We start from the raw sequence: 141,816 nt of genomic DNA on the forward strand, positions 1-141,816 counted from the left end.
TATAAAACTGCATTTCAACCAGCGACTATAATAACGTATTTCCAAATACTGTCTTGGAACCAAAATGTTGGATAGGTCAGCCTGTCCTCTAAAGGGTTTCTAATTTAAGGGGTATCATTCCGTGGGATGTTCCGCAAAAGTTGATAGGGTACGCCATTGACTTTGATTGGGAAAGGAACCGTTGTATTTTATGCGTAAAAGTTTATTTGAGCTTGGACTGTGCAATGTTTTTAAAAAAGGATCACATATAACAAAATTAGAACCTCACGTAAGAAAATTAATTCTAGAGCAATTAATGACACTTTAATTACCATCTGCAGCTCAAATGCAACACTTTTCTTTGAATTTGCACTATAAAAAAAACTCTAAGTAATTGAAATAACTTTTCGGGATTTCTACTAAATTTTGCATGTTTCTTCATTTATATCCGGTAATTGATTTTTTAGATTCAATGTAGGAAAAACAAAAATATGTTTGGATATTATGTACTGAAAAATAAGTGAAAAGAGAGAGAGAGAAAGCGAGAGTAGGGAAAAAGTTCAATGGAAAAGAAAACAAAGCAGAAAAAAAAGGTATTTCTAAACACTGAAATGTTGTATAGGAATCTCTATGTAACATTAATGCATCATTTATTTGCAATAGGGGCTTATCGATTCTTTCAAAGTAAACGCATCGTCGTTAAGAAACATTACTGCACACTATTTTGTGACAGAAATTCTTGAGCTCCCAGCTGCTAATACTGGCTGAAACGATTCGGAAGACAGATAATGAGATTACGGGGAGGTGTTTCACTCCTTTATGAGAAATAAATGAGCTCGACAATTGCTGACGTGTTCCTTGTCACCAGATGCAAATTTTGGAGTTAATAATGCTCAGAGGCGTATGTGAATAATGTTCGCGTATCATTTCTGCTGCGATGCAATTTCAACAGGCATACATCATTAAGATTAGATCTGTTCCGAAACCCAGAACTTAACTGTGAGATTAGCGTATCGTCAATTGATTTACAAGTATATAAAGACTAAAAATCAAACGTGCGTAAATTGACTTAGTTCTTAACAAAATGTTGTTCAAATCATAAGTAGCAACACTTCAAAAAATTCAGATTGTGAATTTTGACAGGCATACATCATTACGCTTAGATTCGTTCCAAAACCCAGAACTTAACTGGGAGATTAGCGTATCGTCAATTGATTTACAAGTATATAAAGACTAAAAATGAAATGTGCGTAAATTGACTAAATTCTTAACAAAATGTTGTTCAAGTCATAAGTAGCAACATTTCCAAAAAAAATTCAGATTATGAGTTTTAACAGGCATACGTCATTACGCTTAAATCCATTCCAAACCACAAAACTTAACTGGGAAATGATCATATCGTCAGTTGATTTACAAGTAGAAAACGACTGAAAATCAAATGTTTACAAATTAACTTGATTCTTAACAGAATGTTTTGCAAGTCATAAGTAGCAGCTCTTTAAAGATGTTTTTTTTTTCGATCAATTATTTCAACAGGCATACATTATTAATCTTGGATCCGTTACAAATCACAGAACCTAACTGTAAGATTAGCATATCGTCAATTGTTTCACCAGTATATAACGACTAAAAAGCAAATGCACGGAAATGAACTACTTGATTCTTAACAGTGTGGTGTTCAAATCATAAGCAGCAACTCTTCCAAAAAAGTGTTTTCTTTGATTTTTACGAATGATTGTAGTAAACGAAGACACTTGTCGAAATTCTCTCTCTTAATGAAGTTCAACACCATCTACAGCCAAAACTTTCGATTACTAATTAATGCATAGCAAAATGGTCAATATCGCTATTATTCATTTATGCCCTTTGTTTCCGGGTCAGAAATAATTAGGTAGTTTCATTTCTAAATTTTCTATACACTTTCATGTCATATCAGTTGTTCTTTATTTCTCATTAACAGACTGCTATTCTAGTGAGACGTAGCTATCGCATATCCTGTCAAATACCTCACCATTTTCAATATATTTTCCTACATAACTTTCTCAAAAACAGCTGTCAGTCGATACTGCTTAAAATTCAGCTGACTCGGTTGGGTACATAGTAGAGTCCCGGAAACTCGTCACTTCATAATCCAGACTAATGTAGAAAGTTTGGCCCCACCTGGCAGGACGAAAACCCTGTGCAAAAAACCTGTTGAGTGCGCATTTAAGATAACCAGGCATTTTTATTTTCGATATACATTAGTACTATACATTTACGAAATTATATATACTATATACTTTCGATATACATTAGTTTTTGGGAGTTTACTGAACTTGTTATTCCGTTTGAAACTTTTTGTGTATTCTACAGTCTTTCTCTTTTGTGAAAAATACAGAAAACAGGACTGGCATTCAGATTGCTTCCAATGTAGGTCTATAACACGTTTCAAAATTTTTTTCATCGTCAATTACTTAGCATTAAATTTTAAATCAATCGAAGCATAAATAGTTTAAAACCCGACCATCAGGCTATAAAAATAATAAATTTAAAATCATTAACTTAACAGCTTAAACACGAAGGCGACGAAAAACTGAAGAGCAAGTGTTGCCGAATGCATTATTATAAAACAGAAAACCGAAACAACACTAAAAACATGTGATGTTTGTAGTACAGCTAGTTTTTGTAGTCTCTTTTTCATTTTGCAGGCATGATATTTCAAAATGTTTTTCAAATACGTTCATAAAACTTTTCACAGATGTTTGTCTGGTCTATTTTTATAGCCAGAATCTAAATTTTACTTAAAAATCAAACTTAAGTTCTAAAAAAATATATTTAGTTTTTTTTTTTTTTTTTAATTTAGGTTAGGTTTAAGTCCTGTGGAAAGTATATGTGCACAATTTAAAGTTAATGTTTGAACTAAACATGCATTTTATAGCAAAAGGGAGTGCGCGCTGTTGCATGTTATTTTTCGAGCTTGAGAAAAAAGTAAACTTTATTATCATTTGTCTTGTAATAAAATTGTCTGTTTAAATTTCTTACATAACGTTTGTTTCTCCGTTTTTTACTTTCATATAAAACTAAAATTTTAATTATAGCTTGTTTAGAAGTTTAATTACAAGTTTTTAAATAATAGGTATTTGTCGTGCAAGTCCTGAGACCTCTTAATTTTCAAGAAACGAAAAATACCTTATCAAAAGCACTTTGAAAATTATATATTTGTTAATCACCTGCCTACATTTATATTTAGTGCTACAACAAATAATCTCTATAATCCAGTGCAATATAAATCCTTTGTGTAGAACGCTCCTCAGTTGAGTAGAGAGAAAATTATTAAACTGTTGTTTTTTTTTCCTTAATTTTTTGGTCTTTATTTTTCTGAGAATCAATAGTAGTGAAAAGACATCATGACAAAAAGCGAACTTTCTTCTTCAAACAGTCACGATCGAGTTTTCAGATATTTTATGATTTATATTTTACACTCATCGATAATGTAATTGGTATTGATTAATACTGATACTTGCGCGTCTTTCTTTCTCAAAATAAAGTCGTATTTTTCATTTAATATTGTAACCAAATCATTTTTTTCATAGCTAAGGAAATATCAGATATTTACGCAAGATCCTTTAATAGAAAAATAAAAGCAGTATGAAAGATACGAGTATATGTATTTTATATGAATCAGTCAATAACTAAATTTAACAGAAAAATAGCAGTAGCATTTCATTTTTATTATGAGCCAAGAACTGAATTCGTTTTCAGTACTATGCAGTTAGAAAACCAATATTTTATTGTAAAAGCCAATTTTGACTTTTAAATGATTCCATGGTTTTTGTCCTGAAATTGCTTCTTCCTCTAAATGTCCGTAGGCTGCTTATACATAAGCATATAATAATAGGTTGACCATTGACTTTTAAAGGTCTATGCGGCGAAAAGAAAAAGAGAACAACGTGTCATGAGTAAAACCTCCTGTAAAGGAGATTGTGGGTCAAAGTGAAACGGTAAAATATTTTACTCTATTCGAGGTTTCACCTATCATACAATATTTCAACCGTGTTATTAAACATGCTGTTGAGTTCATGCAGAAGACAATATTCTGTAAATAAAAGCACCTGATAATACAAGCCATTTTCAAACTTTTATAATATCATAAATTTCTTGTTATTAATATTTCAAATATAAATTGACGCATACTGATGTTCAGTGTAGTACATATGTACTTAATATTAGGGGTGTTTTGGTTTTAAATGTGTAGTGCTGTTTGTCCAACAAGAGCGGGGCAAAAAGAAAAAAAAAAGTTTATTTCATTTAGCTATTAGTTCATTTTTACATTAACTATATTTATTCACTCATTCATTAATTAATTTTTGCACATTTATTTATTTATTTATTTATTTATTCCCTTATTCATTTATCGCTTACTAATTTTAGCACGAATTTATTGAATCAATCATTAATTCCTTTATTTTTTATTCTTCCAATCATTATTTTATTTATTTAATCACTTATGTATTCATTCAAAGCAAAAAAACAAAAGGAAAATATTTTAATCAAGGAGAAAATATTTTATTGAAAAATCAATTTAATTATCACTTTGTCCCATATATAGAGCAAATTGATCCTATTCCACGTTCATTTGTTGGTACAAATTTACTGCGAAAGTATTTACTACTTCTTATAATTTGAGTGAAGCTCTCCTTTATAATTTAGTAAGTTTTACTAGCAAAACTTCACTTTTTACGCTTAAACATGGCTACCGTAATTCTGAAGCTTGCGTATGCAAACTGAATTGCAAACTTACGAGCAATATTATTGAATTTTGGAGTTGCATTTGAAAATTTCTGCTTCCAAATGAATAATAATTAGTAAATGTCCTACAGAAGGGCTTTTTAACTCCAAAAAACATGCCAAAAGACACTGCCCCCTAAAAAACCGGTCACTAATTATCTTAAAATATAAGTCTTAGTTGTAAGACTAACATAGCTTATTTAAAAACTACTTCTAAAGCATATTTACAGTAAACATTATGTTTGAACAAGTCCTTTCGCTGCACCTGTTTGAATATACATTTTTATTGAAATTGCAAATGAAACATTATCATTCGATTAAAAATAAGAAATGTTGAAAAAATCACTTTCAAAATATCTCAATGGGAAGATATTCTGAAAGTGTGAGAAGATGTAGATATATGAGCAGGACTCGAAACAAGTGGTATTTTGTAACTAAAAATTGTAGTGTGACGACCGCGAGACATCATTCTTGACGCGTCACGTTTTAGAAAAAAAAATGACGATCGTTATTTTACGCCCCCTATCGCTTTATTGATTATACGGAATTTGTCTTAATCTACTTCATTTTTAGTTATATCTGAGCAGCGTGTTTTATTAACTAAAATTAAAAAGTTGGGTGCCCACAACATCTTTTACATCCTACTACCGAACGCTTCATATGAACAGTGAGAAGCAAAGTGATGTAAGTGGACTGTTTAAATTTTCGAGTAAAATACATTTGCATTTCAAACCCTTATTAGTCTTTCATTGAAAATTTTTTCGAAATCATGCTGCAACTAGTTCTCACTAGGAGTTTACGTACCAAATTTCAACTTTCTAGGACAGGGCTGTCCAACTGGCGGCCCGGGGGCCGCATACGGCCCGCCAACACATATTGTGCGGCCCGTCAACCTCTTATTCAGCCTACTTCTTTTTTCGACATTTTATGGTGTCAAGAAGCAGCCGAAACTACCGTTCTTGGTCAAGCCGAGGTCTCCGAAATTTCCTCTTGATTGCTCTTTTACTCCTTTCAGTGGGGGAGAAAAAGGTACAGGACATCTACAGGTCAAGGTCAAGCAATCCTACCCTGAACTCTGATGTTCATCGAATTCCTAGAAATAGTATTGCCTCACGTTGGCGGAAGGAGACAGGGAGGGAAGAGAGAAACATTTCAGATAAGCAAAATTTGCTTGCAATTGGTTAGAAATCGGCCTCAGTTTTCCCATTAAAATGTAAGCAAATTGTTTAAAAATCCTTCTGTTTCATTGTTTTATAATTAATAATTGAACTATTAATTGTTATTGTATAAGAAGTAAGAGCTTATTGTTCAACTTTTTAAAACTGCGGCCCGACTGGTGATCAGTGACCGGAATTCTGGCCCGTGGGCTCTTTGCAGTTGGACAGCCCTGTTCTAGGAGATACCGTTCTTGAGTTATGCGACATACATACGCACATACGCACGTACCCACATACGTACATACGCACATACATACGTACATACAGACGTCACGAGAAAACTCTTTGTAATTGACTAGGGAATCGTCAAAATGGATATTTCGAGGGTCTATACATTCTTAAATGTATATGCACGTGTGGTCGGGTCAAAAAAAAAAGCTCAACATTCATTCGGAGGCGAGCAAAATGGAGATTAGGTCGATTTTTGAGTGAAATTTTTTTTGCGAATACAACACTTCCTTTTTTGTAAAAGGAAGTAAAAATAAGTCAATGCATTTTTATGCACTATTTTTTTGAAATAGTAAGCCGTTACAAATTTTACTTATATAAGAAGCATTGAGAAGAGGGTTTTTAACGGTTTTTTGCATCGAAAGGAATGTCTTTCTTATGATTTCGTGGGCATGTGTTTCGTGTTCCCCGCCGTCGGCGCTGATATTAAAGGGGCAAAAGATTGTCTATGACCATCAGGGGGCAAGGTAAACATTTAAGTCAATGTGGTGTAACGCAGGACTCTTAGACCCACGCATTTTTTGAGCCCACTCACCTACTACCATCGACCAGGAAATGTGGCAAAACTGCGCGCGCGCAGATATCGATCTTGTAACTGTTTTCGTCGAGTGAAGAGCGCAGAGAAAACTCGGATCTTTCGTCAGCCATGTTCACCATGACGACAATGCACGAGATTAAAAGTAATCATCTTTTACTCGCACTCAACAAGTCCCTAAACTTCAGATTCATTCAAGAAAAGAATTCTGCTATTTGAAAAGGTAAGCGGAGAAGTTCCTTTTTAATTCCAGAGCCTATGTTTATGTCCCGTGAAGATAGACTGAGATAGTGTTAAGTAACGCTAAATCTCCTTAAATAGGTTTTCTAATAAAAGTATCCGAACAAACTGAATCGTATGAGTGATATATGAAAGCTACAATGAGTCATTTGTTTTCTAAATCATTATTTTATAATTGCGAAAAGAACTTCCTGTTGAGCCAATGCAACCTGTTGAGCATCATACAGGTAGGTACACAAACACAGTGGCTGTTACTCCATAGCTCTCAAATATTGAAAAAAAAAAATTGTAGGTGAGATCGAGTTTTACGACATTTTGTTTTTCGTTAAAAAAACACAAGAGAAGTGTTATACATGTTTTTTTATATTCTCATATACAGATAAATGGGAAAGAGCTTAGTGTTTCGAAAACGCATATGCTTAGAATTTTGGCACATATTGAGAAAAACATAATTTTTGTGTGCCGTACTTATACATACAAATAAACTCCGGAGAGTTTTTTCGGTTAAAACAGGTTTTGTTGATAGTCCTGATGTTCGATCTGAACTGTTTCAAGCTCCGAATCTTTTCCGAAAAAATATTAGCAAAAATTTTCTTTAAAAAACTTATGGTTCCTAATTTGTCTTATCAAAACCTTCCAATATTTAAATTTAAAAAAAAAAGTTTTCTGAAAAAAATTTCACTTCCGAAAAAAATAATTTTTCACTTTAATAAACTAAAAGGACATCGTGTAATCTAGACATCGCTTCGGGACAGGTTTTTGAAAAGATCACTTTCGGAAATTCGTATTTTTTTCATCATCAAATTCATCAATTATTTTTCACCTCTGAGAGCATACTATCTCAATTAAAGTGCTAATCAAAACTATCCTTCGCATATACACGAAAAATACTATTGACAAACCAATCTAAACTAATACTAAATTTATTTAACACACTAACACTTCCAGATTTGTAAATCACTTGAATGTGATTCTAAAGCTCTTGGCTGTCATAATATTAAAACTTCGATATTAATTCGATTTCTTTTTTTAGTTGCGCAGCTGAGCAGTAAAATATTTACTGATTTTTCCCTAAGGAATATTGCTTGTGTGAAAGTGTGTTTGTGTTTTTCTCCACCATAAAGATTTGAATCAGAATTAAACACACACATTTTTGAAAAGTCGAAGCGTTTCTGCATTACTCTTGGGAATAAAGCGGAAAAGAGTTAAAGAATAAAAAGATGAATAAATATATAGGTTAGATTTATGTGGAAAAGTGATTTTTTTTATGCGTGTGTTCCGGGGAAATGGAAAGATCTAGAAAAAATGAAATTTATTGAAAGATGAAGTAAATTTTCAACCCTCGAATTTTAATCGTTTACCTTTTGTGCCGGACCTGATTTCGAAAATGAGTGGGCACATATAAGACAGTGAGAAGCAAAGGGATGTAAGTGGTAAAATTAAAAATTCGGAGATAACCAGTACAAAAAGCAGGGGAACCCCCCGTCTATCCTGGGGCAAGAGATAGTACTAGTATCCCTGGTAGGTGCTGCTGTAAAACATGATTTAGTAAAAAAATTCAATGAAAGCCTACCTAGAACGTTATCTTTGGACGCGTTTTACTGAAAACTTGAAAATGTCCACTTACATCCCTTTGCTTCTCACTGCCTTATATGTAGAAACCTCTTTTAATAATATAAGCGATGAAAACGCTGTAGAGCTGCAACCTCAGTTTCTGTTACTGCATGCACTACTGTAAATAGGGTACACTGATGATCTAAACAACCTAAAGAAACTAACAGGTAGCAAAAAACAGGCTTCTTTTAACACAGCCCACATACTTCACAAACATCACTCTTGATTATAAATATCATAATCAACAAATTAAATCAATATCTTGTTATTTTCTATGTAGCCTATCCGTTTTGGGGACCTCCGAGGCTGTGCACCTGTAGTCCAGGTCAAAATCCAAATCAAGCTCTGTTTTCTTGTACAATTATATGTGTGTTTTACCGTAAAATTTAAGACATTTTATACTGGGGAGCTTCGGCCCCTGTTCGTTTTGCTCGCAAACTACCGTTCGCCACACTCGGTGGCTTAATACCGCCTGCGGCGGGAGACAGTTTATGATTTAAATGCTTTACCCCTGGATATCCTCAGGAAATACAGGGTTGAAGATGTCCTCAGGATAACCTTGAGGCTAAATATCCGGCCCCTTAAGGTTTAGAGGGGTGAGGCCGGGCGAAATGGCTTTCCCTGGATGTTCTGTATCCAACGGTACCAGTATTGACATTGTAGTCATTGCCAGTCTGGAGCAGATAGGGTTACATACACACAAACCCACACACAGAGAGAGACGTGCACAGACTCTTATAGTATAGAGTAGGTTATGCAAGAAATTTTAAGAAATGTTTATCAGTTACCAATCAATTACTAAGTTGTAATTATTATTTTTATTTTACTAATATTTTCGAACTCAAGTGTCATATGCCAAAAGGTATTGATTACTTCGTGATCCTAAATTAAAATTATTTAAAATTCCTTTTATTTTCAGAACAATCTCTCATTGAATCTTCTTTTCACATTGGCTGAATCAGTGTCAAACTGTTACAATGTTATTAATATTTTTTCCTAATAATTATCTAAAATGCATTTTAGAAAATCAGATATATCATTAAAATCAGATTTTAAAACAATAAATGGGGGAAAGTTATTTTGGAAAATGAATATGTTTTATTACAACGTTGAAAATTCTATTTTTTATTTATTTATTTATTTATTGCTATGTGAATGTCAGTCAGTAACTCCTGGAACTGGTTGCAGTGTACCCACTAAAGTCTCTTGTCACCTTGTGCTGCTATCTTTATAAACGGGGTGTCTAGGTATATTAAATTGGATGTTCGCTACGGAATGAGACTGCTCACAATGCCACCTAGAGGAAAACTGCGGAGTTAGCTTTCGTACCGCGAAAACGCTACTAGATAGGGGGAAAAGTGAATTAAAAAGTTGTAAAGCGTTATCGATTGTGACGGAATTTTTATAGAAGACATTGCATATGAGGCAATACAGCTATTTACTGACTGTTGATCAAAGTTGAACAATTACTTTTAACACAGAAACTTCAATCAGGAGCAGAAGATACTTAAGCAGTTTACAAAATAATTATAATCCTCGTATAGTGTGGTTCAGATAACTTGATGCTTCACTTTGGGCGAAATTTTGTTTGAGTTGAAAGATGAAAAATTCTTAGATAGACACAGCATCAACAATCGTTATCGCAACTCAAGCTGTTTTTATCTTGCCCTGTCTTAACAAATGGAATCGCTTAAATCTCAGAGGATCTGAAGCTAACTAATAAAAACCTGACTACACACTAATAACCAAGTCTGTGTTTTGATAGAACTTCAGTAACCACTTTGCTACGAAAGGAGCATATGTCCTTATTAAGGACAGGATGAACAAAATATTTCTCTGGATCGCTAGGTACTGTAATTTTCTTGAAAGTATGCTCGAAACAAATGTACGCAGTTGAATAAACTTGGTTATCAGCCGGCACTGAAATGTTGATAATTAATTCCCAATGTTCGAACAATTTAAAATATTTGTAGGGTTCCATCAATCATATTAGTTTTCATACAGCCATGCAGGGCCCAATTTAAAAATAGACAGAGTAGACAGCTGCCTAAAGCGGCAAATTTCACTAATGTTGTTTTAACCACGCATTTTCTTATTTTAAAATTATTATTATTATTATTCTTGAAATTATATTACTAGTATTCTTTTATTTTCCAAAGCGACATCCTTCTTTTTTTTTTTGTAATTTAATAATGTTTATTTTTATACATCCTTTGAAACTGAAATATTTTTCAAGCATGGTAAAAGATGTATGAAATAAGTGAAGTCGATAAGCGGCGTCAATCGAAGAAAAGCAAGTGTCATTGCGTTTGATCAGAAGTCCCAACAAGGTTGGAATTTGACTAAGAGCTTTAGTGCCATACTAAAATTAATTCAGTTATGGTTTCTTCAGTGATTGTCGTATACTTTCTCTTCTGCATTATTAATGCAGTCAAACCTGTTTTTATGCGGACGTTTTTTTTTTTTTTTTTTTTTTTTTTTTTTTTTTTTTTTTTGTGCGGTATATGAAAATTTTAATCAGATTGGAACTTAATTGGCGAAAATATTTATAAAACGAGTGCGAGGTAGTATCTTCAAGTGATGACACGGGCACACCGATCGGAAGTCACTGTGACCTCCCCCAAATTTCCTCATTCAAGAAATTTTGTCCGACTATTCGAAAAAAATATCATCACTTGGTTTATTTTGATTTTGTTTAAAGAAGCGATTATAAGTTATTTCGTAAGTTTTTGGATTATTTTCTACGTGAGACTTTTTATGCGGTCCCTATCCATCGCATTTTTTTTTTAACTATGTTGCAAAAACAACTTTTAATAACTACTCGTGATGTTTCGAACCATTTTTTATGCGATTTCTTTTATTCGCTCTCAATCCACCGCACAAAAACAGGTTTGGGTGTATGTAAAAACTTTTCTATTAATATTAAGTCTCGGTGTTAAATGAAAATGAGTAACTAGCGAAAAAGGCTGAACGATTTTAAAGGAAGGAAACATACTCTAAATTAAAAACCGGCAGAACAAAAGGCGTCTTCAAAAAGTTTTCAAAATATAGGGTCTGGTGGGGTAAAGTGGTCATAAAATCGTACGTTTTCAAATTAGGTGGATAATAAATACAAAAAATTCTTCAAACACTTCAACTTTTTTTGATTTTATTTTACATTGCATTATTAAAGAACACGGCACATTGAATTTTAGGAAGAAAAATACTGATTTTAGTAGATTTATAGCACTTTCTTTTCCCTATGTTTTTATGACCACTTTACCCCATGGGGTGGGGGAAAGTGGTCATAGCATGGGGTAAAGTGGTCATAGTAAAAAATAGATGCAAAACCATTATAAATAACCCTAATACTTGTATATTTCGGTTGTTTTTATAGTTACAAGTATATTCACGAGTACATGCGTGAATACACCAATATATACGTGTCGTGTTATACACGAGTAAACACGTTCCTATATGAGTAGATACATGTATACATCAGATACATTCATGCAGATGCCTACTCAAGTATATACGAGTATATAAACATATGTACGAATATATAAGCACGTATACGTGATTAGTGAACGTGTTTAAATGAGTACATACGTGTCACGTGTATACACGTGTCACATGTATATACGAGTATATACGCATATAATTAAACATCATATGCGCGTATGCACTTGTATCTCGAGAAAATACGTGCATACTTGAGTATATATGTATATAGTAGACGTATATACGCATATATAAGTATACATACATACATATACGGATATACACGAGTTAATTCGTGGATACATCCTGTGTGTCTTTGTACGTGTCGACTCAAGTATATATAATATGGAAGCACGAGTATATGCGCATGTATACGTGTAAACACGATTATATAGCTGTATAGACGTACATTACGTGTTATTACATTACGTGTTATTACATTACGTGTCTCTTGTATACATACATGCACTAAACCAGTACATGTATGTATACACGGAAATTTACGCTTATATACATGTCGGCCTACAGAGTGAATCTAAGCTCTGTGGCAAAAATCAAAGGGGTGTGAGAGGGGAGGATAAGAAGCAAAGAATCATAAGGAAGTTATAATAACAGACGCGCTACATGCACACAAAGCCAGAAACTGATGGATGCAAAGCAGGGCACAAATTTGTTGCACAAAGATGATTTTAATTAACATTTTAGTTTTAAAAAATATTTAGAGCAGTTGTTAAAAGTTACGGCCTGTAATAGCTCTAATACACGCACTGCAACAAAGGCGCAACGGCTGATGAACGTTTTTCATAAGTCTCGTTATTGCAACAGAGAGTGATTTGTGGATGCGACTCATGTATTACAGCTGCTGGCTGCAAATTTCATCAATAGCTTTAAAACTTTCTTAAGACCTAAAATGCTGTGCAAAATTGTCTTTGTGTAATAAATTTATGACATTTTTTGCATCCATCAGTTTCTTTCTTAGCGTGCGTGTAGCGCATCAGCATTGTGTTTGTGACCATATGTTCCTTATGTGATTCTTACTTCTTATCCTCCCCTCTAACACCTTTTAATAATTTGCTCAAGAGTTTAAACTCACCCTGTATATTTGTATTTCTTATGCTTGTATGCAAGTGTCTACTCGAGTACGTACGCGTATATACGTGTCTGCCTGAGTAGATAAGTGTTATTATATATACGAGTATAAGCGAGCATATACGTGTATAGTAGAACGCATAGCTGTATGCATAAAGAGTACTTGCAGATACCCATATACGTAATTATTGGCGCATTTATATGAATACATCTATGTACGTGTCTACCTGAGTATATAATTGTTCTTATATATACGAGTATAAGCGAGCATATACGTGTATAGTAGAATGTATAGCTGTATGGATAAAAAATACTTGCAGATACCCATATAAGTATTTATTGGCGCATTTATGTGATTACATCTATGTACGTGCCTTCAGGAGTATATATGCGTATGTATACGCATATACTCGTATATTTAACCCCATTTACTGTAAAACCTATACATATTAAGTAAAATTAATATTTAATTTATATCTGCCTTATACTTAAAGATTAAGTGACATTAGAAAAACAATATTCGTTAAGCCTAATATTATGACCACTTTACCCCATCTTGCTTAAATCGTTCTAAAAAATTATCTAAAATAGATTCAGCTAATTGCTAATGAGTAAGAGTTCTTGTGACATGTAGGAAGCTTCCTGTGCGGTCAATCTGTCCCTAATTCTAACAAACAAAATCTCCTAAGAAAGTTGAAATAGGTGTTTAAAGTTTAAAATTTTTCGTATTCACGAAAAATATTTTTATTTACCAAATAAAATTTTGCCAGTTGTAAAATTTTGTATTCAAAATGTAGTTTCTAACTGCCCTACTCTACAATAAAATTTTCACATTCATTCGAGCATTTATTTCCAAGCTATAGCCATTTATATGATGTATGACCACTTTACCCCATTGACCACTTTCCCCCACCAGACCCTATATTTTTAAAATCGGCCGTTTTCAAAAGCAAAATATTTGGACTTTTTGAGATGTAATCCAGTTACAATTTACAAGTGAAATACTATCGGACAGTGAGGAGTGGAAAGAAACACAAATGAGTGAAGGTAATAACACAGAGGAAATTATTCAAATCGTTTATTCATACATGAAAACAATTCTCAACTTACCGAATGAAGTGCCCAATTTACCAAATGATAAAATACGAGAGTACATGAATATCATACCGAATAACAGATAATCAGAAGGAACATTAGGCCTTATTAGAAAACAATTTTTAAATTTAAAAAAATAAAAAAGGGGCACACCTGAATGCAAAACGCTATCATTTCTTCATAAGCTAGACAAGTTAAGTCTTGGGAAAACTTTTTTTTTTTTTTTTCGAATCACGGAAGATTTGCTAGTTTTTTTTTTTTTTTTGACGGGGGGGGGGGGGGGCAGACTTCAAATCTGTCTAGGGGCGGCGTGGAACTAAATTTGGCTCTGCAGCCATGTCTGATGTTTCAACTCTGGCGAAAGTGATCACAAGTGGACAAGATACCTATTGTTGAGTTCAACTAAAATCAACTTGAACAGTTCTAACCTAGAGACAACTATACAATTTGTTTTAGAGATCATCGTCACATTTCTTACCCTTTGAGGGGCGATTCATTTTTTTAGAAATCTCGGTAGTGTTTTAGAAATAGTGACTTATTTGATCATCTAGACATTGATGCTTCTGCCAAAAAACTTTCATTAGGAATTTCTTTCGCAGGGGGTAGTGTCCCCATTTGTTCACGCCCCCACTTAGCGCTGAAAAAAAAACGTGTTTATGCATGCAAAAATGAATTTGAATCTTTTAGAACAATATGATTTTATATGTCAGGTTAAATGAAGAAAAATGGTTGACTCTTATAGCGCTAATTAAAAATTTTAAAATCTGAAAGAAATTCCTGTTTTTGAGTTCAACAAGGAATTGAAAATTTGATGATTTGAACAAGAAATTGAGCCAACGGAAAAAGTCACTCATGTTGTTCTGCCATCTAATGTTGTTCATTGATGTTAAAAGGAAAGGACTAGAGTGATTTTGATTTTAAAAAATCAGAGAAAAATAAAAACAATTTATAAATTGATGGTTTCACAGTGCGACCACCGCTCCTCAAAGGCAAGAATTTTCAAACGAGAAATGCTCTTCAGAGTTCTTTCACAATGGATGTGAAAGAAAATATACTATATCACAGTATTCAAATTCAAAAGTCATTTTGAGCTGCCAAAAAAAAAAAAAAAAAAACTGAAATTCGAAATATATACTTATTTGCTGCAAAATTTTATCTGAAGAGTTGATTTCAAGCAGCAACTGCTTGTTTTTCCCTAAGGGTTGAAAATCATCTCCGAAAAAGTGCAAAATGATATGAATTAACTAGTTATGAGGTTTATAAGTGTGTAATATACGAATTTATAGGACAGAGGTGGGACTGCCTTTCAGAGGAACTGTTTGCTCTTGCGTTTTTCGACTATATCATTTCTCTAGAAATGTAAAGGAAAACAGTGAAAGCTTTAAAAACACAGTGAGATTCAAAAAAAAAAAACCTTGAAGGGAACTATAGTGGATTGGATCCTGATGCAGTTCTGAGAAAGGTTTACCTGATTTTACATTGAATACCATAGTGAGTTTATTTAAAACCTTGAACATTCAGAAATTCACCTTCCAGAAATTGAAATTCATCTTCAGAATTTCAAAAAAAGACAGGGTTAAAATGGGACGGTGCGGAACCTTGCAAAAAAGTTAATGCATCTGTTACTGCAAGAAAACAGGGGATCTTACCAACGGGGAAAGGTGGGGCACTCAAATGTTTACGAAGGATTGAGTTCATTGAGTTTTTTTTTTTTCGGAAGGGAGTGAGGGATTGTCTCGCTCTTGGGGGATTCACTAGTATTCGGGGGGGGGGGGGGCTCGCTCGTGAGGGCACTATAAACTTCATACAAAAGCAAATTAATTAGTTTCCAGCTGTGATAGCGACTTAAAATTTGTCTTAAAAATCTAATAAAAGTTACAGTAATTATTTTTACAGACTACATCAAAATTACGGGATGCTACATTAAAAATTCACAATTTTTTTAACCCTCAAATAAGGACTACCCTAATGCAGGGTTCCGACTGCCGTTAAAATATAAAATTATTGAACCACCGTCGGTTTAAAAATCCGAAATTTGTATCATTTTCTTAATATTTAGACTAGTTAATAAATAGACTTTTAACGAAGCTCACAAAATAGCTTATTACCAACCCGTTAATTAATGGTTTAACGAAAAAAGTTTGAACTGTTTAATTCAAACCAGGCCTTTCAATTATAAATGTTCTTAAAAAGGCTGATAAAATGACTACCTTTCACTTTATTGCCATCTTTAAACTGAAGTATTTTGGTTTAGTTGAAGAAATTAATTATTTTGCTCCAAACGCATTGATCACGAGCATAACTGATCAAAAAAGCATAAGTATCGCAAACTTAAACATCAAGGTTATAAAAAAGTATTTTTAAAAAAGGAAGGGGATTACAATAATATCAGCGGTTGACATGGACAAATTCTTCCATTATGTCCCTTGATAGGGCATGTTCTAGACGCACTTTCAGAGAAAACAATTTCGGGAAAAAAAATATTTCAGTGGGAAACTTCTTGAAAACATAACCTTTTATATGAAGCAGTAAAAAGGAAGGGGAAGTTAAATGCCAAAATTAAAAGTTTGAAGAAAACCAGTAAAAATGATAAATGAGCCTCTCCTCCGTCTTAAGGAAAGAAATGATACTAGTAGTCCTGATTGGTGCTGCTATACAGCATGATTTAGAAAAACTTCTCAATAAAAGCCTTCCTAGGACGCGATTTGCTCAAAACTTGAAAATATCCACTTAACTTCCATCCCTTAGCTTCTCACTACCTCATATGAGGCAGTGAGAAGCAAAGGGATATAAGTGGACATTTTCAAGTTTCGAGTAAAACGCGTTTAAAGATAACATCCCAGGTAGACTTTCATTGCTTTTTTTTCTAAATCATGCTGTACGGCAGACCTACCAGGGCTACTAGTACCATCTCTTGCCCCAAGACAGAGGAGAGGTTCCCCTACTATTTGTACTGGTTATCTCCAAATTTTTATTTTTGCCACTTACATCCCTTTGCTTCTCACTGCCTCATATGTAGTTTTCTATCCCCGCCTTTAGACAAATCAAATTTGACAGAATCATCATTTCCTGTAGTGTCAAATATCTTCATGTCACTTCCGGAGATTATTTCTTTGCTATACCATTTTTTACCTATAATCAAGCTGGGTATAAGAGTTTGCGCTTTCTCTGAAATCTTCTTTAATAACTTACTTCTCGTCTAACTTACGTCGACTTTTTTACTTCTCGACTCTGTTCTGCTATTTGGCAGGACAGCGGCAAACTTCACTTTCTAAGTGAGAGGATGTTACAAAGCTTTAATCAGTCAAAAATGCAACAGTTTAAAACATATCGATTACTGTTCTGCGGTGCTAAACTTAAATGTGGTATCTTGCTGTAGAGCTCAAAATGAGAAATACATGATTAAAGTTTCCAAATCGTTTTTTTTTTTTTTTTTCATTTGCGGTTTAATACTTGTTCAACCCACTGTAGTCGTTTTGTAAATAATTAGTCTAACCCAAGTGCTTGTTTTTGTAAAAGTCGTCGCTTAAAATTAATGAATGTAGTTACTGCAAAATACCTCTTTAAAAACCTTTTCATACGTTGTTTCCGCCTTTCTTGTTTATTGCTAGTCAAGTTTAGGTGTATCTGCACAGATATGACAAAAATTCTTTAGTGAAACGCATTTAATGTATAACTAAATAATACTGGAAACATATCTTCTTCATTTGGACTTGGAGACTTAAATGTCGCTTTATTTTGTTGATACATGTCTTAAAGAATCTGTATCTCAAAAAATAATATCCTCTAAATGTCAAACGTTAAGAACTAAATAAACCATAATAATATTTTGTTCTTAAATTCATTAAATGAGCGTGCAAGGTAGTTTTGAGAGCAAGCCATACAAAAATAACCAAGAGAAGAAAGCATAAAATCAAATTATTTGTTAAATAGAATCAAACATAAAAAATTCATAAACATTATAATTTAAGAAATTTTAAAACAAACACGGACAAATACAAAAGGTTGAATTTTTATATGATCATTTATACTCTACAATTATTGCTTATTTTCTCGATTCATTTTCTGAGTGTAAAGAACATTTTCAAAGCAGACGATACTTAAACAAAAATATAACAAGCTGTAGTAAGAAAAGCTTTTTTAGTAGAAACGAATGAGGTATGAATATTTATCGTGCATTTTCTTTTTGGAAAACAGCGTTTTAAATAAGTATTTAAAAAGAGAAAGTTGAATTTTTACATGAACATTTATGCGTCGTCTGAGTTTATATTATCGTCCCACATCAACTGTTCAGTTTAAAGGTGAATTTAGTGTTAGTACTCTGTACAAATAGCCGCTACAATATTTAATGCTACTTTACTAAAGTATAAAAGTTGTATTTACATTATTACCAATGAAAAAATTGCTAACTGTCTCATATACAAGTTTAAATACTAAGAATTTGTCACTTACGTTCAAATACCCTTAGCAAACTACCCAAATAAGCATATACCACTGTTTTTCTAAGGCTTATTTTAATATTTCGTGTTCATAAATTGTCAAAAATACTTGAGATTTAGGTAAACTAAATTACTAATAACCTCCCGATAAACACACGATTTTGCTAAAGTATGAAAATAACCCCATCTGTGCGTAGCAGTATTGATATAAGAACGTTCTACTGGTAGGGGTTTTCTTTTTCACCTGTATAGGTGAAAAATAAAAATTTAAGCTTAATTGATTAGTTAAGTAGCATTACAGCGAAAATATTCAGTCTCCTTTTGACTGTCATTATATTGCTTGAATTGTTTTAAAATGTAACTCCCGTTACAAGGAACAAAATTAGCGATCCCCTCAACTATGTTGTATCGTGATATTACTATATATCTTTTGAGGGTGATTCATGCAAACAATGATTTCTGTACCTCAGAGTCAGACTAGCGTTACTTAAAAAATTGCGATTTTCTGTTTTTTAGTGCATTGTATGTAGAATGCTATTCGGCCTCGAGCCATGTGAACGAAATTCTTTAAAAAAAAAATTCTTAGTATTTTTTTTAAAGGTGTTAAAAGAGCGCACATCCCATCCTTTGCCCAGCGCTAGACAAACGTTTACCCTCTCTTAAGTTAAGTTGCGATTATGTGACTTAGGTTGTTCTTGCTCTGAGGTACAGATTTGTTACAAAGGTTCAGTCATGGAGCAAGACTTAGAGAAAACGATAAAATACCGACTTATCCCAAAAGTGTCCAAGTCCCAGGTGGAGAAAGAAATCATTGCATGCCGGCATGGAGAGGCATTAACATTCATAAATTTATATTTTATTGTAAGATCAAGACTGTCTTTTTTTTTTTTTTTTGATTGCCAGTGGGAGCAGAAGTAAATTTATTAGTCACCTCTCCTTTTTTTCCCAGGCAAACCAATTTTCTCAGTCCCCACTGCTTTAAACCAAAAAACGGTGATTAAGCAAAAAATTAGCTTTAAATATGCTTCTATAACGTTAAAAAATATCATAATAAATTCAAGTTAATGCGATTATTTAGTGAGATTAATGTTAATCGCGAAATCAAGCGTTCATCGTACGAACAGGAAGACAATGTTTTTGGTTTAAAAATTCTAGAAATAGAAACGACTGATAAAAACACAAATGTAGATGAGAAGAGTGGCAACCAGATTGGAAATGATATCAATATTTTAAGTCGCAACTTCATTTTACTTAGCCACCACACGGCGAGTGGCAACCGTTTTTCTTGATCATTACCTGGCACACGCCCTTTTAAAAGAGTAAACTTTTTAAGACAAATAAATCAAGTATTCGATGCTGCTTAAAGCATTAATTCCGCATTGAAGAAATTTAAAAAATCATAATATATCTTTAAAATACCACGAGAAAAATGAATTGAAGGGCTCGGGGTAGAAATGTGGCAAGCCACAAGGAGTGATTTTTCGATCAAAATTTTGTTTCTCGTAACTAAAATGGAAATACACATGACAATGGATTATGTCATTTGGAGAAAAACTTATCTGGTTTTAGTGTTGTAGAATTTAGAATGTATAATACCTTCGAAAAACTCTAAAAATATTTTTTATAAGTTGGAAAGTGACCTACTGAAAATTCACATCATGTGGCATATTACATTTTTGCCCCAAGCCCTTCAATTGTAAAAATGCTTTTTTAAATAATATGGGGGCCGTGTAATTTGCCAAAGTCTCATTTTAAATCATATGCAATTTTTTAATGTCATCGTAGAATTTTAGAAATTACACATTATAAATATTTACATTTTCGCATTATCTTTACTTACTGTTTCCGTATTATCATTTTCAGGGTGAGATGCTATACTCTGTGGAGCGAAAAAATGGAAAAAAGTAAACAAATGGGTTGCTAAACGGTTTGCGACTTTTGGGGATTTTCTCTGCAAAAAAAAGGTAATCCAATATTCACCGTTTGCTTGGCACTTTCATTATTGTCCAAGCCAAATATGTGGTTGACCTCACAATATTGACTTATTTTTTTTACTTACATCTGGTCTATTATTTCAGCGAACATATAGTTGTTTCCTTTTTATCATTAAATTAAAGTTACTTATTAAGCCCTTAATTCTAAAAAAGGTTTTCATGTAACCTATCATTTAATCATCATACAGAAAGTTGATGTATTTGCTGATACTAAATGAAATTTTCTAATGTCATCCGAATTACATGTTCGTAGTACATGAGCTGACAATTTTTAAAAGATCAAATACTACAAAATAAGCTTTTTTAAAGGTTATCTTCTCTGTGTAAAACTTGTAATGTGTTAAAATGGTATCGGTCTGTGAATCACCCACTTATTACAAAATACAAAATTCTTTACAGCCTGTAATATGCTTATCATTAAAAGTTCCGCCATCATTTCACCACTGTTTATGCGTCTAAAAATGTACATTTCTAAAAACCAAAAAAGTGCGAATTGAAAAAAAAAAGGGGGAACTGGAGCTCTTTCAATAAATTTTGATTCAAACTGAATAGATTTTTAAAGCATATAGAAAATAAAATATTCCGAGTTTGCTATGCGTGTCTAAAAATTAAGAAAAAAAATAATACGAATAGCGCTCTGCTCTTTTGTACTCTCAGTGTAAATTAATATAGTAGAGGAATGTGGGGCAAAGTGAAATACATAATAAAACTTAATTTTTTCAAAACGAACAAATTGAAAATTTTTCAGAAAATTACGGCACCTAAAGAAAGAACAATGTATTTTACAATAAAACTTGCATTGAAACACTTTTAATTTTTGGTAGTAAGTTTACAAATGCAAAAAAGTTGGAATTTTTTAATTTTTTCTTTTTTCATGGAGCAGAGGAAAAAATTAAATGTTTTTCTAAGGAAATATTTTCTATTTGATCATTAAGGAAATTGTGGACCAAATAAATGAGAAAATAAAAGAATAAAAGAAATGGATAATTAAGTGATTTGATAAAAGACTGAACAAGTAAATGAACTATTTTACTTCGCCCAATACACTTTGCCCCGCATGCACTTGGTTAACTGTACAAAGCATTTAAACTGCAAGTACGCTTAATATTAAACAAATAAATACTGCACTACGTCTATCAGTAGTTAATATCAGTAGGTCTCGATTGATTTTTCAAATATTAATAACAAGAACTTCATCATTTAATAATACCAAAATATTTTTTTATTTGCAACAAAATAATAAAAAAAGAGTATCAATTTTTGAAAATTGCTAGTATTATTATCATATTGTTTGATTTTAAGTGGTATTTTTTTCTTTACTGGAATAGACGACATGTGTTACTACACAGTTAATATATAACTACATAGATGGCGCTAAAAGCAGAGTAAATATTCCACCATTTCACTTTGCTCCATATTCCCCTACTATTTTTTTTTTTACACTACAGCAAATTTTAATCATTTTAAAACATTTTATAAAGTGATTTCTTCATACAAACCAATGAAGTGTACAGAGCTCAAATTTATAAAATTACAGCGTTTGTGTTTAAACAATTAATTCTAAGAAATACATACCCCAGGAAGACAGAGCAGACTGACCATTAAGTGAGCACTTAAGCAGAATACCATTTTCAAAAATTTACAACATAGTTAAAACTACCATTTGACCCGTGACCAGTATAAACATTTTAATTGATACTAATTATTTTTTAAAAAATGGGAGAATTTTTATGGTTCTGCGTCAGGTGTTATTTTTTTCTCTTTTTTTTAATTATTGTTTTTGGTTTTTTTCGGGGGGGGGAGGAAGTCAAATGGAAAAACTGTAGAAATTCAGTGAATCTGGTGGACAGGTAGATAACCAATAGGCGCATAACCATTAAGGTGGTGCGAAAAATATCATTTTTATCTTCGAGTTGCTATATAGAGTGGAAAACTTGCGATTGGTGATGACTTAAAAAATAAAAAAAGTAAAAAATATTCAAATCGAATCTCTTCCGATCACGCAGCGAGCCTAAAAATGTGAAAAAAAAAAAGAAAATTTCAGTTTCTTTTGCAATTTTAAAAAATTTGGTTCGACGTTTTTTGAATGCGATAAGACGAAAAATTTGCGATCGTTGAAGAGTTAAAAAATGTAACAAAACATATTGAAATCGGAAAATATTTATCAATCCCGTAAAAAGCCTGAAAAAAATCAGTTAATGTTTGACAACTTTTTTGACTTTCATTTTGAATATGAAACCATGATGAATTTTAAAATTACGTTGTTATTTTTAAAATTCAAGGCAATTATCTAAGAAGACTCTTGTTTAAAATACTCCGCCAGCTCAGTTATTTCATCCGAGGACTGCAGTTTCGTGCTTTTAGCACTCATCAGCCCGGAATAGGAATCACATGAGCTGGAGGCGAAAAATCTCTTAAGGGAGCCAAGAGAGCCAAACAAACTGGTAACTAATGCAAAATTAGCAAACCAGATGAGCGACCGCAGCAATGGTGCGGTTCAACTCAAAGATTGATGGCAAAGCTAAGGTATTTTGTAGTAAGTTACCGCCCTAAAGTTAGGGCTAAGGCAGAAATACTTAAAATACACCGCCAGCTCAGTTATTCCATCCGAGGACTGCAGTTTCGTGCTTTTTAGCACTCATCAGCCCGGAATAGGAATCACATGAGCTGGAGGCGAAAAATCTCTTAAGGGAGCCAAGCTTGCTTCAAAATACGACAAATATTGAGTTGAACCGCACCATTGTTGCGGTCGCTCATCTGGTTTGCTAATTATGCATTAGCTACCAGTTTGTTTGGCTCTCTTGGCTCCCTTAAGAGATTTTTCGCCTCCAGCTCATGTGATTCCTATTCCGGATTGATGAGTGCTAAAAAGCACGTAACTGCAGTCCTCGGATGGAATAACTGAGCTGGCGGTGTATTTTTAGTATGTCTGCCTTAGCCCTGGCTTTAGGGCGGTAACTTACTACAAAAGGCTCTTGTTTGTAAAGAATGAAAACTTAGAGTAATTGTAGCGTTTTTTTTTTTTTTTTTCTTATTGGGAAAGGCCTAAACTCTTTGAAATACGTTCAAATTAGTGGCACTTTTTAAAAGGTTTCTTGGTTCAGTTTGAACCTTAACACATATGAGCAGATTCTCAAATGGAATTTCCTGAATCTGAACAAGTTACCAATGGAAAAGGAAAGACGAGATGTTACAAGAAGAGTCGCCTGGCCAAATAGACAAATACAGTTGGTTCTCTGTTTAACGACTTTCAAGGGACCACAAAAAATCGTCCAGAAGTAGAAAACGTCCTTAAATAGAATGCTTTTAACACTACAGTAGACCATCTGGGACCGTGAAAAGAAGTCGTTAAATAGAGAAAGTCGTTAAGTAGAGCGTCGCTAAACAGAGAGCCAACTGTAGAAAATAAGAAATAACTTCTGCAGATACATGCTTCGGCGTTACACGGAACGCCTTTTTCAATGCAAAAGAAATGAGCTTATGGATGAAAAGAAAACCGACAAAAGCGGATGCCTTTTGTTCGGATGTCTTTTCATCCATCTTTCATTGAAAAAGGCGTAACGTTTAACGCCGAAACACGTGTCTGCAGTAATCTGCAATTCGTGCAATTTGACGTTCTTTTTTCTTAGCTTACTTTTCATTGACAAAGGTATTTATTTAACTTAGACAAACAGAGCTTTTGGCGCATTCTAGGTATTTAATGGACTTAATATGTACTTGGAACCAAATTGAAAATAATCTTTGGTTACGATTTTAGAAAGCTTACGAAAAAATGTAACAGTATTGCTGCAATTAAAAGTAATAAATACTTAAAAGCAGGTAATTGGCATTTTTTTCACTAGCGCCAAAAAAAAAAAAAAAAAACTCGTTGAGCAAAGTTTAGAGCCAAGTTGAAAGAGAGCGATAGGTCTGTTTACTATTGTGTTTCTATGACAAAAAACTTTTCTAACGTTTCTATGACTTCTTCTCCGGGTAGTTTCATATCTGCTGACTTTTGGCGTAAGAAAATAATGACTTTGAAAATTATGTAATTTTGTGATTTCTGCAATTTTAGAGTTAAATATTTCAATGAGCAAAATGTCAACCAACACAAATCTTTCTCTTTTTGGATGCTACTTTTTGGTATGAATTTACTAAATATATACTACTGTAGCTGACTGTTATTACAAGAAGATTTCGACGATAAAAGTTGCAGAAAAAAACTTTCTTTCGTACAATTTTGAGTGACCCCTGACCTTTGCGTAAGGAGTCAACCACAACTAATTATGTACTAACAGATATCGAGGATATAGTAGAACACAAAATAATTTCCAGTGCTACGGTTCACTCTTAAAGTAAAAAGTATTGTCCTATGTAAATTGGTATGTTTTTCATGAAAAAAGTACCAAGTCCAACTTTGACCTCAAAAACTTAAAGAAAAGATTTTTTAAATGAAAAGACACGTGTTTAGTATATAGTTTTAAATAAGAAACATATCCTGAAAATTTCAGGAAAATCAAAAATGTCAACTATCAAGCGTGCCTGATCCTTAAAAAAACTTGCTCTTAAACAGAAAGTTAGTATTCAAAACTATTATTATTTTCTCATCATTTCGAATTTTTTCAAGTAAAAACAAATTTGTTAAAAAATTTACGAAAACACAAAAAAAAATGCATGGATTTGTTAATATCAATGGTTTTGAAAGGCAATCTGTAGACACAGAAGCTAACTATACTTTTCTTATATAGTAGTATCAGTTGAAACTTTTTTGTCCTATGGCATTGAAAAAGTCATTGAAGTAAAATGTTTGAGAAATAACCAAAACATGATGAAATACTCCATTTTTTTCGAATTTTCTGACTCGCTGCGCTGTTGGAAGATATTATCTGATTTCAATACATATATACATGCCTCGATATAAGGTCACTTGCTTATAAGGTCACCTCGCATATAAGGTCACTTTTCTAAAGTTCCGGCTCATTGAATAGGAATTCTATGTTGTGTCTTATCGGATATATGGTCAAATCTTAATACATTAATCCTTTATGAGGTCACTTCTGCCTGATTTCTTTAAATGATTTCAGTGCCAGATTCACTTCAAAGAATTTTCCGCGATATACGATCCTTAAAAAGTGAAAAGTCATATTCCTTCTATTAACGTAGCATGTGGTGCACTGAATGTAGTAGAAAGTGAATATTACGACAGTGACACTAAAATATAAAGCAATAACGAGGGCACTCAGAGTGTACATATCGCACTTTTTTACCAGTCATGAGAAGCCGAAGAAAATTTTCAGAAAACAATTAGAAACCATTGTGCTTAAATTAAAGAAAAAAACCTATTAGTCCAGTATTAATGATAATTTTAAGTTAGGTAAGTTGCACATCAGTTCTCGGCTCGTGCATATTTGTAAGCAGCTTTACTCTACATGAAAGTTCTAAAAAATCATTTTAAAATTTATTATCGACTCCAAACATTTTAATTAGTTCAAATCTAATAAACTATTGTAACCCAATTACTGATATTTTTGAATGTTTTAAATTTTAAAAGGAATTAATGTATACTTGTTTATCCCTTACATACATGTTAATTCCTTGCACATATGTTATAATATATATATGAATTGGATAAAAGGTCATCCCGCTTATAAGGTCAGTTTTGTGAAGTCCCGAGGGGTTACCGTATATCGAGGTTGTATTGTACATGCATTTTTAAAGTGTTCACTAGGGTGGATGAAGAAATTTTTTTTTTCGAAATGTTAAGGGGCAGAAGATTAAAAAGGTGCTAAATGGTTTCAAACTAACATGTGTGAAATTTTATTCCATTCTGATCAGTCTTTTTGCCTCCGGATTGAGTTTGAAGTTTGGATTTCCTTACCCAAGTAGGATACGTTCCATGTAAGATTGCAATAATAATAAATGTTACTTCGTTAAAAGGAATCAAACTTTCAAATTGTACCTGGTTTAAATTCACACTTGCCATTTTAGGTGTTAGAATATGCTGAAATGTGTGAATTTGGTCAAACGCTCCCTCCCCAATATGCAACATAAATGAGTAAGAGATGCTAAAAACCTTCCTCTTGAAATGCAGCAGCATTCGTTTGAAATCCTATCCGAAAATAACTAAGAAAATAATCAGAATCGTTTTACCAAGCTATTAAATTGCTATTTGACACTTCATCTTGCAAATACAAAGATATTAAAGACTACATTTGTCCGGGGTAAAAAAGCATGAGAGAGGGAGAGATATTGCAGCTTCAGCCTCAAAAAGAAAGGGAAGACGGTTTTAGTATCATTATTTCATCGCATCTTTTCTATTGGATACGAACAGTGAGGATGAATTCAAGGGACCTTTACAAGCTTCAAACTACGAACGCGGATATCGATAATTTTACAACAAGCAAAACAGTGGGCTTTAATTGGCTTTCACAGACCATGTGATAGATACGAAGTATCAGACAGGGCAGGAGTAGCTATTGCTTCAACAGTACTTTATCCCACCAATTCAGAAATTATTGAGAAAAACATGCTTCGTCGGAAGCGTAAAATAACACGAAAGTCTGCCCTGGCTTGAGCCAAAGCCTAGCAAAATGTATCATGTTCTATGGCGAACTCGTGCTAATCGAATTCTACGTTTGTGTGTTTCAGTAGAATCTCCTTCTGAAAATTTAACAATTTTTGCAATATAAGTCGTCAAAGTTTATGCTCCATTCTGGTTTGCTATCAAAAGTTACCCTTTATGTGTAGATTGGCTCGGCAGTTGTTCAAAATACTGCAACAAGATATTTATCCACTGAGTTGAAGTGTAAAATAGATCCCGTAATCCAAAGAAACAGTGTTTTCGCATGTCCTAAAAATGAATTTATTGTAATACTTACAGACTTGAACAGAGAGACTTGGATTTTAGAAGCTTGTAGTGTTCAGCAAAATAGACTCCCAAAAGACAAATTTTTCTCATTCTTGTTAAGTTTGATGCAGAATCTTACATTGATCTCAATGACCGGAAAAGTGTGTTTGATCCACCAATGCTGAAATCAATCTATGAAGAAGATAGTCAACTGTTTGTTTCAGGCAAAAAAAAAAACTTTTCTATGCCTCCCATGCCATACACACAGGCTATTGAAAGGCATGGGTGCCCACCAGGGGGTTCACGGTGCAGACTGAGGCATTGAAATTAAGATGGTTCATTTTATAGACTTTTGACCTCATTTGCGGGGAGAGGTTCTCGTTCTGGGGGGCACTTCCCAGCATTTGGGGGGGGATGTGCCATCACCCTTTGGGGAAAGGCACCCCTGTGCAAAGGCAGTTAAAATTGACATAAGTTTCAACAAAATTACCCAAAAAAGAGAAGCTTTAATAAAGAACCAACTGGAGTCCCAGAAACTTATGCCACCACTATATAGTAGGGACTTTCAAGCTATTTTAAGATGAATATTTTTAGTTTTGAAAATTAATGGTTTTCATAAACGTTTTTGTACATAAATGATAAATACTTGGACAACCTTAAGTTGTTATACATATATTTGTAATTCTCTTTTTCAGTTTTTTTTTAATGAAAATAGATTTTTTCCCTTAAATACTTGCTTTTCAAACTCAATCCGGAGGCAGAAAATGAACTCCTAATCGAATTAAATTTTATATATAACCTTAAAACGTAATTTGGCACTTTTTTCTTGCCCTGCCTGATGGAAATCGAAAACTTTTTTTTTTTTTACCGTAGGACGATGACCTACCCTAGTGTTCACACATTAACTTTTCCGCGCTATTGCGACTATGAAATGCAACTTTTGTTTTTGTTTTTTTTTCTCACCACCCTATTTAACCAGTCGACTATCGAAACAAGAAACTTTTCTTGTCGTTTTCTTTTTTGGAATTTTATAGAAGCAAGTTACTACTGCCGATTCACCTAAAAAAACTTCTGAAATCTTATTTCGTTAAAACATTTTCAAGTTGTTGATTTATTGATCATTTTACCCTATAAGTACATCTCGCGATTTATGTGAAATTAAAATTGTTTATTATTTTTCAGATTATTGATAGCCAAGAAAATGGAAGGTAGTAAGGAGAGAAAAGAAGAGAAAGATTTAAAAAGTGGAAATCCTCTCCATGGAAAAGAAAAAGTGCCTCTCCCCGAAAATGCTCGTTCTAACTGGAATGTAATGCCAGTAAGGGGTAAAGTCACAGATAAATGTTTGTGGTCTGCTTGCAAAGCTATGACGGCCGGATTCTTTTTTATAGTTGTAGGAGCTGGAATGGCAACACTCGGATTTTATTCTGATCATCTATCTACAGTGGAAGAAACGAAAGGTAACACTACAGTTTGGGTAAAAAATGAGAGCAAAGATACACATTTGGGAAGTCTTACCTATTTAGGGCCAGTAGTTATGGGTATTGGGGGTTTTACAATTGTCGCAGCTTGTGTTATGACATTTGAAGCTCGAGATACTGCGGCAAAAATTGTTCCGATTTGGTTTCGAAGAACAAGAATACATGTTGTTTCAGGAGGCAGTGGCAGCACACCCTCCGGAAGATCGAGTAAAGCCTCGTGGGAAAGATTTTTAAGTCAGACTAGGACGAGTGAAGATGCAGGGGATTCTAGATCAGCTGTTACTCAAGCGTTAGTAAATTTCAGCAAATATTTGCAGAACAGCGTTGATGCCAATAAAATTTCACAGCATGGCAATTTACCAGCTAACCAGAAGGCTCCAGGCATTCGTAAGTGTCCATCTGAACCAAATTTGGGAAAGCTATTGAGAGACGCAAATGGAAATAATCTTCAAGAAGCAATGACGTTACTCGAAGCTAGTACACCACAACCATCTCAACGAACTACCTATGGAGGAGGACTGAAAACAATGACAAGATCGTCGAAGCCCCAGCTGCTTTCGGTAGCCCCCGATACGTATCGTCAAGCCGTTTCGATGGATTGTCCAAGAGTAAGTAGCATGAACGAAAGTGATAAGGAAAGTCCGATGGCTGATAAAGCAGCTGAACATGTACTTCAAACATCTGAAAGAAAAGGGGCACCAACTCTTCCTTTTCAAACATCATGCGCTACCAGCTCAAGTGGCTCCATGTCTGTTGACATATATTTGCCTCAAGGAGCAGTAACTCTAAAAGTTCATGATGATATGAAAGATCATAAACGATTCGCCTTACGACCTGGTGACTCTGATGAGAGTCGAGGAACAAAATTTAGTCAACAAAGCGATATTCAATCGTTTGGTGATGATGATGATTTTTTGGTTACAGATATAGACGATAGCGTCTTTCTGAATCCGGATGTAGCTCTTTCAACACCTCAAATTGTTCTCGAAACCTTAGACTCTAGAGACTCAGATATGTTTTCAAAAGCAGAGAGCGGTGACAATCATTTTCATTCAGAATATATCGAAAAGACGCCAGTAATAGAAGACTGGGTGTCATATCCTACCGCCTTTATTTCTGCAGGAAAAAATTCCGAGTCCTTAGAAGCTTATTCACCTGATGAAAGTCCAAAATCTTTAAGTCCAACTCAGTTTTCTGTTGATTACACAGACAAAGACTCTCCTGGGGTTAGCATAACTTCCGTGATATCAAATCCATTATCATCTAGAATTTGTGATCGACATTCCCTCTCTCAGACGGATACAAGTTTTTTCAACGTCAGTTCCCTAGGGTCAATGGACTCTTCCCAGGATATCAATTCTCCGGCAACATTTGGCCCCAGTTCACAATTTTTCCTCTATAACCCAGAGTCTATATCGGAAATCAAACACTCAGGTACAGACGAAAGTACTATTTCTGCTAGTGTCTCACATGATATCGCAAGCAGAACTCAAGTGAATCCATCAATTTCCGAAAGCTCTAGAAGACACCAGTCGGTTACTATAGATTCAGATTCAAACGAAAGTGGAAGCAAAATAAGCTCTAGGAAGCACAGCTCTTTAGAATCGGCAGAAATATTTTCTTCGAAATCACAACCTCGAAGCGCTAACTCTCCTAAAAGACAACAGTTTTCTCTCGAAAGCTCAGACAGAGCCTCTCACGACATGCTGCCAACTACATTTTCTCGATATTTAAGTCCATCCGGGCTCACCTCTCCAACTTCACCTTCAGCAACGGTTCTTACATTTTCCCCGAGAAAAAGTCGTTCCGAGAGTTTACCTGAAAGACGACAGGCGCCATCTTTAAAGAGATTTCCTCTTCTCAGACAAGTTGCTCTTGATGCATTTGCTGAAGAAGGTGGTTCCACTCATCGTCTTGACCGTTCTCAAACACAGATTTCTTCCAAAGATAACTATTTTAAACAAGTCTGAGTGAGGCTATTATGATTTTTATCATTTATTTCTTAGCGTACAAAACGAGATCAAATCTGTGATAGCGTTCAAAACATTATCCTGGACCTAGAACGAGTGCCAAAAAGAAAATTTTAATAGATGCTGAGAAACTTACATTTTGTGTCTAAAACTCCCCCTTTGCCTTCCAAATCTTGTGTCAATTTCACCGTCCGTCATAGTATTATATTTATGATAATTTTAACACTCCTGCTATTAATAGCGGGATAACTCTTCAACCAATCATATTCATCTTACAGTTAAAGCCGAGATAATTCGTCAAAAAAAATTTTAGGAACATCTTGTATAGTTCTTTAAAATCGAAACTAAATCAGACTCGTTTTAGACACTGGAAAAAATAAACGTATTATTACGGTTTTAACCTTCTGAATGGAGTTTTTGATTGACGAGCTATCTGGTCTGTATCCACAGGGAGTTAAGAGACTTACCCTTTCGCGAAGCTTCAAGCGCGCGATGACTGTAGTATTTTTCCATATAAGTGTTTGTTTCTAATTTTGTTCTACATTCTCATGTTTCATTTGTTTCATGTATTCGTACGTTGTACATTCCGTTACATTTTTCTCTTAGATTTTTAAAGAGCTTATACTTACATTTCCGGAAAAGATGTATCAATTAAATGAGACTTGTACATATGGTGCTCCCTCCAAGATAAGTTTTATTTACTACTGATTTTGAATACATGCAAAATATTTATAAGCTTTTAATTATTATGTATGTATCTTCATGTTTCTTAATGGGAGTGAAAATGTTCAATTTTTACGATACTGCTATATCAAGAATTTTAAATTCAGATAAAATAAACCACTGTTTAAGATTGTTGCAATTGCAGGATATTTATAAGTTAGTGACTTATAATGTTGACCTGAAAAGGAGCTTTTTTAATTTCTTTTAAAACGTTCCTAATAAAACTAACATGAAACAATTTAGAAAAACCAACTGATTTGAACACATTTACGACAATGAAGGCAAATATAGTACAAAACCCTTACATGTGCCATTATTTTTAGTTATGTAATACAGTTAAACCTGTGTAAGTTGACCACTTGCGGTGCACTACTTTAGTGGTCAACTTAAACAGGTGGTCAACTTACAAAGGTTGATTTACATGATAAGGACTAATTCCGTGCCTGAAAAAAGCGGTCAACTTAGACAGGTGATCAACTTACGAGGGTGGTCAACTTCACAGGTTTTACTGTATAACACATTCAAAAATAATTTTATTTCTGAACGTAAAGTATATTTAGGACTAGAGGAATCCGAAATATTAAGTTTGAAATTTTGTATTTTTTACACACACGAGTCCAAACTTAAAGTCTGCTTTAACTCTTTGTAAAACGGTAGCTTCGTTTGAAGTCATCTTTTTTGTATTCTTTCACACAGTGGTTTCCACAATGAACTAGAAAGCAATTGATGTCCTCAAATTAAGCCACCTTGCCTCAAAGGGTTAATATTTGTAGTAAATAAGCCTAATAATTAGTTATCTTAAGGGGTCACAGTACCTTTCAAGCAATTTTTTTTAAATTTAAGTAAATTTTATATTTTTTTGAAATTATAACATGCATACTTATTTCTTAATCAATAATTTATTTTCAAAATTTAAAAATATTGCCTACTTTTTTAAAATTCAAAAAATTGAAGGAAATTTCAATTTTTTTAAATCCCTAAGGCTTTTTTATTTTTGCACTAATTAAAAACTTTTTTTTTTGCTAAACGATCACTATAATCATCTCTAAAAATATGTGCATTCATTTGACTATGAGTTTATTAGAAAATTTTCTGTGATTAATTATGTAAAAAATCAAAGTTTTTTTTTTTTTAAATTGGTTTTTAAAGGTTTATCATGCTCTAAACATTTGAGTAATTTATAAAACGCGTATCCAACGCACAGTTTTGTCAAATATGTTATCCCAATTGCAAAAAGTATTACTTTAAAGCGGTATCTTTAATAGAAAAAAATCCTTAGCGATTCTAATGACATGAAAACACAAAAATACCATCATCGAGAAAAAGCAGTTTAAAGTTTTTCTTTTGCATAAGAACACATAGCGAGCATGGCCAAAACCACTCATAGCTTTTTAAATATTTGAACTAAAGCAATGAAACTTTTTCCCTGTGTTCAGAATTGTTTTTAGTTTTGAAATAAGCAATAAAAAATTTTTTTTGATCGTTTCATCATTTTTGAGGTACTGTAACCCCTTAAATAGTTGCAGATCACAGAAAGACAGCACTGTTAAAAATTTTCCGGAAAATTTACGGTAATTGTTACTGGCATCCATGTTGCCAGTAACTATTACCGTAAAAATCAAATGTTACTGTAAAATTTTACGGTATCCACGGTAGGCCGCAGCAACCAATTGGCGCTGGGATCGCTTATTTCTCCGGTATAAATTACCGTAAAAATCAGCGATGCGTCGGCGATGCAATTTTACAGTAACAATTACCAGAAAATCTTCCTGAATTTTTTAACAGTGAGGCTGGTCTCTTGGATCGTCCAGAGCACCAATCCAGGGTGGAAAATCCTGAATATCCAATGCAGGCAGACGCTTTTTGAATACACCAAATGTCTCATGAAATTACTAAGTGACAGTCATAATACCACCCTGGGAATAGTTTGATCCATTTATGTTGTTACCTTCAAGGACTTAACTGCACAGATATCAAATGACTATTTTCTGTCTGGCAGTAAATTCTGTAATCAACACGCGCCTTAGTCATGAATCTTTTAAAACCAAAAGTTTTGCTTCTAACATATTAACATGTTAAGCTTTGTGTTTTCATCAACTGTATACAATACCTAAATATCCGTTTCGGCAAATTGCAATTCAAGTTTTGTTCACCTTCCATCTTTTTCGTAATAATATTTTCTCATTTTGTGAACTTATTGCCATTCGTGACGAATTAGCCATTCAAGCTCTAATTTTGGACATGTGTATATGCTAGAACCCAACTTCACAATCGAAAAATGTTCGAAAAAAATGCTCACTTTTCGAATGGATCAAGGACAAAACAGAAAAGTAGGAAATTGCGAATTATTTCGGAGTTTGTGCAAATTCCGAATCGTGTTCAGGAATTTGAACACTAAGCGATGCGGCATATCATAATGAACCGAGTCAGATTTTACTTGGCGTATGAGCGAAACACCTTTACCTGGATTAATAGGCCAGGTAAAAGACAGAAAACGACCGTTTTCAATTCTAAATGCTTAAATTTCAATTAAAACATTAAAAAATAATAAAGGATGGATCATGTTAGGAAAACTACAGTTACAGTCGAGTCCCGACTTACGCGAGGAATGCGTTCCAAGACTCCTCGCGTAAGTCGAAATTTCGCGTTGTGAAAAAATATAGTATGTATATAAATTTTTAAGAACTGTGCCGAATTCCTTTACACACTGAAAAACACCCCTCATACTGCTTTAAAGTATTCCTCAACTATACATTACAGTTTCTTACATAAAGAACAGAACTTTTACTGTATTTAAAAAATAAAAAGGGTTTTATTCAACATGAACTACTTTAAGATGCACAAAATGAATGATCAATGGGAGGGAAAGACATAAAATAAAACAGCATGGTACGCACAGTACGTAGTAATAATAAAATGATGCACTATAATAGTACTATGCACTGTACAGTAGATACAGTAACATATTTATGAATTAAAAAAGGAAGATAATGATAATTTATGCTCCATAATCATTTGTGGCTCAATTTGTGACAACAGCCCCTCTTCCTGATCTCTTTAATCCATAATACAAGATCAGCTTCTATTTTCATTTTATTTACTTTGCCAAACTGATCTGCAAGCTTAAAAATTGAAACTAAGTTCTAAACCATTACGGATATCGTTTTGTTTTGACATTTAGTTGCACGCATGGAAGATCCATTCATATTTATTTTTGCGCTACCATCGGCGTTTTGTAGTTGTTTTTCTCGAGAATCATAGCCCCCCCCCCCCCCCTTTTTTTTTAAAAAAATCAGAAACTTTTTTTTTTCTTCCAATCTTTACAAAGTGTAGATAAAGGTGCCACTAAGGAACCAATATATTTCATCAACTTTAATATTTAGAATGAAAAAAATAAATGAGCGGTTATTTGATGCACTAACAACGCGACGCGTAAACTAGTTCGATGTGGGAACTTTCGCTCTCAGTGATGCTTAAAGAGATGCAATAACATTCACGAAATCAATATTTAGTAGCCAATAAACGAAGCCGATACTTCCTTCTAAAAATTCATGTTGTGGACGAAAAAATCGCGTTAGCTCTAAAATTTTGTATCTTGGGGAAAAAAATTCGCGTTATAGTCATTTCGCGTAAGTTGAATCGCGTTGTAGCGGGAGACGACTGTACTTGCTTTTGCAAACGAAACTATGATGGCACTTTGAGTTACATTAGGTGCCATCATTTTTCACTTCCATTATCACTGCTATCACATTTTTCAGAGCGACTCTTGTCTCTGTCAAGTTCTGGAATCCGTAACATAACGTCCTGACCGACACACACGGAAAGAAAATTAGGGACTCTGACTTTTTAAAATTTAAGTACACAATCTCCGGCTTTGTGCTTTTCTCAGTGATTTATTCGCTTGAGAACTTTTTTTGAACATTGTCCGATTTCAGAGTTGAGTTCCAACGTATATACTGCAAAACATGTTTCCATTTAAAATAAAAGGATATCTTATTTGTTCAGAAATCAAAGAAACTTTCATTGTCAGAAAATCTCTCGCGATTGTAACGCTTCAACATACATCTACTTTTCTACTTAATCACCATATCTGGAAATACATTTTTGAAGCGATTTGTTTAACAGTGTACTACTGACTCGCTACAATGTCGCTCTGGATGTACTGAGTCCCTATCTTTCACCTTGTTTCAGTTGTTGCATCCAAATATAATTTCAGTTTCAAGGGAAAGATGAGTGCCAAGCTCCATTGCATTGCCAACACCTTCGAACACATATTTAATAGCGAAAGTATATAGTTGCTCTCCTGCCATCAACATAAAACAGGTCTTTGATTGCCACGTGAAAGCTGAGTTAGAATGATTTTTTTTTTTTTTTTTGATAAAAAAAGTTTTGCATAGTTTTTTTAACATAGTTTTGTCAACATAATTGAATATAATCATGGCAAGTTGTGATCGTCAAAGAATTCCCATGCCAGGGTGGATGAAAATTATCTTCATAGTCACATATCAGTTCTTCGTAGAGATGTACTCGCTACTCCAAAAAGAAACATTCTCTCTACTGGCCCACTTGCTCAAAGGTTTCAAACGCTTTCTCAATAAAATGGTTTTGAGCTAGTATAGCATATGTACACAAAACCTGCCACAGCTCCAACTACAAATCAGTGACTGAAATGGCAACTAAGTAGAAAACTAAATAACTGTCTAAGTTTAAAAGAAATCCAAACTTTTCTTCCGTTTGGTATGGAAAATGAACTTTTCTTTGATTTTCCCCAAAAAAAAGGTTGTCTTTACTTCTGGAACAGTTCAAAGATTTGCAAAGATACAAATGATTCTAACAACATAGTATTTTATAACAAGTATAAATATAATGCTTCCGTGTAACATCTGTCATGTATACAATTAAACTACTTTAAAATTGAAAAAATTAACGAAAAAACATTTATGACATTGAACTACAGAAACAGTCATATCATTTTTAATAGAAAACAGAAAGGTTTGGTGTTTTTTAGCCTTTGTGAATTTCTATAACATAATAGGTGTATGTGTGTTTGCACTTGTCCTAATCAAATTTTCAGTTATCAAGATATCATTAACTACTTCCAGTTAAGTAACTTCTACGTATTTATTTATATATACTTGGTGTCTCAGGTAAATGTTTCAGAATTCTTAAGAAAGGTAAGATTCATTTTGACGACTCGAAATTATATAGCAATGGGGTATTGGAAATGATTTCCCGATTTCAGAAATTTTTAATATGACGGGAGTACTCCAAGCTGTTCGGAGTGCGCCGAAGATGTGCATTGTAGCCGGTGAAAAAAACCTCGAACATACACTTTGACCCATGTACCTTTTGACCTTTCGCTTTTTTACATGTAATATTAAAACGATTTTTCACTTACAATCTCTTTCTTTATGCTTTTGTGTACATCACAGCTTCAAGAAAGCATTTCCGATCCCACATTGCTATATGATTTCGGAGTCATCAGGATGCACCCTACCCCACTTTGGAGTTTCGAAACGCTTAACTGAGACACCCTGTATTATATATATATATATATATATATATATATATATATATATATATATTGTGGATATAAAATATAACTTGCTATGTCCAGAGCCATCCTGTGAGTGAAGTACGAAACTGTATCATGATCGTACATAAACCATTGGATTGTGATTTCTACAATACAAAATAGTACCAAAAGTCATCATCAGGGGGCATTTTAGCAGCACAAAAGTGTATTATTGTCAATAATGAAGAATTAAATGCCAAAAATTGCAGCACACATCAATTTTAATGTAAATTGATATTTGCTGCAAAGGAGGTTTATTAAAATCACCATTGAATTTGAACTTAAAAAAGAATTATACCAAAAGCCACTGGGAGAGAAATTTCGATGCAGCAGCGAAGATGTCTTTTTTTGACCATACTCATTCAGAATGGTGCGCTACCTTTCTTTGGACTTTTAGTAATGAGTGCGTAGTGGTAACAATTCTTGGATAACAGTCATTAGTCGAGCCTTTCCTACGGTACGGCCAACGTGGTCGACATAACTTTCGTAAATAACGTAACAGGTAGAATAATTTATTTTGGATATGTGGAAAATGTGCATCATATATAATTCTAGGAATTTCGCTATGATGGTCATATTTAACCTCATTTGTAAATAAAACTCATTCGTTGTAAAAATATTTGAAGCATATTTTGTCGGTCGGCATTTAATCCTTCAATATTCACTGTCATAAACCTTTTGAACACCAAAATGTTCCGTGACGGAGACTTACTTCTTTTTGTGTATAAGTGTAACGAACAGTCTGAAAATGAATGTAATATTAACTTCTCCTGAAAGGAATCTATTGCTCAGCGAAGACCAGCCACATGAATCTTAAAAACGAGAGTTACAAATGTGTGTGTATAGATATATATATATATAATTATATATATATACATATATATATATATATATATATATATATATACATATATATATATATATATATATATATATATAATATATATATATATATTATATATATATATATATATATATATATAATGTGAGCAGGCAAATAGGAATATATGGAATACCATTTACATTTGTATAAATAGCTTAACTGGTTTTTGAATAACTGATAAAAATCGAATCCTCAAACCACCATGAGCGCATACTATATCTGTAATGCTCTACCACTTGCAAAAAAAAAAAAAAAAAAGAAAACACTATTTATTCTGTTGTCATGAAAGAATATTATTTAATATGAAAAGGTAGAGGGAAGGTAATATTGAATAGTCGAGTAACATATAGAATCGATGATTTAAAACATCGAAAACTTAAAACGTTCGGTTTCTTTCCTTGTTATGGGACTTCTGGTTTTCACTACTTTACATTATTTCTTAATTCATTGTTTAAATATTTTTTGTGTGCGAAAAATAGGAGAAATTTCCTTTTTCATGCCTTTCGAGTTATGCTTTTTCTTTTTTTGAAAGTAGTACTTTATGGGAGGAAAAAGTTTGTTGACTTATACGTATCAGAAACAACTAAGACTCTTGAAAGAACAGGAAACTCAGAAGAGTGAGAAAGAACAGTTCATCTACGGAGATTGCAGAATATATAGTATTCCATAATACCCTACATGCTATTTTGGAAAATAACTCTTTAATCTGATGGAAAAAACATTGTCAGCAAAAAAAAAAAAAAAACAGTCACAATATGTCAAACGATCAAACGTTCTGCTGTTGATTTATCTGTGTGCTAAAGTTATCTATAAACCAACTATATTGCTTGCTAAACATAACAGCAAAGAGGATTTCCATTATTCTTTACTGAAACTACGAAAATTCTATAATATTGTACTTTTATCCTAGCTAAACCTCCTTAACACTCAAACACAAAAGTCCGTAATCTATATTTCCTTACATATCACTTATTTCAAACATATCAAAATTGTCATTCATTACTTTTCCCACATATCACTAAAACCCATATACAGTTTATAGAGTAAAACATGCATGTAGTGCAGTTAAGGATAGACGTAAAGCAGAATATATAAATTATAAAAATCATTTTATTAGGAAAATGGTTAAATTTATATTATTTGTCGACAAAACAAGGAGAATAAAAGTTTAGCCATCATCAGAGAAAAAACACGTCCGTATTTTGCTTTTTACGAAACAATGTTAATAAACAGCGTTCCGCAGTGATAAAGAAGAAAACGCTGTATTCAAATTAACAGTAAAATTCGTGTGTTATTTCTCTAATTTCAATTGTATACTCGTGATCTTCGTTCAAAAAAAATAAGCTTTTTGAGTTTTGAAATGGAATGGCAGTACATTAGCAAATTCTTTTATCTCAAATCAGAACATCTTTTTCTAACTCTTTTTGATTAGTCAATTAAAAAGAAATGCTGTTTTTGATCAATGTTGTAATGGTACACAATAAGAAGTAAATTTTTCTTCGCAGAAGAAATATTTACCTCCTACAAAAAAGATGAACCAAAGCCTTATTTCGGAAATTCACAAACAAATCAAAACAACCTTTTCCAATTCTTTTTGATTAGTTGTTTCAAAAAATTCCTGTTTTGATTAATGTAGTAATGCTATAGGAAGTTATTTTTTCGTCATCAGAAGAAAAATCTATCTCCTAAAACTGGAGGAAAAAAAGCCTTGCATCGGGAATTCACAAACCATAAAATACGCTTATTTGAATCCATGAAAAGTGTATTTTTGAGATGTAAATGTTTTATAAACGCCTCTATTAAAAACAGCATTCAGAAAAGTTCGCAAAAAAGTAGAAGGTACCAGTTAGGCAGAATTATCTATCGTTCTCTAGAATAAAACAAATACTTCTAGGCAGCATGTTTCTTTTAAATTTCTCAACCAGATTTATGAAGCAATTACATTCTTAAACAAATAATTATGCGATTTTGCGCTTAGCACATAACTGGTCTCGAAGAAATTAATAACGGTACTACCTAGCATACATTTTATTTCATAATTTATATCATACGAATGCAGTTCACTGCTCAATGTATTTATCAGCAGGGGCAGTTTCATTCATCATCACAAACTAATGCCAGGGAACTGTTTTTAATACATGCATTTTCCCAGATTTTTTTTTTTTTTTTTACAATTTGAGCATAAGAATGTCTGCATGGGCACCTAAATTAAGATTCCCACTCTTTAAAAACACATGTACAAACTTTTCCCAGAAATATTCCTTTTTAATTACGCAGATAAGGAGAGATTAAACTGAGAAAACATGTTTAAACCAGGGCTGCGGAGTCCGAGCGAAAATGATCGACTCCAACTCCGACTCTGGAAATTTTAGAACCTTCGGTTCCAACCCCTTTACTCCGAATTCTGTCCGACTCGGACGACTTAACCAAAAAATCAGTTCGACTCCACTGTTTGAACCTGACTCCGTAGCCCTTGTTTAAACCACGCGTTTTTCATGTCTGGTTTTCTATGAACGAAAGAAATAAAAAACTAAAGGATGAATATGTTTAAAAATTGTAACAAATATGTATTTTTACACTTGTTTTGAAATGTGATATTTATTACAAAAATTCAACTAGGGGACATGATAAATCTAAGCATTCAAAAGTCTTTTTCTACAAACAGGTCTTTTTTTTTAAAGAATCTTTCACCAATCAGAAGTTTACAACGTGTCAATGTTATATGTACCATTTAAGTCACACACTGAAGGTAATCATTCAACTTATATACATGTGTCAAAGCATATATAGCAATTAATATTTAGTACTCTTCCATAAAAACTTTCAATTACGTTAAAAGAAAGTTCATCGATTGAATAAGAATATCATATCACCTAGAAGCGTCAATTCAATTTATTGCAACATCTCGATCAACACGACGAAATGGAGGAATTGTTATTGATCTTGACATTATTTCTAAACTATCAGAAGTTCATCTTACCGTTTTATTGGAATGCTCTTTCATATGTTGGACCTACTTATCATCTTTTTCATCTTCGTCTCCCCTTATTTGTCTTGAGCATCGTCTCTGAGATTATGCAGGATAGGAAATTAAAACATCAGTTGCATGATCATTCCCAACTGAAAAATATTTTGCAATTTTGGTTTACAATTTTTAAGTATAACAAAAATTAGTAAATAACATTTCTGTCAAATTTTTTGTTGCGATGATTCATTGCTATTATTATCAAATCAGCTGTTGCAATTCTCCTGCATACCTTGAATCATTTACTATTCTCTGCATCTAAACTCTCCTACCTAAACATCATCACGTTGATTACATTGTATCAAAAGTTAAAACAGCAGTGGTGCCATATTTATTTGTAAAATATTTAGCTTTATTTTAAAATTACGGGTACCGAAAATTGAAATATTTTTTTAAACATAAAAGCCGCTAGATGACAAACATTTTATGTCGGTTTTAAAGTTCCTAAGTTTTTTTTTTCTTCTTTTTTTAATACGTACTGTCGTGGATGTGTTACAACATTGAGAAATGTTAGAAGTTAGGCCTGATATTACAAATAAGTTATTAGTTAATGATTGTTAACCTTCAAATTCAATCAGTAAAGGTGTTTCAAAAACTTCATCATTTGTAAGTACTTCTGAAAATAGACGGTAAATAATTTGTCCTTACGCATATATTGGATACCTTAAAAGTAATGTGAAATTGAATCTTTTTAGTTTCAAAATAGAAATATCGTTCATATTCTCCACCCTTCAAATTGACTACAGTAATCACTATACTACTATGCACTTATATATGTTTTGAAGAGTGATTACCGTATTGACTGCACAAGTGTTTTACATGGTCGCACAATATAAAGCTATTGTAGGATGATTATGGAAAATATCTTTTGTACTGTATGGTTTTTATGTGTATAAGCGAACATGTTGGAAATATAATGATGTTGTACTAACAAAAAAAGAAATTATTCAAATGTATCTTAAGATTAAATATTAAATTTGTTATTTAACAAGCTCATTTTGTCATAACTCATCGATGCACTTCTTTGCATAAATAACATTTTTTTCAAACTTAATCGTGAACAAATCTTAACCTTTAACTAGTGAGGTGACTTTTTTATTACGTACGTTGGGTAAATGGGGTGTATATCCCTAACATTATATTTATTATGCATTATACAAAGCTTAACAAATAGAAAAGGAAAATTTCAAATGATTTTTATATTATTTATGAATTTAAGGGTTAATTTAATAATTTTAAGACGTGCATGGAGGGCTTCACACTCACTGAAAAAAATTCTAGTTTTAAAAACCAAACGATTTTTTTTTCAAGAACATTTTTTTTTATTTACAAAGTTGATATTTCATAAATACCATAATGGATCCTTTTTTTTCCCGAATATATCAGAAGCAAAAAAAAAAGCTTACTGGGGATAAATTGCAAATTTATGATTAAAAATGTCAAAACCGCGAAAATAGATTGAGCTATTTATTAAACCCAGCAAATCATTCATAATGTCAAATTACCCAGATAAGAATTCGGCATGAATTTTGTGTACATTCGAGTGCCCATAATTGGGAATCTTTTGAGTTTTTTCCTTTAGTAGCATATTAATCATAAGGTTTCTAGTTGAATAAAGTATTCTATTTTGAGGGAAAGTCGTAGCACTTTACATCAGAGTCTAAGTTTATATGTGTAAATATGTCCCTTTAAAAATAAAATAAAAAATATACGCTGTAACAAGTTAGGAATCCCCTTCCCTAACTTGGAACACCCAACATATTGGTTTTCATTTCATGTATGCAGCAATAGATAACAAGTTATGGCATCTATTATCATTTTAAACAAACGTATCTTTCAAATAATAAAAAAAACATAACATTCGATAGAAATAATAGTTTTGTACACTTTTACAAATTTCTGAAAGTACACTTGCCCCTTAAAATATAGATTGTCTCTCCAGCCTTCTTTAGTAATGTTTCTTCGGTCCCATCTACATTTAGAAGCATGTAAGTAATTGGTGAGCCGAATAGTTCAACATGCAGTTTTTCCTTAGCTCGCTATGTTCCTCACAGTTCATATCTATAAAAATTCATTCTTTCACTATACATGAGATTCGCAAGAAATAAATTGTTCTCATCTATACTTAAGACTCATTTTCATTAGTAGATCTAACATTTGAACTACTTTGGCTAAACATCTTTTGTTTAACGACAGATTACGATTTTTTTACCGATGACAAATGTTCTGTTTTGTATTATCATCGAATTAGTTATATATTTTTTAATTGACTATATTTTATGTCAATATACTTATACAATTTATTTACTCAGTATTCCTCATAAAACACTTTTTCTGTTTTTGCACCCAATCTTAGAACTGTCTCAAGTTCGAAGCGTATTTGTAATTTCTCAAATATATAAATAAATAAGATGAACTGAATTTTTTAAGTGGAAATGAAAGTGCACAAATAAGGCCCTAGTACATGGCCGAGGGGTATGGCCAAAATTCAAGCTAATACAGCTCGGTTCACTTTATTAACAAAAGTGTCACACTTAAGAATTTCATATTTTGTCGAAATTTTCAAAATGATTAAACTTGCCTTTAAAGCTAAAGCAGTAAAGTTAAAATTCAGATAGCCTCAAAACATAACAATCCCTTTATCCTGTAACACCATTTATTTCTTACTTGTGGAGTACTAAAAGGGAAGGTATACAAGTAGGGAGTACGGAGTACAATGGGACACGGGGCATAGTGAGAAAAGTGATATATTCCTACTAAGCAAATCCTTACAAATCTGAAAAAAAATCCACAATTTAGTTGACTTGTATAGTAACACTGCGGAAACTTTCCACTTCGATACATATTTTTCAAAGAAGTTGCAGCCATCTTTACTTCCGCTATCAGTGCCGTGAAAATCCGGAAAGTTATACTTTTTAAATTTCATTTGTAAATTGTTGTTTAATGTTGAATATCAATGCATTTTCTGAAAACTACAAGTCTCTCAATTATATTATGTTATTCATTTTTTCTAGAAAAACAATTTGTTCAGTTTTTGAGTCGTGTTTTAAAAGTGCTGCTTTGGAGGTACAGTGGGACAGCTTTCCTTTCTTTCCTTTTGAACATAACTCACTGTAAAGTAAACATGTTTTCAGATAATGCAAAGTAAATACATTTTTCAACATCTAGATTTAACATTAAATAAATTATGGTCATTAGTTTTAATGAGGTATTCAAATAGAAGCTTTAACGACATTTAAACATAATTTTGAAAAAAATTTCAAACAGCCTATATTTTGCTGGTATTGTTTATTTATATATATATATATATATATATATATATATATATATATATATATATATATATATATATATATATATATATATACTGGCTGTACCCGACGCGCGTTGCTACGCCAACAAAAAATACATCATTATACTGATTTTCATGACAATCGGTTGAACGGGGCAGAAGTTGCTACTCTGCAGTGCCACCTGGTGGCGAGTGGCTTCAATGAGCATATTATGCACCTTCTCCGTGGAAAAATACATATATATATAGCAATTTTCATAATAATCGGTCCAGGTATCAAGTGAAGCCGTGACTATACTCAAATTTTGTACTCACGCAGTTTGCAAGATCAATCAATCGCTAAAAATATCAAATAGAAAAAGTTTTAAATCCCAACGTTGCATGAAAAGCCATAAAACAATAAAGAAATAATTTATTTGTTCAAACTCAAGAAAAATGGCAACAGCTAACTTCTTATCAATGAGATCTTTCACGCGAATTAATTTCTGCAGCCGATAATTTTATTCGTATTTATCCAATGGATTGTAACTTAAATTGGAATAAAAGAGGAACTATCGATCGGATTTTTCTCGAACTGGTCTATAAACATTCCCAGTACCAAAACTAACAAACGGTGAAAGTTTCAGCCAAATCTGGCGGGTAGTTTTTGAGTTCATGGATGACATACAGACAAACATTCATTTTTATATATATATAGATATATATAGTGTGTTTGAACATGTAATAATTATGTGTTTATCGAACATATAACAATATTGTGCTTAATATTTTTTTTATTATCTTTTATATACTATTTGCTCCTCTAGCAAAAACAGGTTCCAGGTTGCGTCCATATCCCACACTTATACATACACACAACTACAAATACACACACCTACACACACACACTCATGCATGCACACCTACACACACACTCATGCCTGCACACAGACACACACGCTCATGCCTGCACACAGACACAAACACACACGCGTACATACACATACCTATACACACACATACCCACACGCCTACATACACACACACTCGTGATTGCGAAAAACATAATTTGAATTTAAGAAGTCAGAATTCAATTTTGTCACTTTGCTTGCCGGGGTGCGGATATGCCAAAAAGATAGCAAAATTTCTCATAGCAAATTTTTTTGTTTTTCAAATTTAGTTTAAGAAGACAGCCAGTATGAATGGAATGACTGACGATAACTTCCAACTGTCGTCATAATATTATCAGCAAATAAAAGAATCTAGAAATTTTTAACCCAAAGAAACAGGAAGAAACGATCTAGAATAGTGTTGTTCTTTAGTTTCCCCCTGAACGCTCAAACACCTTCGGAATTTTGAGCTTAAAGCTTGACCGCGGAGAGATGGCGGATGACCTTGAAGTGCAAACGTCATTTGTATCATTTGTAACAGGTTATTATTTTTAAATAGAATCAGTTAGAACTCGTCTCTTTACTCGGTGCTTTTTGGCGGATTCTACTTATGATACAAATGATCTTTATGATTCAAGGTCGTTCGCCATCTCTCCATGGTTAAGCTTTATCTTTTGCAACTAGTTGCACTATACAAAACATATTTTTGAACCCTTTTAATGCCGAAATTGTACCAAAACGCATTCTTTGTCATGATCGTTAATTTCGAACTTTTTTATCTTTTCTGAAACATTGAGATGTTTTTTTAAGACAATTGAGAGTAACTTTATTAGCTCACTACTTAGTAAATAGCTGATAAAAAGAAGAATATTACCTATGTAACAGACATTGAAAGAGATGTTAATTGGGTCGGTAATTTGCTACTAAAAAACATATTCTCGTTATCAAAACTTGGCTCATTAAAAAAATGTGCTCATACTTTGTTCAAATAAATATTGATCTAAGATGTAAAAGCAATAAACTAAACCGCAAAACATGAAAGAATAAAATCCCACTTCAGTTCTAAAAAATTCCGCTAAAAATTTTGGTCACGGTGGTTGTGGTATGGTGCAACTAGTAGTAAAAATTCCGACCTTACTTTTTTTCCCTAATTTGTACAAAATTTGACTTAACAAATACATTTTTCAAGCAGTGCTTTCTAAGATGAATATCATCTAAAATGAATGTCGCTCTTGAGTTACTGATGGACCAGGACTTCATGGAAACAGTAAGAAAAGCAATGCTCAAAGCCCTATCATCAGCAGAGGCGTGACCATGGGAGGTCATCGAGACTTCCAAAAAAATTTTCTTACACGAAAAATTTCGACTTATGATTCGGAAAGTGTGGGGACACTATTGCAATTATCTTTTGTCTTGTTTTAACGATCTCCAACATATCTTCTGTGTGTTTTTTTTTTCTTTTTTTTATTCTTCCGGTTAAAATCGAAATTCTATTTGGTAAATTGAGAGTTTTCCCCTCTCAAAAATTTAGATTTGAGGTGGCCCTGATAATTAGAGGTTATTTTTAAATGAGAAAGACTCCGTTTTTAAATGGACGACTTTAAAACCCTTCCCTATTGTACTATTATTTAGAGGCGGAACAAATCTGATATACCCCCTCTTGGCGACTTTTTCCTGTTGGCGCCAAAAAAGCGTCGCCAAGAAAACTATGTATGACGTCATATGTCATACATCGTTCTTAGCGATGCTTTTTTAGCGCCAACAGGAAAAATTCAAATTATGTCATTAATTATTTAATGAAATTAATGCATTAATTTTTTTCCGTTGTTTCTCCGGGATACGAGCCCTCGGTCTCATAGTACTTTCGTAATGAGACCTCGGCTCGCCGGCCCTGCCTCGGTCTCATTACGAAAGTACTATGAGACCTCGGGCTCGCCAGGACCTCGCTGCCGCTCGGTCCGTTATCCCTCCGACTTTTAATATACATCACAGTCGGATATAAGTCACAGATCTCCTCCGTTCAGTATACAATAAAGTCACAGATTTTATGTGAAATTAACACCATTTTTGTGCTACAAAAATGCCAACCAGACCAAAATACAAACTACCAGAAACACACTAAAAACACAATAATTCAAAATATGTTCACTTACCTTTTTTACTTTTCTTTTACTTCCTCACGTGAGGCAGTGCACATATGTTCCGCTCTTAGGGAAATTATCCCATTTTTTATTATCATTACTTTACAAAAATATTTAAATTATGTTTGTTTTGACAAAAAAAATTCTAAAAAAACCTCTTTATTTTCAATTAGTTTAAATATAAAAAATCTATTTAGGACTCCGGTACGTCCAAACGTTGGACGACCTGACGAAAAAGAAAAAGAAGATTCATTCAAAAATTTCAATTGATACATTTGGACAACATCACAAACCGAACTCATAATTAAAATAGAAAATTCAACTAAATTAACATTAAAAAACAACAAGAAAAAGAATACTCTAAAATAAAGTTTGAATTGAAACTTTATTTTAGAGTATTCAACTTAAAATCTCCCTAAGAGCGGAACATATGAGCACCTACCTCCTACCACACAGACACGTGAAAAAGACAGACTTCGAGAAACTACTTTCCAGCGTTCAAGTTGCAAAACCAGGGTTGCCAAGTTATCGCCTTATTGGCGATTTTCGTATCGAGCGAAAAATTAAAATCTCGCCAAGAGGGGGGCATATCAGAGGAGAGCCTTTAGAGGCTTCCTCTTGAATGTGTTTAGAAATCGCTTAAGCATTACCTACTACAGTCGAACTCGCTTTTAACGAGCCCTAATTTAACGAGAACTCGGATTTAGAGAGAAAATCAAACAGATTTGGTTGGTACAATAATAAGTTTATGGGTACATAAATCGTTTTTAACAAGCAAACCCCGCTTGAAGCGAACAAAATATTTGCATTTCATAAAATTTCTGCTGATTTCTAACTCAGAAACGATTATCCTACTTTTTGGAAAACATCCACAAACATTTTCAATTTAGCCGAAAGTTATAAATAAAACATAAATCAAGCGAACAACAGCCCTCGACATAATCAATGGCTTCTAAAGTGCAGAAAAACTGCAAACTATTTTAAAGCCAAGGACGCAAATGTTTTTCGATATACGATGTTTTTCGGGTTACACGTTCCTCAAAAACAGCAAAAACGGGACGATAAGTTCAAATCAAATAACCAACTTTTTTCATACTGTATAGAAATATAAAAATAACTATGACCTTTTCACGAACCCGTTTTTTACGAGCATTCGGTCATAACGAGAAAATACCGTGATCCCTTCGCGCTTGTTATAAGCGAGTTCAACTGTACAATATTATTACTATTTTTATTACATTTATAGCAAAAGTGCAAAATAAGGGTTTCCTTCCGAACGTTTCCAGAAAACACACAGTAAAGCATCTAAGTAACAAGCTATGCGGCATTACTATTTTTATTACACTACCTGCCAAAGTGCTAAATAAATGATTTACTTCTGAACGGATTCAGAAATTACTTACGAATGGAAGTTCGAAATTTGCATGTTACAACATTACAATCATTCTTTCGGTATTCCCAAAGAAAAAAAAGTGAATAGTATTCGAGTTTGGATGGTTCGCGGGAATCACATACGTGCTGAAGTTCTAAAATTGCTCGCTAAGTTATTACTATTTTTGTTAAAAAGACTCAAATAATGACTTACTTTTGAATATTTTAGAAACCACTTACATTCTACTAAAGTTTCAAAATAAATAATGGGCTACAGCATTATTTGCGTTTAGAGATGAAAACAGTCGGAAAAAAACCGGAAAATTTCCGAAAAAAACGGAAAAAACCGTTTTTTTCCGAAGGAGTAAATTTCCACTTCGGAAAAATTGAAAAAAAAAATGAATTTTTTCAACTTTTCAGGGTTTTAATTGAAATATTCAGCAAAAAGTGATTAAAAATTTCTCACGGTTAAATTCTGATGTAATTCCCCCCCCCCCCCCATTTTATGTTAAAATACTGTCTAACATTAATGCAAGTTGTTGTATAACAATATAATTTGCATATAGATCAAAAAATGTTTAATAATACTTTTTGCAAAAGCTTATAACCTTAGTGAAGAATTTATTTTTTTTCTTCGTAAAACAAATAAGCATAACTTTAATCACAAAACTATGTTTCTGCTGACTGTACGAACCAAATGTACAAAGTGCGGCCAAAAAAAAAAAACGGGCAAGCAATTTTCCATGAAATTTTATTAAAAATAAATAAATAAACAAAACACAAAAAATAATATGAGAAGACCTTTAGCAATCAATAAATTTTATTGATTTCAAACTGGCAACCTTTTCCTATTTAGAGTCACAACTGACTTCAACTGTATTTATGTCGAGGACTGCATACTAAGTGCCTTGCCTCCATTATTTTATCTACCGATAGATGGCAGCACCATCACCGGATCGAACAGTTAATGAGAATTTAGAACTAGTTCAAGAGCTAATAGCTACCTGGTGCTAGCACCCCCAGAGGTATCGTTTCACTTGGAGGACATTGAGACCACGAGCATATTTAACGTCGCCCAGTCCCCTTTAATGACGACGGTGGGTCTTCGACCAGCAAGGATCGAACCCGAGACCCTCCGGCCCCGAGTCCAATGCCTTACCGATCAGGCTACCACGGCCCCTGGCAACCTTTTGCAGTAATACAGAGATGCAACTGCTTGTTGAAATTTTCATTCAAGGGCTCTCTGCAAGTGATTTAATCAATCCTAGTCCAAAGCAATTGGTTTAGGGAGTTCAATTTTATGTGTGTTTAGGGTAGACCTTTGACTCCAAAATAGGCTATACAGTGTAATAAATGGGATTGAGGTCGAGTGAGTAGAGCGTCCACTCTAAAGATATCATGTCAAATACAATGCGCCTTGCACCACTCTTGTCTTTTTGGCCATATGAATCGGTGTGGAGTTAAAGGAAAATGTCCAGTCTACAATGCTGAAGTGCTCTTAGGCCCACAGAATTACAATAACTTCTAAAATGTCCTTCTGGTTCACTTTTCGATTTATTTTACGGCCCTCATTCACAAAAACCTAGAGATTTTTTGTCGCTTGTACTGATTCCATCTCAGACCAAGCCTGACTTCGGATTTTGGCTATATCTAACACTTTCTAAGGTGCTTGAAGTGTCTACAGACCAAATCCTATGGTTCTGGGGGATGTGAGCCGGTTGAAGCCAGTGAAAGGTATCTCTTCCAGCGTAGACTTGCGGCCCGTCTCAAACGTTTCTGGCATCTTTGGGGTCATACAAATGCCTGAACTTTTTGGAATTCGCAAAACTTCCGTTTGAGCTGTTTTTTCCTTCAGTCCCACTTATCGGTCACAAATTTCCATCTTACGAACGAGAAACCCAAGGATTTCATTGAACTCACTTTTGGATGACCTGACGATTAATTGAAATGCTCACTGTTCGTTTTTGTACACATTCCCGACTACCATTTCCAAGCCACTTGAAATGGCATGCCGTTTCAAATACTGTTTGTCGAGGGACAACAAGCAAACGAACTGTCGTTCTACTTGGTTAAACAACTTAAAATAGCAGGTATTTTGCTTAAAATGGTAAGAAAACCGAAAAACAATACATAAACTAGGTTATATATTGTAAATTATTTTCTAATAAAGTAAGAAACAAAAATAAATTAGACACTCATTAAAATGAAATTACCTTTCTTCCATTCGATGATACAATTTTCGTCTATTTTTTCCGCCGCGCCCTGTATACTGCCGTGCTAAGCAAAAAAGGGGAATTTGCAGTTTTGCTCAAGCTGAGATATTGTATTTTAAAGTGTGGCTCTTCCATATATTTTATTCCGATGTCTTTTTTTTTTTCCATTTTAAGAATTTTTCAACACAATAGTTCTTGATCAAATGACCATAAAACATCTTATTCATTAAATAAAATACGAAACAGAGAACAACTTGGTTATAATAACTCAAATTTGTTCAAAAGTGCTGGTATGACTACTTTTACTACTGTGCTTAGCACGGCCGTATGAATAAACTGAAACTGTAATTTTGGTTCAGCTTAAGAAACACCAATTTAGTTTTGATTTGGTCTGAGACTGGATTGGAAAAAAATTCAATAGCTTTCATTTTTCAGACAGTAAAGTTACATTGTATTATTTTTCTACCAAAAAAAAAAAAAAAAAAATCAATCATGTTTGAAAGTCGAAAATTTCAATTAATATTCAAGTTTCAAAGGCAGTCAAAGATAGAAAATGTAATTGTTACGATTAGACACACAATACCCATTCTTATTGGTTGAATCACGACTTGACTTATTTCTGGTGTTTGATCACGAAAGCTCTCCGTTATAAAACAAAAAGTTTTTTTTTAATTTTTTGTTCTAATTAATCTTACCTTTATGTGTATTTCTGTTGAGCAGATTGGGGATAGCATATATTTCTTAATGCTTAACCCTGTATATGTTCCAAGAAACACAGAGTTATTAAGAAACCCTAATTTTATTCATGAAAAAATCAAATTTTCCATTTTTTCCCGAAAAAAACAGGTAAAAAACCGGTTTTTTTCCACCATTTCAAAATTTCCGGAAATTTTACATCTCTATTTGCGTTACCCTATTCCCTATTCTTAAATAATGATTTAAATCACTCAATGATTTACTTTTGAGTATTTTAAAAACTCACTTTTACACTACAGCTTTAAAATTGTACGCTACTATTTTAAAGTAGTTAATATTATCATTAGGATTATTATTGCTACGCCATCCACAAAAATAAAGACCACACATTAATTTAATTTGAATGGGTCCCCATAAAAATTCTATATACTCAAGTTCCAAAACTATACAACAGCATCACTATTTTACTGTATTATTCATAAAGCACATAAATAAATTATCTTATTAGTTGACTATTGAGAAAGAGCTAAATAATGATTGCTTTTGAACTTTTTCAAAAATCAAGCACATACACGTTTCATCATGTCAAACAAGAGTAGTATTTGTATTTGATTACATTCACAAAAGAGCTAGATAATATTTTACATTGAGAAATCACTTACATGCTGAAGTTCCAAAGTTCCATTTAGCAAAAGTAGTTTCATTTTAGTATTTCCAAAAAAGCGCATAAATGACTTGCCCTTGAATGTATACCGTTAATACAACCTTATTTTCACAGAATCCACTGGTATTATTCACATGTTTCTTTTGCTTATAAGTTCGGGCACTAGAATTTTAGCACGATTCTAGTTCCTGGGTATGTAATTTTGATAAGTACAATTTGCATCAGCGAAAACTAAAGCAAGGATGTCCGATGGCTTGAATTCTTAAGAATCGGCCTAAATCTGTTTGTTGATCCAGTATTTTGAAGAGCTTCTAGCTTTATCCTATTCCATTCCTATTTTATGGCCTTTTCCTGTTTGTTATACTGCATATTTTTCATGTTCACTTTTTCAAAACTATCAATCCTGTAAGAAGAGGTCTAACCGGATTGAAGTCTAACAACACAACCACATAAAATAACAACCAAACAGTCGGCGAGAATTACTGAAGTGTAAAACACCACTGACGAGGAAATGACGTCATTTTGAAATAGATTCGTGTAGGTAAGACAGATTCCTAAAACACACAGCGCTGAAGGAACCCATCAGCAAAATAGGCATTTGCTAAAGACGATAAGGAAAGCAGGGGTACGTCTACTGTTGCAACACATTGGAAATTATACAAATTTGATGTAAATCTCATAAACGTAGACGTACTCAAACTTTTTTTTTTTTTTTTTTTGAATCGTACACATAATTACTATTTTACACGAGTCGCAAGATAAAATTGCGAAAAATACATTTGCGTTAAATACAAATCGTTCCTAGTTTCATTGAGATTTTATGTGAGAGCATTCGCTCACTTTTAATTCTTAAAGTGGACTGCGCGTCTGACGCATCGCCCGCGTTTTTACTGCGTTGTTAATAATGTCATTTTTCAAATGTTTATTTATCAACAGGAGAGTCAACACAGGAAAGTTTCACAGCACAAAGAAGAAATCCCACCGGGAGCACCGGTGGGAATCGAACCCAAGATATCCTGTACCGCACACAAGCAAGCACGACTCCACTCTTCTTCTTATTTCTTGAGGTATATGCTTCACTCTACCAAAGTGGCTACCCTACTCTCAAATGAAATCAGAATCATTTTGTTTGTTAATGTCAGTTTTGTATTTGTAGGTCCTCCGTGGCTCTGCGTTGGAAGCTTCGTCTTCTAAGCCGTAGGTCGTGGGTTCGAATCTCACCGATGCCATGGGTGTTATTTCCTTATCTTGTGTTGTTAATCTTTCCTGTGTGTGTCCGGGGGCAAGGTGCTTTGTACGCAGTCCCTTATGTACAAGTATGTGAAGCTGTTCAGCTTCTGTATAAATAAATAAAATAAATTCTATTTGTATTCAAAGTTTCAAACATCAAGTCTATATCAAACTTATGATGAGGACTAGACGTACTAGTGCCTCCGTTATAAATGGTAATAATAAGCTAATTTATTGATACAGACTTTACCAGAACATAATGAACGAATTTACTGTGTAAAGAAAGAAAAGGTACATCCGTAAAGGAACATTTGACTGGCCAAAAACCGAAACTTACATTCCCCATCACAACGTTATTATCGTTATTCTGAGGTTATTATAGTTCTTTTTATTGGCAAGAAATCGGGTGCCTGATGGCGCCAGGAGAAAAAATTTAAAAAGGTCTATTTTAGTTATTCTTGAGAATAAATAAGGCCGAGCTAGAATAATGATACAATAAATAAGGCCGAGAATTTGTCGGCTTTTCGCGTAATTTAGCAGACCCAGAGTGAGTTCAAAATTAGAAAAGTTCGGCCGATAATACTTGAAGCTGAAGCTCTTTTTTTTTAAATTTCTAATTTTTACACCACTCATATTTTTTACATTTTAGTCGCTTTTAGGCCAAAATAGTAGCAGTTTTTCAACAAAATAGTCGTTTTTTGGCTTAATTTAGGTTGAAATAGTCGTCAGAGTCTGTAACTCTTCAAAATAGTCGCTTTTTTAGTCTGCAGTGGCAGCCCTGTGTAGGTGCCCTTTCTGCAATTACATAACTGCGTATACTTCCCTCTAATAGGCAAATCTCAACTTCTCTAATGTAGCATAAATAAAAAGGTGTATTATTATTATTCAAAGTATTTATCAGTAAAATCAGTTAAAATCATTTTAAATAAATTACTGTACCCAGCATGAAGCTAAATAGTAATATAAATGAATAATGTTTACATAATAAAATATTCTTTGTACTAAGTAGTCTTATAACAGGGTTCCACTGTTCCAACAGGTTAAAATATAGGTCCTTTATGTGGCTTTTTTTTGTGTCAAACTACACTGGTGTCCTAAAGTTAAGCATGATTGTTATTTATGTACGTAATGAATTGGAATATACATTGGGATAGAAGGAAATGTGACATGGGAGTGAAACACGGTTACAAAGCGATGAAACTGCTCAAAAAAACTGTAATATTTACTTTTATTATCCAAAAAAATAGTTTGAAAGAAAATTAGGCATATGAGTAATTTACACTTTACACACAAAAAATGAAAAAAAAAAGATGATACTGAAGTTTAATAATGTGTATGATCACCTCTGACAGCCCAACAATCACTCATGCTTTCTAGGACATGGTGGATGAGGGCTCAAACAGTTCCAAGCATGCTGGAGAGCTCTTTTTAGTTCTGGAACGAAGCTTGGTCGGGACGAATGGGCTACAAGTTGCCCCCAGACATGCTCGATAAGGTTCCAATCAAGGAAGTTCTCTGGCCACGTCATTCGCTGGATATTTTCTGATTCAAGGAAGTCGTCGATCACAGTTGTACGGTGACATGGCGCATTATCATCCATGAATATGAAAACAGGACAAACAGCACCCCGCAACAAGCAAACATAAAAAAAAAGGCTCAAGAACTTTGTCTCTGTATTTTTTACCAGTGACTGAGTCTGTGTCACAAATGAATGCCTCATTTGCCGAATCGATTAACTCCATAAAACAAAAAGTAGAGAAAAGTTATGAAGAAGATAGCGTTATCCATAGCAGTAAATAGGACCTTGTGTTGTTTTATTTGTTGTGTTTTATTTGTTATTTGTTGTAATATGATGTCCTGACCCCACTCTGAAACGTTTTTGAATGTATTCATTAAAATACATTAAATACTGCATAGGTTTTTCAAAAATTTCAAAGGACACTATCCCAATTTTTTAAATTTCATGAAAAGTGCCCCCCCCCCCCCTCCTGGAAAATTATTCAAGCTCTAGATCAAACCAAAGTTTGTGCAATTCTCTTTAAAATGAGCTATTATAAAGATGCAGCTCTCGTACAACTTGACAATTTGCAAAACAAATTTTTTTACATTCCAGCATTAAAAATATTATTATAAAAAGAAAACACAATGAATTTAAGCAAGAAAGTAAGTTAATACATTAAAGTACATCCTAAATGCATTGGTTTACCATCAAGTTCAAAAATACCGCTTAGCATACAAAAAACAAAACCTTGAGTATAACCTGGTAAAACAAAACAATTTTTTTTAATTCCTGAGGAAAATTTTAAATTACAGAAGGAAAGATATGTATAACAAACTTGTCAAAGAATGAAAAACTAAAATTGCATAGCTCTTCTTATTCTAAAAGGAATCAGCCTTTATTCTTTGAGCGTGTGTTATGCGCAATGCTAATCCTATGGACACAAACTCCAGAGTTGAACTGTTTTTGCCAGTGACCTATCAGGGTGCAGTACGCCTATGACCCAACTCTGAGTATAGAATGCTACTACAAATAAATGTATAAAGGAACGCTACTACAAACAATACTTGAAAATACAGCCTATATCGGGCCCGTGAGAACCCTGTATAATTTTTTTTGCAGTCATTCCAATGATCAGAACATGCTAAGCATTTTTTGGCAGTGAGCAGGGTTATATATTTCAGAAAGAATACTTTCTTATTGATACATTACTGTACAATTTAATCTGACACAGTAGAGGTCACAAATTCTTTAAGTTAATTGATATAGACATATATGTTTCATATTAAAGAGGTATTCTTTCAAATATGAAGTATTGTTCTAGTTTTCTAATCATGTGTGCCTCATGGGTGCAAGTTTGGTGATGTGTTCAAGACGGAAAATATTTTGAACCCCCCCTCCCCCCGCATGCGTTTTTAAAGAAATTTTTATGAGCATAAATGTTGTAGATTTTAACTATGGCAGTTTTGGAATCTGTGTTTATTTTGAATTTTTCGCTTTTGATTTTTCTAACAACATGGACCTAATTTAAATTGTAATATTTAAGCGTTTTGATATCGTAGTTCCAAAAACCACCAATAACGGGGGTCTGGGGGCTCTCCCCCAGAATTTTTTTAAATTGAAGTCCAAAAACGCGATGATAGGCCATTTTGGCAAACTTTAGGGAATCTCTTACATCAATTTTTCAGACTGATAGTCCCAAAATCACAATATTGGGCTATCTTCAAGGGCGCCCATATGGGGGGGGGGGGCTCAAGCTCTCCACCTTTCAAATTAGAACATCCTTGCTTTTAGTACTTTTTTCTTTGCAAAAATGTAAAAAAATTTCTTCTCCAGCAATTATGAATAAGTTATTAAAAATGTCAAATTTTAACAACTCTAATCAGTACTGAAATTGGTTTCTATGGGTAAAATATCTGAGCACCCCAAATTTTGTCTGTGGGCGCCCTTGGCGATCTTCAAAAATATTATAGAAAAAGGGGAGGGGTCTGGCTCTCCCCGAAATTGAAGCTTTGAAGATTTTGAAATTGAAGCTTTAAAAACGAAATTGTACTCCATCTTTCACAACATTTAATACGCTTTTTGAATGCATTATCGAAGGGATGGAGTTCAAAAACTCTCCTTCGGCAATGTTTCGAAATTGAAGCTCCAAAAACGCAATTTTAGACGATGTTGGATGACGTTAGAGGTAAAAGCGTTTGGGGCTCCAAATCATTAGTTTTTTGCCGATTGTAAACCTTTTTATTGCAGCAATAAAATTGCTTTGGACATAAGATTTTTACTTTTGCAACATAAATCAGTTCTGATCGAAAAGTCTAGCGTTAAGCGTTTTAAATATTTCAGCATCGAAAAATTTTAGGAAGAGAACTCCCGAACCCCTTCCTCTAAGTTCACCACAAATATCCTTAATTTGAGTTTTAAGGCTTTAGTTTCTAAATCGTTTTTAATTGACAGTATCCCTTTTACCTATATACATGATTTATGACCGCCTAAAAGTTTTAATACTTCAATTCGGAAAATTTTTGACGGAAGCTTCCGACTCCCTTCCCACTTAAGTCATCCAAAGATAGCACAAAACAGAGTTCTTAAAACCTCAGAAACGAAAATTTTTCGGGCTGGGCGGCGGAATACCTCTCTCTCTCTCCTTGTGTGAAGCAGGCACACTAAAGGCAGTGTAAGTTTGTGTTTAAGATTTATTTTTCCATCGAAAGAGCAACATTCCCCACATCGCCAAAGACAACCAAAGTTTTAAGAACCCCACCCTCTATGTTCATTAAAGATGGTTTAAAGTTGCGTTTTTAAGTCTCTAGTTTCGGAATTTCACTTAAAGAGACAACCCCCCTACTCTTGACATTGCCAAAGACAGCCTAAAAATTTTAAGACTTCAATTACAAGCATTTTCGGGAGAGGGTTCCAAACACCCTTTCTCTTAAGTCGTTTTAGTATAAGCCTCAAATAGTTATTAATGCATCAGCTACAAAACATTTTTAGGTTGGAACACCGAAACCATCTCTCATCAATTCCCTAAAGATTGCCTAGATTAGTGTTTTTAAGACTCCAGTTTCCGACTTTTTTTAAAACCTCATCCTCCCCACTTTTACATTATTAAAGACAGCCTAAAAATTTTTGACTTCTTTTTTAGTTTCCAGAGGAGAAATCCCAAACCACTCCTAGCTTCAAAAATGGCTTAAAAATTAGTTTTTCCATTTTGTATTCTGGAGTCCCCCCCTTGAGTACTCCCCTCCCCCCTCTTAGATTCTCTAAAATATAAATGTGTTAAGACTTCAGTATTGCGGACTCGCCCTCTTTGCAAGAGCAGCATTTTTTCGCAAACTCGTGTTGCAGTTATTTTTCTTTTTTTGTTTCCTTTCTCTCCTTTCCCCCCAATTTCCATTCTAGCGAGTGTTAGATTGAAAGTCATTGGAGTTCAGTGATTCTTTAAGTCTAAGAATATTTTATCAGAAACATGCCAAAGATGCAGGAACAGTTGCACATCGGTGTTTCAAACTAGTTTGGAATTTGCCTCCGATTCTTTCCACAATTCCCATTTTCATTAAAAATCTTCAAAATCCCTGATAGTTCCCATTTTACAAGGTATGTGGATGCCCTTTGACGTGGCGTAAACATTTCATCCCGCCAGCAATCACACTCAACCGGTGGTTCAGATTCAACTCTAAGACAATTTAAGAGCGCACATAATTTTCATTTATGGGTAAGTTTGCAAAAAAAAAAAACGCTAATGAGAACAAAAAAACGAAAGGATGCTCGAAAATAGCAAGTGAAAACGAAAGACGAAAAGCCATCAATTCGATAAATTAGCGAGCAACTCCGCGGTCTGCAATTGCAGTGAGTTGGAAAAACCAGAGCTACCAAAAAAAGTCAAACGGCGTGAGTCCAAAAGCACGTTGCAAATAAAACAAGCCCATGGTGGAAAATCGAGAGAATGTGGATGTAAATTCATGGTTATGGAAAGATCCAGTAATATTAAAGCATATTTTTCAAACACTCAATTTTTCTTTTTTTTTTTTAAGTAAAAACTGAAGGAAAGTCATCGAATTTCTTTCCGTCCTGACCTCTGTCTCGGATATTTTGTTCAAGACGGAAATCCGTCCTGAGACGGAAGGTCTTGCACCCATGGTGTGCCTCCATGAGGAAACATGTAAACAGCTGAAGACATTTTTTTTACAAAGATCATAAAGCAAAGAAATATTTTTCCAAAAAATCCCAAAATGTTCCATGACATAAAGAAAATACTACAGTAGAACCTCGATTATCCGAGCTTCGATTAACTGAGGTTTCTGTTAACCGAGCCGATAATGAAGTCTATTTTTCAAAAAAAAAAAATAACTTAAATTTAATCAAATGAGGAATTTTAATTTGAAAATAAAAATATGTTCTGGAAATGTGTTTTTTAATGCATCTTTCAATATTTAACTTGGAATGGTTAAAAACAATTCAATTGACTTTTTAAATCGTACTACAAGTTATTTTCCATTTTTGTTTTTAAACTGTAAAACATTACTTTTTATGTGTCCATCTTTTATGAATATTCAATCGTATTTTTACTTAATACAATTTACGATTCTGACAAGTTTTTATATAAAGTTTCGATTAAGCAAGAATTCCGACATCCGAGGCTCTAGCGGTTCCAATTGGCTCGGATAATCGAGGTTCTACTGTATTAAATCATGGGGACCCTTTTGCTGCGAGAAATTGATAATTTGTTTTCAAAAATAATGAAATTTTAAAAAATGTTCGGGTGTTCCCCCTTTCCTTCTCAGTATGGATTTACTAAGGTATTCATTGCAGAAATCAAGTTTTAAACATATGAGTAAACAAAAAGAAAAGAGACTAGCTTTAAAAAATCCTTTATTGAATATTAAAATAGATTACACTGGCCATTTTTGGAATGGAATGTAATATCTGCAAGGCAATTACATGTTTCTTAAATTGAAAAAGTAAAAATTTAAGCTAATTCTACATGCTACATTTTTGTACTGGAACACTAAAATTTTTACAACAAAAGAATTTTTTATGAAATCAAATATTGTAGTCTCAGACACTGAACTTAAACCAGAATTTTTAACTTAGTATTGAAAAGCACCATAGTTTATAGGAACAGTAGTCATAAATAAGTATACAATTTTTAACAATACTAAAAACATGAAGTAGAATTTATAAAAATGCAATGAGAATGATACACATAAAACATATACAAGGCACATAATAAATACATTTCAACATTTTTCAAGTACTTTACAATGTGTAGGTTGAAAGTGAATATGAAAATTTTATCACTGAATGTACATAGCAAATGCATATTTGTATTGTCTAATGAGCTGATTCAAACCTCTAGTAACTGAAAAAGACTAATTAAACGCAAACCATTGTCATCTGGAGGGTAAAAAGAAGGGTCTAGGAAAAATAAAAGCATCTATGACATTGTGCATTATAAAAACTTTGAAGTTTAAAAAAGTTTAAAAAAGTCCTGGAATAAACTATTATGATTTCATACAGATATTTCGAGTTCTAAGGCAGAATTAAGAGTGAATATGTTTTATTTGACTGAATAATGTAATTAAAGTCAAATTTTAATTATTCAACTACAAATGACTTCTCTTAAAGGCAAAATTATGCAACCAAAAGTATTTAGAAAGAATGCTGAAGAACTCTATATAATAAAGTGAAGAATCTTTTAAAATAAAAATGAAGCTAAACTTAATGATCTAGCAGTCCCTAAATTTACCAGCCTTTTAGGATACCAGTATTTATAACTAACACAGGCAACACAAATAAGTAGCCACATAGGACTGGTGACCAAACCATTTGAACTAATATTGTATCCCTATTTCATCTCAAAATTCCTAAAAAATTGGTTAAAATACAAAGTAAATAGAATCAAAGGAAAACCGTTGAAATGCCAACCTGCATAACAAATATTTAAGTTTAAGCTAAAATACATCAAGCACAAACATTATGTGTGGAAAAATACATTAATTGTTTAAATTACTCATTTTTTGTAAAATTTTTAACTAGTGTGCAATGCGTGGCGCAGTTACAAAATATTTCATTATTATCTGGACACTATAAAAAGAAGTCCAGATGCGCTTTTCAACCACATATTCACAAACAAACATGCATAATATAATGAAAAAGATAAAAAAGATAATTAATGGAAATTAAAATGAAACTCTTTACAAATAAAGCAGTGATGAGTCTGAATTCAGAATAAAATAAATTTAAATAAAAACTTGAGTTTATCACATACCAAAAAACAAGGAAACATAAACAATAATCAAAGTTTAACTCATGAATTAGGCATATATGTCACTAACACATTATTTTATACAACAATATGAATGAAAGTTGATATGTTTCAATAGCTACCAATATTTTTTGGTTCAAACATTCAAAACATAGGAAACAAATGCATTAAAATGAAAAATGTCAAAAACATTTAATATCCAAAGATAAAAGAGAGTGGAAAAAACATTTCAAGAAAATCTTAAGTTAGCCTGAATGTTACATCTGATAAATTATTCTTCCAGCAAAAATAATCTTGACTCAAATTAATGACATTTCAGTTACATATTAAGGTGATGTAAATCAATATGTATGACACATTAGAAATAAATATGAATGTTATAACATTTGATTCTTAAAATAACTTTGTTTTCATAACTTCTATGCAAAAATAAAATGATTATTTCAGGTAGGGGAGAGTTGGGGAAAATGGGACAAAACTGCATTTATGCCAAAGAAAAATCATGAAAAAATATTTCTAGCTCATCTGGTTGACATAACAGCTTTAAAATATTGTTTATATTGACTGGACAAGCAAGAAATAATGTTTCACTTATTTTTGGTATAAATGTAGTACTGTCCCTTCTGCACTTGTGATAATGTAGCTCAATGTCTGACACTGAACATTTATTAGAGAAAGTTACATGACAGAAGCTCAACTTAAAATGCCAAGAAAACCCATTTCAAGTTTCAGGTGTTCTGATGCAATCTCCTAATTTATTTTCCATTTTGAAAAACTTGTAAAATGCTTTAAATAATTCAAAATAGCAGAAATCTATGCATTTAAACAAGTATAAACTGAATAAATTGTAAAAGGTTCTATGTCCACAAGTTTTATCTTTTAATGAAGAGGCAAACAAATATTCTAAACAAAAGTAATAGCTCTTTAAAATTTGAACGAAGCACGTAAAATACCGAAAAATGTATGAGACGAACATCAAAGCTAGGTTAATAAAAGAAAACCAGACAAAGAGCATCAGTAACTATTTTTTCCATAACTACAAACTTTCAAGAGAATTTTACCAATTAACTTTATAACTGTTAAAAATAGTAATAGTAATAATGAGAAAATTGTGCCTTAAGAAAAACAAAATTTTATAACTAATTTAATTACTGAAATTCTATCAATGAGAGTCATTCACTTGGTTTACTAAATTTAAAATTGTGAGATATTTGAAAACAAATAATCCTTCACATGCATTATTTATTCCAGTGTTTTCAGACATAAAATATTAAGTACTTTTATCAATTAATAATAACACAACTAGCTTTTTGAAACATTCTCAGAAATTTAACAAAATAAAATGGTAATATATTCAAAATGTAAAACATTTACAATATTAATATTACATTAATTCATAAGGACTAAAATATTTCAAATTTGAAATCTGACTAGTTTCCTTAAAAGAAAGCAAAATAATATTTCAAAATAAGGCATTACATTTCAAGTAAGATCAAAACACATAAAATAAAACAATCAAAACATTTTCTGCATCAAAACTAAAAAAAAATGTGGGAATTGTAGGTACACAACTCACAATACATACTTTCATTTCTGAAGAAGAATGAAAATATGATGGCAGTTAAATTTTTTCAACTTTATCCCATAGCATTTTTTTACAGCAAAGATCTCATCACACTACAATCTAAAGCTCTAAACATGATAGGTAGCAATTTCAAAATTGTATATGAATATATAATAATAATGATGCATGAAGTAACAAACAATTAACATTTTATAGTTTCAAAAATATTCAATGACAACTTTCAACATTCCAAAAATGAATAAATAAATAAATATCTATATAAAATTCAAGTTCATATCATATACTATAATATAATTGCACTGAAGGACAATGAACTTTACAAGGTGTTTAGGAAAGTAGTATGAGCACACATATTTGAGAAACAAAAATAGACATCATCACTGCTTTTGAAAGCCCTTAAAATTGTACTTTGACTTAAGAAAAGCTCAAGAGCAAAAGCATCACAATGTTTTGAGCAAAACATTAGGGAATGAATGAAATTGTTGATGTGAATGCAAATTTTAAAAATAAATAATTACAATTAATGACCGTGAATTTAAATCCTATAGAGCACAATACAACAAATTGAAAAATGAATTTGTTTCAGCTTTGGTACGAAGCTATGCAAGTAACAGCTACAAATAAAGATGCTTATTCAAAGAAACACTTATGTGTGTTTCATGACCCAAAATTTGATACAAACACTAGCTTAATTATTCATCCAGAATTAGATAACTTGATAAGTACTTCTGAAAGGAAAAAAAAAAGTTTCCTCTTCAGTTAATTTTTCATGTAAGAATTGGGTGGAGGGGGGGGGGGGAGCCTAAATGAAATTTTCTTGATAATGATGAAATTTGACATTATGACATAGGCATGCACCTCCTAGTAAATATACAAAAAACTTTTTATAAACCACCACCCCCTCAATACAAAAACAAAAGTCAGGGTACAATTGAATGTCAAATAAGTTTTTAGAGAAAATGCTTCAAAAGGAAATTAATGTAATTGAAAAATATATGTTTAAAAGGCTGAATATTTTTAGGTAAAATATTTATATTGACTGACATCACATCAACATAATAGTGTAGGCATGTATAAAAACATTTTGAAACATGTTTACCATACAAAATGCATTTTACTTATGAAAATGTATATATAAAACTTTAAACTTTAAAAACTGCATATAAAATAGCTTTTTGATCTAAACAAAAACAACATTTATGTATAACATTGTAAAAAGGACGAATTTTTTTAAAAAACATCATATGTTTTACTAACATCTAGTTATGTTCGACTGTAAAAGTGCATTTTTAAACAGAAAGCTCAAAAGTAATGTAGCTCACTTCAACCATCTTCCTTATGGCAGTGACAAGAATTTCAAAAATAAATAGCTTACAACAACAAGAATGAAAAGTTTAAATACATTTTTTAACCCAATGATAAATTAAAACATTACTTAGTAATAATGACATAAAAAAAATGTTTGTTTTTTTTGGTTAAAGGAATGTAAAAACATTAAAAGTTTCTCTTTAAATTCCAGCAACTTAAACAAGCAGTCATATAGAGATTGAATTAAATGAGGAGTGATGAAAAACATACTAAAGAACTGGAACAATAAATTATGATCTGTACGTATGTATGACATAAATATGTGATCAAACAAATTAGCATTACTAGATATTCCATTGCAGTAGGAGAAATGCAATATGAAACTTTTTTATTTAAAAAAACACCATAAAGTGGTTTTCTTTAATTCATGCTGAACAAACGCAAGTTTTTAAAGAAAGAAGAGTTTTTTTTTTTTTTCAACCAACACTAAATAAGGACTTTTAGCTTTAGAGCAATACAGAAATGCAGCTAAAATATTGCTCATCAAAAACAAAATAAAGATAACCAGGCAGTAAATATTTGTCTTACACAATAAGGATCCTAAACAGCATATCAAGAACTTAAAAAAGTAAAATATTTCATATAAATCAATATGAAGAGTCAGGGGGGAAGAATGATCTTAGTCCCTGATACAATAACTTCGGGTATTGCATTTTTAAACTTTGAAGTCCCTTAATCTTGAACGTTAGCATCAAAATCTTTCCTGTAATAACTTGATGACTATTACCTTCCTTGCCAGAATGATATTATAGCAGAAAACTATTTGTAATAATCTAGAGATTCATGTAGAAATCCGATTTTCTCAAAAGAAAAAAAAAACAATGGACTACAATCATTCTTCCCCGCGGCTTTCAGATTTTAAAGAAACGGGCTCTTTCAAAATAAAAGAAACTATGTAAAAAAAATTATCAAATGTGCCCATACTTATGACACATAAACCTGTGATTGCAAGTATTTTGCATTAACTTCCCTGTCATTAAGCAGAGAAAATTGGTCTGTATTGTAATATGCTGATCACATCTCAAATTTATTAGTGAAAAGTATTCTGGAAAAATATTGGATACTGAAAGCAGTGCAATTTCAATATATATAACATTTCCAGAAAATTAAGAAAATCAGTTCACAAGCTCACAATAAATAACCTGTGTCAATCCAAAACAATGCCCATTAACGCCTGACTAGTACTATGAAAATCTCCTCATTTAACTCTATAAATGAAAGTTTGTGCAAACAAAGCTATCAAAACAAAAAGTTTATGTTTTCAACATATAAAATTAATGTGTACACAAACTGAAATCATCAGTGTCGAAATTCGGAATTGCAACATTATATATCACAGCGAGTGCCAGAAAGCACATTAAATGTAAATAAATAATCCTTAAAACAAAAATGGAAACAACATGTAAATAAATTATGAAATTTATGACATTGTTCAGATATGCATATAGAAGAAACGAATTTCTCAATGTCTTGGAAAACGAAAACAAGCAAAAGAGCGTAATCGTTGATATACCTCTTGACGTACAGCTGCAGTAATTTTAGTTCCTAAGCATATAGCTGCTGTAACAACAAAAACTACATTGTAGAATAAAACAATGTAAAAGTTTCCCAACCAATAGATTCTTCCAAAGTCCCCAAGTAGATCAAAGTTGGTAATACCTGCAATCAGAAAAATAAAATAGCTAAAAATGTTCAAACATGAAAACACAAATAAACTGATAGAAAAGCCTCAAGCCTTTGTAAAAGTATCAGCCATTACCTATACAATAATTAAAATACTACAGATCATGAAAAGAGAATATAAAATCAAATAGCAAAGGGAACTAAATTTAAAATATCCATTATATATATATATATATATATATATAGAGAGAGAGAGAGAGAGAGAGAGAGAGATAATCTAATGTACTATTTTATTTGCATTTATATTTTCTATATTTGCACTTTAAATAATTCAACGATAATATATATATGTAGGGGAGGAGAGGGCACATGTGAACAATTTTTTTCATTTCTCTATTTTCAAAAAAATATTATCAATTTCTCAATGCAGAAGTGTCCCCATGATTGAATACACTTTTCTTTGTGTCATGGATTTCTTTGGGATTTTTTAAAAAAATATTTCTTTACTTTGTGGGCACATATGAAGACAGGTAGAAAATGCAGGAAAAGCGTCATATTTTAAAAGAAGTCTTTAATATGAAATATACTGCACCAGTTTCAATTGTACATTAATTGTTCCACTAAGAAAATATTTTTCCCAAGAATATATAACTAAGCAATGTCAAATTCTGTAGTCTCATAGCCTGTTCTGATCACTAAATAGACCAGACAAAAATTTATACGACTACATTAAACAAAGAATTTTTTCATTATATAAGGGTTATTCTATATATATTTTACTTTTAAGCTTCATACAACATTTGATAATGTATTTTAAAATGATTTTGAACTTCAGTTTTTAATCAAATAAAAATATTTTGTGTCTTTTTATTTCCTGTATTGATCTAATATTTATTGACAAAAAAACTTAAAAAATTAAAACTAATAACAATTAACAATAAATTTACAAACTGATAATAGGAAAATAATAATTATAAATATTTACACATTTTTTAACACTTACACAATATCCTACACAAATAATACGGAGAGCGGCTATGGGAACTGTTTACTTGTGCCCCTTGATGTAATGTTCACAAGTGTCCCATCGTCTACTTTAAAGCTAATTCTCAAAAATAAAGGAATTTAATTTAATAAAAAACTAAACATTGTCATAAATGTTGATACAATGGTTCGTAATACTTAGATTCAGACTAGCAGTTAGTTTTAAAAATGTTATCATGTGAAGAAGACAGTGATAACATTTTTTCCACACCTGCTAAAACAAAGAAGTTGCCATAACAGAAACAAAAAATGGCTCATTGTTCTAAACGTTTGTTCAAGAGGTACAACTCGTACTGTCCTTAATTGAAAAATTCTCCAGATTTTTTGCTTGAAGTGATCTTAGCAAAACATACCATGCTCACATGTTCCCTGTGTTCACATGAGCCCCCTTTTCCCCTATACATACATACATATATATATATATATATATATATATATATATATATATATATATATATATATATATATACAGTGGGTAGCCAAATTATTAGGGACACTGCTCAAATTCTCGTATTTTCAAGTTTAGCTCACTTTTTTGAAGAAATAAAACACAAACCACAATTTTTTTTCTACATTGTAAATGGTATCATTATTATCGTTTTTTAAAAGTGGCAACACTACCAGTCTGCATCATTTTTCAAAAAAGAGAGGTTATTCCTGTTTTGTTATCATTGAGAAATAAGAGCTGTTTCTGTAAGGTCATATTCAGTACTCAGAAATATTTCAATCAAAGTTTATTTGTCTGCTATTGTCAATACGCAAGAAACACTTATTAAGTTTTTTAACTATAGTTTGTGGTTGAAATTTAATATTAGATTTATATAACAGTATTGTTTATAAGTATATATGAGTATAATAGTTGTTTTTAGTTTAATAGTGGGACATATTCAATTTAAAATTGTCCAGAACATGGTTCTGGAAGCGAATTCTTTAGGGAAATAGAACAGAAAACACATTACCATTGCTTGTAATGGCCACAGAATCAGTGATATTTCCCTCAAAAATTGCAAATGCAGTGCAGCCTGTCTTACTAGGATGTTGATGAATGAACAGGGTATTGAAGTTTCCAGTCAAAAGACGAATGGTCAAAGAGGAGCTAATGGGTCACCAGTTCCTCAATAAACCACACTGCACCAAGGCTAAGAAAAAGTGTCTACAGGGCAAAACAACCCAAAAATAACTGTTGTGGAAGAAATCGTGTAAGTGCTATTTGTGTTATTATTTTGAATAGTTTAGGGTGTTATTGGCACGATTCTTTTATGATTTCAGTTTTCGCATTTTTTTCTTTGACAAAAGTTTATTTTATCTAGGCTCCCGCAGGCGGCATTGCAAGCCACCTGGATGAGCTAATACATCAAAATTGTTTTGTATAGAGGGTTTACTATCCAAAAAAGCCCATATCCCAGATTCTATGGTCGGTACATTGAGTAATGATGCATTTTCTGCAACATTTGCTGATGGAATCTGCTTTCAGTGACTTGTTCAAATTTAACTTTTTGATATGTGCAACTATTACTGAATTAGAAACATCTGTTAAATTTGCAATAGCTATCTAGAAATGTAAGGAAGAGAGTAGTAATAGTTTTATTTCTTAACATTTCCTGGTGGACGTTTCTGAAGTTTTATAAGAAGAATAAAGTTTCGACAATATCAAACAATAATATAAATCAAATATTGCAATTTGATTGCAAACTATAGCAACATCGCTTTATTAATAAGTGTTAGTTACAAATTAACTGTAGCAAGCACCAAAACTTAAGGAGAAAATTTTCTAGAATACTTAGTATAACCTCATGACAATAGCTGTTTTTTCACATTAGAGACGGAAACAGAAACATCCTCACATATTAGTAAAATAACGCAGACTGGTAGCGTTGCCACTCCTAAAAAGCAACAATAATGATACCAGAAGCATCTCAGAATATTTTTTAAATGTTTGTTTATTTCTTCAAAAAGTGAGCCTAAACTTGAAAATACGAGAATTTGAGTAGTGTCCCTCATAATTTGGCCACCGACTGTATGTTGGAAATAAACTCTGAAATCTATGACTTTTCGAAAAATTTGTTGTTTTATAATTTGTAGATTTTTAAATGCTACCAAAACCATGAGTAAACACATTCTTGTTTTCCTACCATCAAAGAAAACTTAATTAAGTTTCCTTTCATCACTGAAAAGAACACTTAATCTATCCTATCGATTTATGTGACTTTACGTCTACTTGACACAAGCATTTAAATGTTGTTTTGAAAACTTAAACAAATGACACATTTTGGAATACACAAGAACATACTAGTCTACACCAAAGATGAATCATGGATTTTGATACTGAAATGTTTGCTTCTTTAGAAAGTGACCAGACAGAGATTCTAGAACGAAACTTTCCTCAAATTCTCTCAGTATTTCTGGTCTGTTTGTTTCTCAGGCCCTTCAAAATGGGATTTTATTTCAATGTTGTTATTTTTGAGAAAATTGGATTAAGACTAACCCTGCTGCATCCTATTTTTCTTGCAATATCCAAACACTGCTAAGTCTACTATCCATTTCAATGATGGATTTTCATTTAACTTTTTGGAAAATGGCATGTCTCAAGCTATCTTTGCATGTTGTCCAAAGCAGAATGACAGAAACCTCAGAATAAGGAAGTTTGGGATATTGGTACTGAAATCAGCTATAATTGTAGGCAAATTTAGGGAGAATTTGAATTAAAACAAAAAACCATTTTTTAATTTTTCTCATATCTGTTACTGTTTTCTAAATTCTCTATTCTGTTACTTTGGAATTAAATAAAAAGGTTGTAACTTCCCGATGGTCCCTAACCTGGGAAAGTCACTACTGTGATAGGAACAGGGTACCCTCGGGTGTGATGTGATGCTACAGTGCACAATTGATTCATTTGAAGTTTGAAGCATGTATCGTATAGGTACTGATTGATCAATAAATAATGTGTGTAGGGGTTGCCGCTTAAAGGCACCATGATAAAATGAGAAAAACATTCTTCTTTTGAAGGAAGTTTTAAATGAGAATAGTATACAGCTAAAATACATTTTTTTTCTACTGCCATACATTGCACTTAATTAAATTTGAAAACTAAAGTTGCAATAATTTTCCCCCTACTATACTGATTCTAGTAAGGTAAGAAATAAGGCTACTTTTCACAAATTTATATAATTAAGAAAATAATGTAATATAGTGCCCGTTGCTTATTAAAACCATTTGTTCTGAGGACATATGATTTCTATACCTCAGACCCAGAAGAATGCAAGTCCAAAAATTGCAATTTTCAGTTGATTAGTGCATGGTATGAAGAAGCCTATTTTGCATTGAGCCATGTTAACGTAATGCTCAAAAAAAAAAAAAAAAAAATACCTTTCAACTTTTTACCAGGGTTAAAAGAGTGTACATCTCATCCTTTGCATGCACCAGAAAAAAAGTTTTTCCTCTCTCTTGTAAAATTATCATAATGTGACTTACGTCCTCCTGGCTCTGAGGTACAGATTTTATAAAGCAGCTGATTTTATAAACCGGCATGTATCTACACTTCACTCTAAAAAAATGAATAACTAAATTTATATTTCATTTCCAATGTTTCAAAATAGTTGACGTTTTAACTAAACATGAGGGGTTTTTTTAAATACAAGGGTCTTAAAATATAAAATATTGCCAAATTTTTATTTTGTTAACAGGACTTGAAAGTAAAAATTCAATATCATTTGAAAGTTCATAAAAGATTTTTGGATTTTAACATTACCTCCTCTTTATTCTAAAGAGTACCCATGATATAAAGTGGTTTTCTGACGGCTATTGGAGAAGGCAAATTTGGCAGTTATTCCCTCATCTGCTGAAACAAGTTTCTACATTTCTTGGTGCAACATATGTCTTTAGAATTAATTATATCTGTTGCACTTTCAATATATTTTACTGTCTTTTTCAATGTTTAACTTATGCTCTCCAAAATCTTGATTTTATAAAATGGCAATAATAATTTTATTAAAAGATAGATTAACATAGATTGATTATAGAAAGATTAATATAGTTTGATAATAGAGATTAAAGAAAGATTGACATAGTTTGATATAGCAACAATTTCATTCTTCCAGATTTGATTTGAAAAAGCAGCTGATATTATAATCTAGTGATTTTATAAGTGGCAATTACTGTAGTACAAAATTAGAACATTGCAACATCAGCCTATATCATGCATTTTATAATCATAATCAATCAGTATTTGTTCCTTATCTTTTCAATACCATAGTCTAATACAGAATAAATTATAAAGAAAATAGCAAAAATTTATTTTAAACAATACATATAAAAAAAGAAGAAAAAGAGTGAGAAAGAGGTTCTCTCTTCAAGGTTGCGTTTTTATGAATGTGCTTATGAAGGAATTTTGTGGTAATTTTATAAAGAAACATAAAAACTATTGTATGCCTATTCATGCATTACCATAGGCCCAATTATTTTGCATGATTTTCTAAGTTCTTACTAAACAAAGTAAACATAGACAGGTAGTTTTGTATTACCAGAGGAAAGAAAAAATAAGCAGATTAAAAGAAGTTGGACTATTCATATCAATAATCAAAACAAACAAAAGTAGATGATGAACTTATAGTCTAAAAAATTTTTGAAAATAACGAAGCAGTTACGTATACCATAGTAACTAAATTGTTTGAATGTGTGTACTAATAGTAGTTACGTTCCAGATATTTCATGTTTATATACATGATTTTTTTTTTCCTATTTCAAGCACAATGCAAAAGTATATCACAACTAGAATTGAAATCACAAAACATACAGCAAAGTTTTTTGAAAATAGATATAATAATTTAGTAAGAATAGTTTTTTCCACTGAAGGAATTAAAATGCAGAAAGCTATTTTAATTATGAAATGAAATTAAACTGAAAATTAAGAATGACCAAATGTATATTACCTAAACTTCTTGCAAGAACTGGTAAAGCTGAACTCAGAATAAGAAGAATAGCACAATTCCCAATAATCTGGGGCAAAGATGTATCATGAAGTTTTGGCCTTAAACGACAAAAAAATGGCAAAGAATATAGACCAACGACGGATGTACACCATAAATATCTAAAAGTTAAGGTTACAAACAATTCAAAAAAGATCATTTCAAAACAATTTTTCATTTACTTATAATGAATATTTTATATGCATGCAAAACATTCCAACAATAGTTTAAAAACACATAAAATTTAATATTTATTACTAGTAAAATAGTCACTCAGATTTAACATTTAAAAAGAAGTATGCATAAGATACCAGATTTAAGGATTTTTTCAATTTAACAATGCATTTCACAGACCTGGATTTCAATATGTTGTAGTTAGTGTTAAAGCTTCTTCACTTCAGTGATAGCTTTTCTCATTTTAAGGGATCAATCAGGCATGACCCCAACATAGGTCACAAGAAATACATTGGCATATCTCATAGGTAGAATAAAAGGGCCACTTTTAACTGGAGATGTGCCCTTTTCAATCCTTCAGCGTGATACATTAAAAAAAAAAAAAAAAAAAAACTTTTAAATCTACTATACCAGCTGAATATGAAACCACATGTTCCTTTGTTTGCCTTATCCTTTGAAAAGGCAAAGAAAGGTATGGAAGAATATGTGAGAGCCCGTTGATTCACTCTTACTTGCCCTGAGACAGAATTAGTCAACTCTCATACATGTAAGTAATTTTGTAAGTTGTATATTTAAAAGCCTATTTTTATGATAAAACTATTGTCAATAGTTCATAGAACACTTTTTTGATAATTTTATGAACTCAACCAGCTTTGTACAAGCAAAACATAATAAATCTTTAGTTGGATTTTACACAAGCCTTACTATGCAATTACAAACCAAAATAAAAAAAGTAAAATTAAGTTTAAATTATCATTTTGTCCCTGACACAAACTCAACCAATATGCAATAATGGTTCAAGCGCCTATATTATAGTTTGTATTTTCCATAAGTTACTCTAAGTCTATTACACAATATATGGGTGATTCTCCAAAATTCTAACACTATTATGTCTAAGAAGCCTAATACAAAAATACCTAGAAACTTTTTTTTCAACAGCTAGAAATAACTTTCCTGATGTTATTCCATTCTTATTAAAACATTGATTCATTAATTTTTTCCTGCAAAAATTTTTGAATTACCAGAAAGTCACTCTCCCTGGTGTGTCCCCATCTGCTTCTCCAATGTTCTTAAATTATTTAAAAATTGTATATTAACATTCCACTAACTCAATTTGTAGTACTAAATTATGCATACTTAAAGGTGTAAAATAACATTCTTGAAAGAAATTTAATTCTATAAACAATCAAGGTACACTATTTTAAAATGTGTCCCTAGGTTTTAGGTCATTCTCCTAAGTATTATAGATTTTAAAAAAAGGAATTTTTAATTTGCTGTACTACAAAGTTGTTTACTATCACTATTTTGTTGGATTCCTCGAGTATTTTGTTAATATTTATCCACTGTTCTCATTAAAATTGAAGTTCAAAAAATGGGGTACGTAACATTTTTCTGTCATTCTCCTGAACAACATTTTTGTTTTAAAAAGAAAATTTTTAATTCTTGTCATAGAGTGTAGGTGAATTAAATTCTTCACTGCTTACAAATTTGTAGATTTCTTTGGAAAAAGAGTCAAATTTTCTGCGTTTTTTGCATGAAAACACTTTTTATAGCAGGGATTGAAGGTATTTTAGCACTATTTTATCATATAATGTGATGCATGTTCCTCTTCCTCTAAAAGCAGAACATAGTCTTTACTGCTAGGTAAAGCTTCATTAAAGTTCCTCTTTGTATTTGACTATGTCTTCAATGGTCTCGATAAATTCTTATCCAACACTTCATTTACCACCTGTTACACATTCCAAGCCATGGGATCATTACTGTTATAATCAATCCGCTCAGTGATATTATCATCATTGTCATTTTTCTCCAACAACAACAAATTTCTGAAAATTGACTAAATCATAAAAAAATTATTCCATTTTCTTTTCAGAATTGATCAAAGAAACAACAAGTGGAATACGTATTTAGCAAAAGTAGGTCAAAAACTCTCAGAAATGAACTGTATTTTAAAAAGGCAAGGTAAAAAAGGGGAAACTTAGGCTCATAGATAATCTGCAAATGGAATAAATCATTCATGGATAAATAAGGAGTTTACTGTACGGCTAAGAATCAAACCTTACTTCTAAGTTGTTCACAAAATACTAAGTTATAATTAAAAAGGATACAAAATCAAGACAATTTCTAATGCTGCTCCAACAGGACCCATTGCTGACAGAGAAGTAATGCCTAGATCAGCTTCCTAGAAAGAAAAACAAATTACTAAGGAAAATGCCCATTAAAAGCTCATACACAAAGTTGATTTTGAACCAACATTTTTGCAAAATATTTAAATTACACCATGGCGACTTCACTAAGTGAAGCAATATTGCTACTTCTCCCTTATAAATAAGAAGTCCCCTCTCCCCCAGATACTATATGAGAGAATTTACATGCAGTTTCTCAAAGCAAAAATAAAGGGAGCAGTCAGTTGGCATAGGGAAAATAAACAATTTCAAGACAGTCAAAATTTCACTTTGCCTACAATTTACAAGCCAGCATTCAGTACCATTTTGGAACCTTGAGAAAGCAAAATTTGGTAGCATTTGTGATTGCAATGCAGATCACAACAAAATTTCTGCACTTTTGTGGAAGGAAAACAGTAGCAGTGAGCTAAGCTTAGTTTGGCCATTAAATAGAGGCTGTTTCCGAGGAGAAAAACAGTCTAGTAGAAGAGCCGTTGCAGATTTTTACTGTTCACACAAAGGGGGAAAGGACATGAAACCTAAAATAAGGACCAAAAAGAAAGCTTTACTACATAGTTTTAAGGTGAAGATATTTAGAGTAGTCATTAGTAAACAGGGAAAGTAAATAATTAATTCTTATCAAAAGCAATGTAATTTTATTCAAAAACAAATGATAAAAGTAAGATAAAGAAGAAAAATTGAAACAAATTTTATTTGAATGCATTACAAATGAAAAAGTATTTAATGCTGGACTGCAGGCACAGTAACCATCACAGAAGATAAGCTGTAAAATTTCTTATCATAGCTGGAATATTCACTTCCAATATTTGAAAATAAAATTACTTGAAACTCAGTTAAATTCCAAGGCATTATTAAACAAAATTTAGCAATTGCTTTAAACTTTCCTCCTTTTGAGAAAGAGCAACACTCTTCTCATTGGGGACAATAAACAAAGGAAGATCAAATATTAACTGGCAGAGCTCTCAGAGTGACATTATAAAAACAAACTTTGCTAAAGTATTTCATTTTCAATACAAAAATCAGAAATACCTGTTTCCCCCAGAGTTTTCAACTAACCTTTCATAAAAGTCTGATTTCAAAAATGATATGAGAAAGCGAAAAGCAAAGAGATGTAAGCGAACTATTCTAAGTTTTTTAAAAGCATGTTTGAAGTTCAGTTTCTAGGTAGGCTTTCATTGAAATTTTTTTCTTGCCCCAAATCAGAAGAGAGGTTCCCCTATTATTTGTACTGGTTATCTCCAAAATTTTAATTTTGGCATTTACATCCTTTTGCTTTTCACTGTCTTACAAAAAAGAAATGCAAAAAAACTAATGTATGAACAAAGACGGATCAGGTGGGGAAAAGTAGATTTCCAAGACATCTGCATATTACATGCCACCAGTTAGGTTTTAAGGATCAAAAAGCGCACATGGAGAAGGGGAGATTGCACCCCCAAAGATGTATAAAAAAAACCAAGTAGTATCAACGCATCAGATTTTGCTCGGTTGATCATCGACTCCTCCTAAACTCATCACGTAACGCACGCTGATATCGTTGCGATCAGAATCCGAGCATCGGTTTTCGATGAGTTGTTTTTCATCGAAAAACGGAATTATAACGATCAAATTTTCCGATTAGAATGTGCCGGTCAAAACTTCATTGGAAAAAGGAGATCGTAACAATCAAATTTTCTGACGAAAATTTTCCGAGCCAAATTTTATCGAAAAACGAAATCGTGACAATAAAATTTTCCGATGAAAGTTTGCTCAAATTTTCCGATGAAAATTTGCTGAGCTACATTTCACCTGAAAAAGAGATCTTAACGATCAAATTTTCCGATGAAAATTTGCCGAGCTACATTTCATCGGAAAAAGGGATCGTAACAATCAAATTTTCCAATGAAATTTGCCGAGTTACATTTCATCAGAAAAAAGTAGATCGTTTAAATTTTCCGATAAAAATTTTCCCAATCTAAAATTTTTGGAAAACTCCCAACTGTTAAAATGGGAAAAGTTTTATTATTCGAATATCTGACTATTGATCATATGTAAGGCTATACGGATCAACATTCAGGGTTGAGAATCGGAGGAAAAATGACTGAGACTTTGACTCCGAATCCGACTACTGGATTTTGGAAGGGTTTACTCCGATTTGCTGCAAAATCAATTCAACTTCAACTCCACGATTCCAACCCTGACCTCACTGGAATTGCGAACAAAATGAGACTCCGACTCTTGAATGATTTCTCTCTATCTCCAAAACAATTCCACTCCGTTCAATTTGACTCCCAAAATTACTGACTCTGACTCTTCACTAGCTGGCGCTACAAGTATATTCATTGAATGAAATTCTTACTTTCCGTTCAGAAATCTGTCATGGCCTTGCCCCCGGATAGATGGCGCCACAAATAATTTTCCATTTAACACATTATTTTCCTCCTTGGAAAGAGCATTAATTGTCTAGTGGTTAGCATATGAAGCTCGTATTCCAGAGGCCTAGGATTCGATTCACGGCCAAAGAGACTGGGTTAAACTCATGAATCACGTTCATCAAAAGAAAGAAATTAGAAATTAAATAAACAAAATGGTGGACCCCCTTCCTACTGTTAATTTTTTTTCCTCCTGCTTGTCTCTATATCGCGGCTGTTACTACTTTTCATCGTATTTTCATCCTAAATTCATCGCCTCGGAACAGCACTGCTCGTATATTGCTTCAAATCTCATCGGTATAGAGAGCAAAATTCATCGGATTTCGATGATCGGATTCTACTATTGCCGATGAGACATAATGGAGCAATTTCCGATGAAAACTCATCGGAAATCGATCAAAGTTTGATCGGATTTCGATGAATGGCCGATGAGTTAATGCTACTCGGGAAGCCTTTACTATGATTTTAAATATTAGCAGCAAAATCAACATGCAAGAACAGAAATGGTTAACAAGAGAAAATTAATGTACAAGAACCATGATTGAAAAAATTAGCTATACCTGCGAAGAAATAGGCAAGCTCTTGACTCCAAAGCATAATAATAATGTATTCTGAAGCACCATCAATACAGCTATTATCTAATTTTAAAATAAACACCTTCATTAATGATAAGAAATAAACTAAATCAAAGCAAAAAAAACATAACATATCAACTCTGAATTCAACAAATAAAAGAGTATTAGTGCACCTCAGCATTGTTGGCACTCTGTTCGAAGAGTCAAAAATATTGAATTTACAGGAAATAGGAAGGGCAATGAACCCAATAAGCAAATTCTGTACCTCAGAGCCAGACTGTTGTTAGTCCAAAAATTGAGATTTTCAGTTTATTAGTGCATTGCATGTAGTGCTATTCTGCATCAAGCCATGTGAACGTTATTGGAAAAAAAAATCCTATGTAATTATTTACCAGCATTAAAAGAGAGCGTGTCCCATCTTCTGTATGCGCCAGACAGTCTTTTTTCCTCCCTTCTGTAAAAGCGTGATTATGTGACTTACGTTGTTCTGGCTCTGGGAACAGAATTAAGACTTTTATGGTCTGCTCCTTATCAGGAAGTTTGACATGATTTTTTTTTTTTCCAAACTAATGTCTTATTGTAAACTAGCAATGATCCTTCATGAAAAAAATCTTGCTTGCCCAATGTGTGATTAGAGCAGCCCATGCTTATCTTGTTACAACCGGTTTTGAAGCGGGTCCATCTAAGGGCTGAGTGTCAATAATGTTGATTAATATATAGTTTATGTATAACATTATGAGTGTCAATAATGTTATACATAAACTGTACTTTTTATTTGTTGATACTAATAAGAGAGTTTTGTATTAACCTGTACCATACAGGTGTGAAATATATCACTGAGTGAATTTCTTTAAAGTAATCTTTGGATAAATATTTCGCAGGATTTTATCCTTTTTCCCCCCAAGTTTGGTGCTTGCTGACCAGCACAAAACTCATAAAAAGGTAAAGAGCAGCATCATCCCTTTTCCAGAAAATGCGCCAAAGAAACAAAAAACCATGGTTAGAGAAAAGGATGAGGGCAATTTGGGAGAAAATGGGAAGAAGATCTTAGGCTAAGAAGGCATTAGTTTCAAGTCACCAAAGGGGAAAGTAGTTGAAGATTCAAGAAGCCATTTGGGTAACAACTATTACATTTTTAAGGGGTTAAGTGAATCTTCATTAGAATTACAAATTCAACTTTTGCAAATGCCAAGCCTTGAAAACAAAAGCAAATCATTAACAATAGCTAAAACTTTAGCTACATACTGGACACTTTAAAAGTCTTGCACATTTTGATAAACATATCACATATAAAGCTGAAAGTTTAACATTTTAAAAAGCATTCAAACAAGGTCAAAATGACATCATAATCAACCATCAATAAAAACAGATAAATTTCCATCTTCAGAATTGTAATCAATAGATCCATTCTTACTTAAGTTCCTTTTTATGTTAACAAATGATTGAGAATTATAAAAAAACTGCTTGTTCCTTTCCCCGCTGAAGTGCACAAAACCATCCATACTGCTTTTTCCTGATAAATTGGGTCAAGAAAGACTTGACCAAAGATGTTTAAAACTGCTAATGGAATTAATGAGCTACTTAGTGTCATCACTAAAAAAATGTTATCATAATTTAAATTGCATGTTACTATCAGTACATTATGCAGTTATGAAATTGCATGCATTGAGGAATAAGGTAGTCCTTAAAAAATGAAGTTTTGAAATTTCTATGGGACACCCTCTCATACTTGCTATCACAGCTGGAAACTTTTGAATTTTTTGGTAAAGACTACAATTTCTCTGTCAGTTTAAATTCTATTTATTTAGTATTTCATACAATTTGAAATTTATCAAATCTATGAAGCAAGAGATCATTAAATTACAAGAACGGCAAAGTTGAATTGGAGAGTATTACCTTTTAGGGCAATAAATTGCAAGTAGCAGCAAAAAGTATAGCTTTTGTTCATTATTTTTTTTTGTATGACGTTTATTGTATTATTCAATCATTGCCAATCCATCTTTGCTATATTATTTACAAATCTTATTCAGGAATGCCTCCTACGAGCGATGGCATAAGCCCCATTAAAAAACTTATAGAATGGGGAGCACCTCAGTCTTAGTGAACTGACAGTTGCATTGCACTTGTCTTTTAAGATAAGTTGCCTTTTGATTTATCACTTTTTTTTTTATTATTGAACTATGAAAATCTATCCAAAATTTTAACTGTGTTACTTGATGTAAAATCCCACAGCTCTTTAAAAAATTGAATCTGGATCAACCTACTAGGATTCCCTTCAAGGGCTTATTATCTCCCTCTGTTTTCAATGCATCCACCATTGTGATTTCGTTTCTTGAAACATCTAATAAAGTAAGGGCAAGGGGGTCCTCTAAACGGCAATACCACTAATGTCCAAGAAATTTTTTTTATCATACTCATATAAACTTCATATTTGATTATTTCATATTCTCTTGCACTTTTTAAGATCTTAATATCATTACTTGGAGCAAAATAAGTGTTGCTCTATAAGTTCTTGCTAAATCAACTATTGGCATAATATAATGAAACAAGAGCATATATTTTGAAACATATGCTACTCAAGAATTTTTTGTTTGGCAGTTCAAAATGATTTTTTTTTCTTTTCGAGAGGGTAAATCTCCTTTCAAATCCATCAAGCACAATGAAATCTCCAAAAACTCTGAAGCGTATTTCTCGCCTGGAAGTTTTTAAAAAAAGAAATGGTTGTGATCTTGATTATACACTCCTGTTTGTGAAAATTGCAACACCATGAAGGACGCTTCAAGGTTGAATGAAATTTAATACACAGTTGTGTGGTAATAGTACAAATAGATGATTACATTTTCGAACCAAACAAACAGAGATAGAAATCTGTATTTCGTGTGGCCACCACGTGCCGCAATAAGAGCTGTGACACGACTTGGCATGGAGTGAAACAAAGTTTGAATATTTGCCTGCGGAAGAGTATTCCATATTGTTTGCAAGGGCAACGAAAGCTCGTCTGTCGAAGCAACAGGACGAGGATCACGAGCAAGGCACCACCCAACGAAATCCCGCACATGTTCAATCGGTGACATATCTGGGGAATATGCAGGCCAAGGAAGAAGCTGTACCTGCTGCAAATCAAGGTAGGATTTGACAGTCCTGGCGACATGTGGACGGGCATTATCCTGCTGGAATACAGCCCCTGGCAATCCTTGCAGGAAAGAATAGCTTGGGGCTGTAAAACTTTGTTTTTGTATCAGGCACTGTTCAAATTGCCCACAATTTGTAGCAATAGTGATTATCCATGATATGCTATGGCACCCCAGACCATAACTCCGGGTGTTTGTTCACTGTGGCATTCGATAATGCACTCCGGAATGTGACATTCACCGGCATAGCGCCTGACACGAATTCGGCCATCATGGTGCCACAAATTGAAGCGGGATTCGTCAAAAACGATGACCTGCTGCAAATCAGCATGACAGCTCCTATGCAAATTGGCCCATTGTAGCTGCAGGCGGCAATGATTTTGCATGAGAGGAGTTGTTGGGAAGAATTTCAAATCTAATAATATCTTCCCAATATTTCCTTTAATACTAGCAGAGTGAGTTTTGAAATAAGACTAACAAACTATTTCTAACTTGAATGATGTTTATTAAACAATAATATAAATAGTTAAAACATTCTGTAAATGATAAAAATAAACTAAAAATTTAATCATTATATATATCTCATTATGCGCTAATTATGCACGAGATAACTAATACAGCAATAATGAAATCTAAACAGCATGACTATCGACTAAATACTTCGATGAAGAAAACCCATTTGGAAATAAGCTAACACCAGCTCATAATTTTCAAGAAAGGGCGAGCGGCACAAACAAGCAAGTTCCAATGCAGACCTAGAGACCGCCTACGACGATGAGAGATAATCAAAAGAGAGAGAACCTAAGCTGCGAGCAGTTTAAATATCCCTCGAGTCATTAGCATATCTGAGTCACGTGAATGGACACTCGTCACAGCTATCGGTAAGCACACGTGCTATCAGATTCCTTCTAGAAGTTTCCATGTGACGTCATCCACTACGGAGTTCCGCCAAAGGTGGAAAGGAAAGCCACCAAGGAAAGTGAAACCAAACATTTGGTCGATTCAACCAATGTGAATAAGTGCTGATAAGAGTCTCTTACCCCAGTCATGCAGAATGATTGGTAATACATTGTAAGCAACGAAAAACATATTCTTTTACTATTGTTGTTGTGAGGTGATGAGATAGGATTATTTACTGTTGTTATTAACAGGCATTTATGTCTAACAGGAATTCTGTATAAAGGAATCCTTGTGCGCAACCCATGCTGCAGCAGACGTCTCTGAATTGATGAAGCACACAATGAAACACCTGTAGCTGTTGATCACTGTGCTGCCAATTGTGTAGAAGAAGCTGTGTTTCAGCGCCATATGCACCAGGTGTCTGTCATCGCGAGCTGAAGTCACATTTCGGGGTTCACTCCCGGATTTCGGAGCTGTCTGACCCTCGTCCGTCCACTGCTTTCACACACGCATGATTGTGCTGCTGTTACGCTGCACACGAGCGGCTACAGCACGATAAGACAATCCAGCTTCACGAAGGCTGACGATTATGCCCTGTTCAAACTCCGAAAATTTGCTCAAATGTCACTTTCTTTCGTCAAAGAGGCATAGTAAAGATGCGGTTAACGTTTACGCTAGCATATAACCACCGATAATCATACACCCCTCGCTACAGCCGTCTATTTATATTCGGTTCGATCCACCGGTTCAGAGGGTGCTGCTCAGGATACGCATGCTCTACCGGTCGGCAATTTAATCATTTGCATATCATGCCCTACTTTACATTTCCTGTGATTTTCAGCTCACTCGCGTAAGTCCTTCGTGGTGTTGCAATTTTCACAAACAGGAGTGCATATATATATATATATTGTCATCTCAAGGCTGGAACTGTTCAAATTGATTTTTGTTAAACTCGACAATATCTGATGCACTTCTGATCATTTTCTTATGAATTGAAATATCAGATATGGCAGCATGAAAACTACTAACCTAAGCTGTGCACTATGAAATATGGAGAAAAGTTTGCAAATTACCATGATTGATGGAGCTTTACAAATATTTAAAACCTTGTGAACATCAGTATTTTAGGTCATATTGATTTAAGTACATGTCTTTCAAAAAATTATGACACCACAAACAATCCAGAAAAATGCTTTTCAGAGAAACTAGTTTCTTTTCACCAGATTATTTACTAAGAACTGCTTTCTTCCTTATGGCTTTTTTTTATTACTAGTGTGCAAATGATTTACTAGCATTTCATAAGAAGGATAGTACATCTAGATTTTAACAAAAATAAAAACAAATTTATATATATACACACACACACACACACACATATATATATATATATATATATATATATATATATATATATATATATATATTTACTTTATTCAAAAAAATCCCACTCTTCAGCAGCAACTGTTAAACATCGGCTACTGGTTGTCCCAATTATTTATTCTGTCCCAAACATTGAAGAACAAAAACATGCTGAGCAAAAATAACAAGTTATTTTTTACAAGCATGGGTTTTTATAATTCCCATCTGTTCTTTCTTCACACTTTAAGCAAAAAAGAAAAAGAAGAAAGAAATAAAAAGAAAGGAAGCTGTATTAACTAAAAAAAGTTTTGTAAATCTAAAAATTGAAATTTAGGAATTATTTGCATTTGTGGAAAAATCAGATGTATGAAAGTTTCAACAACAAAAATTAAAAACACTTACAGTCAAAAGGACCAACACTATCATCACAGTAGGATAGCAACAATTTCTCAGAAGGTTAGCAATTTCTGCAAGAGAAATTTTTAAATTATTAGTTGAAAGTATTACTTTTAAATAGATAGCTTTTTGCTACAAATACATAGTAAATTTATTTTACATACTTGATAACCGATACTCTTCAAAGATTTCTGATTCCCCACTTGAGTTTTCCTGCATAAAATATGGTAATTACAGATATAAACCAACACAACTTTTTCTAACTTACAATATAAAAACACAGTGAAGGTTAGAAGACTACAAAAAATCAAAAATTAGGAAGTAAAATGCACACTGCTATTGCATTAACATCCAACTCAATTCTTGGATTTTGACAAATGAGGAGTCGACCAATTTTCTTTCCAGAGGCAATAAAAGACCTCAAGTCATTCCATGTCAAATCATACAGGATTTTCCGAAAATGCCACCCACCATCTAAAATTTCATTTAAACTTGGTGTATTTGTAGACTTTTTGATGCTGATTATGAAAATATAAATTATATTGAGATTGATGAAGGGGATGAAAAGTTATGAGCCTTTAAATATATGCCAAAATGATATTTCTGCTGCCATTTTATATGACACAAAGACGGGTATAAATGGCTGTAACTCATTAACAAATTGTCACAGAGCTTTAGATTTTTTTCAGTATGATTTAAGCTTGAATTTAAACTGGGTTTAACTTGTATTTCTCTTTTACAAACGTACTAACTTTGACAAAAATTTACTCACAATATGCCCCCTTCAATTTTAACCAAATTGTTTGCACATGTACCGCTAAGTATGTTAAAAAATCTGGTTAAGAAATCTCAGCGGGGTACTCACAGGCAATCATTAGAAATGCATTTTTTTTAAATTTCAGTCAAAAAATGACAATACTTTAAAAAATAATGTTTACTACAAAGTGTTTCTCACAAAATGAAAGCAACACACTGTGTGTTACAGTTAAGGTGTCTTATAAAATAAATCCAAATACGTTTAAGTAGTTATGATTATCGATCAGCAAAGATATTTACATCGCATTTTTTGAAGTTTTCTCACAATGCCACCCCTTCAACTGCAACAACTATGCGTGGACAGGTACCTATGGGTACATTTTAACACCTAATGATTAAGTTTTGATGGTGTATTCTAGAAAATTTTTAACTCGAAAATTATTAATTTTTGAAAAAAAATTTTTTTTTTTACTTATTAGAGATGTGTAAGGAAATTTAAACGATAACAAAACCTTCAGACAGATATTTTTTTACATCCTTCTATGTTAAGATCATTCAATAGAAAACCTTGACTTAACTGATGGCTGAGTGCTGTGCAGTCATAATTAAATTATTTGCTAGAAGACTAATATCTGCCCAGTCACATTCATTCCCCAATTTGACAAATAATATAACTTTATGTATGGCGAAGAAAGGTAGATTTTACCTGAGGTTTAACACGAAAAGTCCTTGTGAGTGACAAGTGTTAGACTTCTACTAAAGAAAAAGAACAGTATTAAGAAATCAACACCGAAGAAAGTGATGCAACAACTAATCTGCATCGTCCATTACCTTCTTACTTTGGGAAAGAATATGACAGCTTTTACTTATGCCTTGTACAACTGATATCAATACAGCAGCACCGAACATATAGAATTGGTGGTAATTCTAAAGTTTTAGTGACGGCTGTGGGGATAAAATATGCTTTCAAAAGCGGAAAATTCAAATTTTGGAAACTAGTATATATGTATATATACATATATATATAAGGAACCAAAAAGTTAACTAATGCTGATTTTTATATAATAGATATAATCTGCAATCATTTTTAAAATATTGTAGCAATAAAATAATATTTGCAACTATTATCTCATGCTTCACCTGAAACAGAATTTATGAAACACTCATCGATGTTTACTCTTATCAAACTGCAAACACACCAGCAGAGGTAAGTGCAATTACTTAAGTTTTTTTTAAAAAAGAATTAGCTGATTATTGAAAGTTTTATGAACTATTTTCTTAAAATTGGTTGTCACAATGCAATGAGTAGTTTGTGCACAATGTTCTAACAAATAATTACAAAACAAAAATGCTTTAGTACTTATTATTTTGTAGTTATTTATTTTTTAAAGCAATAATTTTATCAGAACAACTGCTAAAGTTATTCCAGAACTTTAACCTATGACGAATGAAAATATAACATTTTGTACATTTTCATTGCAGCAACTGATTTAGTTTGGACGACAGCTATTACAATCAGTACTCACTGTATTATTGAAAGTAATTAAACCTACTTAACACATTAAACTGTATACACAAGGAAATACACAGCAAAAAAGGAAATACGTATAATGTGTTTTAATTCACAGAGTGCAATGTAACAAAGCTTTTGTTACATTACACTCAGAATGTTTCAATTCTTGTAAGCAAGTTCAACTGTCCTACTTAAATGTCCCTTTCCCTTCCAGTAAAAACAGAGATGCACTCAAACTAAGTTCTATATTTTTCAATGAGCAACAAATATAATGCAGAAAATTATTTGAAACATGCAATTAACATAAATCATAATTAAATTCTTACTATGTCTCCTTTCTCTTCTAAACTTGAAATGCTTTCATTTTTACTTTTACGTTGAATTAAATCAGAGGCTTTTGGCAATATTGAGGTGAAAAATTCTGAAGAATATCCACTTGAACTCAAACCATAATCTCTTTCTTGGTATGCAAATGATGGAGGTTTCCAAAGAGGTGACTACATACAGAGATTTAAAAAAATAAATGATATTTCCTGTCGAACTGTTATTAGAATGTTGAGAAAAACATTTCAGGAAACTGAAATGTATTTTTCATGTAATGACACAAAAAAAACCCTTAAAAATGCGAGAATACAATAAATTTTATTTTTTTAAGTTGAATAGTAATTAGAAAAATTAGGTGAAAATTAAGTGTTTTAAGTTTTCTTTTTTAATACAGCATCTATTAAAAGTAATGAACTTCAACAAAATCTAAGAATTACAATAAAATCAAATATGGTGCTAAAATTTTAGCTATGTCATAGTTTTCACATTTAATGATCATTTACAGAAAATAATAATAATAATAATAAAGTACAGCCCGTTTTAAAACAAAAAAAGAACAGATTGAATTTTATTAATGAATCCAGAAAGATAGTACATGAAGAAGACAGACATTCAAAGCAAAAAACTAACTTTGATTTCTATTCATACCTTTGGTTTTAAAAGGATATTTGTCATTACAGAGAACAATCGTGCAAAACCAACAGGAGTGCATGCTGGAAAAGAAATTAAACCATTTTGCTATACATTCAATTTTGTTTTTAATAACACTAAATGTAAATTAAATTTATAAAACGTTATGAGTACATTTGGTTCAAGTGTGCAAGTTTGGTGATGTGTTCAAGGTTGAAAACAATTTGATCCCCCTCCTTCCTCAACCATCCACATGCTTGCTTTAGGAAAAAAATATATACAGTGAAGCATTGTTTATATGCCTCTGGATTATACTTTCACATTTCTGCACTGTTATCATTAAGAGTCCTGTTTCTTCTCTATTAATTCTAATACAAAAATTCATCCCTGATATGTAGTAAAATATCCCTTATATGTGTTTTTTTTCAATTCCAAAAACTCAAAAATGTTCTAAATGGCCATCTTTCTTAGTTTACGTAGGGGGTGAAATCTTTTAGATATAGACTGGGAGAGGCCACCTTACTTTAAAGATGCAAAAAACCTGCATTAATAGAATTAAAGCTTATTTTGTTTCCCAAAACACAAATGAGAAAAAAAAAATATGAATTTAATTAAATTCCTGATGTCAAAATAATCATTGCTCATAGACATCTCTCAGCACATCAGACAACAATACAAATTTTTTTTAGCAAATGTCTCTACGCAGATATATAACCGCAAAATATAATTACATTTCCATTGGAAATATACATTGAAAAATATGTATTCAGGATACACATTAAAGGTATGATTTATTTCACTTTCAAACTATATTGTAAAAAGATTTGATTATTGCTTTAAATCTCTAGAACTAGTACCATAAAAACTTTATAAGAACTTAAAAACTGTTACACTTGAATAAAACTCTATTAGCAGGGTTAAAATTGAAACAAATAAAAGTAACATTTTAATTGTATGTCGCTCTTCTGGTGATACGCCCCTTTACTCCACTCCTTGAACAACGTATAAACAATGCTTTACTTTAATGCCCAACCATTTTGCATTTAAGAGCAAATAGTAGAATACCGGTCACACGGTGGGTAACTTTCTCAAGATATATTCAAGAGGTGGACATAGCTAATAATACATATCATTGCCTCAGAGCAACCGTAGGACATCTAATCCCAGAAACAGCAGTAAGGTATCCTACTGTTGTTTTTAGGCGACAATATACACAAAATGTTTTTTTTTTTTAAGTAATTGTAAGGTATTTTTTAAAACTGATTTTAAAACATTCTTCCATCTATATATATGTAAAAGAAAGTCATGTTAGTTACATTATTAGAAATCAAGAACAGCTGATCCAATTTGGGTGAAAATTGGTGGGGAGCAGTGTTGCCAGATGGTCAAATCCAGATTTTTCCAAAACAAAGTTATGCTTTCTATCAAAATTCCCCAAATTCAAAAATTACTTTTCCACTAATATTTTCATAAAATGAATCGACTTCCTCTGATATTTTTTTATCTCTTGAAAAAAAAAATTTCCCCCAAATAGCCAAATTTTCTTATAAATTTATCCAACTTTTTTTTTCTTCCCATTTTTGCTTTTTTTTTTTTAAATCTTCCTTATCTTTATCTTTACTAATAATGAAGATGAAAGTCTCTCTGTCTGTCTATCTTTCTGTCCGGATCTTTCTCTGGCTGTCAGGATCTGTGTGACGCGCATAGCACCTATACCGTTCGCCCCGATTTTCAGGAAAATTTGGCAAAAAATTTGTTTGTAGCATCGAATGTGCACCTTTAAGCGATTTTTCGAAAATTCGATTTTGTTCTTTTTCCATTCCAGTTTTAAGAACATTTTCCCGAGCAAATTTATCATAAAATGGACGAGTAAATGACCAAGTTATAACGTGGGAAAGCCAATTGGCGAGAATTTTATCATGCAATCAATTGTAAATATACAGGGGAACCAAAGGACCTCTTAATTTTCTACTACGGCAAAGCTGTGTGGGTGCCACTAGTCATAAATACAAGCGCCTGACCGAGAGATAAGAAATATAACCTAATATATTTTTTTCTATTCGCATTTACTACTCTGCTTCTGTATGTACATTTAAACTAAGATTTTTGTATATATCTATCCAAGAACACTCTTCATCACACTTATTTTTCCCTGTTTCATGTATCAACTAGATACTCACGCAGAACATTAATGCGAATTCCATAGCATAATATTCCACATAATGCGAATTACATAAATTTGAGCAAAGCTAAACCAACGCTGTTTGATACAAACATGGTAGCTACCAGATGTCAAGACGCGAATTTAAATACGAAAAACATTCTGTTTTCGCCGAGGTTTTTTTTTTCCCCAGGTTTTCCCCAAGAAAAAAAATTTTCCAAAAAGAATTCCCCTCAAAACTCATTTCCCCAAAATTTCCCCAGAGAGCATCAGATTTCCTCAAAATGGGGAAAATTTCCCCAATCTGGCAGCACTAGTGGGGAGGGTAGCTTAAAATCAGGAGACGGACACAGGATACTTTTTATCCCGTTCGACCACGTTCTTGAAATATTTTTAATTGCAAATTAAATGTTTAATTAATTGTTCACTTCTAGGAATTCCTAATAGATGGCGGGGTAAGTTTACTCGAAAGGTGTCGGACAACAGATTCGATAGCTATGCTACTGCCAGACTGTTGCCGTCAGCAAACTGATTTTTGCATGCATTTTTTTTTTCCAATATGAAAATCCCATGATCTAAGTAAATAATTTCATTTGTCGTATTATTCAATTGTGATTGTTTTTTATAACATTTTTACTATAGTATTGTTTATTTGGAAAAACATTTTAAATAGCTGAAAAAAAACCATTCAACTCGCTAAAGGGCAGGGTTACGGTAGCGTGGTTGCTTGGTGCGCTAAGTTATGAACTATACAGATGAAGGATTATTTTGAGTTTTAAAGCTAACGTTAATCTTTATGTATTTTGTCGAAGAGTTTTGAATTCCAAAGAGACACTAATAGGTTTTGAAAATGTGTGTAACACATTTTACACTACTGGCCATTAAAATTGCTAAACCAAGAAGGCCACATAGTACAGACATGAAATTTAAACGACAGGAAGATGATGTGATGTGCAAATGATTAGCATTTCAGCTCATTCAGACAGCACAGGCGCTCGCAGCGACACTTACAATGTGTTTAAATGAGGAATTTATGCAGCCAATTTTCCACGTGCAAATTCAATTTGAACGTTGTTGCATGGCGGAAAATTGTTCTGATGTCTCGTGCAAGAAGAAGTTCCTGCCTTTGATAGAGGTTGAATTGTAGCCTACCAGGATTGCGGTTTATTCTATCACAGTATTGCTGCTCGCCGTCGCTCAAGATCCAATGACAGTTAGCAGAATATGGATTTGATGGGTTCAGGATGGTAATACAGATCGCCGTGCTGGTTCTCAACTGGCAGTAATCACTAGCAGCCGAGAGGACAGGCCTGTTATCCACATGACCTTAATGGATTGAACAGCCACATCATGAGCCCTGAGTCAAGAAATGGGGTCATTTGCAACACAACAAGTATCTGCACAAACAGTTCGGCGATGTTTACCGGAGCATGGACTGTCAGCCCGGGGACCATGGCTGCAACTATCATTGACGCTCCATCACAGACAGGAGCGCCTTCGATGAAGTGATCAGCACCAAACCTGGGTGTACTAATGGCGAGACGTCATTTTTTCCGATGATTCTGTTGGCAAAAGCCATTTTTTGGTTCTTGGAGAGATTCGTAAAGAGCTTGAATGTATTTTAATTTGTTCAAAACTTATCTGTAAATTCAAACTAATCCGAGAAAAATAGATTCCCGGTTTTAAAAGACGTAAATTATCCGGCGGAGGTATGAAATCCCCAAGTGACTAAACACCCAACAAGTCAATCACGTGTTTTGCCCATCGGCGGACGTGACGTCAGGCCTCAAGAGTTGAGGATCTTTCTGCTGAAAGCAGTGAAGAAGATAATCTAAAATAGCAGCAGTTAAAATAGTAACTGTGTTGAGTTGCTTTGAGAGGCAGTAGATGCAAATTTTGATGACGTCACGTCATTGCGTCAGGGTAACAGTGATAGTTTAAATAGAAAGTCAATCAATCAATCGATCTCTTATGATTTGCTTCCGTTCTGCAGACGGTTTGTTTTGATATGAGCATGTGAGCTCTGGTTGATTTCTCCACGCAGGGGATGTGGAACTTTAAGAAAGAAATGCAAAAATAATGTTTGTTTTGCCTGCTTGAAGTGCAGGATAAGTTCTGAAACAGTACCCTATGTTTAGAAGGCGGTTTTGTGAAAGTAAAATTTAGAAAGAAAGAGTTGATGTATTGAAATAGGCTTAACAGGACCGGAGGACCGAAACTGCTCATCCTAGGTTCCGAGCTGGTCGGACCGTACGGGTTCAGTGTAGGTTGAGGCATTTCTTCGACTGCGTGTCCCCTATTAGGGTGAGGTGACCTCTAAGAGACTCTACTACTAAATGATCTCCTGTTTGGCAAAGAAACCAGGTAAATAATTTCCTGTACTGCATATGGTGAGGAATCCTCTACTGTGGTATGGGTGTGCCTGGAATGCTGTGACTATTGACAGAGGATGGTCTGTCGTCTACGAGTGGACGTGTGGTTTTTTCAACTCAACAGTTCATCCTTTTTAGGGATGTGGCCTTCATGTTTTGTGTGCCAAGTGCTTGTGAGTGAACTTACAAGGGTATGAAATTTTTCCAATAGTTTTTTCTTGGAAATGTGGCATGCTATTTAGGGTTGTTTATTGAGGACGTTTTAGAACTGAAATTTTGAGAAAACGAATAATGTGATATTTCTTGTTGATATATGTTGGGAAGGAAATATATTTAATTTGTTTATGGGGATTTGATTTTATAAATGTTGAATGTTTGTTTTTCCTTTTTACATATATACATATGTTTTAAATAAAATGTTGTTTAGATTGAAAATCAATTTCCATTGCTTCATTTCTCCCAAACTTACCATTCCACATCCGTTGGTCCTTTTCCCGAGGGCCAACAGATTCTAGGTTCTACTTACAACATCATGATGGTCGCATCCGTGTTTGGCGACATCATGGTGAACGCGATGTCGGCAACGCTGGCAGCGTGCGTTCGCCATCGTCATACTGGCCCATCCCTTCGCGTGATGGTATGGTGTGCCAATGGATACACATCTCTGTCACTTCCTGCTCACATTGACGGCACTATGAACAGTCGGCGTTACATATCTGATGTGCTACGACAAATGGCATTCCCCTTTATTCGAGCCCTGCGAAACTTTGTTTCAGCAGGATAATGCACAAACGCATGTGGCCGGTATTGTGCAGACTTTCCTTGTTACGGAAAATGTTTGACTGATGCCCTGGCCAGCATGTTCTCCAGATCTCTCACCAATAGAAAACGTTTGGTCAATGGTTGCTGAACAACTGGCTTGTCAGCTAACGGCAGCCACTACGGTCAATGAACTGTGGCATCGTTTTGAAGCTGTATGGGTGTCTGTACCTGTACATGCCATCCAATCTCTGTATGACTCGATGCCCAGGCGTATAAGCGCTGTTATTGCTGCCAGAGGTGGTAGTTCTCGGTACTAATTTCTCGGGATCTATTCACCCAAATTTCTTGAAAATTTAATCATTTGTTATTTCTAATATAATATATGTGTCCAGTAAATATCATTTTGTTATCTGCATTTCTTCCTGGTGTAGCAATTTTAATGGCCAGTAGTGTAGTTGAAGAAAAATTATCATTTCACATCAGAAAAGATGACAGGGATTGTGGATTTTTGTAATTCAATGAACTAACTTCCTTTAATTTTTAGCATGGGCATTGCCGTATGGGTACTACTAGTATAAAAGTAAATACAGTCAACTCTCGACAAGGGAAGAGCTAAAACATTCGTGTAATGGGTAGTTTGAATCATCAGAACCTCCTTTCTTAGCTTTCTGCAGCATAATTTTTATTTTCTATTTCAGGAATAGTACATAATAGATGGACCATACAGCTTCTCGTTTTGATAAAATTCATTATTAGTTCTATCCAAAAATATCTTTACTGAGAATAAACTTCACTTAGATACTTCGAAAAAGGAAGTTAATTTTTACTGCTTATATTTTCTATTGCATATCAAAATGTCATTTTAACTTGGTATCGCGTAATCCTAATTTCTTTTCTCTTGATTTCAATTTGTATTGCTTTTAAACATCTTTCTGTCCTAAAAGTAAATAAAAACCACTTTTTTTTTAAATTTGCCAAAATTTTAAATGTCTCAAAGATTAGCCAGCAATCAAGTTTTATGTCATCAGCCACGGGGAAACAGCAGCCCAACCGGTTGTTTCTCACGTAATCTACAACACTGTGTGCATTAAAGATCACAATTGTAAATAAATTATGCCCCTTACACAAGCTGATAAACAAAGTAATGTGTTTGAGAAAAAAAAACTTTATACCCTTATTTTGGCTGTATTTTCATGCATAAAACGGAAACAAAACTTACATAAAAACTTCAATTAAAAGGAGTTCCTTTGAGATGTTGAGACAATTTTGTATTGAAAACACTGAATTATTTTTGTACCGAAAGAAAACTTTGAGATAAGGTAATATTTGAGTTATAAGGCTTTGAGTTATTGAGAGGTGACTGTACTAAATAATGAAAGCAAGCTGTACAATGTCCAAAATATGAAATGCAAAGTTCAAAGTCAACATGATTTTTATAACTATTCATTGGTCATTGTTTCATGTTTTGTAATTAGTCAAGAAGGGTATTTTTGCAGGTAGTAAGCTTTTGTCAAGGGGCTCATTTGTACTAGTGTGGAAAGTAAAGCAGAGTACCTGCAGAAATAAGGGCTTGAGATACTTGAAGAAACACCCTTTAGATTCTATACTAACAATAGGGAGAGGTTGGGGTTTGACGCTTTTCTTCCTGCTTGATTTTCAGTGGAAACCACTTAACCGATTTAGCGCAGTAAAACTAAAGTTCAATAGATGACAAAATGCAAAAAAATTAATAATAATAATAAAATTGCAGATACTGCACTTTACCATCTATGGCAGTGTAAGTTGTGATACATACTTTGATTTTAGGTGACATTTAATGGTGAAAATTATGACTGTTTCAACTTTTTTCAAACCGTAATTCGGAAAACATAATTTTAGATGACCACTGATAATATTGGGGGGGGGGGGTTGAGAAATCTTTTTCTCAGCTGAAGAACTAAAAATGCATTTGTACACCATTTTGGTGATGTTAGGGCAAGGGATTGGGTTCAGGAACTCTCTTACTGCAACTATTTGAAACTGAGAGTTCAAAAATTGCAGTATTAAGTGATCTCCAAAAATATTAAAGAGAGGAGGCTTTGGGGTTCTCCCTGGATTTTTTTTTTTTTTTTTTGAAATTGAACTTTTGTACACAGTTTGAATATGTTATTGAAGGGACGGAGTTCAAGAACTCTCCTTTGGAAACATTTCAAAACTGAAGTTCCAAAAACAGTTTTTGCCAATCTCCAATGATGTTAGGAGTTAAGGAATTTGGAGGACTAAATAACACACATGAGAAGGTTTACATAAAGAAATTAATACACCATAATTATTGAAGAATTTAAATGGCAAAGAGCTTTTTTTATCATGATAGGCAGGCAGCAAGAACTGTCCTGATCAATTTGCTTAATATACAGTGGCCGCTGATTATATGAATCACGTTTATTCTAATCAGTTTTTGATTCCATAAATTGGACGATTTAATAAAGCTGGATTTTGTTGTTTTTGACAATTTTATGCAATAAAAACATTCCGTTGATTCAATTAACCACCGATTTAATTAACCAGTGTCTACTGAACTAAATGTTTGATATAGTTTCTTTTGAAAAACATAAAATATTCCAAGTTAAAAAACCTTTTAATGAAATTATTAGCTTTTTTTTTTGTTCAATCACACTTTATAGAATTTGGGGGGTGAGCAGAAATTGAACTTACATAATAGCATCAAGACTCCAAAAAATGAGACACATGAGTACAAAAATGGGAGGTAAAAGCTTGACATATCTGTAAGAAAAGTAAAAAGAGATGAACAAAAACAAAGTAAAATACATACATCTAAAATTTTAAGCAGTGTCTCAAAATTTCAAGAGTGCACACATCATCATACCTAACTAGTTCAACAGAAGAGATCTCATAAGTTAAAACAGCTCTATGCCACATAAAAGTGTTACAGTGCTATTACCATATGGAAGAGAAAAATTTACTTTTACAACTCTAATGCTGCACTGGGCAAAGAATATTTTCATATTTTCAAATCACTGAATAATTACTGCACCCACAGAAAATGAAAGGTACCAAGAGTTCCAACTTTTTTCTTTTTTAAGTGCTTTTTCTTATATTAATTTATCATCATTGTTGTACTTTGCTTTATAAATTGCTGCTTTGCACATTTTTAAGTTAAAGTTCCTTATTTTTTTTTTTTTTTTTTTTTGTACTTGAAGTATCAACAGTGGCATTCTTAAATTGGGCGTCATCTGGGGCCGTAATTTGTGGTGTCATCCTGTTAACGTCCCATCAAAAAATGTTTTAAAGTTTTATATAAAGATTAAGCTCATACAATTTTCTGTAACAAATTTTTATTTCTGTGGTGTAAGGAAAATTTTCATAAAAATACAAGCACAAATTATTATAATTATGAGAGCATGTTACTCACAATTTGCCCTAGATGCAACTTAATACTGTGCTCCATTTTTGGTGAAATTTAATAGCTTCATATAGTCTTTATATACTCTTTATATACATATCATACAGTATATATATTTTTAATATTTTACAAAATGAAGAATTCATATTCTCCATTCTCTTAAATCTACAAAAGGTGTTATTCCTAAAAGGCTGACACCTGGGATGGCCCACTTCTCTGCCCTCCCCTCTCCTGTAGTGACAATAATACTGCTCTATGTACATATTTCTACTGCCTAAAGCTACAACTCAAACTAACTTGATACAAAGTATGAAGTATGAAGCGAAAAAGGGGGGCTTGAAACAAGCGTGAACACTGAGACCACTGGTCTGTTGTACTGTCCTCACTTTGACCACTAAGTAGAGCTAATAACCAAAACAAGTTTCAGCAGTTGCCTAACTGATATCTTAGGCAGATCTTAGGGATCCACGAAGTGGTATCCTAAGCGCTCAAATCTTTGTGCAGAGTAGAAATCGCATTCACACAGCACATGAATTGAGCTTTCATCAGCCATATGGCATCCTCTGCACGATGGATTGTTGGTAATATCCATTAGATTAAGATGCCTATTAAGAGAGCAGTGTCCAGTTAGTAACCCAACAACTTCATTCAAAAGACAGGGATCACAACTTGGTAAGCCATGTTGACTTGAAACAACATAGTGGAGTTAAAGTGAATATATCATAAATCACATGAACTCTCCCCCAGTCTACCAAACCATAATAGAAATAAAGCAAATAGTAAAAGTGAAATAGAGTACATAAGTCAAAAAAAAAAGCTGAATCAAAATACCTATACTTAAAAGCATAAAATTTTAAGACTAAAACAAACAAGAACTAATTGTAAGCCCAATAGTAGAAAAACATTATTTCGCAGTTAAACTTTACTTAACTATTGAATACACACACACACATATATATATATATATATATATATATATATATATATATATATATATATACATATATATACATACAATAGATCCTTGTTTTATGTAGAGTTTATGTTCTACAGAAATGTTGTGCAAATTCAAACCGCATAAGTAAAGACTAAATAGTAGTGTTAAAATAAGGGTTAGTTTCCAAAGATTAAAAAAAAACCTTTCATTCTAGTGATTAACAAATATATGTATAATAAGTTTAATGTGCACTTATTTTGATACATATGCACAACCCGAATAAAGAAAACATGAATAAAACTAGTGTTTATAAAAAAAGTGCTGGTCAAGATATTCTTTTGGCAGTCATTAATTTTCTCCGTAGTTCTTTCGTGGGGCATTAATATATACATGACATTCACATAAATTAAAATAAAAGGCATCAACCCTTAAACCTTATGTAATCAAATCAGGGTAAGAAGAGGGTCAATTGTGGGGTGAATTTTAGTTAGAAGGGGAATTTAAGTAAGAATATTTCAGTACATACCTAATTATAGAAAGTTGAGAAAATGTTAATAGGACCTAGGTACACCAATGATAGGGAACTTTTAACCAGGTTTTAAAACCTTAAATTCTGCAGACGTATTTTCTTTCAGCCACAACTTTGTTATGTGGCATCTAAAGTATGGCAAAACTTCAAATCCGTAACTAATATAGGCAGGAGTTGATTTCAACGTAAATCTTCACAAAATTCCAAATTGTGAAAGCGGTCACTTCACAAAATTTTAATTCTTAAAATTTGAGCTTTCAGAAAATCTTCTTCTTAAAAACAGTTCTTTCATCACATTTAAGCTCAACCCATTCATCTGAAAGCAAAACATCAGTAAGAAAAAAAACTCTTCAGCTTCCAAGTCATTCCCAGTGAAGTCCTTTAGGCCAAAGGGATTTCACATTAGATTTGTGATAGCTAAACATGCTCTGTATAATAATGACAGGATTATTTCACAAAAAACAGCATTATTTCAAGAAAAATACCTAAAATATAGTTCTTTTTTTTCACAAAAAAACGGACCAGGAAAAAAAACTCCTGATTAACACCTCAAAAGAAAACCCTGATAGGTATAGGCTAAGCTAATACAGAGGTCCTCCTACAGGGATAAAAAAAATCAAGTACATTTCAAGGTTCAAAAAATATTTTTCAATGCACTAAAATAAGTGTATGTAGCACAAACATCATATGTATACATCAATATCGAGATTATAGGTAATAAATACAGTTTTTAGAGTAAGTAGAGCAGTCAGAATTTAATTTTTGAAGGATGTTTTGATCAAAGCATTCTTCTTCACAACAACAAGGGTGCCCACCAGAGGGGAGAGGTCATGGCACACACTGCGGCACGGAAACTTTAAGGGGGGTTGTTTTGAAGGGGCTCTTGGGGTTCTAGCTCTTGATTGGAGTGCTTCTTTTTGTGACGTGTGCCATTGCTGTATGGGGAAAGATATAGTGGGTAAGCATCAATGCTTACATGAATATAAAATAACACGCTAGGAGTGACAGCATGGCTTATAACGAAGGGTTCTGGGGGTTCACCTCCCTTGCTGTGCCTCAAATGGTACTCATTACTAATGTCATAGTTTTTCTCTCATTTTCACTCATGTTGAAAAAGTGCAAAATTAGCAAATTTAACTGTGCATGGAAATTTGTCAAAAATTCCATTTGTGTGATATCTGCAACATGTATAATTCAAAACTTTATATCATAAATGACTTATATATATGACATATAATACATAGGACTTAATTTCCTCTAATCAATAATAATAAGAAGAAGAAACGATAAAATTATACTTAAAGAGGATTTCTGAAAATTTTACAAATGTGTGAAAGTTGGCAAGTATTTGATATGCATAAAAGGTAGATGCTTTACTCTAGGCCACATGCAGAAAAAAATTGAAACAAATATTTACAGTTTATACTAGTGTGTGCTTGCACTAGGTTAAACTATAGTTTCACTATTCTTGAGTCGGGTAATGTGGGCAAAGTGAAATAGTTAAGATAAATATTTTTTTCAAGCTGAACAAATTGAAATTTTTTCTAAAAATAATGGTACTTAAAGGAAGTACAATATATTTTTCTAAAACTAGCATTAAAAATTATTTTATAATTTTGCAGTAAATTTGCCCCTCCTGAAAGAAGGTGGAAAATTTTCACTTCTTTTTTTGATGGGGTAGGTGAAAAATAAAATTTTTTCTGATGGAATATTTTCTATTCATTTATTGAAGATATTATTGATCAAATAAATTAGCAAACAAAAGAATGAATAAATAAATGAAAAAGAAATGAACAAAGAAATAAGTAATTATATGCCAAAAAATAATTCAGTGAATAAAAAATAGTGAATGAATGAATAAATAAGGGAATTGTTAAATGAAGCAATGTAATAAAACAGTTATAAATGAATAAATAAGTTATTTGATAAATTATTGAATAAGTAAATCAAATGAACTATTTCACTTTGCCCCACATGCACTTGACTAACTGTACAAAACATTAAGTGTGTTGCGGCCCATAGCCGAAAATTTTGTGACCCATTCAAAGCTGTGTATTAAGGCTAAAGGTTACCTTGAAAAATTGTTAACGTATTTGACGAAATAATGAATTCATATTTATTTTGAAGTTAGATTGTAATACAGAATTAAAGTCATAATGTATCATGTGTATCCAAGTTACTTGTCACTCTGTACAAATGAAACTGTCTTCTAGACATAGAAAAAGTAAAAATTTTGATTTGTTTTCTGCTACTTGTAAATTGACAAACGATTCCACAGAAAATCTTAAAAATGATACCTTAAATAAGAAGTTTGATGAATTGTTGACAAAGTTATGGTGTTGTCATTTAAAAAAAATACATTTGAGAAATAATGTATATGATTTTTGAAAATTTAATCACATGACCAATTTAAAAGTCAACCATATATCAAATGAAAAATTTTGATTCGACTATATTTGATATAGTAAAATACATAACTATTATTCAAAACAAATAAAAAAGGAAATAAAGGATCAACATTGCAGGAAGTCAAAACAAAAAATAAAGAAATTATTCTAATTATAAGGTACCAAAAATATTAGGAACAGTATTAATAATCCACCTACTAAAATAATAATGCTTTTTAAAAAGCAAAAACATTGAGACATTTTTCTATTACTTGTGAAGCAAAAGAAGATAAATAAAACTAAATTAATATAACTTCATTAAATTGCAACCTTCTCAACTGAAAATATAACCTGAAAGTAGACAAGCTAATTAATTAACATCTTACATTGCAATTGTGAGCATTATTATAATTTTGAAAATTTATCACATGAAAAATTTAAAAGTCAAACATACCATCAAATGAAAAATGTTTAAATAAATACTTAAAATATAAACATTTAGTAGAAATATAAGGATCAACATTTCATGAAGTTTAAAAAAAAAATTTTTTTAATAAATTTTTATAATTCTAAGTTACATAAAATATTAAAAACATTACGAAACAACACTATATCAAAACACAAAAAGCAAAGTCTTCCCATAAAATCAGAAAAGTTGGCAGGTATGCAACAAGCAGTTGAAATTTGGACCAAGGTCTCTTCTGATCCCCCCCTAGAATGCATTCTTGCACACATGAAAGACCAGTGTATAATGGAAATAGTACAATATGCAACCCTAGATTAACTAAGTTTAATAGTAGTAATATAAACCTTAGTAACCTTTGATTTTTGTGAAAAGTGAAATTAATAACAGCAAATGGATATAATACATGTAAAAAAAATAAATAAAATAAAACTTACTCAATATTAAGGAAAAGCTCCCACGCCTATGATATACAGCAACTGAAATACTGATAATTCCCATAATGGTAATACCCAACAATGCAAGAACAAGAACAACTTCATAAACTCTGGACATAATACCCTATTTAAAAAACAAAATCATGCATTTAAAATAAATGAAGCAGAAATTTCTATACTTATTTCCATTGCTTAAATCAAACATACATATTTCTTAACACTAGAATTACGGAAGGTGTCATTTTGACACCAACACACTTTTCTTGCTAACTGCTCCATGGTATGTTCATAAAATGCTTAATCTCAAGATTTTTTTTAAACCAAACTAAAGGGTTTATTGACACCTGCCATCTAAAAGTGTGGGCAGATGTCATTGTGACCCCTTTGAGAAAAAAAGAAATGCAAATACATTCATTGACAGAGAAACAGAGCAGAAACTCAAAAATACCTTTCGGAACATATCATTGCAAGAATTTGAAGCATTGATAATGTTTTTGTACATAAAAGTGAGCATTAGCCACTAGTTTCTGAAATGCAACTAAAATAGTGCTGGTTATTTTAATGGTATTTTAAACTCCTTTTAAATACTTCATTACATGTAATTAAAATCTCCATACCCTTCAAATAGACTGCATTTATTATAAATATGTTTATTATTACTGATTTTTACATATATATAACATTTTGTAGAGAACTATGCAGATTTTTTTAAAGAGTCAAAACGACCCCTGCAGTATTTCTAGATATACAAAGACTGCTGTAATTCTAGTGTTAAAATAATTTTAAAAAGTTTCCAAAAATAGAAGAAAAGTATTCCGCAAAAAAGAAGATACAATCAAAAGCTATCAACTATTCTACAGGAACTTAATGTATTTAATTTTTCTGAAAGCCTTCTTTGAATTGTTAAACAACCAATTGTTTGACGCTTCCCATAAATGCTGAGAAGCTTAGTTCTGGACAAGAGCTGAATACTTTTGCTGCAAGCATGGCGTGAGACGCAAGATTCTGGCGAATAAACCTGTTCAACAGATTCACTTTTTGATCCATTATTAAATAATGTTAGATAATTGGTGAGTTGACTAGAAGATTTCAATCAACTTTACTGACAAACTCATATACAAAATCAATAAATTAAATTTCTTTGACAAAACACAAAGAGAACAATGAATGTTTAAAAAGTTTAAGCAATGCAATCTATGCTCTGCCTCAAAGATATAGACATAAATAGTTACACTGAGATCAAAACAATTTTCCGTTTCCCTTTTTAACATAGTTTATTTTAACCATAGGACACTAGAAACATTTTTATAGAATTATACACCACTAAAGAAAAGTCAAAAAGTACAAAATAAGATAAACAATTATTTTCAATTAAACCCTGAACCAAGAAGGAGAGCTGTTGGAATAATATTTTATAAGATGGAAGTTGAAAAGCAGAAATCAGACAGTTAAAATGGAAATTCTAGGAATCAATTGTTGAGAAAAGGAAAACATTAATTATTAAAAAAGTATTTTATAATATGCTAAAAAAGTAAAAATAAAAAAAAGCTGTTTTGAAACATTAGGAAAGTCGATAAAACTTAAGTATGACACTGACAAAAATAATACAAATCAAGGGTTCCCAAAGTAGTTACCACAGTGAGAGCAGAGGGGTGAGAAATAACCACGGCATCAAGATATAAGGCAGTGAGAAGCAAATGCATGTAAGTGGATTTTTTAAAGCAGGGATCTGTCCAGGATTTTTTACAGGGTGTTTTCTGTGAAAAATCCAATAATTTGAATTTTTTTTTCTTTCTTTTTTTTTTCCATATCGTCGCCAGCAACAGTAAGATATCTTAGTGTTAATTCTGGGATTAGTTATTTTACTGTAGCTCTGAGGAGACGATATAATGTTTGTTTCAACCTTTTCAGAACTGTCCATCGACAAACTGAGAAATGTGCTTCAAACTTAAAACCTCTGTCCAAATGAAAATAGTGGAGAGAAAAAGAGTGTTCTGGGGTGGAACCCATTGCAAGGTCTAATAATCATTATTAATGAAACTCATAGAGAAATAGGAACCATCATCCAGGTCAGGGTTCCTCAACCTCTTTTTACCTAAGGTTTTTTAAGGTTAGTTAATAATTGGACACTATAATTTAACCTATAAAAAATATTGATGTTAATAATTTTGTGTAGCAGAAATAATTAACAATGCACACAAAATCTATAAAGTAGAAGTTTTTTAAATTAAAAATTTAAATCTTAGAGTCAATACGGTTTTTTACAACTGCATTTTACTGGCCATTACTTCCTAATTAGGAGATATGATGACATTCATGCTAGTAAAGTTGTGTTTCTTCTTGGGGAGTTTACTGAAAAGATGTATTATTACTGGCTGAAATTTAAGTTTCAATACTTTTGGAATACAACTCTTCTCAGGACCAATAACCCTTCTCTCATTTAGAGAACTCCCAAAGAAGTATACAGTCTGAAGCTCACAGTCTTCATTTTACCGCACCCATATTATATAGGAAATTAAGTTAGCCAAAATTTTGAGACTAAAGAAAAAAAAAGAGGTTGGTCGTATTTCGCTATGTGCTTCTATCAATGTTAGGCAGTATTTCTACTTTTGCATAGCTAATACTTAAATATGAGAAAACTTTCAGCCAACATTTTTTTTAACTGGAATATTTTTATCACCGTCGTACAGTGGTGGGCACGCGTAGACTGATCAGCAGGCATCATGGTCCCTACAGGCATAGGGTTGGGGAATCCTGATCTGGGTGATCTCAGGCAATAATTGTTTCAGGTAAAAGAAAAAAAAAATTTGCCGCAAAAGAATGTAGTAAAAAAACATTGCCTTGAAATAGCATATGACAAAATTTACAGAAATAACTGCAATCAAACATCCAATTTAGGAATTGATAGTCATTTTGAACTACAAAGGATAGAATTTTTTTTCAACTGTATACTGAACACTGACAATGATACAATCAAAATCTCAAAAAATCTCAATATTAATATTATTCTTGATTGCAAGAGATGGATGGCTTTAAAGATAGTTTTTTTTTTTTTTTTGTTTTTTTTTTCTAAAAAAAATTTTGATATTATTTCACTTACATTTTTTAAGTTTAGTCACTACAAAATGAAACACATTAACATTTGGTAGATATGTTTGAAAGTAGAATCTCAAGAAAAACACATGGCCAGCAAAAGGATTAACAAAACTTAAGAGTACATAAGAAAAAATTACACAAAAGATGTAGGGATGATGCTTTAATAAAGAGTTAAATTAAGATTTGCTGTACATAGTTAGATAATAAACACAGAACAGTCGATCATTGCTAAAACTGGCGATTATATTTAAGTGAAAGGACAAGAACATCAAGTTTTATATTAATCTCTTGATATTCCAACTGATAGTTTTAGTACATATGTAATATATATTTGCATTTAGCACATTCCCCCCCCCCCCCCCTCCTCCCACAACTCCTGACTGGACACACCTCCTCATGGGATTGATGGCATGAGATGAAAAGCCAGTGACATGTTAAACATATCTACAATTCTCTAGGGAAAAGAGAGAGCCTTACTAGAAAATTGACACTAGACTGCAAGAAATTATACAAATAAAACAGGACATATATGCAGTATGTCTGATAGTTATCTATGATAAAATCCGATCATATGAATCCTCCATCCTAGATGTCAAGGGGGTTAAGAAGGCTAGACAACACAAAAATGACTTTAAAACACTATCAACAAAAGAAATTGGAAGAATAAGCTAGTAAGAGGACAGGCATCAGAAACTCTCTGAAAAGAGCTTTGCCCTCCATGCTCCGGTGTGAAAGAATAATAAATACAAACATTATATTGAAATGCGTAGACTGAAACGATGCTACTTTAAATGAATAAAAAATGCGCTCATAATTATGTTTTATTTTCAGTAATTCATGAAATTTCTAACTAATAATGGCAGCTAATGGTAGATTTTGGTATCAAAGTACCAGTTTTCAAGCAACAGGGTCAAATTTATTGAAAAAAGAAATGGATAACTTACCCTTGGAGATCCAGGAAAACCCTCAGCTTCAATGAATAAGTGAGCAAATGGCAACAAAATAAAAAGAGCAGTGTTGGAAAACAGAAATATAATGCGCCATAAACCTACAAAATCAATAAAAATTTTAAAACAATATAACTTTAATGTAAAATTAGCAAATGACATTATGATTACAGCGGATATGCCACAATTCCTAACTCTTACTAAAGCCAAAAGGAAAATATTTTACACCATTTACATCATAATGAAAGGGTCACTTTTTATTTTACAGATAATTTTTAAATGAACAAGAGCATAACTGCTTGTGGGCCATTTAATGAATAAGTCACTATTTTGTCCCACACCTAACAGCCCATATACACTGGTGGACAATTGCTAAGGACAGATTGCAATAGCTGCATTTGCAACCACAAAATAGAATGCAAGGAAATATGGAAATTAGCATAAGTTCAGTACACAGTAAGAAGTGTTGTGAGTATGCAAATTTTAGACTCACGACATTTCTGGTCACGTTATGGCGCTGATAAGTGATTACAGGATTCAGCGCGTGATGACCATTGTTTTTCAAAAGCAAAATTTGACGGGAAAGAATCAATTGACAAACTTCCATTTTTCGGTATGCTTTCCCACATCCCTTAGATGATTTTATGGGTACATGTTGCCAGGGAGTTCGACGTCAGCCACAGGGTAGTTTCTAGAGTTTGGAAATCATTTCAAACAAATGGAATGTGTAGCAAATATCACAAGGGAGGTCCTGTATGGTATACGACGTCAGCAGAAGATTGATAGTGCTAGCAACAAAAAGGAACTGGCGCAACACAGCTACTGATGTAGCAAAACCGTTTCCTGCTGCTACTAGCAGGAAAATATTCTAAAAAACTGCAGTCAGACATTTGAATGAAGTAAGACTATACGCCCGTCAGCTTGTTTTGTACATCCCATTGTCTACAAATCAGTATTTTGCTCGTTTGTAATGATGTCTTCGCCATTGCATTTGAAGAGAAGTCGACTGGACTTGTGTAATATTCTCAGATGAAAGCAGGTTCAGTCTGTCATCTGATTGTGGACGACAACTAACCTGGCATGAGAGTGACACAGCCTACAAGCCGGCAAACATAAAAGAAAAGGACTAGTATCCTACAAGTTGTGTCATGCTATGGGTAGGATTATGATCAATGGCCGTACATCACTTATGTGCTTCCAAACAAGACTATGACGGCTAGTGATACATTAATGTTGTTCTACTGACTCATGTTCATGTGTTCTGTGGTGCTGTGGGCGATAAATATGTTTTCATGGATGGCAACGTAGCATGTCATTAACAATCGCCGTCCAGGAGTGTCTAGCTCACTCAAAGTATTCAACCTATCGGATGGCCAGTTCGTTCTATAGATCTGAATCATATTGAAACTGCTTGGGATGCTTTACGGAGCAGTCTTGCTGGTCGACAATGCCCTCCAATGAGCAAGGAAACTCTTACCCGTGACTGACAGAAGAGTGAGATCAATTACTAAAACAGCTGCTGGATAATGTTGTGTAATACATCACACGACATGTGGAAGCTTGCATCACTCTCCATGGTAGCCATATCCCATATTTACATATTACACCGGAATGTTTGGGGGGGCGGTAATTACATTTACTCACTTTTAGGTATTCAGCTCAAAATGATCATTTCCCCTTTTGAACACTTTTCAATGCCTTCTGGCTTTCAGAAGACAATAAATTATTGTCATTGCAATGTTCTAGAGTTCTGGCATTAGTTTATTTCACTTGGCATCGAACTACACTTACTTTTTTACGCACTACATAGCCCACTGGAATCCATCCTTAGCAATTGTCCACCAGTGTAATGATAATAATTTTATAGGGCACTGAACAAAAGTAAGAAAACATTAATCAACCAACCATATTTTATGATTTCTTAAGTAACTAAGTTTTGTTCATTACCCTTATAAACTAATATTTTGAATGAAATATACAAACTGTCACATGTAGGGCAAAATGATTTTTTTTTTTTTTTTTGGTGGAATGGCCTTTGTGCTTTTTGCCTCTGTGATAAGACTGAGTACTTAAGTAACATAGTAGATTCCTTACCAGGGTGTCTACTCAAAAAAACTTTTTTAACTTCCCTGACTTTTCCAGGTTTTCCATACCCCAAGCAAAATCTTTCCAGGTACTTTTTAGAGGTACATTTTAGCTACTTTCTAATGTTCTAATGCCACTGAAATAAAGAAACCAAAATTTGCTTCAAAAATTTCACTGCACTTCAACATTGATTTTACTGTGTCATAGGTATTTATATTCAGTTCAACATTTGCAGCCTCTGCCTCTTTAACGAGGACTTTAAGAGTGGCAAAATGTCTAAAGCCCTTTGTGCGACAGCCCAGCTTTCTACCCCACGAATTAAACAAAATTGCAGTGGGAAAAACATGTTTTTGCTGACATATTTAGTTTGTTTGGCTCTGATTCAAGGGGATTTGTTTCAAAGCAATTAAACATAAATTAACAAACACATCTCTACAGAGATAAAGAACTAAACAAACACCTATGTAATACTGAAATTGAACAATAATCTATAAACTAGTTCACCCTCTTATCTTAGTTAATACGAATAGCTTCTCTATAACTGGTATAGGGAAACTAAAGTTTTTTATTGGTAGTTTCAGAAGCTATCTAACTACCATTGTCGGGGGGGTGTAAACTTCTCAACTCCCAAAGGTAAACTGGAATGTGCAAAACTATAGAATAAAAAGGAAGAGTTGAAGAACTGGTTTATAAGCAAAGAAATATTTTCTTTTAGTAATTTCAAGTTGCATGAATTTCTGACCTAATTTATTTTACTTAACTGACGAAAAGGAAATTTATTTTACTTAACTGCCAAAAAGGAAAACAAATCTTTTGAAATTGGTTATAATTTCAAAAAAATTAAAGGTTTTCTGCACACAAAAGTAAGATTCCCTGACTTTTCCAGAACAAAAAATTTCCCTGATGTTTCCAGGTAAATAACACCCTGCCTTACTGCCTTTTAAGTCCAAATTAATGGCGTCTCATTTTATGTTTGAATCAAGGCAACATAGTCAAACCTGCTCAAAAGGTCCAACATACGGTCTCAGAATGTATAACATACGACAATGAATGCTTTATTATGCTTTAACTCTAACAATTCTTAACTAGGGTCAAGCTTTTATTGAGTAACAGGATACTTAGATGTCAAAGGTTAAACTTATTTCACTATTAGAAACAGATGAAAGAAAAAAAATAAAATTTCTTCAGGTAATATTTAAATCACAACAAACAGTAGTAATAAAATATGTGAACTACATCTTATAATAAATATTCTCACAAACCTTGTATCAAAGAGGAGTTCAAAAACTGTATATAATAATTCCCAGGATAATAAAGAAGAATTTCATTGGTTATAATAGATATTGGCAGAAGTAAAGCCGCACCAATTGTTATACTTAATGCAAAAGTACATATCCATATCCTAAAAAGAAAGCATAACAAACCTTTCATTAACACATTACCAAACAAGCAAAATAATCTTGAAAATATCATAATATATAAATATCAAAAATAATTTCTCAATGATTCATATGAAAACCTTTCATTCATGTCAAAACCTTTTTTAACAAAATGATGAGGAACATTTTCCAAGCTTCATGTTCAACAGAGACAATTAGATTTCAATCAATTATGAAAGGAGGATTGAGTTAACTTATATAATTTTGAGTAGTGGATCTCACATTTCTAAATGCATTGAGAAAATACATTACTATCTGAAAGAAAAAATGAAGAAAAAAACTCGTCAATTAAAACAGTTTAAAATTTTGAAAAAGCAGAAAGCATATTGTATGCTGCCAATAAAAATTGGATTAAATTTTTCAACTTATTATTATTATTGACAATTTAAATTTAATAAAAAACTGGGAATGGTTGTTAGTGCTTTATAAAGTTGATAATGCATCGAATGCTTGTTTTTATCTGAAAGAAATTTATTTTCTTATAAACTCTCTTCTTGATAAACTTCAAAAAATGTTTAAAAAATGTCTTGTTTTCTTTTAATAGAAATAGCCAAGTACAAACATGTGAACTTGTTTTAAAAAAAAAAAAAATAGATTTAGATCTTTGATCAAGCAAAGTGTTTTCAACTATCTATTTTATTATTTTTTTAAGCTGACTGAGGAATATTTAAATAAGCTCATGGTTATAGCAGGGGGGTAAAAATTTCTATTTTTTTTTCTTTCTGGATTCCCTTGTTTGCCTGTTGTCATAATTGGTCTTCAATCAACTCTAATGCCAACACACTTTCCTAAATGAAGATGCAAAAAAACTCCAGCTCTCTAAGAATAATTTGGCCTTAAGAACTTTTCCAGTCAGGGATAAGGGAGATTTCTAGTCATTTACTGAATCATCTAAGTTAGAATATTGTTGAGTTGGACAATCAATTACACAGCCTTCTAAGGTTGGAGTCATTATATTACTGTACACTGTTCATTATATTTTCTAGATCTCATGCTACCAAATATATCAATAAATGATACAAAATCTTTCACTGATTCCAGCTTCCAAAGTGGACAGATCTAAGAACAAAGTTACTTGTTACTTAGTTGGAATATCTGGTGTTTTACAAAAACTGAGAAAATTTCTGGAAGCTGAAATTTCACTGAGAGTTGTTTCTATTATTTCTAACCTGTAGCATTTAATTTCATTTTTGCTGATACATGTAGTTAGCTCCACTTGACGAAGCTTTTTAAATGACTCTAATGCTTTGGGACCTATCTCAATACATCACTTCAACAGTGAAGCAATGCTATAAAATTATTTTGCCTTAATGAAATGAATTTTTCACTACTAACAAGCATTCTATCATCACAAAGATGTTATTAAAATATTTTTGCGCCTGCTAAACATTACAACTATTTCAATGTTTCCTTGTGATTGTGTATAAACCAACTTGATGTATTAAGTTACCAACATTTTTTTAGGGGGGGGGGGGTATGGAGAGACTCGGAAAATATCGTTTCCAACTGACAGTACATTTCTGTGGTACTGAAGCTTTTTTTCTGAAGTGCCATCGGAACTTATGAGCTTTTTGATTTTCATTAACAGCTCTGTAACATTTTACTGATGAGTTATGCTCACGGGGCCAATGCCTTTTCACTTTTCCTGACACCTTTCTTTAAGTTCACGTTCTAGGAATACATTCGACTGAACCAACATGGGAAGAGACACAAAACTTTGTGTGCTCTGTACTTCAAAAACTTAGGCCACTTGGGATTTTGGGAAGGAAAAATTCCTCCAGTTTCCCCTCTGTGGAACTGCACCTAATCTGACATCATAGAATGAGACGGCCATAACTCCTAGTTTTTCCATTATCTGTTAGTGCTTTGGCATCTGCACCACGAAACATCCATCAGTGCTTTATTTTATCATTAAATAATTTCATCAATGGTAATATCACATTTTTAAAAGATTGCCTCAATGAGGCTATATGTGGTAACTGTGGTTTTATAATAGTGTGATACTTAAAGTATAGGACAATTAAGATAACATCTGGTATTCTACCTATCTTTTCCGATTTAACAGTGTAAGATTTTATTCACTATGTACTATTTCACTATGTACTTTATATGTGCTATTTTGCATCTAAAATACATTTCAAATTTTTTAATGGCTGCATTTTAATAAATTTTTGCCTTTTTGTTACAATTTTTACATTTTTGTTACACATAGCAAATCTTCTCTAGTTGGTTAAGGGTGAACTAAATTTGGTTCTTTGAAATCATAAGTTTTACCTCAACCATTTTACCAGTAAAGGTTTATTAATGTAGTCAATATAGTGAGAATTTATAGTTCTAATTATTCACTAGCACAAAAAAAATATTTCTGTAACTGTATCCTATACAGTTCTACATGTTAGTTTCAGATGTTTATTAATGTTCCCATTTTTCCAGCAAAAAATTTAGTAATAAGAAACCAATTAAGTAACCAATAAAAATTGGAAAGCTTTGTTGCAGATAGATAATAAAAAGAGCATGCGGTTGAAGCAGCTATAAAGAACAGTTGTGCTTGCAAAGAAGAAAAAAATCCAAAATACAAATAATAACAATAATATTAACTTACCCTGTTCTGTAGGCAATAAAATCTTCATATACAACTAGTGAAAAAAAAACAATTCATTATTTATTTGTATCATAAAACATTTTAAAGCACCGTTTATAAAAATAAAACGACTCAAAAATTTTTTAAAGAACATTAGTTCATCAAAAACATATGTTGAAAAAAAGGTACAGAATCTCAGAAAAATTTAACATTTGACAGCAGTACGAGGAAAATAAAAAATCAGTAGCCATTGCTTAAACTACAGTTTAAAGTTAGATAATATTTCTGTGTTGCATATGGGCTTAAACATACATGAAACAACAGAACAGCTTAATAAAACAATGCACTTGAATCAAATAACGCATTTTCTTTAACTGCCAACTTAAGATAATCCAAAAGTTTTAAACAACATTTTCAAAGATTTTTACAAATATTTTGTATGGGATATACAAATACATGAGATCATAAGAAATAATATTCTGATGAATAAAACAAAGAACAAATTTTAAGTATTTCATTTTTGTGCTGAATCTTTCACAAGAAAAAAAAACTTTTCTTTTGTAACACATTTAAGGTAAGGAAAAATAATGATTTGCTTAAGCACTTTATATATAAATTAAACACCAACACATGAATCAAGGAAGTAGCCAAGTGTCTAAAAGCTCAAGTAATTCCCCCCCTCCTCCCCCCTGAATATGAGTTTCTTCATTTTTCTCAGCATTATTTCATTGTATCTACGGAAACAAGAACAGGATGGCATGGAATTGAATGAAAAGGAAGGCTAGGGCCTAGAAGGGAAGAAGAACACAGCACATTTTTTCAAAAGCACCTGAACAACCAACATTTAAATTGCTGGTTGTGGAATACAACAACTAATTCAGACCACCCAAAAATTTATCTTCTTTTTTTGTAAATTTTCAACAGTTTTATTAGTGCAACAGCTGAACTGCCATAAATATTAAGCTCTGTGTCCCAGGGAGCTCTCACGAAATTTTCAACAATGAAATTAAAGCAAACTGCAATTCTGTAATAGTGTGACTGCATAATGAAAAATATCATTAAATTATATGTTTTATAGGACAGGAGTGATATATAAAGGAATTATAAAACAATAAATGTTAAAATGAAAAAAATTCAAAAATTAATGCAAAGCATAATGTGCAAGAAGAAACTATTTTTCAATAGAGGTATGGCATTTCTGTGACTGTACTGCACCAGGAACGACGGCGGTTATGTTAAACAATGGCGTCACTTGCTGCTGTGTTCTGAGAGAGAGAATTATTGTATATATAACTTCCAGGGATAGAAAGAAGCTGTCAGTTGTGTGACAAGTTGCATCACACATATGTACCTTCTTGCTAAGAGAGAACTAAAAGTATAATGTAGAAAGAAAATGATTAGATTCATCACTCTCAGAATTGGTAGGCATCTAAGCCTATTATTAAAGAGCTCTGCTACTAACCACCTAATTTATAAAAATTCGTTGCAAAAAAAGAAGTGCAAGAGCTGCATTCCTGTGGACTTCCACGCAAATTAAGCCATGATCTGAGAATATATAAGATTTTACGGAGCAGATTTTATAAGGGTAAACTGGGTCATTTCAACACCATTTAAATTTTAGTGGTTTCTTCAACTGATTTTAATAGAATCATGGTGTTCCCTTCTCTTTCAAAAAACCGCGCACACGTTTTAGTGATATGTAAAAATAACTTAAGTGGGACCGACAAGTTTTCCAAACTGACCTTTTCATAAATTTGATAGGTACATTGAACAGCAGCCAAAGTAATTCTTGTGATCACAACACAACATGACATTTAGTTTCTTTATTGAACTACTAGCGATATCCGCACGGCTTTGCCTGTAGTAGAAAATTAAAAGATCATTTGGTTCGCCTGTATATTTACAAATAATGGAGGATGAATTTCTCGCCAAATTGCCATGTTAATTTGCTTGCCCATGTTACGGTTCCACCCAAGGAGGATAGAAGAAAGGGGAGACGCTCAAAGCCGTAAACTTGCTGCGCGCACTTGAAGCCGCGGACAGAGCGGGTAAGGGAAAGGAGAAGGGGAAAACTCTACCCAAGAAAGCAATGGTATTCAATGCAGTAATAGGGAAAACGTTCAGAAAGAGAAATAAATGTGCGGCACTTTTATAATTTTTATTGTCGGAGCAAAAAAAAAAAAACAAAAAAAAAATGCTTTATTTGTCACATACAACAATGAAAAAAGCTATTCCTTTCAAGATTTTTTTTTTCGTATTTTTATTCATTTTTGTTGTTAGTGAATGCATTTTTGGAATGTAGAGTAGTTGTTTATTTCCCCTCGATTACCACACAATTTCAGAAGCTTAAACGCATTTAATTAATGAAAAAGTATGTTTAAAACTGCTTAATTAGAATTAGAGTATAAACATATAAGAAATCCACTGTAATATTAAAATCTGTTCGCGTCTGTCTGTCTGTCTGTCTGAAGATCTATCTTCTCGAGAACCGCTGCAAATCGGGAGTCAAACGTTATACCGATCAATTCGAAATTTTCCAAAGAAAACAATAGGACCAATCTCGTAATTGTGCGAGTTTAATTAGCGGAGATATTAATTAAAATGTTAATTAACATAACGTTATTCGGGAATTTTATTTCTTTCCTGTTGCCATTTTGCATTTGCGTGAGCAAGTAAAATTCTAATAAATGTTTTAAAAGAGATTTTTTTGGCTGCTGTCCAAATCTTAAAACAACGTCTCCATCTAGAATTTCATTTTAAATTAGTTTAAAATTGGTTGCTCTATTCGGATATAGATTTTATTTTATCGCCTGTCCTTTTTTTTATTTTTTACATTCAACGTTCTTAACTCCTTTCAAGATATGAAAGTTGTTTCTTTAGCTATGTTTATTGATTGTAGTGTAAGTTTATCATTCACCGGCCTCATATTTTGGTACATTTAGGAAGTGCGACTAATTATGTTGATTTTGTTGGACTTTTTCCCGTCACATGGGTGAGTTTTCGAATTTTAATAACTCTCTTTTTCCTTCCTGTTTCTATTTTTGAAATACAGTTTGTATCGTTAAAAGAACATGTTTAATTAAGATTCTTTGGATTTCTTTAAGTGAAACAGAGTTGAACAAAAATATTGTTTTTAAGAATTTTACTAAAGTTTAATTCGAATCTGATGACTTGGTATTAAATTAATGTTGATTGGTATTTATTAAGTCCTAATGCTTTAGTTTCACGTAAGCAACCAAAAAGTATGTGTCATTTTATGTAAAAAGCTGATCGTAATTGTACATACAAATGTTTCAGATATAGTCTATCAGATTTAATTCAGTTTAATGTGAGCACAGATTATAATTGATAATGCATATATTTTCATCTTTTGTGCTAATTGAAAATACTCATAACTTGCATTATTGATAACTATGATTAACTTTAAAGAGATTTTTGCCAAAAATATGCTCTACTGGTGTTTTGCAAACCTTGCATTACGCGTGTTTATTTACTCCTTAGCGCTTTAGAAACTGATGTCAGAGTAATACAAAAACATCAATTGTACATCTCTTTCATTTTTTAAGTAGCCCGTGCAACGCCGGGCACGCAGCTAGTAAATTATACTAAAAAATGTGGATGCCTTTAATCTTAAATTTTGAACATTGTTTGAAAGAAGTACAGAATGTACCAAGTACAGAAAATGTCTTTATTATATGCAACAAATATTGACTCATTGAAAGTAAAACACAAATGTATGACAAAAATTTAAATTTCTTAAAAAATACGCTTAAAATAGCCAAAAATTTAAATAATTTTTCTATTACATTTTCTTTTTTAGTTCAAAATTTATGTATTGCTTAATCCATTTGCACAAATGAGACATTTTTACGCACTGTATTTCTGGAATATTAAACTTGTTTTTAATTGTGACACTTAAAAAATATGATGAATCATCATTATATATCATAATATTATGTAGCAAATTTATAGTTTTCTTGCATTTAAAAAAATATGTGCCATCCTCTTTTTTCTACGGTTCTAGTAGAGATATTTCGAACAAGAAATAAGTTATTCAAGTTGTGTTGCCAGGGTTGGCAAGTATTTCGCCACAAGTGAAAAAAAACACGGTTTTCCCCTTCCAGCAAGAATAGATTTTTTGCCAGTATTCTAAAGGGAACAAAAAATTGAATTTTTACAGACAACTTATGTAGTTTTTTTAAATTTTGCCCTCAGTACATTAATAAAAGATATTAAACATGCTTTAATTAAATTCTAGTTTTGGTTTTCTTTGACATCTATCTTAAAATAAATGTAATATTAAACTTGCTTAAACGAATGCTTCCAAAGATTGTTATTATTTTATTTTAATAAAAATTGATTTTACAATTTGTATTTGAGACAGGAAAATAAATTCAAAGGATGATTGTCTCAAAGGACTAGACATTACCAGTTCTCAACTACTTTTCCTCGGGTATCGATTTCCACAGTCAGGAGAAAAAAGATAATAATCTATATTATTTGACTATTTTTAAACAAAATTAAATAGCTTAAAAAGCTAAATGAAATCTGGGAAAAGAATAACAGTTTAAATTTTTGATGAGGTTGGTCGTCCTGCCCGCAAAGGGTTATTTTTGCCAGGATAGTGGCAAAAACTGGGAAAACAAGTACAACAGTTGTACAATTTGAATAATCCAATTGAAACTTAAATTAAAGCAGACCAAGACTAGGTTCTTCATTAATATAAATGTACAATTAAAACAATTTAAAGTAAACTAGGGGAAATAGATAATGATTTAAAACTTGCATATTGCGATGCAATGTTTAAAAAAATATCCTGATATACTGGATCCAACTGAATTTGAATGAGCTTTGACTATTTTTAGGAGTGATTGTCAATAATAAAATTTCATTTAGTATGAATTATACATTTTTATCACATTAATATTTCATACTATATAATCATAGTTGCCCTCTTATAATTTTTATTACTCTGTTGGCATTGCAAAATTTGCACTTCTTCCCTGCTAAAAATTAAAAGATGAGAATTTCTTATTTAATAGTTAGGACAGTTTAATATTTTATACCAAAGTCAGTGAGTTGATTTTTATTGCTTTTTACTCTCCACTTTCTTTCAGCATTCATAAAATAAAAAAGAAAAGAATTTCACTGAAACAATGGATTACTGTTCCACTGATGCAATTTAATATTTTAGGCACAAAAACATGAAAATTATTAGAATGCAGTTAAAATTACTATGATATTAAACACGTTATATCCAATCCCCATAAATGAAGCAAATCTAGTTTTGCCACTTTTGCAAATATGGGCAAAAAATAGTTTTGTAAGGACACTTTTAGAAATTTTTTTTTTCCTACCTTTGGCAGAAATGTGCCAAACCTATTTTTTAAAAAAATTTACTTATCTAAAATTTTACGTTTAAAAGAATTAGGCTTATAGAAAAATTTTACTGCATTATATTGCAACATGTTGTGGTGGAGATTTAAAAGGATTACTTTTGTTACTAAACGCAAATTATAAATAAATATAATAAATAATAAAATTGATAGCTAAAAAATTTCATTCCTATATCTTTGTTAACAGAACTCAATTCTACTTTCTCTAATTTTGTTTTTGCCATTTTTTCCACTGTCCTGGTATAAATGACTTCCTGCCTACAAAATGTCTAACCCTTTGTGTTACCCACTATTGCCCTTTAAAGTGCAATAATTTTGAATATAATAGTCTAAGTGAATTGCTTTTTTTTTCAATATTTCCCCCCCAATACCTAAACCATACATTTAAATATTCTTTTATAATGGTACGAAAGATATCCCTGGAATCTTGTTTTCTGGTCTGTTTGTACACCCGCAAGCAACAGAAGCGGGCATTTTAGTTAAATCAACAGAAAATATTCACTATTAAACACAGCATTCTAGGTAAAATAGCACTGATAAAGCCCTTCAAACCCGAATGTTTTGGGTAGACTTTACCCCGCGCCAGTTAAAACCGGTTACGATTTTAGCTTCAGGTTTTGTTGCGTTGAGCGTCTCCCCTTTCTTCTATCCTCCTTGGTTGCACCAAATGATAATTTGGTTATTTTTTTAGTCCACGTTATGATAATTTGCTCGGTAAAATGTTCTTAAAATTGGAATAGAAAAAGAACAAAATCGAATTTTTTAAAAATCGCTTTGTGGTGTATACCCCCATGTGACAAACTAACTCTGTACCAAATTTAGTGAAAATCGGCCAAACGATTTAGGTGCAATGCGCATCACAGAGACATCTGGGTTAGATATCCCGACAGACATCCAGACAAACTTTGAGCTGCATTATTAGTAAAGATATTTAAATAATATGGCTGACCTTCAGTGCAGCCTAGCAGAGGTGGTCACACTTTGTAGTAGGATGAGAAAAAGTGACATCCTTCAGACCTTTTGGGTCTACACTGAGGGTCAACCATTCTTTTTGCATGCTACTTGCATAGTAAATTTACCTAAGTAACTTATTTGTTGCATGGCTTCCACAGGGTTAATGAAAAACTTTTATTTTTGTTTATGAAGAAACAAAAATAAACGTACTTTTCATTTTGTGGTCATATATTTCTGCACACAGAGATTCAATACATAACTCAATGATTGTATTTCAAAATATATGTCCTCTAATATACAATTGAAATACTTATGACTAATGGTCATGCAACCATATAAAGCTTACTTCAAGATGAGGAAATTGCATATAATAAAGCAAGTAATTAGATAATCATGACTTTGACTACCAAACAATTTCCAAGAAAGGATGTGAGAATTTTCATCCTAAATTTCAGCTCCAGAGTTTTAATACTGCTCACCAAAAAATTCACAAGTTGCACCTAGGACTGATTTCCTTTCTTTTCTTTACAAGATGAAGTGGAATACATTCCCAATCACTCCTCATTTCTCAATTTCTAACTCATGAAGGAAATAAATAGTCATGGATAAAGCATAAAATACTCTAGAAAGTTGAATGTAATTTCAATTATCCAGATTATATTTGCATTCTTTGGTTGGTCTCAAGAATTGTACCCATGGTGGCCTGATCTGTAAGGTGTTTTACTCCAGACTGGAGGGTCCTTTTCTCCCAATCAATGGGTTACACCTTAGGTTTGAAGCCAGACTGTTGAAGATCTTCTGTGTTCACTAAGGATGACTGGGGCATGTTAAATATGTTATGGTCAAAGTCCTCCAAGTTGGGGTGCTTGGTCTTCTGCGGTTGCTTGGCTTCTGGCCTAGATCTAAAAATAAGTTGTCTTCAGAATCCCATCCAACCGGTTAAACAGGTAGTAGTAGATATGGGGGACTATGGAGTGTACTGGTAATAGTTTCAAGGATTTTGCCTATTTTACATTCTTTCTTGAAGGCTTTGTGCTAAGGCCTAGTGCAGCTACTGATACCAAGTTTCATGGATAAGTCTCTGGAAGGGTAAATACATACACGCACGCACACATATGTTATATTATACTACAAAAAGTTAATTTTAAAATGAATATGAATATTGAGCTTACCTCCTCTAAAGCTCACTTTTTTTATATACAATGATATCAGAAAATGGGAAAAAACAAACAAGGATATGAAGAGCAAAAAAAAGACCTACAAAAAGAAAAAGTGAATCAATATATAGTATGCAAAAGTGAAAACATCACAGTAGGCTTTGGGTACAGATGGACCGGTGCTAGTCAATCTATCAATCACACATAAAAGCAAAAAGTAACAGATGTCACTTTTGAACAGTTAGTAAATAACAACTGTTTCTGGCTAACGTCTACTACTCCATTAAAGTATCGTGCCATTTAGGGCCTGATCCATGGGAGTTAGGGGAGGGGGGAGGTCAAGGGGGCCATGACTCTTTTTAAGTGACGAAAGATAGCCTAAAGCTGCATTTTGAGGTCTTGTATCTTCAACAGTTCATCCAGATCCCCAGCTTATACACAAAATTGACTAATGAGAGATATGATGCCGTGCTAAGCACAGATTTGGTATCTGCACATTTTATTGAAATTGAGTTATTGTCACCAGGTGGTCTTTAGTAATTTAGTTTAGCTAAATCTCAAGTTTTTTGGCAAATTGTAAACACAAAATATTAAAAAAAGCTTTAGGAAAAATGTCATATCTGCACATTGCATAGTTTGCTAAGGATATTTTAATGTAAGTGACGAATACTAAGCCTTTTAAGTGGTCCAAACTCCCATTTTGGTGTGTATCTGTAAGGTGCATCGTCATATGTTGTTGTTTTTTCAGACTGAGTGTGAGGATTTATACCATAAAAAGGTAAAGGTTTTTTTTTAGAATTAAATAAAAAAACTCTCAGTTTCGAAATCCTTTTGTTTTTACAAAATCTTGAGGGTTTCTTGTAGTTTTTAACATTATTTTTACTGTATGTAAATTAATTTTACATAAATAGTACGCTTATTTTATTCTAAAAGTTGATTCTTATCAATGCCACGAATTATTTAGACATATTCTATAAACGTGCCTCCTTTAGGTACTGAATTTCTGAAAATAAGTTGATTTCTAGCATTTTATAAAAATATGAAGGCGTTATTTTATGTAAAATATAATAGGTACTTTGAAAGCATGTCTGGATAGCAAATTAATGTATGGTATTTTTGTATTGTTTATGTTTGGAATGTTCTGTTGAGACATTTCTACTTTTCATACATCGAAATTTGAGTAATTAAACATTTTTTTGGCTGAAATAGTTATTGATTTTGCGGATGTTTTCCACTTTAAACATCTCAATTTGAATCACTTTGCTCTTTTTTAGCAGAGTTTGAGAAAAGTTTTTGTTCGATGAAATGCATGTTCGAAAATAGCTTTTATTTTGATTGGTAGGATATTTCATTGGTGAGCTGTTATAGTAATTTGTTAATTTAAGCATTTTAAATACTTTCTAGTAATTTCTCTTTCTGTACAAAAACTTTCTAGTTTCTGGTATTTTTGAAGCATATATTCGCGATATTTTTTGTTGTGGTTTTATGCTGTTTTTATATATATATAGTGCTCTGAAGTGCTATGATCATTTTTTTATCTGAATTTTTCCTGTTGGAGATAAAAAAGAATCGCTAAGAATGATGTATGACATATGTCGGCATACATCGTTTTCTTGGCGCCAATAGGAAGAAGTCCCCAAGCGTGGGGTTTATGACATTAGTTTCATGAATAACTAATTCAGCTTCAATTGTTTTGCTTTTTTTATCTAGTGGGATAATACTTTACTAGATAAATATTTAGATTTTTAACATTTTCATTTTTCGAAAAGTTTTTGGGGTATTAATGTTTTAAATAGTAGAAACAGATTCATAGTTGTGTTTTAATTTGTATTATGAATAGCACTCTAATTTTTCTGCTCATTAACATGAAAAAAATCAAGTATGACACGTTCACGTGTATTCTGCTATGGGCGGGGTAAATACAGCATCTACAGAAATGAGTTTTCAAGATATTAGAAGAACTGCATTTTTTATTCAATACTAACAATAGGTAATGTTGGAATTCAATGTTTTTGTCTCCATTTTTTTCAGCAAAAACCGAAAAAAGCAAACCTGTACAATAAAACTACCATACATTAGACCACAAAAATGCAAAAAATTGAAAAATGCCCACTTTATCTGCCCACAGCAGTATTATGCACTGATGTTATAACTAACTTGATTTTTCTGTGTGTATAGGGAGGAAGGGGGTGCCAGGAAACTTTCACCCCGGGCGCCACCAGCTCTTTGGACGGCCCCCGGTAGATTCAATTTTTAAAAGGGCTGTGTGACTTTACATCAAATAACACAGTTAAAATCATTTTATAACTCTGAAATTTTTATAGAATTCTTATTTTACGATGTAAACTGAAATGGGAGGGCGCCATATAAAAATTTCAAAAGTTTATCTTTTTTGGACCACTCTAATGTAGAACCACAGAAACAAAAAATACAAATAGTTCAACGTATTTAAGCGGAATGAGAAATATTCTTGACATTTAAATTGAAATTAAAAGATACGAGTTATTTTTTTTTTCAAAATGGCGCAATTTATTGGTTTTTGTTTCATCATGTCAGACAAACAATTGACCAGAACAACTTTTACTTCTGAATTCGAAATTTTTTTAATATATTCTCAATTCCCGAGGAAGAAAAACAGTAAAAAATAAACTATTAAATAAATAATTAGCATTATTTAATGAAATATACTTTAAAAAAAAACAGAAAGCAAAATAATTTACGCTTTTACTTTTCTCATCATTAAATTATGGATTTAAGTTCATAGAATCTCATTTTAATGCATAATTACAAAACTAAAAACATGATTATTACAGTGTATTCAGTTATAATCCTGCTTCTTATTGGACAAGCTTGAGTTTTCCGGTAATAATGGAAGTCTATAGTTGCTATACGTAGAGCTGTGCTACCGGAAGTTTAGAAGTTTATTGTTACGCATTCTTCTAGTTGTCTAATACGTCGGGAAATAACAAATATCTAGTCAGTAATAGAGATGAAATTCTTACATATCAACTAGTCCGCAGATGATCTTCAGCTTCGATGAAGCCCATGTCTTATGTATGAGGTGGTTCTATCGATAACATACCTGGAAGGACATCCAACATCTAAGGGAGCTTGGTCAATGTTTTTCGCCATCCAGTATGAGATTGCGTCAACGCACGAATGGGTATTCCTTACTCATCTTGGATATTGCATGTTTGCGTTCTGCGTGTCAACTGCGTTCAAATTGAACTCTATTCAAGTAGCAATTGGACTTTATTCTGTTTCAGGATAGTAAAACTTTTTGCATCTTATGTTTATATTTTCTACACGATGATTAGACCAATTTTTTAACTTTATTGATTTTTTTTTTGTCGTGTCCATGGACAATTAAATGGCTCCGTGTCTTTAAGACCGTGTCCGCTAGCTGCAACGCATCTGTGCTGTAGAGGACCTCTCGAAGTTCTGAAGCCAGTGGCACCATACCCAGCTGCAGAACATGTGGGATAAGGGCCGGGCACTCAAGAATGTGATCCGGAGTCAGTTGGGCATCTGTGCAGTTCTTGCAGGGAATATAAGTTCTCGTTTTGTCGGGAAGAATTTTCATCCCTTTATAGTGGTTTGTTCTTAATCTTGCAATTGTAGATGTTAGGATTCTGGGGCAATCAAAGTCGGTGATGAGGGGCTTCTTAAAGGTAAACTTTATTGATCTTAACCTTTTTAATGTATTTCAAGTTAAATGTATTTTTCTAATAAATTGAATTTATTTTTATTTCATTTCCTCCTGGCAGATCACTACTTCAAATAACTTGGTATTAAGTTGCCTGTTTTTCAGCTTAGCTTCAGGCTATTAATAACTTACTAAAATAAACCAACACTTTTAACGTGAGGATTTTATTTTTTTACTTATTAGAAGTGAAATTATTGTTACCTTTATTTGAAATTAATCTGTGTAAAAATACATAGAATTGTAATCAATCGGGGGGAAAAGCAAGACCTATGGGAGGGGTCCGGACCCCCTGGATCTCCCCCTTGTGTGCACCACTGCCCGCATAGGACAAAGAAAATTGTAAGGTCTTGAGGAAAAAGGGAAAAGAAAATCCCCATATTTTTCCAAAAAATTACTTTTGAAAGTCGAAAGATCTGCACTTGAACGCAGCAAGCGACATTGACGGAAAAACCAGAATACTTTACGATGTTCTGCAACGTAAAATCATTTGACCAAAACTGCTCTGCAAGTACTTCAAGCACAGTATGCAAAAAACATGACATTTTCCACAAATTGGGTGCCAAAAATCAAGTTTCATACAAGAGTTTTTTTTTAACTGGACTGTTGCTATTTATTTCTGTGGAAATGAAATATTTCTGGAAACATCACAGCTTTCAACCAAATGACTAATTAAAGAGCACTGAATTTGGAAAATTAGTTGATCATGAAAACTATAGAATCAACAAAAAAATCTTGAACAAGGTGTCAAACTGAAATAGATTGAGATTCTCGAAAACTAGTTTATATGCTTTCTAAAATGCATTGAAAGAGCAAAGATACAAAATTTTATAAAAATCAGAACCCAGGTGTCAAACCACAATTTTTTGGTTAATTACGAATATGAAGTCCAATATTTTTTCACATCATTCCTATGTCATTCTAAATAAAACAATGTAGTTTTTTCAAAATATTGATGGATCTTCTTTTTGAAACGGGACAAAAAATGAAGAGACAGAGAAATGATATGCCACAAAAGTCTTTGTACACTCAAATATTTTCAAATAAATTCATGGTTAAAATTTATCATATGTCGTTTTTTTATTATTTTTGCATTGTGTTGACCCTTAAAAGCCATTTGGCTTTAACTTTTTATTTATTTATTCCTTAATATTGTACTTATTACTTTAAAATGCCTGATATTCATAAAAACCACAAACACCATTCGAAATTTGAATTTTTTCCTCACAGCATCAGTTGAAATGTCTCTAAATTAGTTAATTTATTCTATTCTATGGTAAAGTGCTTGATAAAATGCTTTAAAGAAAAGAATCGGACCGAAAACAAGGTAAGAAAAGGTTAACCGGCGAGGTTGACAAAGCATGATTGAAGATTTACAGTTAAAAAATTCATGAAAAATACACACATTTGATTGCTTTAAAAGTTTCTGCAGAGTTAAATGAAAACTTTTACACTTAATTTTTGCCTAAAATTGTTTGCCAGGTTCTCTGATTAGCTGGATTAAATGGGACCTCTTTCAGCAGAAATTTTCGTGGTCGTACAAAAAACAAAGTTTTCGCTTTTCGTCGCAAAATCAATGATAAATAAGCTGAAAACGTTTTGGTTTTTCTCTTACTTACAAATAGAAATGAATTCAACATTTTTGGTTAAATTGTTGTATAATTGTAAATAGAAAAAAAAATTAGGAACTTAATCTTAAGAACTTTGTTGGAGCAGTTAATCAGGACAGTGAAGGTGTTCTTGTGTGAGGGTGCATATCAGCACCAGGACTTGGTAGTTTGGAATTTTTTGATGAAATAATGAATCATGCTGTTCATTTAAATATATTAAACTCTTAGCCCAAAATTTGCTTATTGGAAACAACTTTGTCGTTTTATCAAGATAACGATAAGAAGTACTGTTTTCAATGTTTGCATGTAGTGCCTCGAAAATGGTCTTAAAGTTTAGAAAATACCCCTTTAATCTCTAGATTTGAATTTAATGTACCATATTTAGAGATATCTGGAGGCTAGATTACAAAAATACGGCTTTGAAACGAAAATAGAGCTAGAAACAGTAAGACTCGAAGTGTGATTAAACACTTACTCTGAAATTACGCAAAAAAAAAGAAAGAAAAAAGAATGAAATCTATTCCCAGATGTTTAAAAGGTGTTGTTGATACTGCATGATATTCTACTAAATGATAACTTAATAAAAAGTTAGATTATTCAATAATATATAGACATTTTTTAAAGTGTACGAAGACTTTTGTGAGATAAAATTTCCTTCTTTTTTTGGTTTTTGATTTTTAAAAAATTAATTTTAATATTTTAAAAAAAAAAAATTAGGTACAAATGTGATATACCCCCTCCCCCCATTTGGCAACATCCGATTGTTTACAAAAAATTGAAATATTTTTCTCGCCAATAAGGCGATAATTTTTTAAACATGGCATCCTTGGCTAAACTAACCTGTGTTTGGCAACCCGAAGGCAATCTTAGTTCTGTCCAAACTTGTTCACTTGTAAGCGATCCTCGTTAGATAATTCTTGTTTTTTTTTGTGCAATGTACCTTATAGGAATGCTTATTTTGTTGTTGGTTTAGATTCAGTAGTTGTGTTTTGGTGAATGAATATTAGAAAATGCCAGTTTCTTTAAACTTGACCGTTAATTAAGAGTAAAATCCAACATGGGGTGTGACTCGGTATGGCGTATTGTTTCATATGTTGTGTTTCAGACTGAGTGTGAGGATTTATACAATAAAAACGTAAGTTTTTATTTCAGAATTTACAAAAAAAAAACCTCTCACTCCCCGAAATTCTTTATGTTTTTACAAAATCTTGAGGGCTTCTTGTAGTTTTTAACTTCATATTTACAGCATGTAATGTTATTTTACATAAAAAGTACAGTTATGTTATACAAAAAGTTAATGCTTATCGATGGCCAGGAACTATCCAGGCACATTCTGTAAACGTGCCTCCTGAATTTCTGAACTGGTACTGAATTTCTGAAAATAAGTTGATTCTAACGATTTTATAAACATATGAAGGTGTTATTTTATGTAAATTATAGTAGATATTTTGTAAGCATTTTTGGACAGCAAATAAATGTAGGTATTCTTGTATTGTTTATGTTTGGGATGTTCTGTCGAGACATTTTTACTTTTTATGCATCAAAATTTGAATTATTAAGCCTTTTTTTTTTCGGGCAGAAAATAGTTTTACTTTGGGGATGTTTTCTGCTTTTAACATCGCATATTAAATCGTTTTGCTTTTTTTTAGTAGAGTATGAGAATCGTTTTGGTTCTACGAAAATGCATGTTGGAAAATAGCTTTTATTTCTATTGGTACCTATTTCTTTCGTGAGCTGTAATAGGAACTTGTTGATTTAAGCATTTTAAATACCTTCTAGTAATTTTTCTTTGTGTACAAAAACTTTCTAGTTTCTGGTATTTTTGAAGCAAATAATATTGTTGATGTTTTTTGTTGTAGTTTTCTGGTTTTTTATATATATTGTCTTTTGGATGTGCTTTGATCATGTTTTTTTATCTGAATTTTTCCTGTTGGCGCTAAAAAAGCAACGCTAAGAACGATGTATGACATTTGTCATCATACATCGTTTTCTTGGCGACGCTTTCTTGGCACCAACAGGAAAAGGTCGCCAAGGGTGGGGTATATGACATTAAGTCCAAAATTTATATAGTTTTGTTGAAAATCGATCATAGATCTTGTAATTAAATACATATTCCAAAATATTAATTCCATCCAATGGATAGAGGCCTATTTCATTGAAAAGTGGTAGGTGTACGAACACTTTTGGGAGCCACTGTATATCCAATATTTTCAATCAGCCAAAACTCAAATCTTCAAAATAATAAATGCATTTAAAATTAAAGTTTCTTTTATTATTTATATCTAAACGTTTCATTTGACATTTTTAAACAATTTTAATGGAATTAATTTAGCATTAGCTGTTTTACTCATTTTTCTTCTGTTAGCTAGTTTCAGTTATAATATGATTGAAAAATAAAAAATATGTATCAGATGATGCACAGTCATAATAGGACTTTTTTTTTCTGCCCAATGTTTAAGTTTTTTTTTACGTTTTAACTTTTTGGTTATTTTCAAAAATAAATGAACAGTATTACTATGATTAATATAATTTTTATATTGAAAAATACTGTAGTTGAAAAAATAAATATCAAAACTATCAAAATATCATATTTTCAAAATAAATATCAGATATATATTGTGATATATATCATGATATACATCGACTGATATATATCGGCGAACCCTCCATGGCATGAAGGAGCAATTAAACTAGTGTTATTTAATAAAGGAATTACTGAAATAATAAATAAAATGAGTCTTGTTTGGGTTGTATATAATAAAACACTTTATAACTTTCTCAATAAATGAAATATTTTCTGGATGCAAAGGAAATGAAATCTCAAACAAGACAGGCAATTTCTGGCGATGGACGTGTTTCAATGTTGGCATGTTTCCAAAAGATACATATATGGCAGAAATTGCAATGGATGGAGATCGATTGGGAAAGTCTAACAAAGGACTTATTGAATTCAACATCGTGAGCTTTCCGCCAAATTATAATTTGTGAGAATTTTAGATTTTCTTCTAATTTTAAGGAATATGCAGAATTTCTGCAAAATTCTATCTTGAGTTAGAAGATATTTGTAGAAATTCTGCAGTTTCTACAGATTCTCTGCACCGCAGTTTTTGCAGATTTTCTGCACGCAGTTTTGGCAGATTTTCTGCACCGCGGTTTCTGCAGATTTTCTGCACCATGGTTTCTGCAGAAATTTTGCTGAAATTTACAGAATTTCTGCAGAAAATTTGTCAGTTTTCCTCTCACATTTGAACAAAATTGTTCTGCAGTTTAGGCATCTGTTCTGCAAGGTACGTTGCAAATTTAGTAGTATTCTGCTTTGGGGCGATGGTAGCAAGAATATTCCTCTCCTTGAAAATCGGGAAAATCACAACTGCTTTACGAACGAACTTTAGCTGTAGACTGCTTACATTAAAAAAGCTTAGCTGAACAGTGAAATCTCCACCAAGTGGCTAACAAAACTGGATTTAAAATTTTCGTCCTTAAAAAAATTGTCTAATTCTGTGGACACCTGTTCTGCCCATGTACAGGTTTAAGGTCTAAAAGCGATAAAGTGTTTTTTACCCATCAAAACTGCAGCAAACATCCAGTCTTATGATCAAGGAAAAATCAGGTTTGAAAATAAACTGTCGAAGAAAAATGGTGCAAATAGCCATTGCTTGTTTTAAATTACTTGTGTTTCTTACTTAAACTATAAATTTTAATGCTTGGGTGTACATTTTTATACAAAGGTGGTTCTTATATTTTCTGAGATATAAAAACAAAAAAAAAGTTGTACGCTTACACAAAAGTCGGTAAATGTCGAAATCAGTTAACGCGAAATTCAGTTAATAGAAATATTTTTGAGTCCCTGTCGAGATCATGGTAAGGAGGTTTGACTGTAATATTAATTTGTGAGAGGAAACTAAAATAAGAAATGTGCATGGCAAATGATTTTTATTTTCTTTGGACCTTAAAGGGGAATTTTTCAAATCTAGACCCCACTCAAAATTACTGGCAGATTCTTAACCTAATCGTTCGTTTTCTGCTTATGACTATTGGAAGGTGCAGTATTGACTTCCAAGAGTTATCCATTTTTTTGTTCTTTGTAACGAACAAAATATTTGAAATACATTTCAAAAAAATCAAGATTCTGTGAACAATGTAGAAGCATACACTTGTTTTAAAAAAAATTCACTAGCGTCAAAAACAAGAATATGAATTTACATGTGCATGTCCTGTAATTCAAGCTCTATTATTATCATACATTATTCAGGGGACTCGCAATAATATTTCTTTTGTTATGTTAAATTAGGTCCACCTTTAAAATATCTCTTCTCAACATTTAAGTGGTTCAAATGAACCAAGTTTTAGGGCTTGGAAGTAAAGATCTGAATATTAATTTTACTTCGGAATTTGGTAATTTATTTATATTATTCTCTGTTATAGATGCACTTGATAAAACACCAATATAGATTTTTTTATACAGCAGAATATAGCTGATGTGAGTTATATTTCAATGCGAAATATACACACCAAAAATATACTGATTAATTTAAAATTCACTCGCGAGTATATCATGCATTTCCTATCCCTGTAAGTATTACCGACAATAAATTGATTACAAATGACGTAGGATTCATCGTTAACATTCAAAGTAAAATAATAAAATGTAAAACATTTTTAAAAATAAACTGAAAGAATTTTAGGTAACGAAGAACAAAAATATCTTACTATGTATTTTCTTGTCATATTATGGAATGATTTAACGAACTCTGGATCTTCTTCATCGTCGATCTCCATTTTATTTTGTAGAATTTTCATAACACTTGGAATGAAAGGCAATATAACATAATCATTATGAAAATAAAAATAAAAAAACGCCGGCGTCAGGAATTACATTATCAGTCAAAAACATGACAATCAGAAGACATGCTAAACAGAACAGATCACAGAACAGAAAGTTCTCACTTCATTTCACTTCTGTGCTTGGCGGCAGACGATCTCCAAAAAAATGAATGGAAAATGTTGCAAACGATTTTCCTAAACTTAAGAAAAAAATAATTTTGAAAAAAAAAGCAGCTAAATTTTTATTTTTAGCTCCTTTTGCATCGATTTTTTTTTCTATTCTATTTCTATTCAAGAGTCACAACTGACTTCAACTGTATTTTTATGTCGAGGTCTGCATACTAGTGCCTTGCCTCCATTATTTTATCTACCGATAGATGGCAGCACCATCACCGGATCGAACAGTTAATGAGAATTTAGAACTAGTCCAAGAGCTAATAGCTACCTGGAACTAGCACCCCCAGAGGTATCGTTTCACTTGGAGGACATTGAGACCACGAGCATATTTAACGTCGCCCAGTCCCCTTTAATGACGACGGTGGGTCTTCGACCAGCGGGGATCGAACCCGAGCCCCTCCGGCCCCGAGTCCAATGCCCTACCGATCAGGCTACCACGGCCCCCGATTTTTTTTTTTATTTCAAAATTTAATTGTGAAATTTAAGAATTTAGAGAGACTTCACGGGATTTAACCGAACATATGTCAATGGCGAATTATAACAGAGTAGTACTTGGCACTCGTTTTGAATGAAAATATGCTTACAAAAGTAATAAGAATTTAAGACATTTAGGGTGCATTCGGAAACGCGGATCGGTCGCCTCGGTGCAACCGCAAGCGTTCGGAAACGCTTGCGGTGGAACGGTGACGTCACTTAACCGCGTTCGGAAACACTGCGGTTGTTTTCTGGCGGTCGACTTGGTAGCAACCTGTGGCACCGCTGTCTGGAAGCGGTTAGCGAGATCACAAAGTCTGTGTTGGCCAATCCGGTCGTGTTTCATGTTTTGATCGTAACGCACGTGACTTGCCTACTATGAAAGTTACGCGTTGATTGGAGTGTCGTTTGCTGCTGAACTAGAACTACCGCGGTTTAACCACGAGCGTTCGGAAACACAGCTGTTCTACCGGAATTCCTAGAGAAATTCCAAATACGTCATAACCACACCGGACTAACCACGCGGTGTAACCGGTGGATCGTTTCCGAACGCAGCCTTATTTGTAGCTATTAGCTCTTGGACTAGTTCTAAATTCTCATTAACTGTTCGATCGGGTGATGGTGCTGCTATCTATCGGTATATAAAATAATGGAGGCAAGGCACTTATGCAGTCCTCGACATAAATACAGTTGTAGTCAGTTGGGACTCTGAATAGGAATAGGAATAAGACATTTATTTCTTTCATTGAAAGTTTCTGATTCATGGATATGTTTTATTGCTGTTGATGGTTCTGTCCTTGTTTTAGAAAACTATGAATAGCCTGACAATTTTTTTTCGCGAAACGAAACATCTAATTCTTGTTGCACTAAGCAATTAGTATAATATGTGTTCTAATTTATGGGTCTTAGTTTTAGCAACTTCTAAAAATAACTTTATTAAAAAGCTATTTCAGGGATGCACCGTGGCCACTTGGTTTTGAGCCATATTGACGATCCTCGTATATTGATGTATCGCTGCGCAAGTTCCATTGCAGACACTTGTTAAAAATTTGCTATTGTGAGATCAAAACTCACTTTAACATTTATTTTAAACGCTGTAATTCCAGAAATAAGCTAAATAAAAACAAAATTAGAGAAAAAAAGAAATAATTTAACATGTCCCAGATAAGATCTAGGAAAAGCAGAAATTACTCTATTTGTTTTCAGTAATTTCAAAAGCGTCTTTCCAAAATGCGGGCATCTGAGAAGCACGCGGTTGCCAAACAGTATTTGGGCTAAGCTTTTCCCGGCAGCTGGAAAACCTGTTCAAGGGTTGCACTGCAACTCTGCCAAGTAAGAATATTCGCGACTCTTAATATTGCATTCGTTTCCCGTGAACGAAAAAGTGAAGAAATCAAGAAATGTTGACTCTGTCGACGAAGTAAGAAGTAAATTCGTGAATATTTATAATTTTTTTTACGTATACACCAAAGATAAGGTTTCAGCTTCTTTTAAAGGGCAGTTTTCTTATAATCTCATGTAAAATCGTATTAATCGTTTGAGAATCATGCCAAAAAAATGCCTATCTTTAAATAGAGATTGAAATCGGTACCTGCATAGAAGTTACCTATTTGTAATTAAGTAATTATTCAGGGTTTTTTTTGTAAGAGTAAATCTCTTGGTATTGAAATATAGTATATTTGAACATATATATTTAATATATATACAGTGGCGGATCATCGATAAAAAGTTGACAGGGGGGGGGCACAAAGTAAATTTTTAAATATTTATGTATTAATGTATTAAAAGTAAATATTAAATATTTGTTTTAAAAAAAATATATTAATTAATTGTTATAATAGTGATAATTAAACATACATAAGAGGGAAAAAAAGATCTGAAGAAATTTAACCGATCTAAAAAAAAATTAACCAAAAAAAATCACCAGTAAAAGACTTACCTACCTCAAGTTTATCATTGTTAAAAGCCTCACCTGCATCTCCACTCAAACCCTCACCTCTAGACTGAAAGCCTGCCTCACCTCACCTAGCCTCAGGCAAGTGGTGTCAGTACAAGAGGTAACAGATAAATATAAATATGTCATTCCCGGGAATCGAACCCAAGTCCAACAAAAGATGTTCTAGGGATTTATTTCCGAAGCGCTAACCACTTGACCAAGAATATCTACTCATTCGTTTGTAAAAATGAATCTGATCTTTTAGATGGACACTCGATGTATGGAGGACAGTGTGGTGATGGGAGTGATGACTGGGACTGGTATCCTATCTGATGGAGTTCTTTTGGGTTTTCTGGAACATTTAACTGTTTATACTTATCTTTTGGAATGTTGGGTTTTCTGGCATATTTAACTGTTTATATGTTTATACTTATCTTTCGGTATGTTGGGTTTTCTGGAACATTTAACTGTTTATATGTTTATACTTATGTTGTTTATCTTTCGGAATGTTCGTTTTTTCGTCCTCTTCGTTTATACTTATGTTTTTATAGTATAAAGTCCTGTGGACCAGTGTATACAATGCTTTGTGAATGGGGAATAAAAGGAGATATCCCGATGACCGGTGGAATGTAGATTGCCTAGATATTTATCTAGCTTACTTTTCTGTCGGTTTTCAGGTCTCCTAACTATCTACAAGATCTTTACAATCAACAATTCGTTATTTTGAAAGAAGACAAGAAATAAGACAAGGTATGTTTACATTTGCTTTGCGGTAAGCCGCTGCATTTATTTTGGAACATTGAAGTTAAAAATTTTTAATTTCCAGGAAAACACTTCTTGATCCTTTAATGATTTCTGTAATTTGAAATTGTTTCTTATAACTTGATGTTCAGCATTCAGTTCATGCCGGAGCTGTGTCCATTTGCGATCAAAAAGATATAATGCAGGTGCAGTTCTTACTTGGCTCCTGTGGGTTCTGCGATAAAATTCGAATACTTGTCTGTCTTTACTTTGCATAGTGCATCCAGGGGTCTGGCCAGAGGATATTTGGGTCCGTTAACGGACCCTTCACAAAAATCCGATCAACCAAAACGGACTTTTCACAAAATCCCAAACAAACAAAACGGACCCTTCACAAAATTATGATAAACAAGATCGGATCTTTCACAAATTGTTTATTGAAAGAGCAAAAGCAAAATAACGCATATTTCAGTGTATAAACCATAGTTCTGTGTGTAAACCGATAATTTTTGGAGCCTATTTTGAAGTCAAATTAGAGGGATCAGCTTATACTAAACCGTCTAATTTTGAAGAAAAAAAAATCGACACTCTTGCGATGCTCCTGCAAGTGATAAGTAATTGCTACTGCCAAATAAATATAATGGTTGTTTGTTTTATCACGGCTAATTAGCAGCGGTGTTGTAGTAAACTTTTCTGAAAAGGCATTGGTAAGCACTTTTCTCCCCCCCCCCCCCCGCTCATGATGTAATAAACAATAATAATATATATCTGCGAAATGAACTTAGAACTGCAAAGGGATAGATAGTAAGGGTGGGGAAAAAATATGATTTCTTCAGATAGGGTTACCAACTTCAAAATTATCACCACTTAGCGTCTGGCGTTGAACCTTTATAATGACTTGATTAGAAAATATTCTTATCATTTTACCAGCTTGTCAATATTTGCGTTTTTGCGGTGTGGTGCTATGTTTAATTGTTATTTTGGGAGAAAATTATATGAGTTTTGATTTTTCGATGCTACAAGGATGATTAACTTTAAATAAACGCTTTTAATTACCGTTTTTTTTTCTTTCGATGTCTACATTTTGAAAAATGCAATCTTTTAACATCCCATATGAGAATCATATTTTGTTCTTTTTCCAAGCTACTTCGCTTTATTAGGATGCAAATAAATGAAAAGTCTCTTTATTTCTGTTGGAACTCTCATTTCAAGTTTTTAAAGCAAAATTCAATTTTCTGTTATGAGTCAAAAATTAAAATGCTGAATAGATGGTTTATTTTATTTTATTTATTTTTATTATTATTATTATATTTTTTTTTTTTTTTTTTTTTTGCGTCAACTGTGTCCACAGATATTAATGAAATGTTTATCATAGGACTCTAAAATGCAATTTTAAAATAATTTTATCAAAAATATTTCTTTTACAAGCCGTTTTTATACTTTTGATGCCTTCACTTTGAGAATTGCGATCTCTTTGCATCCGCTATGGGAATCCGATTTTTCGAATTTTTGATGTTTATTACGCTTTGTTAAGAGGTAAACAATTAAAATATCTTTTTATTTTTGTTAAAATCACGAAATTTATAAGTTTTAAACGAAGTTCTGTGCTTTTTAAGAGTGTCTTGGGTCAGAAAGTTAAATGCTGAACCCTATTCTGAATTTTATTTATTTATTTATTTTTTTTTGTTACAGTTATTTTAAATACTGTACAGAAATATTTCTAGTATAATTTAACATAATGTAGAATGGTAGATAAATATTGATACTTGAGAGAGCGATGCCCCCCCCCCCACCCCCGCCAAATATCAGATAAACACTCCAGAATGATTTTTTCGACATAGAAGAGTAAAAGACTCAACTTTAAGTTTAATTGATGCAGTTTGTGCCATCTCTAAATTGTAAAATTTCGTTTTAACAAAAAACAAAAATTTTTTTTAAATTTTTTTTTGTGAAATTATTTGATTTTTCACAAAATAAATTCATTTTTCACAAAATTATTTGATTTTTCACAAAAAACGGACCCTGTGAAAAATCCTGGACAGACCCCTGGCATCTGAGGGAGCTGTAGATCATTTCTGGATTCAGATGCCCTTTGTCTCACATGTAACAATGTCATCTGAAAAGAAAAAAATATTCACTCAGGTGGATTGTTCATTTCTGGTGTACTGTTCACTTCTGCTGAATCTCCTATCTCAGGTGCTGGGCTATCATCAAACATGTTATGGTCATCCAGGGTGTGGTAGATTATTTCTAGTTGTAGTTTTGGCGTTCAACACTCTGCTTCGAGTTCGTCTAGGGGCACCCTGGTCAAAAGGCTGTTTCGGAGAATTGTTTTCGGGTCGTTATTCTACTTTGACAACTGTTTCAATTATTTCAGGCATGCGAATCCAAGTTACGTTATTTTGAAAATCGGTTTTAATTTATACGTCTCCAAAACCAGTCGATGCGGCAAAATGTTTAAGAGAATACATTAATACTGACACTGGAGATACACATTCCAAGGTAAATGTTAAAATTCTATATTTTCATAATTCTTCCTCCATTTTATTGCTGCAAATACTTTGAAGAGCAATGCAACTTAAACTACAATTAATCTTTAAAAGCATACCAGCATTAGTCTTTTTAATTTTTGTAGCGAAAAAAAAAAGGAAAACTAAGTGGTTTATTGACCTGTGCGCCTCCCCCCCCCCCTTTTTTTTGCGCCCTTAAACCTGTGCACCTTTGTTTGCCCGCCCTCAAAACTTGTGTGCTTCCACTTTGTTTTACGCCTTCGAACCAGTACCTCCCTGAGAGTCAAGGTTGACAACCTCAAGGAACCCAGTCGGCCCCTGTAAATACCAGAACACCAATTGAGGCAGTGAGAAGCTAAGGCAAAAGTAACAAGTGGCAAAATTAAAAATTTGGATCCCCAGGCATTGAGATTAATTCCCGTCCTGGATGCAACTTCCTTCCCGGTGCTGTAAATTGTCCTTCACAGTGCATCAAAAACAGAATGCATCTCTCTTGAAGGGCACGAGTTCATAAACCGTCTTGTGAGACCTAGTACATGCAAGTAAAAGTGTCTTAAATAGCCGCACGTCTGTTGACAATGATCCTAATTCCGGTCAACATTGGACCGCAAACAATTATTTAAAATTATTGTACTTCTTTTTATATGGTAATGCGAACTTTCATTTTCGAAAAGTCTAAAATACGCTGTTAATCAAGAGCGCAATCAAGGCTAGGCAATGCAGGCAACTGCATAGGGTCCTGTTATGTGTCATTCAAAAAAAAAAAAAAAACTATTTTGTGAAATGTAAATACATAGTCGTATAATATGCTAGGTTTATCTTCTTAAGATAAAATTAACAATAAAAAAATTATTAAATTAAAACAAAAAACCCGACTGCGTAAAAACCGAAAAAACTAAAAAGAAAAATGTATAAGCCCAGTAGTTTAGAATGTTATTAAGTACTACTGAATAACTTCACCGTTGAAATAGTTTTATAATCGTACACAAATAAGACAAATCATAAATTCATAAGCAGAATAGAAGGATCAACAGTCGGGGCTTATTCAAATTTTACGGGGTTCCTTGAATCAGAAAGAAATGGGCCCAGACTGATGATCCTTCTACTCTGCTTTTGAATTTATGATTTGTCTCATCTGTGTATGGTTATAAAACTATTTAAATGGTGTAGTTATTCAGTAGTACTTAATAACATTCTAAACTACTGGCTTTATACATTTCTTTCTAGTTTTTTCGGTTTTTACGCAGTTGGGTTTTTTGTTTTTATTTAATTTTTTTTTTTGACACTTTTTAGTTAATTTTCATTGACTTAGTTATTATGATTAGGTACACTTCGCAATCTTGTCATTTCATTGAGAGAGTTTGTATCGTGAGGTCTATTAAATAAATTGAGGTGGTATAAACTACTGATAATTAGTCCCTCTAGGGACTTAACTCCGCTTAAAGCTACATTTGCTTGACTTTCGGCAAAAATGCGCGAACTTAAGTCAACCACAGCACAGCTATATAAACAGCCTGTATAACTCATGATGACCGGAAATCGGAAATGTCGTCAATCAAATCTTTCTCGCAAAACTAAAAAAGCCTGTTGAGAAAGTACACGTCCTGAAACTCAGTCCCCTGAATCACGACAAAAACAAATGCAACATGTTAGAGATGAAAATCTAAGTAGTAGACTTTCTTTCTTTTGGTGCTTATTGCATGGGTTTATTTTGATGAGGACGACAATCTGAGTGTCTTGCCTTCATTACGCATAATATACTTTTTATTACAGTACAGAATACAAATAAAGAACACATGAAAGAATTTTCATCAGAAAGAGTGGAAGTACATCCGAAACGAGGGTTTCTTGGCCCACTGCCTCAAGTGGGAAAAGCAATCGCTTAGACCACTCGGCCACTGAGATCCCAATTAGTAGACTTGGTAAACAAAAAAAATTCAGGCAGCGAAAAAGTATGTAGGTAGTTCCTGAAATGACAAAATATGGCAACTGGTTGCTGATATGGTGAATTTTGATTAGTCCTGTATTTAGTGACACTCCCAATGTTAAGACAAATCGTTTGACGTAAGAATTACAAAATTGACCAAGGCATTTAGCCCCTAGAACTTCACATAGGAACAGACATACATACATAGACTGATAAACACATTACCCTCCTTTGCGTCGCGCACAAGCAGTCGGGTAATTAAGAGCTAAATTTAAAACAAATGGGGGGGAAAATTATTTGAATTCTGAAATTTTGAATTCAAATAAAGTTTTTCTCAATCACGAGCTATGACAGGACCCTAGTGATTGGAGTTATTGTGTCTAGAAATGTCTCCTGTCCCCCCAAGCCTGAGACGGTTACGTGTGTTTAGTTGTGTATGTGTATGTTGTGTGTGTATTAGGGAGGTAGAAGGGAGGAGATAAACCTTTCCTATTTAGAAGTGGCAACGATTGTTCATTTTTTTAGAGGGCGCTGTCGGCGAACCACTCCCGTCAATTGCAGCAGATCAATGTAAATGATGCTAAGTTTCTAATTTTTTTAGAGGCAGCTATTAAAGCAAAAAAAAAGAAAAATACTACTGGAAATTGATTGTAATAAGGGGCTAATATAGTGGACGATGTACGGCTTTCGTCCACAGGAAGTTTGCACAGTATTTTGATGGAAAAATTAATTTTATTTTTCATCACCAACTTGCCGAATTCGTATGCTATTAATATTGCGCTTCAAAAATTAAAATTTACTCTTATTGTACATGTATTTTTTAAATGAAAAAGGTTTTCCGATTTGGTTGTAGAAAAAAATTCAATAATAATAAAAAGCAATGACAATAATTATGTCTAAGCAGTGAGTAAATACATGAATAAAATTTTTATAATCAATATCAGCTTGAAGTTAAGTAAATAGAGCATTAACATTTATTTTTATCTGCTAAAGGTCGTGAAAGCAAAAAATTATTTATCTTTAATTAGTTCTCGAAACATGTCACAAAATTTACAACTAATTAAAAAAAATGTATTTACGTAAATAATTGTACTACATTCTCATTTTGTCAATTATTTACAGCAATAGAAAAATTCCAACTCGTAATAAATGAAACATCGCACAGCGCAATATTAATAGCAGACGAATTCGGCAAGTTGGTGATGAAAAATAAAATAAATTTTTCCATCAAAATACTGCGCTAACTTCCTGTGTACGAAAGCCGTTCATCGTCCACTATATTGTCTCCTTATTACAACCAATTTCCAGTAGTTTTTCTTTTTTTGCTTTAATAGCTGCCTCTAAAAAAATGAGAAACTTAGCATCATTTGCATTGATCTGCTGCGATTGTCGGGAGCGGCTTGCCGACAGCGTGCTCTGGAAAAAGTGAACAATCGTTGCCACTTTTATACTAGCAAACCGGTAGGACATTTCTCTCCTTCTTCCTACTCCGTGGTATGCATAGACCTGCGTGAATGCACGTTGGCGTGTGTGTAAAGGCGCATGTGTGTATGTGTATGAGCGTGCGTATGTGTAGGACATGGACGCCACCGACCAGGAGAAGCGGCTACCGGGGAGACAGTGCTCAGGACCGAAGTAGTCGCACCTGCAGAGGACGGTGGGGTTGAAAAAGGAACCGGACATCAAGGATGGTGAAATGAAAGCAATTAGCAATTGTGATTGCTCAAAAAATTTTTCCAGACGCCAAACAGTATGTGGTGAGTAAGCTGAGTTGATGTTTATTTGCGATTCTATATACATTGATAATTTCTTTCTCCGAAGTTTAGTTTGGCATTTTGCCGAGATAGTGGCAAACACTGGAAAAAACCTGGTAAAAAATGGCAACTAGGAAAATTGGCAGGATTTTAAAAAGCATACTAAAACTAATATGATTTTGTACATACTACAATTGAGACTAAAATCAGAATATTAATTAGAAATTTCATTAACAATAAGACATTCTTTCTGATAATTTAAATTTTAAAAATGATTACTAAAATAAAACTAAATAGATTGGGAATTATGTTTCAAAGCAATTATAGAAAAATGAAATATATTGCAAACTTTATAAAAAAAAACACTTTGAAGTGAAAATTAAACTACTTCCTTGTAAATAAAACTAGCTATTTTTACCACTACGGCAAAGAAATATTTTTACTGAGAGGGGTTTTCCTCATCTTGAGCAAAACTCTGTCAATCCAACTCGATATTGATAACAGAGTCATGGTAACATACACGAAATGTTGTAAGTAAAGAATCCTGCATTACCTTACATAAAAGCTCATTGATACACATAAATAATGCAAGTTAAAAAACTAATCATGTTCCCTTCCGAAATTTGTTTTCAACTTCACTGCTACGCCCGACTAAGATAAATTACTTTTTTCAAGATTTGTGAAATGATCACATTTTTTAAATCTCTCATATCTTTAATTTTAAATAACTGTATGTATTATAATAAGTTGAAGTTGATTGTCTTTGTGTATTTGTAATATTGTATGGGTTTATTGTTTTCTTTTTAAATGAGTGAGTAAAAAAAGTTAGTGTCAGGGTTGGGGAAAAAACTGGGTTTTTAGCTTAAACTAGGTTTTTTTGGTTCAAAATGGGTTTATTTGGTTTAAACACTATTTGTTAGAAGAACAGCTTTATTTTCTGAGATTCACAAAGACTTTGTTTATTAATTGTCAATTAATGCTAAATATTCATAGTTGTACCTAATTTCATGATTATTAATTAAATAATTAAGAGCAAAAACTTGTAATTTAATTTCTCCATAAGTAGAATCCATAAGTAGTCCTCTAGCAAAAATATTTTTTGAAAATCTTTTAACTTTTGAAAAACTATACTTAAATAGGCTTTGGCATAAATAATTAATCAGAGCAATAACTTATTATGATATTTAAAACATAATTATATATAATCAAGAATAAATCTTGCAAATTAATTTCCTGATAATAATTTTTTTGTGAAAAAAAAAGGTAAAATGTAAATCATTCATTCTCAAGTACAAAGAGCAATTTGAAGTATGGATAAATGTGGAGCACATAAGTCTAATGAACATCACATAGCTTTAAAATTCCAAAGATCATCATATTAAGTAATATCACAAATCAAGCAAGTTTGGTATTGAATTACGTTTTGTTTGACATATACTTTTTAGGGTATTGAATTGTAAGAAGTACTTGACCCATGTAATTCAAAGGAACTTAGTTGGTCAGCCTTGTACACTTATGTACTCAGAATAAGCAGCATTGATTTTGAAAAAGAGAAAGAAAAAACTAATTAACAAACCTGAATTGCATTAAATATAGTAATGAATTTGGAAATTTATTGATCTAACTAATCTCTAAAGCTTTGCAGATTAGTTTGCATTAATTAAATTTTATTTTCCAACAATTTATACAATTTTTGAAAACATTTTGGCCAAACAACCCTGGTTAGGAAAGCCGAGATTTTAAACACTGAAATTTAAGACTGCAATAATAAAGAAAAAATATAGAACATTTATTTTGTAAAATGCATACAAATATTAATACATATTCATAATATAACTCACCTTGTGGGATTTGCAGTCTTGCTAAAAGTAATGTATTCTGTGTTAGTTATGTTTTGAAATTTTTTCGAGAATGATTTTTTTTTTTTTTTTTTTTTCACAATTTATCGATGATCATAAACAAATTTCTGGACCTCCTGACACGAACACAAACTCTTCATCAATTTCTTTTAGTCTTGAAATAAGTTTCCTCATTCAAACATTGCTCATCCATAGTCACGTTTTATTAGCAACTACGCGCGCTTTCGGAAAGAAAAACTATAAAGCGCGTATTCTGCATTCGCACTGCGCATGCTTCAGTACGTCAATAATTTTTTTCGCCAAGCGCGTTTCTGTTTACAATGTAGCCAGTTGGCGACCGCGTGCTTCTCAGATGCCCGCATTTTGGAAAGACGCAGGCACTTCAGGGACAACGATTTCATTCGGACAATGAAGTAAAGGAGTGTGTGAGTAATTGATTCCAGCAGCAGTCAAAGAACTTTTATGAGCACAGAATTATGTGAGTAATTTCCCAGTGGGATAAGTGTTGAAACAATTTCGGTGGTATTTCTGAAGAATGTGAAATAAAACCTGTTTTATAGCCTCTGACTCATTACTTATTGACTGACCCGAATATTGTATGAAAATATATGATAATTTTTTTAATGAGTTTTTCAGACACATTTAATTTTACTTCAGCAGAATATACTGACATTCCAAAATTACATGTTTTCTCATAAAAAACAAATATACATGAAAATTCAAAATGAAATCATTTAAGAATGACACATAGTCTGTTTTTTTGGGGACAAAGACAGTTTAAAGAAAAGCAAAAAAAATGGTAAATTTAATTAATATTTAGGAACAAGGTTAAAATTAAAACAAAGTATGATGGAGAACAATTTATAAGATAAGAGAATCTTTTGTAAGAAGCACTTTAATGACTTTCCTGACATCAGGAAGTGGTACTCATGTGTATTCATATCACAGCTTCATATTAAAGCTTACAACTGATTTATTACACCTGCAAACTTTTTAAAAAAATGAATTTTTGAAAGCCAATTGTATAAAAGCAGTTCATATCACTTATGCTGATATACACCCAGCTTTTCTGAGTTGCTGGACAATGTCCATCCTAATAAGAAACATACCTTCTACAATGAAGTTATGATTTTTTAGGATAACACACCATATTATGATGTTGACTGGTAGTCAAGTAAATTGAAAAATACAGGACATGTCAGAACTAAGGTTTTCAAGGTGATTTGAAACAAATGCTATAAGTTTAGGGAAAAAAATGAGTTGCATAAAACTGAGATAAGGAATAAAGGCCATGTCACACGTAGCGAAATTCGTTCAACCTGACGATCAACTTCGGTTCGACTCAACCGCGAGAGCGAATTCCGACCGGAAAATCCCCGTGTGCTATGCTTTCCGAGGTTGAACGTATTCCGTTCAACTTTTTATCTTCTCGACAAAAAAGTTGGATCAACCTCAACTTTCAGCCAATCAGGAGGAAGCAATCCTCTGACCTGTGACGTCAAAATACAACATGGCCGCCTGTAACAACATCAACAGCGGGTGCAAGGAATGGAATAAAATGCTAGAATAACTTCAGGTGAGTTATTATTACTATATTTTTGTTAAAAACAAGTATAAAACATAATATTTCATAAAACTCCACCTTATTATTGTGTTAAAAGGTCGATTTCTAGTTTAAAGTTGTAAGAATTTTCTAGCCAAATTCGGCAATCTCGTAGTGTGTAATCTTGCCAAAACAATGAATGTTTGTAAACAATCTGAAGCAAGAGCAACGGTAATGGTCAATCCAGTAGAAATCACCCAGGCCATGTTGCTCGGCATTTTTGATTTTCCTAATTTTTTATTAGTTAATTCTCACTACTAGGTGAGTTCAAAAGTGTTGAAAGAAAATTTTTTACGCTCATACTTTTTTTTTAACCCGCCATTTTAAGTTTGTTTAGTTGCCGTTTTTTGGACCATAAACAAGTTTTACGTAAATGCATCTAACTCGGTTAATTTTACAGCTATCAGGACAAAACAAAGTCCTACATCACCAGAAGGATGCCCTAAATACGTTTTGCTTTCAAAATATTATTTAAATGGTGAGATAAGTGAAGAAAAAAATGAACAATTACAAACTGAAAATTAGCACAAAATACGAGTTTTAGTGCTCCAAAAATAGTAAAAAGAGGAGAGTTTCAGCTCTATTTTATTTCTTGTGTAGATATAATATAGGACTACTTGTTGTAGAAATTTTAAACTTGAGAACTTTGTCTTTTTTTTGCAAACTTTTTCAAAAATGGAAAAAATCGAATTTTGATAAAGTTTAAAGTCAAATATCTCAAAAGGGACTGAGTAAAAAATTATGAAATTGATACAGGTAACATCTTTTTATGACATGAAAATATGATTAGAATTTGATGACTGAGACTCAACTGGTACTAGAGTTTTAAGGCATTAAAGTTTCCCAAATATTGCATTTTCGCAAAGTTTAAAGCGAAATAGTTCAAGAGGGACCGAGTGAAACACAATGAAATTGATTCAGGTAGCACTTTTTTATTATATGAACCTATGATTACAATTTGGTGACAGAGATTCAACTGGTATCAGAGTTATAGTGCTTCAAAGTTGGCCAAATAACACATACACAAAGTTAAAAATTAATTCATAGATAAGCTTCACTTTCCAAACATTTAACAGCAACAAAAGTTCCTCTTTAATAAATAAAATTCATGCAATAGAAATATGCACAAAAAATAAACAAATGAATAAATGAAGTAAATGTTTAGCTTCTGTGTCCTAAACATTTAAGTACATACACATCATAGATCAATTGTTATTAATAACAACACATTTATTGTGCTACAATTTATCATCTTTT

The 141,816-nt window shown here is 32.6% G+C and overlaps 2 protein-coding genes across 2 annotated transcripts; one reads left to right on the forward strand and one right to left on the reverse strand.

The window, feature by feature from the left end:
- Positions 1–28,704: 28,704 nt before the first annotated feature.
- Positions 28,705–30,954, forward strand: LOC129231622 (uncharacterized). Its single transcript, XM_054865987.1, has one exon. The coding sequence runs from the start codon at positions 28,705–28,707 to the stop codon at positions 30,952–30,954; it is 2,250 nt and encodes a 749-aa protein (XP_054721962.1).
- Positions 30,955–65,814: 34,860 nt separating this feature from the next.
- On the reverse strand, positions 65,815–120,573 carry LOC129231623 (protein Lilipod-like). The gene is made up of 13 exons (XM_054865988.1): positions 120,524–120,573; positions 107,177–107,316; positions 103,827–103,930; positions 99,787–99,910; positions 94,325–94,393; positions 86,354–86,418; positions 85,708–85,878; positions 83,277–83,325; positions 83,119–83,183; positions 77,312–77,389; positions 74,266–74,339; positions 71,948–72,105; positions 65,815–66,011 (listed from the first exon to the last, which is right to left on the reverse strand). The coding sequence occupies exons 1-13, from the start codon at positions 120,571–120,573 to the stop codon at positions 65,815–65,817; spliced, it is 1,344 nt and encodes a 447-aa protein (XP_054721963.1).
- Between the last annotated feature and the right edge of the window lie 21,243 nt (positions 120,574–141,816).

The sequence above is a fragment of the Uloborus diversus genome, chromosome 10 (assembly GCF_026930045.1).
Source record: "Uloborus diversus isolate 005 chromosome 10, Udiv.v.3.1, whole genome shotgun sequence".
Lineage (NCBI taxonomy): Eukaryota > Metazoa > Arthropoda > Arachnida > Araneae > Uloboridae > Uloborus > Uloborus diversus.

Coding starts and splice junctions, on each gene's coding strand:
- LOC129231622 (XM_054865987.1), top strand. CDS start 28,705: ATGGAAGGTAGTAAGGAGAGAAAAGAAGAGAAAGATTTAAAAAGTGGA.
- LOC129231623 (XM_054865988.1), bottom strand. CDS start 120,573: ATGGCGAAAAACATTGACCAAGCTCCCTTAGATGTTGGATGTCCTTCC. Junction 107,317..120,523: donor GATGTTGGATGTCCTTCCAG/GTATGTTATCGA, acceptor CTTTCTTTTTAG/GATATGGATATGTACTTTTG. Junction 74,340..77,311: donor GCTTGCCTATTTCTTCGCAG/GTATAGCTAATT, acceptor TTTTCTTTCTAG/GAAGCTGATCTAGGCATTAC.